We start from the raw sequence: 144,179 nt of genomic DNA, 5'->3' as shown, positions 1-144,179 counted from the left end.
AAAATACAAACACCAGGCCAGGAACCGACAAGAAGAGAAAAAAGCTGCACAAAAATAAGACATCACAGGTTCCTCACCAAGAGCCAAAAAATCCATCCAGATCAAGGAGGATGGGCGAGCAATATCCTGATTCCTATCATCATCATCATCATTTTTAGATATCTATCTATCTATCTATCTATCTATCTATCTATCTATCTATCTATCTATCTATCTCCTAGAGGCTGATTCCTACTTCACCCAGCACTTTAATTAACTGACCCTTGGCCCTCCCTATGGGTGTACCCCCATCCCCTGCTAAATCTTTAACCTTTAGAGAGGTGAACCTTAGCTAATGAACACAGCCTCAGCTTTTAATTTCCCTCGAGCTTAAATTCAGCCCTTATGTTGTTGTGTCTTGGGCTTCTCAATACCCTCTTGATACAACCATCATTTGTTACTTTTGTTATGAAACAAATATGTTCAAGGCTGTCTGATTATATTCAGACTAAAGGGAAGGTTATAGTGAGGGCAGAAAAGGAGATGTTGCCTATAGCAGCCAATCAGATTCTAGCTATCATATTGTAGAATGTACTAAATAAATGATAACTCAATCTAATTGGTTGCTATAGGCAACATCTCCACTTTTCAAACCCGCCGGAAACTCTCAACTTGATACATTTACCCCTAGGAGTCATTTGCTCTAATTCAGTAGATGCTATTAACAAGCCAGTGTACTAATGATGCTTGTGTTCTCTAGAATACAAATTAGTTTCCACTGATCCACGGAACTCTGTTGTTTACACAACATATCATATTTTACAGGCAATTTAGTATGGTATTAACAACCTGGTGCACCTTGAGAAACATATGTTGTGTTTCAATTGGATAAATAAATAAGAACATACATATCCACTGATTAATATGTAATAATCAGCATTCTACAACTAGCTATTTTTACAATTGTAATCGGGGAAAGAATGGAGGTATTACATGAAGAGTCTAGTGCTCCCGTTTAGTAGGTTCAGTGTTCTAACTATTTAAGTTGAAACATGAACATTACAAACATCATTTTGATGAATTACTGATAATTCAGTGAATAGGAATTAGAAGCACTCTGACCCAACTCTGCAAGCTAACTCATTCTTTGGACAATAGCGATAGGTACAAACCAAGTATATGAAACTCCATTAATTGAGTTCAATGGCACAATTACATGCCACAACCTGATTACCCCCGACTCGCTCAAACTCATTTTAAAATATTTAAAAATTATGCTTTTCTTTTTATCCAATTATTTTTATTGACTTTCAAGTGTGGATTCAAAAATCAGTTCCTGAAAAAGATGCCCATCCTAGTACCCAAAGAGTGCCTCTTATAATAGTAGTACTGTTCTTCTCTCTTTCCTTTACTGTCTTCCATTTGTCTGCAAACCTTTCCCCTTTACAGTAAATTTCAACATAAATTCTCAGCAGGAGGAATATTAGCCGAGCAAAGCTTTATTTCAGTCTAACAGATCATAAATGTTTTCTTTTAACCCTGGGCAGAAGAACAAGTATTGTTTTTCCCACAAGTTTATTAAAAAGGCAGTGGGGATTGATTAATGGTAACTATGGCCGTGCTCTAACCTAAAAAATGCTGGTATAAATGAAATGCAGTATCGTGCAGAGACCGAATCAAAATTCTGAACCATTTTCATCTCACTAAAATCAGTTATATGTGATTCAGTTAACAGGAATAATTCACATTTTATGCTTAACAAATGTTTGGTAATGCCAATTCCTTAAAATAGCCATTTTTCAAAATTCTTGCTGTAACGTTATATCATAGTATATAGTTGAGATGAGCAGTTCGTTTTGGTAAAATCCAACAAGATCCATCGTTAGGGATCCAAGTGAAAATGTGTCATAAGTCGATCGCCAGTTACGGATCTCAAAACGAGGCAAAACGCCATTTCGGGAAAATTGTGTTTGCAAAACTCTCAGGAGTTTTGGATTGATATCTTCTGTATATAATATAGCCCTCTCTCGCTTTCACAAGTGCCATTTTAGAACAGACAGTGTGTAGGAAGGAGGTTAGCTGCAATGCTCTGCTATGAAAATAGTGTTCAGGGTGAAAGAGGGACATAGAATGCAATAGAATTGTGTAATTTTTGTAAAGCATTTCTGTAGAGATTAGTTAGCTAGAATAGTTTCATTTAAATTTCAATCTTTCAGAGAGTTTAGACCGGCTAGTGGCTACTAGTTGTTGTTAATGCATATATAATAGTACTACAATGTAGATTGAGTTAGATATCATTTATGAACTAAGTAGTATATTTAGTGGAGGAAAACAGGGTGCTTTTGCTGTATGACTATTAGCAGCAGAAACCCCCCCACCCTTAATAAATGTATTTATTTTAAAATTTTAAGTTTTTCTAGTGAAAGTATTTTTATGAAGGGCAGGGACATCTAAAATAATTTTGCAAAAAAATCTTACACCATCAAAAGGCAAAACTAGAGGGCACTCTGACAGAAAGAGATCTGGCAGACTAAGGTCCACAACAGAATCAGAAGACAAGTTTCTGAGAGTCAACAGCCTGCGTGATAGGCGGCTCACAGTAGAACAGCTTAAAGCACAGTTTAACAGTGGTCGTAGTAAGCAAGTCTCAGTTTCAACAATGAAAACTATGCAGATTTGACAGGTCACTGGTCTACAGAAGACTGAACGATAGGCTTACAGACTGATAAATCAATATTTTAAATCTTCGGTTCATATCTCAGGGTTTTTGTGCTCCGTTAAGTAGGCAAAACGATGGTCTGAGTCTCTTTTGCTGGATCCACAGTCAGTGAATTGCACAATGTAACTGGCACCCTGAACCTAAAGGACTACCACAGCATTTTAAGTCTGGTTTAAGTCTGGTTTAAGCCTAGTGGGTCAAGGGGTCCTTCCTACTGCAAGATCACTATCCAAAACATACCCCCAGGCTGTGCCAGAATTACCTTTGAGAAAAAGAGCCAGACAGTAGGCTTGAAATCATGGAATGGCCAAACTTAAACCCCATTGAGCTGGTTTGGGATGAACTTGACCGAAAGGTGAAAGCAAAGCAATCTACAAGTGCAAAACAGTGTTGGAAAGAACAATATATGATGTCCAATGAAAACAGAATGCCACAATTGTGTTTGGCGGTTATATTTGGAAAAGTTGGCTACTTTGAAGAAACAAAAATGTATTTGTTAAACAAAATTATTCTATAAATTGATTTTTGTCTCAAATTGTTTGTTTGTAGTATGCTTTAATTTCAGAGTACATTGAGACATTAAACTGTGTACATTTCAAGAAAAACTGTAAAAATTGGAGTGTTCTAAAACATGTCTTTTGGCTCTCTCTCTCTGCCCCTGCCTGTTAGTCCTTCAGTGATAGCCAACAATACTTCTCTATGAGTCTGACCCTCAGCACCTTCCTCCTCTCTGATGTTCTCTCCCAGCTCCTAGCACCGAGGCTACACAAACATTTTTAAAATAAAATTGTCGACAATTACTAAATTATATTAAATGTATATTGTATACATCTGCTATTATTTAAATGTACTGTGTTAAAATAGCAGTCTCACATATCAGAGGTATTTATTTATTTTAAATAGCAAATTAAGTACTTTTTTAAGTATGCATCATTTTTCTTAGCTATCATACAAACCTTTATATTCTTAAACTTTCTTTATTTGGCAAACAAAAATAGCTGTTAGAGAAAGACACAGTCTGCTACACAGACACAGTCTCACAACTTTCAGCATGTCATGTGATGGCAGAGGGGACAGAGGAAGGATGTTACAGGGCAGACAAAGGGATTTTCAAAAGCCTCTCTGCTCACTACATCATTTGCCTTGTGACTGTGGTTGCCATGGTAGTCCAGAATCATAAATAAATAAAAGCAGTCTGAAAAAATGGGGAAATGACATATACCAACTGTGACAGGACGGACCGCATATGCCACCCTGTCTGTTGTTGATAGGAACAGGCTGGGCTTACTTTGCCACCGTTCGCTTTTGTTATCCCAAATGAGCCCTCCTGCCACAGTAGGAGGGACTTACAATGCTGCCACCACTGAGCTTCTTCTATGGCACTCAGAACCACATTCCTTCTGGGCAACTGACGCTGTTAGTGTACCTCGTTGCTGGTGTACCCGGGCTGGTAACTCTGGGCCTCTTACTATGGATTTGGGTTGCTGTGAATGGATCCCCCCCTGGCCTGTCACACTGACCAGGGCTGCAGGTAGCAGGCAGAGCGGTGGTACTGGAAAAGCTTGGGTCCAAACCTCAGACAGCCGGAGAACGGATTAGATTTTGGGTCTAATCTGTAGATCACAGGAATACAGCAATATTGAAGATGTTTTCAAGCAGGTCTTGAAGCAAGATGTTTATTTGCTCACACTGGTTCGTGGTACCAGTGATCAGTTCAGATGAAAATCAGAACAATACATTACATGCTCACACAGCTTACCTTTTATACAGTTCTGACATAACTCCTAGCAGAGGTAAGCCAGCCCCTTGGACCTAGCCGGCTCCAACCCGTCTAGAATATACCCTCAGATCTCAGGATGTAATCTAATTTGCATCTAATAATTGAACTTCCATTTCAACTTGATTTCCATCAGATCTCAGGATGTAATCTAGTTTTGCATCTAACACAATTTGACTTCCACATCCCCCCTTCAGATGTTCTGTCTCCATTGTTTAGAGTTCATGTCTGTCTAATAGGACATTCCCACATCAAAAGATCTAATTAACATGGCGCCTTTCATCAGACCGTTGGGAATACATATTCACACAGAACAACAAAAACCAAAAACAAGCTAGTTTCCCACATCACAATACACAAGAGGCTTTGTAAACAAAGGCTCATTGTATCAGATATATGCATCAGAAATAGGCATATTCTATAGCAAGGTTAAACAAGAGACAAATTTCTTCCCCTGGTCTCAGAAATAACGATTTCCAATCTCACAATATACACAATATTAAAAATAAGTGCACGTGCAATTATATAAATAAGTGCCCTGTGCTATATGCGTTAAATAAATTTATACCAAAAGTTTTTTAATAGTGATCCAGTCACACCAACATTGTTCTTATAGCCTCTCATAGTGAATTATGTTTAAAACAAAACAAAGCTGATTGTTTATGGAATTGCCTCATTAAAATAATCAAATATGTGCTAAAGTAAGCACTCCGATTGTAAAAACAATATATCTTTATACATTTAGAACTTCATTTGAAAATTTGAGGAAACATACAACATGTACAATATTTTCAACATACTTTTTGAATTTGCTTCAGAGCATTGTTGATGGAATCCACTTTTTATACTGTAATCTCTGAATAATTTCCAGCACCTGTGTGTGAGAAGATGAAAATGATTTACTGCCACAACATATGTCATAATATTTGTTTTTATTTATATAACGTGGCATAAACATAGGTAATTCCAGGCCATTTAAAATTTGTCTTTTCTTTTTTACTTATTCTTTAAGGTATTTTATGAATTATTATTATTATTATTATTATTATTATTATTATAATAGGTTGAAGTGGGCAGGTATATGGTAGTATGACATACCGCTACTTCTCCTACTGCTTTGATTGTAAAACTACCAATTTCCATTTACTTACATTTTCCATACCTCCGCTTCTAAATTTCCAGTTCGAACACTGATTATCATTATCATTGATTTGTAAGGAACGAACCGCAGCGCCGGAAAGTTTATAATTAATTTGCAAAAATCCAAAATATCTGGCCACAAAGGCCAACTACAATTCTAATTTTCAACATGTGTTCTACTAATTTTTTTGAACTTTATATGGAAAAAAACATGTATTTTTCAAGAATGGAATCCTTTCATAATTTTTTTAGTTAGTATTTCTTGCTTACTAATATTTTAAGCAAGAACAGGCCCTGAGTTATTTCTGCATGCCTAAAGCATTCTGCAATTATTGAAAAGAACATGTAACCTGCTCATTAGTTTTAAAATAGCACATAAAGGGCGTGATTTAAAATTAGTAACAAATACAGTTAATTCCAATTTGTAAATGCCAAAGCCATTTTGCAATGTTGGGTCATAAAAACTATTTTTTTATTACCATCCAGGGAAAATATTGCCTGTTTTTACATGTAGAACAGGTATGTCCAACTTTGCTTCGGACTGGGTTGTACCATCCTCCTTTGCACTCAATGGGGCACATGTGGAGTTGGACATATTCTACATCTGTTTTTTTTGCATAAGATTACATATTATGCATGCACACCAAAAAAATGTATGTATGTGTCTGTAACCAGATGTTGGGGCATCTTATACTTACAACTCCTTCACATGAAGAGGCAAGCATAGTTGCGGCTTAAGTACACCTGAACACAGGGCCGGTGCTAGGGTCCGTGGCGCCCTAGGCACATTTTCAAAATCGGCGCCCCCACCCTGCACACTTACAAAATAGTGTGTAAGTGTGCAGGGTGGGGGCGCCGATTTTGAAAATGTGCGTCTTTTCTTACCTGCTTCTAACTTGCCTCCTCTCTGCTCCGTCTGCTCCCCTCCACTCACTGACACTGTCGGGCCGTGATGATGATGTCACGCCCGACAGTCAGTCAGTGAGTGGAAGGGAGGAGACGGAGCAGAGAGCCGGCGGTGGTAGTGAGCAATAGTCCCTCTCCCCCTCCCTGTGGATCTATGTGAAGCTGTGCGGCGGCCGTGAAAGGTATGGTCAGCGGTCGCCGCACAGTTTTAAAGAAATTTTTAATCTGTGGCGCCCTCCAGGCGCCCTCCAGAGCCCAGCGCCCTAGGCAAGTGCCTAACCTTGTCTAATGGGAGCGCCGGGCCTGCCTGAACATAGATGCAGATACCCCTATCAGGAGCAGTATCTCTTGTATGTGCTAAAGGGCAAGTGCGAATCCTTAATGTCTCGGCTATATTATATGAATTCAGACATCTATTCACATTACTTTTGTGGCCCTGGCTACCCGAGTGGACCGCACATGTGCTTTGGATGCCTCCATTGCAGGTAGAGAACTACATCTCCCAGCATGCAGTGAGGAGGAGGAGCTTGTGAAGGAGCGGTTACAAAACAGTATCTGGGATTCTGAGAAGTATTCAGAGGGAAAGACATCCTGGAAGAGTCCCATGCAGTCTGTCAGAGAGAGAAAAACAGGAGTCTGAGAGATTTAAGAGACAGAGGGATTAAAGAGAGACAGAGGCACCCTGAGAGATTGGATAAGACTTCATAGTGGAGAAATACCTTACCAGGCACCCGAACTGAGAGGAGCAAATTGAATACAGATGCTGATTGATCAAATCCATGTTTACTTACTATTGATTTACTTGGTCTGTGCATTGTCTTATTAGTCAGGTAGGGAACAGATGGGGAGGCCTGAAGAACATTGTATTATACCCTTTTGGTGGACTGAGATATAATGATGCGGATGAAGTGTAGGGAAAGTTAGTTAGGGGATAGAGACTGAGTTTAATTTGTGAGAAACTGCACCAATTGACTTACTATTCTTTACCACATGTAAGAGAAGTTCATGTACCTGTTGGGGGAGGAGTCTATGTTTTTGAAGCAACTACATGGAGAGAGGATGTAACAAAAGTGCAAAGTATATGCCATCCTTATTTTGCAGCAAGGAAAGCCTACTGAATCCCGTGTTATTAGAGGAGAATAATATAGAACTATCCTTGCAGAGCATGTGTGCGTAATACTTGCTGCCACCTCCCTGCAGCTGCAGATCGCATGATCCGTTCCCCCCCTCCTGTCTTACCATATGTTTTTCTGTGTCCATCTCCTCCAAAGCCCTCACTATTGGTGTCTGTGTCTGTATAATCGCTGCCATCTCAATGTGTGTCTGTGTCTGTCTCCTCCCTGCCCTCTCTATGTATGTCTGTGACTGACAAGTCAGAAAGGACAAGCACTACATTACAGATGCCTCTACTACACAAGAGTCTGTCTATCCTACACGGCGCAGCTGAAAGAAGGTATGTGGGAGGCAAGGGGGGTTGTCTTAATGTAATGAGGAGGGTTGTCTTAATGTAATGAGGATGATAGCTTGGCAATTAATGTAATGGTGGACTGTGGGTGGGGGCTAATTATGTTATGGTGGATGTAGAAAGACTGGAGTGATAACTTTCAGTAGTAAAACAAACTGTGTTTGCTCAGCATGAAAAACATAACTAGAATGCAGAACAGAGGACAGGAGCTAACCAGCATGCATAGCCATTGACCTCACTTCCTGCCAGGCACTGGCAGGTCATACATTTGCATCCTTCCCTTCAAGAGATAGATAATAGAGATGTTCACTGACCCCTGTGTTCTGGTTTTGGTTTTGGATTTTGATTAACTTCGTGTTTTGGTTTTGGCAAAACCTCCCTTGTGTGTTTTGGTTTTGGTTTTGGATCTTTTTTTGTTCCTACATTATTATTAACCTCAATAACACTAATTTCAAGTCATTTGCAGTCAATTTTGACCACCTCGCAGGTCACAATATTATTTTCATACACTTTCAAACAAAGACTTGCACTTGATCAGAAGGCCATTGTCATGCCTGGGCATAAGACCACTAAATCCACCTCTTATGTGTGGAATTATTTTTACCCAAATCCTGACAACAGTTGGCTCGCCATTTTTAGCATTATCAAGCCACAGCCAGTAGAGGTAGGGACCTTAACCATCTAGGATCCTCATCCATATTATGCCATTTGAGGCGAGTTCATGGAAAGCTCTTGGGAAAATCAGAAACTTATGCTAAAAAAAATAACAGCAAGCAGCCCAGCATCAGCTACCTCCCTTCTCTCATCTAGATCCCAGCACCTGCAATCTACACCCCCAACACCTTCATCATCAATATCCTCACAAGTAATCCACATTAGTCCTGCATCCGAGTTGCTAATGCGAGATGACTCCTCCCCTATCCAGGACTCCTCAGAAGAATCCTTGAGTGTTAGGCCCATTGCTGCTGCTGAGGGTGGATCTTCAACCCAGAAGCAGACCTAGAAGAAGACTACTAGTAGTTTACAACAATTGACTGTTAAAAAATCCTTAGCAAGTATAAAATCTGTCACCCAGTCGTAAAGCGGATCACAGACGCCATGGTGACTATGCTAGTATTAGATCTGCGTCCAATATCCACTATTAATGTAGTTGGTTTTAGACATTTACTTGAGGTCTTGTGTTCCCGTTACCACATTCCATCACAACACCATTTTACTAGAAAAGCTATTCCTCACCTCTACCAGAAGGTTCGTAAAAATTTAATTATTGAGCTACAAAATGCCATTCTACGCACTGTACACTTAACCACAGATATGTGGACAAGCGGCAGAGGGCAAACTAAAGATTATATGACTGTGACAGCCCACTGGGTTGGTGATTCGCCTTCACCAGCAGGAACAGCAGCAGCATGTACCCAAGAATGTAACATTTTTCAGAAGCAGACTACTCTGTGTATCATCTGCTTCACTAAGAGGCATATTATTATTATTATTATTATTATTGTAGATTTGTAAGGCACCACAGTGCTCCACAGCGCAGTACAGTAGGGAAGACAAGAATATACATAAAACAAGACATAAATAAAACAAGTACAGACAAGGCAGACAAAATGAATGGAGAAAGGAAAACAAAGGGTATGGAGGACCCTGATTATTAGAGAGCTTACATTCTAAAGGGAAGAGGGCACAGCTGAAACAAGAGTAGCGAGTGTGGTTCAGAGTGGAGATTGGGATAGTTGTGAGGGTGCACTAGTGTGAATAGTGTTATCGAGGATAAGTTCACCTCTAAAAAAGAGATGGGTTTTCAATGAGCATCTAAAGATTTGAAGGCTGTGGCAAAGTCTGATTGAGCGTGGTAGGGAATTCCATAAGTGGGGAGCAGCACTGGAGAAGTCTTGAAGGCGGGAATAAGGGGTGGTTATCAGAGACGAGACAAGGCGCAGGTCAGAGGTAATACCGCTGACAACCTGTTTGAAAAACTAAGGGATGTCATTGCAACATGGCTTATCCTGCTTGGACTTTCCTGAGGATATGTGATTTCTGATAACGCCACCAATATTGTTAGAGCATTACAGGTGGGGGAAATCCATCACATTCCCTGTTTTGCTCCCACAATCAACTTGGTGGTACAGAACTTTCTTAATAATGACAATGACATGCAGGCAATGCTGTCTGTGTCCCGAAATATTTAGGGTCATTTTCGGGATTCTGCATCAGCATGTAGGAGAATGCAGCAGCTAGTAGAAGAATAGAAGTTAGGGGGAACGTACTTTAGTCCAGCACAGTGGAGGATTCTTTCCGTGTTGTGCAAAGTGCTGAAACCACTCGAAGTAGTCACCTGTGAAGAGAGTGCAGACACTGTTAGCTTGAGTCAAGTGGTTCCCCTCATTAGACTTTTTGAAAATCAGCAAGAGAAATTGGAGGAGGAAATGAAACAAAGCAATTCTGCTAATTATGTTGGACTTGTAGATTAAGTACTTTATTCGCTTCACAAGGATCCAAGTGTTATCAACATCTTGAAATTGGATCAATTTTTGTAACTGTGCTTGATCCTAGGTTTAAAAGCTATGTCTTTTCTTTCTTTACAACTGACCCAGATCTCAAGAGATGCAATAAACTCCTGGTCAGCAAGCTGACAGCTCAAATGGTACATGACGCAATGACGTCTCCTCCTTCAGTTTCTCTGGAAATTGCTGCTAAGGGAAAACTTAGCTTTCCAAAGATATGCAGTGGTAATGCAGAGGAGTCTGCACAACATTTTGACATTTGGTCTGGTCTAAAAGAATTGCCCAAAAATTGTGACAGCTCTTCCGTAAAATGAACTACAAATTCCATGAGGAAGGCCATTACTGGCAATTACATCAAAGTACACAGACTTCTGTGATGGTGGATTCCAGCGGGGAATATTTTGGGTAGAATGGCACCCAAAATGTTACCAAGCATACCAGCATCAGCTAGCTCCCTTCTCTCAGCTATATCTCAGCACCTGCAATCTACACTGTCATCATATTCACCCTCCTCAGTCTGTACATCATAATTTATTAGAGAGGTGTTTTTTTCTTTTAAAAGGTACAAGCTTTTTATAAAATTTTTGCTTCCCTGACTTAAAACCACTATGCACTTGAACATAGACTTTAGCACATGAGGTAGAGGGATTAGTATCATCATGACTGAGACTAGAGAGTGACAAGAACAATGCCACCCCTCCTGTTTCTGTATGAGCTATGGCACAGTAAAATGTTACTGGAGACTTTTAAGAACACTTACAGCCCTATTATTACAATTACTGTTTCAGCACTGAACCCTGCCACCTCTCCTGTTTCTGAGTGAGCTAAGGTACAGTAAAATGTAACTGCAGATTTAGACCAAGATTGCCAGCCTTATAATGACAATTAGCAATGGAGCTCTCCTCTTTGTGTGTTACCTATATAACACAGTACAATGTGACTGCAAATTCAGAAGACCAAGCCTGCCAGCCTTATTATTTCTATTTCAGCAATGACAATTATCAATGAAGTAATGGAGTTCTCATGAATGTCACTGGAGACTTTGAAGAACACTGCTACCACTGCTCTTTCTATTCTACCTATGACGCTGCCCAACTGCTCTACAGACTGCCAAGAACTGTGCTAGCCATTTTGTGTGCCTCTGTGAAATGGTGCTGGATCACCGTGGTGGGCGGTAGTTATAGAATCCAAAACTCGCGAGATCCGACAATGTAACAATGATGTTTGCCTCGTTTTCAAATCCAAAGGTGCGCGAAAGTGCGGCTCGGCTCGGTACTCGGATCTGCTATGTTTGGGCGTGTTCGGTTCTCGGGGAACTGAGCCTGAGCATTTCTAATTGATAATAGGTTAGGCCTAAAGTGGCAGTAGGGTTGGATGGGGTGACAAGCTAATGGGAGAAAGGACCATGGAAGAATTACCACTAAGCTACAAAGTCCTGGAATTTCGGGTTATGCTTGTAAAGTGTGAATGAGTTCAACCATAGTTAGATTGTTTGCTGAAGGAACTTCCTCAGGCACACTCAGCAGGTGGTGATGGTTACACTCATAGGTAGCGCCCTCAGCTTGTACCTGTTGAGATGAACAGATTCTCTGAGGACAGTTGCAGGTCTATCATATACACAAGGAGTCTGCATTTGCACAGCTTGACCTGAAACAGATGTGGGAGATGATGTGCTGCTGGGTCATAACTTCTTCTGTTGGATAGTCGCTTGTAGGTAAGTAATGTTTGTATTCGTGTTTGTACTTGCTGTTGCAATTGTTGCCTTGTCACAGTGCTGAAAGTCTGGGTGCAGAGCGACAATAACCGCTGGGCAGGTGATGGCAAACCATCCCGTAGTTTGTTTATTATGTTAAGCAATGCTGCAAAGATATCAGTGTGCATTTCTCCAACAGGAGCTCCTTCTGCTAATCCATTGGAATGAGGTGTCGGATGGACAGTGTTATGAATTTGTGACCTCTTAGGATAGCTCCATTGCTCATCTCTCATGGCAAAGAAGGGGTGCAAATCCTGCAAAATCTCTCTAGAGGACTGGGGCCATTCTTGTAAGATGATTTGAGACAACCGTTGGCACAGATCATCCGCAAAGGTTGCACGCTGTAGCTCATCCATTCGGTTGGAGGATAGTATAGACATGACATCATATATATCTTCAACTTGTGGGTAAGAAGGCCCGGGAGAGAGCATTATCCACAAATAATTCTTTGCCACAATTGTATATGACATACAGATGGTATCTCTGTAAATTGAGCATCATTCTTTGTATGAGGGCAGAAGCATTATGTAGATGCTTCCTCAGTATGGTGATTAGTGGATGATGGTCCGTCTCAACATTGACAGGACACTCATATATAAAGTCAGGGAACTTGATAAGAATATTCAATTTCCTAATATATTATATTCACTTTCAGCCATGTTTTTATCTTGTTATTAGTGAACAAAAGTAAGTTCCTTCCCCCACCTCATGCTATAGCATGAGGCTGGTGGAGGTTGTGTGAAAACCTGAGAAGCAACTCGTTTAGCATATCAAACACTGTGAGCCACTTCCTGTGGAAGGGGAAGGTTAACTCCACCCAGAAGAAAGGTATTATCTCATGTAACAAGAGGAAAAGCAACTCTCTTTCTTCACAGCTCCCACCCTGATAGGACACAGACTCACACAGATCCCAGCTGATGCAAACTGTAAGTTGCAATGGAGGTTTGTGTATAACTGAGGTGGCCTGGAAGGCAATTTATATTATAGGATGGCTAATATGTGAAAATAGATTATAGTGCATTTTGAATGGAATGTGAATGGAAAATGTGTAGCTACAAGGCTTGTAAAAGTTATATTGAGTTTTGTTCAGTATATGTGGAGTTTGAATGGAATTGTCTTTGAGAGCACATTATTTGAAGTGCTTGGTTACAAAGTAAAACATGTTACACTGCGAATGCATAGTCTGTTTACTGTGTAATGGAAGTTAGCATATGATAATTGAGGTTGTATGATACATGACTGTGTAGATTGAGGTTTCATAAATAGGAATGCATTTCCATTTGAGATATTGATATAATTGAACAGTATAGCTACATATAATGGTAAGATGACTGACAATGTGTTAATTCCTGCAATGCTGTGCAGTTGTGAAACTATATTATACATTCAATTTATGAGACACAGTAAAGAAAGATTTTGGTGTTTCAATGGAATATATAGAGTTTGTATCCTCTGTCTTTGGTTCTAGAATGGATTGTGGAATGACTGAAGGTAGTTTGTAATGTGAATCTTTTGCAATAATGCGGTTTATTGCTGAAGAAATTGAGTTTGTAAGATTAAATTAATATGGCATCAATGTAATTCCATGTTTTCAAGATGGCTGCCATTGTAAGTTAATGTGATCATCATGATTAGACAAAATGGCTTCTTTGTGAGGTAAATAATGTCTTTGTTGTGATGCTAGAAGTTTTCGTGTGAGTGGAATGCAGATAGTGTGTAATGGCTGAATAAATGGTAGAAGTTTGTATGTGAGATAAATGGAGTTTATATGAAAGATAAATGGAATTTATAGTGTGAGATGTTTTGAAAAGGATGAAAGAGTGAAATGTGTTTTGAATGCTTAAAAAGGAGTCCAGCATGAGACTGTGTCTCTTCCCCCACAGCTCCCCCCCCAAACACACACACACACACACACACACACACACACACACACACTACAAAAGCCCATCACACATGCTTCACAATAGGGACTGATTTATACTACGCTGTTCCACCACACAGTGCAACCTTATTCACACACCTTTACACCACACAATAGCTAAGAAACAGACACATACAATGACTTGTATATTTATAAAACAGATAATGAATATAATGTATTGTATGAACATCTATGCTATACCACCCATGTTAATAGAGCAATTGAAACCTGTTGAATTTGTATAAATATACTCTGGATATTATTTTATAATATATAAATCTATATATAAATATATAAATAAATAAATAATAATAAAAAATAATATATATATATATATGAATTTTACAATTTGAATGTTAATTAAGAATAGAAAACATCTTAAATGAAGCTACATCTTGTGTGCAGTTTTTCTTGAAAATATAAGCATACATTTATTATATATAAAGTGGTCCTGTGGATTTAAGGGAAAATAAGATCTATATTTTTTTAGGTTAAATTAGAATAACCTTTGCGAGGCGTTAGTTAATGATAATAGTCATAAATAACGTTATTAAATGGGTTTCAACACATTTGCTAGGCTATTAGGACTCATATGCCCTGGTATTACCCTTTGACAGAACTTGTGCCAGGCAAATACTAACGCTAAAAGTTATTTTTCAATCTGTCCATATCATGATTCAATCTCAGTCAGTGCTCTGCAGGAGAAGGTTATGGGACTGTAATTTTGGAGACATACTACATCCAGTCTGTGTTGTGAGGCACCTGCAGAAATCACCACATTAAATGCAAATAAAAGTACTGAGGTACTGGAGGGCTTGTTAACATGTATTTTAACTTTGTAACTGCAGTGTGCTGTGGCTCTTGCGAGCACCATTCTGTATATTGGTGTAGGAGCTGTCTTAGGAGTGCAGTTGTCTCACTGTAGTTGGGAAAAAGTTTCAGAAGGTAGTTTGTCATTCCCAGCAATCACTGAAGACTGAGTTTGTCCTCAGGAAATGACATTTGCTGAATGGCCGCCATATTTCAGAGTCTGGCTTGAATCCCATGTCCGTGAGGAGGTGACCCACATGTGGAATTTCTAACTTCTGGAACCTGCATTTGTGTGGGTTGAGCTTTAGGTTTATGGCACGTATCCTTTACATCCCCTGACAGAGGTGCTCATCTTGTTCTTGCATGTTGCAACCCCAGATGATGATGCCATCGACAATGATTTCACACAGGTATTCTGCAAACAGCTGTTCCATGTATCGTTGAAAAACATCACTGCCGGTCATCAGACCACAAGGCATACGCAAAAAAGCGTAGCATCCAGCGGGTGTCATAAACGTGGTGAGCATGGATGACTCTTTATCCAGAGGTATCTGTCAGCTGATAAAATGGTTTAAAAAAAAAAGTTTCAAGAACAGATTTCATAATACACAGCCTAACTATTTTGATGTCATCACTTCTGAGATATCCAATAACTTGGGCAGTTTATATGCAGGTGTTCAGCCTAATTTGCTAACTTGTATTGACATGGAAGGATACAATATTGAACTAGGGTCCTTCAAGATCACCAAAAGAAATTCTTGTGTTGGCCCATCCAATAGATGAACTAAATTTTCGAAGAATAAGTAGAAACATGAATAGTGGAGGAGTTGCCTTGGAGGGTGGTTTTTTTTTACCTCTAACTTCCCCAACTGTGTCCCTAATTATAGTTCCGTTTCAGTAAAATGGTTATAGTTTTCTGTAACCCCAAGTTCTCTCCATCTCACTTGCATTACTATCTCATCAAACAAGGTAATGTAATGTCCCCATTTGACATAGAAATGTCTTCTATCGCAATACAGGAAGTCCAACAATTCAGTCTTGACTTCACTAACTATAGGAGAGACAACAGATATTCACTTATCCAAATTTGCTACAATGCTAATAATTGAGAAAAGTGGGTTTTTAGTGTTATTGGGGAGATCATCCTTCCATTCATCAAAAGGTGAAAAAATTCAAGGGTTCCTAACTCATTCCCAAATGAAGAAGGAAAGAATGGTTGATAAAAAAATACAATCTTATTCCAATACTTCGATATTTATGGGCATTTCCATAAGTTGTGAGTTAGAGTAGCCTCTTGTCATTTGCATTTCAGGCAGACACCTGATTCATTAGCAACTAAGGACCTAATTCATCAAGGCACGCAACTGAGCGCAACGTGCGGTGGTTTTCAACATATGTAAATCAGCTCTATGCATTCCCAAATTCATTAAAGGCATGAATCACAAGATACGGGACCTGTTAAATTCGGATGTAGGTCTGCTGTGCTCTACTACACAATACAGTGCAAAATACGTTCAAATCCTATGTGGATTATAAATTTACAAGAGAACGTACAGGGAAAAAAAAAATTATAGAATTAATGCCACCAGTTAATAATAAAGTCGTTAATTATAAAACAGTAAAAAAATGTTTTGTTCCCCATTAAATATGTTTATTAGGATGATGTTAATGTCTACTGAACATAAAATAATTTTTTACAGTTGCTCCTAATTGCAAACACATGTTAGAGCATCTTTATGAGACTATCATCACTACTAATCAGGACTTAGACTAAATGTGCCATGCCTAGAGCTGAGCCTGAAAAACATAAGCCCTATTTACTGTTAAATGTACCTCCTGAAGTCTAGTCAAACTTAGTCCCTTCAGGGTTTACTCAGTGTGAGCTAGTACTTTAGCAGGTTCTCTGAGCTTGGGAAATTCATCTTTCATGCTGTCCACACCTTGGAACAGAGATGTTCTGTGTTGGAACCATTTAAGTCCAAATAAAGATATCTTCTTTTCAATTTGTTTGTGCGTAAAAAGTTTCTAACTCATCTGGTAGTGAAATATCTATCGTTGATTTCAACTGTTGTTTACTCTTGATATAATGACGCCTTTGTAGATCCTGTAGCTGCTGAAAACTATAAAGGGAGCTTCCAGGATCAAAGATGTCTCTGATGGCTGTAATACCTTTTCTATTCCAGATTTTATATATCACATTTGACATTGGTGGAGTAAAATCTGTGTTTCCCCAGATTGGTAGATATTTAGTATATCTGTAGTATATATCTGTAGTCCCTATGTACATTTTATTAATGGCTATCCATGCATTAAAGGTATCTTTAAAAAAGAGATTTTGGGAAAACTGGGCAGTATACCAGTTTTCGATAAATGAAGAAGACCTGCAGGGGAATATGGGTTAAAAATTTCCTCCACTATAAATCTATTAGTAAAATGTTCCAATCGCAGCAACCAATCCAAGATGTACTGAAACATGACTGAACGGGTGATTAACAGTATATCAGGAAAACTAAGTCCTCTTTGCTTTTTTCAGCAGGGTTAATCTGTTCCTCGCTCTCCTAGTTTTTTTCTGTTGGCATATAAAGCGGAAAAATACATTAGTACATTTAAGAGCATCAGACTTGCTAATACTGATAGGGAGCATTTATTTGTATGCGGTATGAGGGTTTAGGAATATAACTTTATAATCATTTTATAGCCAGTGAACGTACTAACAAATAATACAATATCGATAATCTCTGGTATCAAAATGGACAGGTTGGATATAACTAGCAACATATAATCCGCAAAAAGAGAACATTTTATTTCTATATGGCCTGTGCAGATTCTCAAAGGGCTATAGCTAGCGGCTCTAAAGCAATTACAAATAATAAAGGTGATTGAGGACAACCTTGGCATGTGCTTCTCTACTATGTGAAAATGAGATGAAATATATCTATTCATCATAATTTGCATTGAGGGTTTAGTGGATAACCTTTCTATCAATTGGATATACTGTAGCGGAAATCCAAATCTATGGACTGTTTCATAGAGGAGGTCACACACCACTAAATCAAAGGCCTTTTCCCAGTTTGGGTAACTGCCTAAACCTTTCGTATATTGAAGACTGAATTTCTACCCCATATGAATCCTGGCAGGTTCATACATATGATTCCTGACAAAAACAGTTTTAATAGCTCGGCAAGAATTTTAGCGCATATTTTATAATCAGTATTCAGGAGTGAAATCGGCCTATAAGATGCTAGCAGTTCTGCGTATTTCCCTGATTTTGGTAAAACTTTAATCATTTCAAATAAATAGGTAAGCACATTTTCTATAATGATAGTATTGTAAAATTGCTTGAATGTGGCTGTAATGTTTTGGAAAATTCACCACTGAAGACATCTAGGCCAGGAGATTTTAAGGGTTTCAAATGCTTTATAACTGAAATAATTTCTTTCTCTGTTATTGGTTGGTAAACATGAACACCCTTTGCATTGTGCTTTTGGGGTAATTTAATGTGTTTCCAAAATAGTTCTTTATTTCCACTCTTTGGTATAAAGATGTACCTAGAACTCCTTTGGAATGTTTATGATTTCATCTCCATTGTATTTTAGAGTGCCTGTACTGTCATGCAAGGATGCTATAAAGGTATTGGTTCTGTCGCCTTGTAGCAAGTTAGAAAGTAGCCAACCTACTTTATTGCCATGTTTGTGAAACAGAAACCTACCATGTTTTTATGTCTATTCCCTGTTAGCTCAAAGCTGTGAATCGAAATTCACTTTCTTTTCTTTGTACTTAAATTTCTTGCAAGGTGTTGATTTGTTTTTCATAGTCTGGAATACTTTGGTAATCTGCGCTGTTTGGTAATCTTCAGATTGGTCCTTTTCATGTTTTTTTTGTACATTAAATATTTTCCCCCTAAGGACCAGTTTGGCTGCCTGCCGGTATAAGATGAGGTTTGTCAAATCTCCATTGTCTGTTTTTACTTGTTCTATTGGCAGTCTCTAATTTTACACTAGTCACGGCATGAACCGAGAAGCCAATAATTTCAGCTTTAACGATATTGGTGGACAATGTGTCGAAAAATAGGAAAATAATCAAGTCTAGAAAAGTATAACGTATTGAGGCTTATGTATATTCTAGATCCACTGGATGTCGTAATTTCCGAATGTCTGCAACTTGTAGAAGTTTGGAGAAATATTAGATGTCTACTTTATTTTGGCATGTTGGTCCACTAGAAGAACTACATTTGTCCAATTACGTTTAGGCAATTATATTAAAATCTTCTACTATTAACAACTAGGAGTCTAGATACTATTTCTAAGAAAAACTCTTTATCATACATGTTCGGGGTGTAAAGGTTACATACTATATATGCCTAGTATATGCAACAGTAATTTGTAATAGGACATAACAACCTGCTGTGTCCGTATATTTATAACTTTTTAGTTGGACTCCCTTACACATCAATACAGCGACCTCTCTGGATTTAGAAGAATAGGAGAAATAAGTGACTACCCTTTGTCTATTAAGCATATTCAATGTTTCATGTTCTAAGTCTGTCAAGTGGGTTTCTTGGAGAAAAGTGGTATCGAAATTTAATTTTTTAATGCAGGTTAAAACTTTTCTCTTTTTGGCATGGAAATTCATTACATGAACTAAGTTTTAGTTCATTTAGCATAGCTTATTCAGTATTATGTGAATATTGAGTTCCAAAATCTATCACCCCTCCTCCCCTCTGTTGTCCAGGCGCGGGCTGGCATATATCAGTCCGGGGGGGCACAAAGGCGGCCGCATCACATGACACACGATGCGGTCGCGTCCAATGACGCGGCCGCATCGCGTGTCTTGTGATGCGGCCGCCTGTGCGCTGACATGGCATGTGGCCGTGGCTCAAAGTCAGGTAATTTTCTATCCCAGGGGCGGCCGGCCTTCCGGCCGGCCATAACCGCGCTACAACTGAGCGGACCGGGGGACCAATGCCCCCCTGCCACCCGGGCCAGCCCGCCCCTGCTGTTGTCTACATATTTAAATAAAAACTATAATGTACTGGGCCTTATAAAGCATAGGATATAAATATTTGAAAAAAAAACAAAAATATTTTAAACATGAAAATAAAGTGTGAAAGTATGGTTATTATACAACCACAGTGATATTAACACACACAACATCTGTATAGTAAAATACAGAAGACTAGCAAAATATTAAGGACATTCTAAGGGAATACATGTGTCAAAAGAGCAAAATAGCTCATAAAACAAATAGGCCCATAATGACAACAATTTCAATCACAAATAGTATTGATCCAATCATAGACTCAAGGTCAATGATCCATCAAGCTTATTTGGTAGGTCAAGTACAACATCAAATACAAAAGCAGATATTGTGCCAAGTGAGAAAAGTTCACTAGATCACTCCTAATAATTCAGTTCTGTTTCTAAAGCACATGTCAGAGTAGTGAACCGTAAACATAATCTAAACATTCCAACAGTCACAATGGTAACATTGCAAAGGGAGCATCAATCTTAAATGCTCAAAGTCCAGTCTTAACGGGTAATCAAGTATACTTACCCGTGCGTGTACAAGCGTCCATTACATATCTTGATGACATATCGTCATCAGATATTATATATCCTGTGAATCTTCAAACTTGCAATATACAGTATGTTTTAAATATATCCTCACCAGAATTTGATTTACCTCTATTATTCCACCAATTCATTATTTAATACATTTTTGATTTTACCATCCTTGTTTTATCTTATCATTTGTTGGTATTTTTTTGGTTAGAAGAGGGGGTGCTCCAAAACTTTAGCTCATGGCCAATTTAATACTATAAGCCTGGATTGTTTGAAACAGAAGCACTCCTAATCCACAAAATGCTATTTAAAATGATCAATTCTATATTAGATTATTCTTTAAAAAAGTTAAAATAAAAATAGCCACGTACCCATAAGGCTGACCAGATATTATTCTATTTAATCATTGCTGTTAAGCCTACTTTGAGCAATTTAACGTAATTTGGTTAGGTTTGAGTTGAATTCCTGTTGTAGTGATATTTGTGATATTTATGAATATTTTTGAATATTTTATAATTTACAACCACTAATTTGATGTATTCATATATAACAGAGAGGGATATCACTATTTCATCTTTTGAATTATCCTGCATATTTAACATATGAAGTGTCCGTTATTTTTTCACTTACAATTAAACCATCACTGTACTGTATACCATTCTACAAACCAATTCCGCTTAAAGATTCAAATTAATGTTTGTTAATCAACCTCAGTTCAGTAAGGGCTGTATTAAGTCCTGGGTTAGCATTTATGTTTCTGATGTAGATTCCCCACCACACTTTGGGCTAGATTTGCTAAAGTGCCGGTTTGGTGTAAGATTTTTCAACAGCATTAGAGGAATGACCCTCCCCCCCCCCCCCCCCAACATCACTTTACTTTTGCTGCGATTTTGCATGAGAATATGGGCTTGTAAATTTACTTTATGTTCAAGCCAGAGTAATTGTATTGACACTGCTATTTTGCACTCCAGTTGTTGTTAAGGGACCATATGCGATCTACAAGTCACATATCATTAACCGGAGCAATCGCATACTAGTTTAATCATTAAAACAAAGGATATCTGTTATTGGGAGACACTGTGCAGCAGTAAGTGGTCTCCAGGTGACAATACTGCTTCAGAAATATGAGACTGCTGTCTTAAAGATAATGTTCCAATAAACTTTTCTGGAAACAAAGATCAGCCAGTGAGGGTGAATTTTTTTAGGAAATATGGCCCAGCACTAATAGAGAAAGCTGTGTATTCACTAGTAAAAATATTTTATTGGCTATGTTAGCACAATTTAAAGGGTATGGCTTGCTTGTGCTCCCTACTAAGAGCAGAACAGCCTGCTCAAATAAATAGAATAAAGTCTGTGTGAAGGAAGACAGATGTAAGATGTTAATGTTGGCAAAGTACCTTTCATCCGCAGTTTAGCTGTATGACACAAGATGGAGGTATCTGGTGCCGATTATCGGTCTAGCCTTGTTAAAGATATCACTCTCTGCTTGTCTGCTCTGTCGATAGTCTCGCCAGAGAGGCTACCCTGATAGCCTGGAGCCGGAACAGTAGTGGCGGCTATGCGCCTAGAGATCCGCCGACACGTGGGCTGTCATTCGACGGTCGAAGTGACCAAGTAATAATGCAGGATCACGCTCCCTCCACACCTTAGGGGGAATTATTAGGTGTAACTGCGGTGAGGGAAGACGCTGGTAATGCAGAGATGATGATGAGTCTCCTCTGTGAGCTCACGGAGACCACAATGTGCCACTTTCAGCTCCCAAGCCACGCCCCACCTGTTTCTACAGACAGAAATCCTGAAAACATGACCTGTTGGTAGATCTTGAGGACTTGGTTTGAGCAGCTATTTTTGTGTGTTTCAGCTATGTCTTTATATGAGCAGAAAAAGTTGATTATGTCCGCAGCACTACACTGCTATGTATTCTCCATTGGCTAGAACTTTATCCAGAGACCAGTTTGTACCTACAATCAGCTAAAATAAACAACTGTGTCTAATGAAATAAAAACATAACTGAAAACCACAGAAGGAAGTCAGAAAGATAGAGCAATATACATATATATATATATATATATATATATATATATAGTAAATAATTCCAGGAGGCCATGAACAACCCATTGATTTAAAATCATCTGAAGGTGGAAACTTCTTAAATCTTTTTTTTTTTACCTTTAATTTTTCCATTATCAATGCTAAAAAAATAAACTGTCAGGACCTGCATCCTGCAGCTCCTATCTGCAGGTACTTCGTTGGACTTTTTGTATATATTGTATCCTGCCTGTAGTACCACTGTCCACTAAAGGGGCCACTGTGGTACTTAGACTGTTCTTACCTGCCTCGTTATTGCTGGAAACTTAAACACCTGCTTCTGGCCTATATAAGCCTGCCTGTCCCAAGCAACTTTGCCAGATCATCTGTTGCATTTACCTGTGTTGCTGTTCCTGTTCCCTGGCTCCTGTTCTCTGGGTTCCCAGTACATCTATCTGCAGATCATCTCAGCCACTTGTCTACTCCAGTATTCTGTGGTAACGCTCTGCAGATTATTGCTACCTGTTGTCTACAGTTCCAAGCACATCTATCCGCAGACCATCTCAGCCACTGTGTCTACTCCAGTATCCTGTGGTAATGCTCTACAGATTATTGCTACCTGTTGTCTGAAGTTCCCAGCGCATCTATCCATAGATCATCTCAGCCACTGTGTCTACTACACTATCCTTGTGTATTATTGTTACCTGTTCTACTCATCTCACCACCTTTCCAGAAGTATCCAACCATGCAACCCGCAGGCTACTCGTCTCACCACCATTCCAGAGGTATCCAACCCTGCAACCCGCAGGCTACTCCTCTCACCACCTTCCCAGAGGTATCCAACCCTGCAACCCACAGGCTACTCCTCTCACCACCTTCCCAGAGGTATCCAACCCTGCAACCTGCAGGCTACTCGTCCCACCACCTTCCCAGAAGCATCCACCCCTGCAACCCACAGGCTACTCTTTTCACCACCTTTCCAGAGGTATCCAGCCCTGCAACCCGCAGGCTACTCTTCTCACCACCTTTCCAAAGGTATCCAACCCTGCAACCCGCAGGCTTCTCATCTCACCACCTCTTCCAGAGGTATCCAATCCTGCAATCCACAGGCTACTCATCTCTCCACCTCCTCCAGAGGTATCCACCCTGCAACCCGCTGACAACTGCATCTCTCCATCGCTTTACAGCATTGCCTGTTTCACTGTTAAGAACTGTGGTTATATTACTGCCTTACCAGTTTTGCACCCTGAACCTGTATTACCTGTGTTTCTAATAAACTACTTTGTTGTTAAAGTAATAAAATAATTCCTTCAGCAAAAGAAACTTTAAGAGTAAAATTATATCATTGTTTATTTACAAAAGAAAAAGCTTGCGCTCATTTTCAATCTCTGAAAACTCTGGTCATCCAACAGACCAGACAATTACTTTTTGTTCCAGCAAAAGTAGGTTGTACTACAATTTACAAATATCATATTACAATTGGCTGAGAAGGTATATAGGCCTATCCTGATCCTTTTGGCTTTCCTGGATGCAATGGAGAAATTGAAGAAGTCTGTGTAAGTCTTTGTTCAACATCTTGATTGGAAACATCTGTTCTTTTTAAATTAACTCCTTTATTCCTGTTCATATCCCTCTCATCAGCTCACGTGCAAGGCTCCAATTGACATAATAATACCACATCATCATAAGTAACCCAGCTACTTTAACTTGCCACTTTGAACATATTTGGAAGTCACTGTCCACCACTAGCCTCCAGGAAATTCATTTAAAGGTAGTTCACAGAGCATATATCCCACAAACAAGGCGTCGCTTTATGGTTGAGGGGGAGACTGGTTTTTGCCCGAAGTGCAAGTCTCAAAAGGCAGACTGTTTGCATAACTTTTGGAGCTGCAGGAAGAGCAAGAGATTTTGGTATAAGCTGGTAAATTATATTAATCACGTTTTCAAAACACAGGTCTCATTGGCCGCAGAACCCCTTATGCTGGCCGATTTCTCCAACTGGAAGGATCTCTTACCGTCCTCTGATATTCTGGCGGCTCTGATTGTAATTGTAACAGTAGCAAAACAGCTGATCCTAAGACATTGGGTTTCACCGGTATCCCCGACTCTGGGAATACTCAAGATGGAGATTTTAGATATCATATACTTGGATAGGAGAGCCACTCTCCCGGATATAGAAAAAGGTGGTCTGAGGTTCCAGAGAAAATGGGGCTTATACATCGAATCGCTGGAACCCTCGGTCCAGCAGAACATCTTTAGATAGTTTGAATACACTACCTGGTATTTACTTAAACAATTAAGTTAGGGAAAAAATAAATAAATGCTTGGATGGATAAATGGAACCACCTAAAAACTCTGAAGACGTAGACTTCCTTTTAATTAAAGAAAGGTCTGACTAATACTGTATGCCATATAGCTTAATAAAAAAACAACTCCCCCCCTCCCCTCCTTTCCTTTCCTTCCCCCTCATTTTATTCCATTTTATTTTATTTTACTTTATTTCATTTCATTTCAGTTGTGTTTATTTCCTGATAGTAGTTCGTAGTGATCAGCTACACTCATATATGCAGATGTATAAGATTACTCAAAATGGTTTCATGAATCTTAAATAACGCAATTTCTCAGACGTTGTCAATATTTGATGTTTAACTATAATGCCAAATTGTCATGAATATCTTAATTGTATCTGAAAACTTTGGAATTTGTAACACAAATGTCATTTTTAATTTGCTATATTTGTATTTAAGGAAAATAACCAATAAAAAAAGATTTATAAAAAAATAATACCACATCAAATAATAATGATATACTAAAATAAAATAAAACAATGCAAATATTTTCATATTAATAAATTGTTTTCACCCAAAGTAAAATATCTTTGACAGTCCCTCATTTAAAAGTTCTCTAAACTATCACACAATATTATGATTACAAGGTTTAATTTGTTCATACAGTTCTATAATTTCTTCCCTTATTCACTCTCTTAATTTCTCTACTTAATGTTTTCTTACAAAATTTCATCAGTACTGGTATACATTTTAATACAAAATAAATAACTAACAATATTCCTAATATAAAAAAAAAATCTTGAATTGAAACCATGTACCAAAAACTGAAAAATTATTATTATATATTGTTTTTAATCTAACAATGAAAACCTTGTATCTACTGCAGATAATGTCATGTTATATATATCTTTGCAAAATCTCTCTTTACTTTTATTACTTCATCCATATAATTATCTTCTCTAGATTATGTTTCATTTATCAAAAAAAATACAACTTTATGTTTCATACTTCATCTGTAATATTACACAATAACCTCTTGTTTGTGCAGTAAAATAATTTAAGATCAATCTATGTTCTATTAACTATATTTAAAAAACTTGAAGTTCTTTTGCAACATAACAAAAGGTTTCATCATACACATTTGATATTTTATCAATCAATGTAGCTAAACCTTGGATATAAAACCAATTCATATTTCTATGTGCAGTGCCTATAAATTTTAATATAATCCATATTTGTACACCAGTTGATTCACTAATAAGTTGTGATACTGGTTGTTGCTCACTCTTTTCATCACTTCTTTCCTTTCTTTTTATAGTCAAATATCTATTAAATACTTTTTTGATACAATTTCCTTTAAATCATTTTGTGTAAATACATTAACAACTGGAATCACCTAACCTAGATAACATATTTTACCTTAATTCAATGGTATACACTTATATGCCTTACTTCCACATTTGTAATATATTATCTAATAAAATACATGGTATTGCTACATATAATATATCTATGTATACAATATCTATAAACTTTCTGTGCTTGTTTTTCTCTAACTGATCTTTACAATCACCATCTTGTAACATTATGATATTTTATTTTCATGCTACTGTTCCTAAAGATCTCTTTGATCCAACATATCTAAATTTTAGATTTATTTTTAAATGCAGGACTTTTCCCAATTTTACCTAGATGTTCATTTCTCTCATCTATAGGTCTATTAGTAAAATTTATACATATAACACTTTCAGTAAATACATGTGGCAGCAATTTTAAATAAAGAGCTCATGTTTCATTATATTTCCCAGCAACTGGTCTTTCCTCTGGCAAATTAAGCAACTCTGTAGGATTTAAAGGTATTGGCAACAATTCAACATATTGGTGTCCATGTAGTGTATGTGTCCATATCCAACAATTAGTTTAATTGCTCGTCCTATCAAACCATTGTACACAATTTCAGGAAGTTATTACAATATTGACATATACATATTTCAATTGACAGTCTGTGATTACAATCTTCAGGTTTATCTCCAATTACTTATCTTTTAATTCTATCTTATATGTGTCATTATTGTATGTGTTATTAGTTATGAGTAGAATGAATGATGAAGACAGTTCTGATTCTCTATTTTTACGACTATATGCCCCCATTTCCTCAAAACCACTACTGGATCTTACCATCAGGTCCTCATAACCAAATGTCCATAAAAAAAATAATATATCGTATAACAATAAAAATAAATCATGCCTATAGCGGTGACAACAATAATAATAATGATATTTTCCTTTGACTTCTGGGTCAGATTCTTCTTCCTGAACCACATCTTTATCCAAGTCCTGAAAAAAAATTGTTATATATGGTTCCAAAACTTAATGAGTCTCTGCGTCTCTACAGGTCACTGTCGGATCGACTGCCTTCTTGTAGTGGGGTATGTGAATCCAAGTATCTTGTTTCAGCAACTTTCAATGCTGTGGTTATTCCCATCGAGCTGTCAAATAACTAGAACATTAAAAATTTCTGACCATAACATTTTTCCTGGTTGTATACTGACAGTTCTCAATAGGCATTTGTAATACAATCAGTTTCAAAGTCTCTTGTTGCTTTTGTAACTGCTTACTCATCTCATTCAGGTACTTAACAGTTACATCTTGAATGCATTTGAAAAGTCTCTTGCGGACTGATAATAATATTGGGTTGTCTTCTGAACAAAATCTCATATGGTGAAAAAAATTGAATGGAAGTCTGGGAGTGGTTCTGATACTATAAAATATTAGAGATAAAACCTCTAATTAAATCATCCCTGTATTCTTCATCACTTTACTCAGTGTATTTTATATACCACTAAATCGTTTCAGTAACTTGTTATTTATTCTTTAGTAAAATACATTTTAAAAAAAAAAACTTACACATTGAAATGTGTACCTCTGTCATTCTCAATCATTGGTGATATACTGTATCTATACACAAATTCATATACCAATTTATTTGCTGTAAATACTGCAGTGCAACTTGCAGTGGAATTACACTTCTATCCCACTTAGAAAACATATATACAAACATTAGAACATACTGTAGACATTTTTTTTTATTTGGATGAAGTCAATTTTATATTACCTGGAATAAAATCTCTGCAGGAGGGATATGTGATGGTTCTACAGATATGGCTTTACCTGGATTCTTACCTCAGGCAAATAAAGCATGAACCAGCCTCTTTACCTGCATGAGAAGAGAAGCCAGGTGCACACCAGTAGGCCTGAAGTCCACACATACCCTACTTATCTAAATGAGTCAGACCATAGGCTGCTTCTGCCAGTGCTGGTAGGTAAGCCTTTGGGTCCACTGATCTATCTTTACCATCTTTCCATGTACCATTGGTATCTTGTACACATCCCTTCAACCTCCAGAGTGCCAATTCCTGTGAATAACAAAACCTTTACATTCTGATTTAATTTCTGGTCAGTAATTAACTGAAAAAACAACAAATTCAAGCCCTGTTAAGAAATGTTAATTAGTAATGGACTTCTTACTACACCTATTGTAACTTCATCTGTCCTTTTATTACCTAATGCAATTGATCAGTATTACTTGTGTGATCTTAACACTTAATCACTGCCTGCAATGACATCTGAATAGCATCTAGCATCTTCTTCACATGTTGAAAATATGCTATCGAAGTACTTACTATAGTTAGACAATCTCTAAATCACCACAATGCACAGAATACATATCTACTATCTGTGTAGATGTTTAATACTTTTGCCTTGCACCAACTCACACACTGTTATGTGCTACTTATATTATATCTTATACATAACTTTCCAATCTCATTTTATCTATGATAACTACCATCTGTATAAAAAAAAAATGATACCTACTCCTAGTAAGTGTGTATCCTCAATGTCAGATCTAGCAGTAAAGGTTCTAGTCCAAAAGTTCCATACAGTCATAAAGGCATTAATTCATTCAAAATTTCATATACTTATCAGTACTCTCACCCACCCTCTGTGCATTTCTATGCACACTAATTAAGAACATAACAGTATTAAAGATATTACACCAACAAATAGTTAGATAAAAAAAAAGCCATAAGATCTCATTTACAATTTACGAATCTGGCAGCGAAGACTTGTCATGTTTGTGAAAAATTCATCAAGAGCAAAACAGGATACGGAATAAAAAGAGATAATTTCTGACTAAGTGCTAGATAGTTTACTTTATCTATGAACAATGCTACAGTTGCAACTACTTTTAAACAGATTGACAATGAATGAGCATCTATGTCTAAATTGGTCACTATAATAAACAATAGGTCTTTGATAGTTTCCATGTAAACTCCACCTACACATCCCTAGAAAGATATGCACTTATGATTTATTTAGCGACTAGTGCATATGCAGAATAACTCGCACACTTTCTGAGGAAAGATGTGTCAGTCCTTGGGTCAAGCAATAACCCAAATACTTAACCTGAACTGGCAAAATTGCAATTTATTTCTGGAAACCATGTAGCCATGTTGATATAGGAATATTAACAGCTAACAATAGTGTCTACTAAGACTGTAAAAAACAAAACAAAAGTAAGTTATTAACATATAAGATATACACAAAATCACAATGTGATATAAAAGTCTCAGGAGAATCAGACAATAAAATTATTAGTTCACATAGATTGTAAGCTTGCGAGCAGGGCCTTCTCACCTCTTTGTCTGTTTTACCCAGTTTGTTTATTAGTTTACTATGTTTGTCCCCAATTGTAAAGCGCTACGGAATATGTTGGCGCCACACAAATAAATGATGATGATAATAGTTCAGCATCTAAAGTTCTCTGGGTTTTTTTGGGTTTTTTTTCCAGAAATCTCCACATGTATTTTTTTTCTCTTCAAAGCCCATGGCCCCCCTTCTCTGGTGCTGAGCACAAAGGGATTTTCCACTACGAGTGAAAGGTGTGGGGGATGTGTCTGTTTCTCCGTCCTAATAAAAAAACGTTGATATAAATAATTATTGTCAGCATGTAAAATGGTTACCAGACATTTTTAGGTGTGGTTCACAATCACATTGAATATTTTTAAATTATTTGGGCTATTAATTCTCTTTGTCTAAAAGATTTTAATTGAACAGTCAATAATGTATATTTCAAATCTTCCTGTTTCTTACTAATAATATATCACAATTAATGATCAACTCTTACTCCTACACTCTAGGGTTGCAATTTGAAGAATGCTTCTCAAAGTTTCTGCTAAAACTTCAGCTCCAAATTTTAACAGCCATTTATCTATGCTCTGCTATGTCCACACATATATACACATACATATACCCATCTAATGTGACATTTTAGCCACATCTTATGCATAATAATCCTTAAAAGATTTACTATTCTTTAGCTTAATCATGAAAAGTTGATATTAATCAACTCACAGGAGAAAATACATAATTAGCAACACAATTATATTAAATATTAGTAATTTTAGTATGATCAAAAATTTCATTCATGCACAGCATTTAGAATTATCACAATATTGAACAATGTCTCTCACAGGCAATGCAATTTCAAAAACCCATAATAAATTTCTGACGACCTAACAAATATGGCTTTTTGTATTTTTTTATTTTTATTTTTAAAAGTTACAGTTAACTATTTCTGATGTACTAAAGCAGCCCCTGTGCCTTCTATTACTTACTTCTGGTATTGCAGCCACTCCCTATTAAATTATTTTTTATTGGGATAATTCTCCACAATTTTATTGTTATCCTGTGTCTTTTCAGACATAACTGTTTCAGAATCACCTAGATCAGATTCAGGTGACTGTAAAACACTTTTTTTTTTTATCAGATCTTAGCCCTTTTACTCTGTCAAACAATACTTCAATATGTCAATAACTTTGTTTTCTGATTTTTCAATTTCTCAATTTCTGTTTGCACATTATCCAAAATATTTTTATCAAAGGACCCTGCACTTGGAAAATGCTTATCACAATAATTAGTCATATTCATACAACCTTACATAAATCACTCAAAAAAACACAAGTTTGTAACCCCGCAGTTCTACAAACATATAACTTATTTTTCTATCTAAACCTATGGACAATCTTTCTCATACTTTACTGAGGATTTATCCCCTGCAGTACGCAAGTCCAAATCTCTCATATTGAAATGTGTCCTGCAGTACGCATTCAATCGATAGTGGTCCCGCAGTCCCACTATCCAGAAAGTCCATTAGGCCTCACGTCTGAGAGATAGCCTCAATCTCAACACTGTATTCAGTGGCTACGTAGATTTATTAACTCTTTATTTTATCTCTTAACTTCTCAACACTCATTAACACACACTCATACTCAGATAAGCAGTTCACAAAGCAGCCTCCCCTGAACTCAGGCAAGTATTTTTATATTGCCTACATTTCAATAACATAAATACATATGATGTACTGTTTAGCAAAGTAGCAGACAGAAAAATGTAACACTTTAAACTCCTACCTTTAAATTCTAAAACAGTTACTATAAACAAAAATAATAACCTAAAAGTTCTCATTTCTGCAACACAAATTTCATTGGAAGAAAACACAAGATAACCAGTTTGCAATCTATGGTGTACATCTCTCTCTATTTCAAAAGGATCGGCAATAACTTACCTACCATTATAAAAGAGAGAATCGTCGACCATACATTTCAAAATTAGAAATCCAAATGTCCCTTGTCCAAATCGAATCATGTTTGAGAAATCTCAGCGATTGCCTTCAATTTGTTAAAGTAATAAAATAATTCCTTCAGCAAAAGAAACTTTAAGAATAAAATGATATCATTGTTTATTTACAAAAGAAAAAGCTTGTGCTCATTTTCAATCTCTGAAAACTCTGGTCGTCCAACAGACCAGACAATTACTTTTTGTTCCAGCAAAAGTAGGTTGTACTATAATTTACAAATATCATATTACAATTGGCTGAGAAGGTATATAGGTGTATCCTGATCCTTTTGGCTTTCCTGGATGCAATGGAGAAATTGAAAAAGTCTGTGTAAGTATTTGTTCAACATCTCTTGATTGGAAACATCTGTTCTTTTTAAATTAACTCCTTCATTCCTGTTCATATCCCTCTCATCAGCTCACACGCAAGGCTCCAATTGACATAATAATACCACATCAAATATTAATGATATACTAAAATAAGATAAAATAATGTAAATATTTTCATATTGATAAATTTTCTTCATCCAAAGTAAAATATCTTAGACATCGTTCACCTACCTTCTCTCCGTGATCTTACCTTTTGAACCCTGACAGTATGATCTGGTCTTAAATCCGAGCCTGCTGCTGCATGCTTTTTTCCCATGTATAGAGGATTCCCAGGGCATTGGCTTACTCCGTATCCAACATTCTAAAGACCATGGCTACTATTCCCTCCGAAAATCCCCTGTTCCAGATGATTCAAGTGGATATTCTCCATCTTCGCACTCAAATCTCGCAAGTATCTTCTTTGCTCATTAAAGTGCTTAAGCAACTTCCAGTTTCCATCCCTAATACATACTGCTCGAGTACCTGCTATGGTCTTGAAAATTATTTTCCCAGGGACAAACTCGTTACTGCTGTACACCCTTCTGAGTCTGTATCTTGCTATAAGGAGCCTAATTGTGCTGCTAACATTTCCCAACTAACTTTGTCTGCCTCTGACTCTTCGCAAGCAGCACCTTCTAATAATCCTACCACAAAATTACAGTTAATCGAGAACCCTTCCAGTCCTTTCCAGCGGAGGTGCTGCCCTTACAGTCATCTCCAGAGAGGGTCCTGTCCCTCCAGTCATCTCAAGAGAGGGTCCTGTCCCTCCAGTCATCTTCAGAGAGGGTCCTGTCCCTCCAGTCATCTCCAGAGATATTGCCAGTCCATGTGGTTCAGCCCGAGTTGCCAATCCATGCGGTTCAGCCCGAGTTGCCAATCCATATGGTTCAGCCCCAGTTGCCATTCCATACGGTTCAGCCCCAGTTGCCATCCTTTGTGATTCAGCCCGAGTTACCATTTGTTGCTGTCTGCTCTGAGGCTTCTCACAGTGCTGTCTGCTCTGAGGCTTCTCACAGTGCGGTCTGCTCTGAGGCTTCTCACAGTGCGGTCTGCTCTGAGGCTTCTCACAGTGCGGTCTGCTCTGAGGCTTCTCACAATGCAGTCTGCTCTGAGGCTTCTCATAGTGCTGTCTGCTCTGAGGCTTCTCACAGTGCTGTCTGGTCTGAGGCTTCTCACAGTGCAGTCTGCTCTGAGGCTTCTCACAGTGCTGTCAAGTCCAGGCCTCCTTCCAAGCCTGGTGCCCAGTCTGGGCCACCTTTCAAGCCTGGTGCCCAGACTGGTCTTCCTTCCAAGCCTGGTGCTCAGTCCGGGCCTCCTTCCAAGCCTGGTGCCCAGTCCTGGCCTCCTTCCAAGCCTGGTGCCCAGTGCGGGCCTCCTTCCAAGCCTGGTGCCCAGTCTGGGCCTCCTTCCAAGCCTGGTGCCCAGTCCGGGCCTCCTTCCAAGCATGGCGCCCAGTCCGGGCCTCCTTCCAAGCCTGGTGCCCAGTCCGGGCCTCCTTCCAAGCTTGGTGCCCAATCAGGGCCTCCTTCCAAGCCGGGTGCCCAGTCAGGACCTCCTTCCAAGCCGGGTGCCCAGTCCGGGCCTCCTGCCAAGTCTTCTGCTCAATCCGGGCTTCCTGCCAAGTCATCCGTCCAGTCCGGGCTGTCTCTCTGCCAAGGGTGTCCTGCCCGAGTTCCCAGGGATGTATGTTCAACCCGAGCTGACCAAGTCTCGTGCTAAACCGAATTCATCCTCTGTTCCAGACTTCCGACCACCTACCTTCAATGGGGATATTCAGCAATTTAATGCTCTTATTAAATTTTATTTTTCCCTCTGTACCTGACCTCCTAGATACCCTAGATACCCTACAAAAGCAAGTGTTTTACCTGTTTTCCAACTTTACATGGAAAGCTCTGGAATGGGCAAGCCCCATCATTGAAACCCAAGATCCAATCCTGTCTGATGTGCAGCTTTTTACTGATGCAGTGATCAAAAATTTTGCCCCAGCACTTGCCAATTCCACTCCCAGTGCTTCACCTATGCCACTTTCTTTATCTCCGGCTACTCCAACTTTGAGGTTATCTTTTTCTTCACTCCATTTCCAGCAACCCTCTAAAAGCCATACAAAGAAAGGTAAAAAGAAGAGAAGTGTGACTTCGGGATCCCTGCATTCTTTGGACATAGTTTCTGTACCTTCTCTGCCCATGGATGAGGATTTTCCTACTACATTCCAACTACTTGCCAAATTCTGAACTTTGATTGTCTGAAGTTCCCAGCGCATCTATCCGCAGATCATCTCAGCCACTGTGTCTACCCCAGTATCCTGTGGTAACGCCTTGCATATTATTGCTACCTGTTCTACTCATCTCACCACCTTTCCAGAGATATCTAACACTGCAATCCACAGGCTACTCGTCTCACCACCTTCCCAGAGGTATCCAACACTGCAATCTGCAGGATACTCGTCTCACCACCTTTCCAGAAGTATCCAACCCTGCAACCCGCAGGCTACTTCTCTCACCACCTCTTCAGAGGTATCAATCCCTGCAACCTGCAGGCTACTCTTCTTACCACCTTCCCAGAGGTATCCAACCCTGCAACCCGCAGGCTACTCCTCTCACCACCTTCCCAGAGGTATCCAGCCCTGCAACCCACAGGTTACTCCTCTCACCACTTTCCCAGAGGTATCCAATCCTGCAACCTGCAGGCTACTCTTCTTACCACATTTCCGGAGGTATCCAGCCCTGCAACCCGCAGGCTTCTCGTCTCACCACCTTTCCAGAGGTATCCAACCCTGCAACCCGCAGGCTACTCATCTCACCACCTTCCCAGAGGTATCCAGCCCTGCAACCCACAGGCTACTCCTCTTACCACCTTCCCAGAGGTATCCAACCCTGCAACCCGCAGGCTACTCTTCTCACCACCTTTCCAAAGGTATCCAACCCTGCAACCCGCAGGCTACTCATCTCACCACCTCTTCCAGAGGTATCCAATCCTGCAATCCGCAGGCTACTCATCTCTCCACCTTCTCCAGAGGTATCCACACTGCAACCCGCTGACTACTGCATCTCTCCATCGCTTTACAGCAATGCCTATTCCACTGTTAACAACTGTGGTTATATTACTGCCTTACCAGTTTGGCATCCTGAACCTGTATTACCTGTGTTTCTAATAAACCACTTAGTTCACCTACCTTCTCTCTGTGGTCTTACCTTGGGAACCCTTGCATAAGCCAGTTAATTGTCTACAATACCGTGTTCAGTAAACTGACATGCTCTGACGTGACTGACATGCTCTGATGCGACTGACATGCTCGGAAGTGACTGACATGCTCGGAAGTTACTGACATGCTCTGACGTGACTGACATGCTCTGACATCACTAACATGCTCTGATGTGACTGACATGCTCTGACATCATTAACATGCTCTGACGGGACTGACATGCTCTGACGTGACTGACATGCTCTGACGTCACTGACATGCTCTCTATTTTATATGTTCGACTGTATGCAAATATGTTTTTTTTGTTGTGTGTTGATCCTTTATAGAAGTAAACTGAAATCATTATTTCACACTATTTCCAGCCTGCAGATACCATATAATGACACACAAACGGGGCTCCTGCAGGAAATTATGCAATGCACACAGAGAATAAAATGTTCAATAATAGTATTCCAAAATCAGATTACATTTTCTTTGAATTTTTCGGGCCACGGCCTGAACCATAGTCTGTCATTTAGTTAATTAGCTCATTTTGATAATGTGGAAGACATGTGTTTTCCTGTAGACATTTGGCAACAATAGGCTGATATTCTCAAGGGCTTATCTATAAGTAATCCCAGTTGGCCATGTACTTTCCCAACAATGTAACCACAACTGACATTGTTTTTAAAACCTCCTGAGAAAATGCTACACTTTGAGTTTTAAAGTATTTATTTTGGAGTTTCAATATTGTTCAGATGTTTTTATGAACTGTTTTAGGACTTCCATGTGCTCCCTGAGATTTATATAAAGAACGAAACATGGGTAATCTAACAACAAGTTACACTTCTATAGTTCAAACCCTACCCAGACAATATGAGAAGTCATATGGAAAGAATCTACTCTTCTGTCCAGTTCGCCTTACAGAAATATAATTGGGACCAGGATACTGTAGCCTGTAAGCGCTGTAGCCTTGGGGCAATGGACTGATTTTATGGTAAATGACTTGGTTGTTGGGGCTCATTTCTTCATCAAAATCACAAATAAAACATGTGTGTCATCTATTTTGCACCCAGAAAGACCCTGTCATCTGTGTTACAATGGACTGTAACTCCTGTCTTACAGATGGACTGACTGTAAGTGCTACCAAGGTGCTGTAGCCCACAGTATCTGATTAGATTCAATCATTCTACTACAGTTTATAACATGAAAGTACACTTACGATTGGTTGTAATTAGTTACAGCACTCTTCTCTTGCAGTTACCAGTGGAACAGTATTCATAAATATCCACTATTACAGAGGTTCCCAAACTATGTGCCCTGGGGTGTTGCAGCGATCTCACAGGGGTGCCGCGGCCAGGGTCAGAAGTAAGCAAGTCGGGGGACTACTTGGCAATTATTTTGGCTCAGGGGTGCCTTGAAAAACTAAGACCCTAAGGGTGCCTCAAAATGAGAATGTTTGGGATCCACTGCCCTATTGTGTTTCCATTAATAGAGTTTTGCTCAAACTGGTATTTCTTAATCTATCCATTTTAAAGCAATTTTGGAATAAAAGAAAAGAGGGAAAAAAAGAAAAAGAAATTCTAAAATATGAATTAAATTTAATAAGTTGTACAGTTACAATGCTACTTAAAGCATAGACAAAACCTTGGACTTTGTCCCCACTAACAGAGCATTAGAAGTTCATTTTCATGATGTCTCCGTAGCATGATGTACAATGTGTTTAGTGATCATTTCCAGAGAACTCCATTGTACTTTATTGAGTGTTAACGCTTCTGTACCATACAGGCAATGCTGGAATATACTGAAAGATAAGCGAACACAACGTAGCAAAATTTGTATTCGTATTTTATTATTTTTTGCCTATCAGCATCAAAGTACATTATTTGGCTTTAATAACCTATGCTAAATACTTAAAATTAACACCCATGTGTATGAGCCATATCAAATTATATATATTCTGCAATATTTCAGGGAACCAAAGTTTTTTTTTGCATGCTTTTGCTTATATGACAGTATATATAGGTCATTGTGTTCAGGTGCTGTAAAACATGCAAGAGAAGAATCAAATATACCTGTTGTCACATATCTGTGTGTGGTGCCCAGTGATAATGTCACAGTGAATAGAGACACCAATTTAGTATTTTGTCCTAATAAGGCCTCTGCCGTGCATAACACTGAGGGTGCTGTCAATGTGCTGTATGAGCTCAGAAAATTATGGTCTATTGAATTCATTGGCAAACGCTAACTGTATGTATGAACACTCAATGTGGCTGTGTCTTTGGATGCCCCTATTCAGATCCACACATTTCTTAAGATACTCCCACCATAAGCGTAGAATCACATACAGGAGGAAGATTTTTTTGGAGCAATTGCGTTATTTTTATTACATGCGTATTTACAATTAATTGACATCAGAATGCATGTATGTGGATTTCCTTAATTACCCTCGTTAGACCAAAAACACTTCTACCTTTTGACAATTATCTAACATTAACCCCTTCACTGCATTATCTATTTCACCTACTCTATTATTATTATTATTATTATTATTATTATTATTATTAATAATAATAATAATAATAATAATAATTAAGGGCCTGATTCATTAAGGATCTTAACTTAAGAAACTTCTTATTTCAGTCTCCTGGACAAAATCATGATACAATGCAAGGGGTGCAAATTAGTATTCTGTTTTGCACATAAGTTAACTACTGACTGTTTTTTCATGTAGCACACAAATATCAACTTTAAATTTCAGTGTACAAATAAGCTTTCAAGTATTTGTTGCCCATTCTTGCCTAATCAATGCTTGGAGTTTGACAGAATTTGTGGGTTTTTGTTTGTCCACCCGCCTCTTGAGGATTGACCACAAGCTCTCAATGGGATTAAGGTCTGGGGAGTTTCCTGGCCATGGACCCAAAATTTTGATGTTTTGATCCCTGAGCCACTTAGTTATCACTTTTGCCTTATGGTAAGGTGTCCATCATGCTGGAAAAGGCATTGTTCACAACCAAACTGTTCTTGGATGGTTGGGAGAAGTTGCTCTTGGAGGAAGGTTTTGGTAACATTCTTTATTCATGGCTGTGTTCTTAGGCAAAATTGTGAGTGAGCCCACTCCCTTGGCTGAGAAGCACCCCACATATCAATGGTCTCAGAATGCTTTACTGTTGGCATGACACAGGACTGATGGTAGTCCTCACCTTTTCTTCTCTGGACAAGCATTTTTACTTTACCCCCGTCCTCAGCAGTCCATTCCTTGTACCTTTTGCAGAATATCAGTCTATCCCTGATGTTTTTACTGGAGAGAAGTGGCTTCTTTGCTGGCCTTCTTGACATCAGGACTTCCTCCAAAAGTCTTCGCCTCACTGTGTGCAGAAGGACTCACGCCTGCCTGCTGCCAATACTGAGAAAGCTCTGCACTGGTGGTGCCTCGATCCTGCATTCTGGGGTAAATGCAAATTGCCATCATAAAAACTGAGACAGCAGACTTTGTGAAAATAATATTTGTGTCATTCTCAAATTTTGGCCATGACTATATATTGTGATGACATTTTCTGTTACTGGTTTACTACTGCTAAATTTAGTTGCTCATATTGTCCTACTTACTATGTATTAGTCAAAGTGTACCCATCACTCGTACACAGAGAAGGCAGCCATTATGTGGGTGAACCAATAATCATACCACCCAACTGTCCCGATTTTAGCGGGACAGTCCTGATTTAGGGTTCTGTCCCGCCCAGGGACATGTTTGTCCCATGGGTGGGAATGTTGGATGAAGGATGCTGTGTAAAGGGGAGTCTAGCACTTTACAGACCTCTGGTGGCATAGTCGACTTTGTACTAATCCTGCCTCCTTTTGTGCTTGCCCCACCTACAGTTGATATGGTCCCGCCCACATGAGGCCACTTCCAGAAATTTTTCCAGGGCCACTTTAAGTTCCCAATCCGCCCCTGGTTATGACAACTAACAATTTCAGTGCCGGATCGGGGAGGGGAATGGGGGTATGCACATAGTTAATCTACAGTAAGGACTTGGCGAGCTCAAGTGCACCCAGTAGTGATCAATTAAAGCTTTAGGGTCTATGGTACGTGATTTTCAGTCGTAACACTTGCACCTGCTACAGGTTTGGTGTAAGTGCCGATTACTAGTGATGAGGGATCTGTATGCAGGCTAGAACCGGTGCTGTCTTTTATGTAGACCACAAATACTTGATAGCTTATTTGTACACTGAAATTTAAAGTTGATATTTGTGTGTTACCTAAAAAAGCAGCCAGTATTTAACTTAAGTGCAAAATAACAAACTAATTTGCACCCCTAGCAGTGCAACATGGTTTTGTCCAGAAAACTTAACTAAGAAAACTTACTCAAATTTTTGTCTAAGTTCCTTAATGAATCAGGCCCTATATTATTAACAGGTGACATTAATTAAAAATGAATATATATTTTCTGTGAGTACTTTTGTGACTTCATATTCTACATATGCATTGGACATATCCTGCAGTGTCTTGTCTGTTAGAGCAGAGAGGATTTAGACTCGTGTTCATCAAAAGACGTATGTTCAGATCCGCTCCTAGTTGAATTCGGACATGTGTATACCCAACGTATATATGCCTTTAAAACCCCCCCCCAAAAAAAACACATTGTTTTGCGTTTGCTAATGAATCAGGCCCAGCATGTTTTTCTGCAATTGTTATTAGAACTTGTAGTATGTTTTATAGCCTGTAACAGTTTCTTCATCTTTTAAAATATAATGTATAATATATTTAAGATGTAATATATATATAATATTATTTATATAATATTTCTATACTAACAAAAGTTATCCTTATACTGTATATTCTATTCTGTAAAGAATCATTTCAAGTTTACTTGTGTGCATAAGTTTTGATCGCTGTTCTTTTTTCCCCCGGGCTGCATTCGTTTGCAAATAATAGATGGCTGGAATTTCGTCATGAAACTACAGTGCTAATAATTTTTAAATAAAAAGATTTGCATCAGTAAGCAATTGATAAATGCATTGTACATTAAAGCATAATGCCACAATTGTCCCTCAGTCATCAGTTGGTTGGTGCTTGCAGAGACTGATATTACTGGAAGTAGCTATGTTGTACCAGTGTGGATTGAGCTGACATTTACCGTATAATGCTTTGCAGTTTCATTGATGTAGTGATTGTTTTCATTGCTGCAATTATTTATTCCAAAGTGATGTAATATTATTTTAATGGTGAACTGAGGCAGTTTGCAGAAATCTAAGTGTACTCCAGCAAGTTTGTTCTTTTCTTATGGGAACATTGACCTTTGTGTCATTTAAGTATAACATATTTTCATTGTATTGCGTTTGAATAACCAGGAATATGCCCAAAGTAAGACTAAAGCCAGAACTTGATAATCCAATCGGTTGACTAGGGTGGAGGGCTCTAGGGGAGGGGGACAACATTTTGGGTCGAGCAAAACTGTGACGGGGAAAGACATAAACTGAAATTTGTTTTAAAATATAAGAAAGCATGAAGGAAAAATGCAGTAAGGTTTTAATTTAGACTTTTCCCATGGTAAAGACTGAAGACAATGAGTCATCCTTGGACTGGCGCTTGTGGATAAGCGTATAGGAAAAACAAGGGTGGCGACAGTTGCAAACGTGACATCCTCCTCCCCTTCACATCTTCATCCTCAGTAGCACTCGTTCATGCCTCTGTTCTGCTATATAGTTCTGATTTTAATGAAAACAAAATGAGTGACAAAGATTGCCGTGACCCTTTTAAAAAGCCAACGGAGTGCGAAAACACAGGCACATAAACATTGGTGGGGGTATGTGATGGAAGCCAGATATTATAATAAGGATGAGTGTAGATTTAACCACTGCATATTAGCTGCTATGGATGGGGAGGGGATGCAATGAGCATCTTATCCTAGGGCAGCCAGAACACTTAATCAGGCCCTGGTTACTGCACTTGTCAGGTTTCAGTTTTTCATCTGTTTTAATACATTTAGATTGGTATAATCTCAACTCAGAAGAAAGGTTACAAGTTCCTTGCAAACGGCGTTGCTAGGAAGCAGGACTGTATTAATATAAAGGTGGACTTAATACTACCTGCAAACAGTTCTGATCTCCAAATGCCAATGCACAGTTATGGTAAATAGTATGCGGAATGCTATGAACTTCTGGATAAGAGTTTTTTTAAATAATTTGTCGCGTCTAAAATCTACTAAATACGTTTTAAAAGGGCAACTGCCTATCCCCGCATTTTCCATGATTGCCAACATTTAAAATAATATTTAAGCCTGTCTTATGCGGTACTGTGTAAGTGGACATTTATGCCCGACCAATCCTATATTGACATTTTACTTAGCTTACTTATCATGCATTTTATTATGTACTTTTGCACTTCATTTATTATGAGAATAAGCATAGATATTGAGAAAGGAATCAAAGGCCAATTACAGAAAACAGTGACATTACCTGGGAAAATAGTTTCCTGGAACAAATGCTCCAAGCCAAGGACTGTCCCTGGAGTTAGCCAGTATGCACTGCCCCAAACATTTCTCTCTGCATTTAATAATTTAGCAGTGCCCCTCATAGTAACTTTAGAAGGAAACACTTGGGGGCTCATGTAGAGTTAGACGCAAATAGAATTTTCAGACTATAATACGCTCTTTATTTCTGCACATTCCCAGAAAGCACTAGCTTCAGTGGCGGCCGTATGTAGATTGAGTCTCATCTTGCAATTACAGACCCTTGTGATTGTAGAGGTGGAACGGGGGGAGGAGGGGTGGTGTAGGAGCGTGTTGAGGCAAATGTGACTTATATAGACTAATACTCAGATGCACCTGCCGTGTCATGGGAAACTTGCAGGTACTTGATACCTGCTGGTGTAAGTTACGCACCGATGATGATGATCAGCTTAGATGCATCTGGATCAACATATCGTGTAAGATGCGTCTTTCTTGGCATGCAATTTCTTCCTGCTTTTTAGACTGAAATGGCGTCCAGATCTACATGTGGCCCCCTGTGTGCATGACAAAATCATAGAATAGAGGCAATCTTTTAGTCTTTTCTATACCTTTCTGGTTACTGGAACTTTCTGGATAGGAAAACCCATACCTGAGAGATCAATACCTAATATCAGTACCGTATGCCTAATTTATGATTAAGAAAATGTACATGTGTATGGTCCTTGCTGCATTTAAAAGGGTTAACATTTTTTGCTTCCCGCTAACAGCGTAAGAGTTCTAATGACTCTTCCAACTTAGAAGATAAACAGGATGCTAGATGGAATTCTTTCATTGTCTTGGAAACATATGTAGCTATCAGAAACTTAGGAAACAGATTTTCTAGGTTACTTTTAATATGGATATTTAAGCTACATGTAACATAACCGATCAGTAGTGTGCAGAGAATGCCGTTACGGCGCAGTAATATATATTTCTGTTTGTTAGACATTTCTGTGTTTTGTTAGCAGTAACGCCCACCCCCCAGATATAATTAATGTGTAAAGTGCAAAAGCGGTTATATTTAATATACTAAGATTTCTACAAGTGGCAAAGGTTAGACTGTCGCTTCTTGTACCTTTAAGGATTTTAACCAAGAGGAAATATTTATATAGGAACATGAGTAGCATTTCTGAAGGTGGTTTAAGGAAAAAGCATCCTTCAGCTGAGGCATTCTTATGGATGTGGAACTTATTGGTCTCTGTTGGTGAGTATTGTGGGATGGCTATGAGTGTGCCTCTAGAACCTTATTTGTCTGTTGTCCTATCACAGCCTTGTGCAACAGCATTGAGTAAGATTATCTATTTTGCTACCCGGATCTAAATGTAAAAAAATTAAAATATTATATTAATACTGTTCATATTTTATACTTTGTGAGTATAAACAAACATGCAAACTGTATATATAGATGTGCCTTAGACAATGTTCTTTTAAAATATCAGAGTTAATAGACTTTACATTTTTCCTTGTTTATTGCCAAATTCTACACTTACAGCATTACAAATATATACACATTTTTTCCTACTATTTTGTCTTTATGTCTGTAACTATCCACTCTGTAAAATGTACGATGGAGGGCATGTTGCCTGATAAATAACTTTAAAACTGTACTGTCAGTGTATTTTCCACGGTATTTATTGTAAACAATTTACTTTCTAGTATGCTGTAAATGGGGCTATCAACAAATAGAAGTACCGTACATGTAGACATAAACCACTATTTATATGTTCATACACACATAAACAGAATACACTACACATATTGATATATGTTTGCTTATTGTATATAATACATATATAATACATAGACTTTGTTTTAGACATACCCTGAGATAGTTAAACTACTGTAGATCTCTGAAGGTGATCTATAAATTACACACGCCAAAAGATGTTCATAGACTTTACATCTTTATTTTGTCTTCTCAACAAATTATTAATTATACTTTCAAATTCAATACAAAAGCTAGTGAGTATTATATAAATGTGGTGTACACTGAAAGTAAAACCATTTGTCAAAATATTGTTGAGTTAAAATATCTCCATATTCACCTTTTATCTCTGGTTTGGCAGCTCAAACTCCAAATTGCAAATACATACACGGGGGTTATGATCTGAAAATAAAACAAAAAATACTACCACTTTTATGAAAAATGACACCAACAAACTAAAGACAACAACCATTCTCTAAAATTGAAATAGGTTAGCATGTTAATCTTTAGCAAAATTAAATTTAAAAACAACATAATTTTTTTCTATTTTCAAATTAGAACATATTTTCGACAATTTGTTATTTATTTCATAAAATACATTTTAACACCACTTTTTTAAAGAAAATAATAAATATATTTAATGAAATCTTGAGGATAGAACTGAAAATTATTTTAAAAAAAATTATAAATTAGGGTCCTAATTTTACACTACATACACTATGTAAATATAATTTATCCTGTTATACTTTTGAATACTCCATGTCATTACGGTTAAAAAAACAAAATAAAATTAGTCATGCAAAATAAGCGTCATATTCATTTACATTGTTGTACGTGTCATTCATTTGAAATACATTAAAATACATTGACATTTGTGCAAAATATTTTTTACAGTCGGCTAACCAGATTTATTAACCCTCAAATGTTATTCATTGTTCAAATAGATAAGTGATGTGTGCAGTTATAATATGTCTACCCTGTCCTACAGCTATTATTTGATAACTGACTTAATAATATGCTTTAATGGCTGCAAATGTTTCCGAATAAAGGTTTTTCAGATTCCAGTTATATAACTACCACATTTCCTGCAATAAATGGCTTTCCACACAGCCAGAAATAAACAATATATGAAGTGCCAAAGATTAATTCATGTTATAAAATCGCCCAAAATTGATTTTTGTATTGTGGGTAAATTTTGCAGCTAGAACATAGTCACTCTAATAATTTTTTATTTGTTAATTAGGTTCACCAGTTCTGTCACAAGACAAATAAAAAACAGAACCCCTTAAATTTTTAGAAACCATTAGCAGTTGAGAAGAAGTTAACTTATAAACAATAGATTAACTAACATTTTCCTGTTAGGTACGGTCATCTGCTTTTTCCTGAATAAAAAAAGAATTAGGCAAGTGTTTGCCACACAGCCAGTGAGCTTAGTGAGTGAGCTGAAACCGTCTCTCAGGCTGCTTTGTTCGAAAGAGATGTAAGGTTGAGAAGAATGCTGGTCAGTCTGATGTAAGCAACAGCTCCAGCGCTTCTTACAGTATAATTCCTTGACACTTGAAGTACTTCTTCATTTGGTCTTCACAAAAACACAGCAAAGCTCCAGTGGAATCAAGGATAATATTACTATCAGCAATTATTTCATCAAGTTGTTTTTAGGTTATACATGTAATACAAATTTTTAAGTTCTTTTCTTTTAAAGTCTTAGGGGTATATTTACTAAACTGCGGGTTTGAAAAAGTGGAGATGTTGCCTATAGCAACAAATCAGATTCATTTATTTAGTACATTCTACAAAATGACAACTAGAATCTGATTGGTTGCTATAGGCAACATCTTCACTTTTTCAAACCTGCAGTTTAGTAAATATACCCCTTATAGAGTGTTTTAGGAGTGAGGGTCTGTTTTTAGCTGCTGAAACAGCATATTGCATATTAAATGGGTCTAATGGCTTTGAGTTACACAATGATTGAAGACCATATAAAAATTTATATATTTTATATATTATATTTTGATATTGCTACATGTTGCATGTCAATAATACAGATATTTCTATTATAGCATATGCTGCAGATTTAACCTCTCACATTAAGTTCATCTTTAAAGCACCCGTGAGATATGTTATTGTTTCATATCTCCGATATCTTTCCATTTAAACGCTCCCTGTAACACTCTCATTACTCCATATAACAATGCAGAACCATTACAGTGTTGGGCATCAAGGGGTAAATAAGAAGATTTGGGACCTCATTTAGAGTTGGATGCAAAGTCTGTGTAAGAAGTGTAAGAGTGGGAGTGTGCCGCAGCTTGGTAGGGTTTTACGAGTGGCATGCAACCCCGGTTGCGTCCCACTCGTAATACCCTACCGAGCTGCGAGCAGTTCCTGCAGCTAACGCTTGCGCCACCTAATTCCTGCCGCACAGTTTTAGCCCTTTTTTGATGTGTGTTGCGTCTGCGCCTCACTGCGTCTAGGATTTACTTACAGGGTCACGCCTTCACAATTTCGCGTTCCTCCCATTCTCTGGTAGTGAGTCGCAAGCTGTCGCAAGTGTTAATTGCGTCCAAGATGCAGGCGGATATGGTGCTTGCTGCACATGCGTGGCAGTGTTTTTTTGTTTGATGCGCCTAAAACGGACTTTGCGTCCGACTCTAAATGAGGTCCTTAGTGTGTAATGTTATGCCATTCAGTGTTTTAGGTACCCTTTAAACCCGGCGTTATAGGCAACCACCTAGGCTCGCGTAGTGGTAGTGCCGGCCCTGCTCACTCTCACTTTTGAATCACCCCTTTATCACAACTTTCCCTTGTTCACCTGATGTACTAAGACTTTCCCATGCAATGGGGTAAAATATCGCCAAGTGTAACCTCTTGATGTATACAGAAAAGCCCTGTCTGCCGCAGAAAAACTTGTGTTCGCCAGCTATAGGGATTTTTGCCCTTTGATAAATGTAAAAAAGAGAGAGAGGATATCTTTATTTTATGTTACATTCGTACATTTGAATATTTTTATTACTTTAATTTTTGTGCCCTTATAGCTGCATTTTCCAATTTAACTGAACAGTGCAAAAAGAATCGCATTGAAAAAAACAGCTGTCACTCCCAGACACCTATGAGGAGTGTGAAAAGCCAGAGACGCCCTTCATAATCCACTTTCTGCACCCAATGAAGCTAATTTAAATATCTCATCCTACAATTCGAAATTTTATGTTTGGATTTGGGTGCAATGTGAGTTGCATTACAGCATCTAGCCTGGATTTATTAGGAGACAAAGCTATCTGCTCTCATCAAAAAGAGCAATATTTTCCATCCACATTTTCATTGAAACACTTGCATGATGTCACAAGGGGGGAGGGTGCTTTTATTCACAGTTTTTAAATCACCTTTGCTAAGGTTTTACTTAGTAAATAATCTGACAGTCTTCCTAATGAAATAGATCATGGTGGTATATCTGCATCTAGTTTATCTATTTCACTTTTTAAAGGTATGTTACCCTGAAAGGCCAATGTTTATCCAAAGACTGTTTAGACCAGGGGCGGGGAACGTCCAGACGGCGGGCCGTATAAGGCCCACAAAATCATTTGGTCTGGCCCTCGGCCATCCCCCACTTTTCCGCAGGCCCAAAAGAGATAAAAAAAATTAAAAAACCAATCTGACAGGCCAGATCAGCGGACTCCTCACTTCCCCTCCTCCCTGCGCATAGAATGTCGGGCGTGACGTCATCAAAACTGAACAACACGGAAGTGAAGAAGAGAACTTGAAGAAAAGAAAACAGAAGAGAATAAAGAAGCAATCTAAAGGTGAGTGAAAGGGAGAAAAAACAGCGTAAAAGAGCACAGCATGAAAGAGGGGAGACAAAGGGGAAAAAAACAGTGTAAAGGGTACAGCCTGAAAGTAGGGTGTTTGCCTGTTGCATAGCTTGCCATATTCCAGAGCTTACATTTATTCAGTGTGTTTTAAGAGAAGTTCTTTTCTAAACTTAACATCGCAAAGATTCGACTGCGCTCCAGACTGACCAACGCAAACCTGCAAAAGCAGTTGCAAGTAGCAACATCATTAATACCAGCTAACATCACACACCTCACCAAAGAGAAGCAGTTCCAGCCATCATTCTAGGGGTAAGTTAATTTAATGTTTGACCAAATACAGCAGGATAATATTTAAGTTGATAATTTTGTATGGGCCGCCAATGATGTTATAAATATCCAAATGGCCCTTGGCAGAAAAAAGGTTCCCCTCCCCTGGTTTAGATAGTGTAGAAAGAATTGCTGAGGCTATGATGGATTTTAAGCTAGTCACTAGAATGGTTTCTGTATTGTGTACCGTTCACTAGAATAGGGCTCTACATTTTATCTGGTTATAAGAATAAGCTCTGTATTTTACAAAAACAGGGCTGTTCATTCTATACTGTTCACCAGCTTTGCTTTACATAAATGTCAGCATGGTGGCTTAGTGGTTAGAACTTCTGCCTCACAGCACTGGGGTCATAAGTTAAGTTTCTGACCATGGTCTTGTCTGTGTGGAGTTTGTATTTTCTTTCAATGTTTGCGTGGGTTTCCTCCAGATGATTTCCTCCTACACTCCAAACACATACGAATAGGTTAATTGGCTGTGCAAACGAAAAGTTACCTAATAGGCGTATAAACATGTTTCTGCAGGTCTGCATGAGCCATATTTGCATAAACACACCATTACTGTACTAGGCCAATGTTAGAATATCACTTCCCTCCCCCGTCTCACCCCTCTAGGTGCATGAAGGTCGTAAGTACCAGAATCAGTCAGAACTTCAAAAGCTTGCGCCCACTTTCTGAGCATGCGCAGAGTGATTTAATGCAAGATACACTATGCAAACTGTCACCAATATGGGAGAGAGCTCATTTTTTACAACATAATGCCTCTTAGTTTTTGGATCAATTATAAGTTTAATCACATCTAAGCTTTATATAATATTTTGTGAGGGATTCTAAACACTGTGTTATACATACCAGCAGTCTCCTGTCCAACATGGAGAACAGGCTTTCTCTGTGCATACGCCTATTTTACACATGTGTCTATGGACAATTTTGGTGGTCAACTGTACATGACTCCCACTAAATATGCTGTAGGTGAGCAAAGGAATAGTGGACTATGAACAGATTTGGTGAACAGGTAGAAATTGAGACTTTGGAACAAAAATATAGTTAAGTGGTGCTAGATATAGGTTTTATAAAATAATATCAATTGGATTAAATTGTCTCAGCAATAAATTGTGTATCCAAACACAGCATATTCCTATAACTAAGTTCTTTATGTGTTTCCACTGCCTCTAGGATAGATGGCTGCTGCCTCTTTCGAAAAGCAATCTGTTGTTTCTAAAGTTTGAATTTGAGGAATTTAAAAATATTTATGAGATCACATATCCTGGTTATAGAAAGCAGATGGACAAAATCCGTATGCTCCTGCTACAATACAGAAGAGAGGTTGTAAAAGAAGAAGACATCTCCCTAACAAACACAGACATAATGCATAGAGGAAGGGTCTCCCATTCTGACCGAGGACTGCTCACATGAAAACCTGACTGCCTCATTCCTGGGAGTGATGATTACCATCTCCAAAAGTGTAGAAATCTTACATGCTACAAACCTAGAAGACGGCCACTTCTGAGGCATACCCATCCAGATGAGCCTGTATTTGTAAATATATTTTGTATGCAAGTTAATGGTTTTATCACATACTTGCCTACTCTCCCAGAATTCCCGGGAGGCTCCCAAAAGCCCCCGCATTCGCTGAACGAAATTCATGGTATTGTTAAATGGAGGGCGGGGCTTAATTGAGTCATTAAGTCCCCCCTGCTATTCAATGCCTATGGTGATGCGACTTTGTCACCACGCCCCCCTCCTACCCCTTGTCACATAACTTCTTGGAATCTTGAAAGTTGGCATGTATGTTTTATCACTTAAATATGGTTTCGATTACACTACACTTTGGCCCTCTTTTTCCTTTACTTGTATACATTTAAATACTTGTAAGCTGATTGTCACCCAAAAACAGCAGAGAAGGCACTGAAGGGGTGTACTAATATTGAAAGACATTCTTTAAGTACTGTGCTTTCCCATTTATTTCTATTAATTCTACCACAGGCTGTGCTTTCTAAGTGGGACTGCCCCCAATGGGAAGCTTTGCACCTTGGCAAAACCTTGTTACATTGGAGGGGGAGGTACATTTAAAATGTGGGGACAGATTTATAGTTGGGATAGGGCATGTCCGAGATCAAGTGTAAATTTTACTGTAAAAATAAAGCTATCAAGTATGTGTGTGCTACATGTAAAAACAACCAGTATTTAACTTATGTGCAAAATAATAAACTAATATGCATTCCTTGCATTGTAACATGATTTTGCCCAGGAGAAAACGTACTCCGTTATTATAGTAATAGTGCATGTAATTACCGTTATTACGGTACCTTTAACGCCGGCTTTCTGCTCGCAGCTCAGGCTTAGAATTACCGTAATACTTTTAACGCCACGAGAAACGCGGACAATTGAATATGCCCCCATATCCAATTTCTTTCACTTATTGTATCTACATTTTTAAATGATGTTTATTCTCTACTATGCTGTCACTTATCTATTGTTTTATTCAAAGGCAGCTAGGTTGTGCCTATTGATTATATATGATAAATATCAGATTATTATAGGAATTTCAGCTATATGACAAAATATTTATTATTGATGAGCTACCTTTATGATAATATTATGTTACCAACAATTTATCATTTATTGCACACACCAGGAGGGGGGGTTCAATTGGCTGAAAGTAACGTGGCCTGCGCTCTATTACTGTTAATACAGTCATTTTAAACCGAATTTCTGCTTGCGGCTCCCTGAGCTGCAAGTACAAATTAGCGTTTTCCTACAGTGCATTCCTAGTTGGTTATATCTGCTTGCTACTTTATTATTTAGCAATTTTCCTTGTAGAGATGAGTGGGCTCGGATTATTGCAATCCGAGCCCACCCGAACAGTGCGGATCCGACAGTGATCCGAGCACTGTTCGGGTATTTCCGGCGGGGAGAAACACTGAAAGCGAGGCTGAGCTCCAAATCCCGCCGTCGGATTCTCGCGAGAGTCGGATTTTATAAATTCCCCGCTTGCCGCCGCCATCTTCAGTCGGGCTCAGATCAGGGAAGAGAGAGGTTGGGTTTATTATGACACAAATTTATTTTAAAGACTGCTTGTATTGTATTGTATTGTGTGTGGGATATTTATATAAGGGTGCATGCATAGGTTTTGAAAGAGTCACATATTATTATTATTATTATTATCCTTTATTTGTTTGGCGCCACAAGGGTTCCGCAGCGCCGTACACTGTACAAAACAGTAGACTATACAGGGTAAGACATTACTGAACAATAAACAATAAATACCAAACTTCAGAGGCTCCAGGCAGGCTAATGCAGTAAGGACGGAGCAGAAGAACAGGTATGGATACAGGAGGGAAGAGGGCCCTGCTCAAGTGAGCTTACATCCTAAGGGAGGGTGAACAAGACTCAGGCACAAAGGGAGTCAGTTGATGCATATGGGAGGGAGAAGGGACCGGGAGGAGAGAGGGGAATATGGGTTAGGTGGAAGGATGGTAGGCATTAAGGAAGAGGTGAGTTTTAAGTGCTCGTTTGAAGGAGCTTAGATTGGGAGAGAGACGGATGGAGCGAGGGAGGTTGTTCCAGTGAAGGGGGGCTGCACGGGAGAAGTCTTGGATTCTGGAGTGGGAAGAGGTGACCAGGGCGGAGGAGAGGCGACGGTCATTGGCCGAGCACAGGGAGCGGGCAGGAGTGTGAATGGAGAGGAGGTTAGAGATATAGGGGGGAGTGGACTGGGACTGAGTGGACTGCCTCAGTATGCCCTACAGCAGCCACAAGGAATGAAATGTCACTTTGCAAATGTGTCATTAAAAATTGAAAGATGAAATTTAATGCAGTAGATTAGAAAGGAAAAGAGTTGTACTTTTTTGTGTTAAGTGGCAAATCATTAAAGGTAGCTGAATATATATGAGAAATGAGCAAGTCAAAAGAGCACTATGGTTTTATTAACAAAAGATTTGTCGATACTCAGTGTACATAGGATCAAATAGATTATATACTTCTGTAATAGTTTGCAGCAGCCCAGCCTCAGTTTGCCCTTACACTGCATATATTGTCTGCATATATTGTCTGCCTAATTGGATGTTATCCTGCAGATATTACATTACACTTCACTATCTGTTACACTAGCTGAGGCCCATGGCAAGATTAATGATGGAGCCCTCATATTTAAAAGGTAGATAAATACTGCACTCCAGTGTACTGAGCAAAATAAATGGTGATGCCCATTTGCGCAGACACACACAATAAGTCAGTAGTCTATGAATTGCAAACTGAAGACTAGAAGTGTTATTGTGCCATCTACCTATCCAGTATATATTAAGAATTAATGATGATTACTACCATACAAAATAAAAAGATTAGGAGATAATCAGTGTTGCAATGAATGTGCAACTTTGCACATAAGTAAGCGTGGAATGGAAGAGTAAAATGTACATGTGCAAACTATTGGTCCATCTTAAACTAGATGCTGAGAAAGCTCTGTCCTGCTAAGTCCATTGTTATAAAAAAATTATAATTTTTTTTTTAAAAAAATGTAAAAAAAAATTAAAAAAAATTATAAAAAATAATAATAAAAGAATTATAAAAAAAGTAAAAAAAAAATTCTACTGCAATATTAAACTACGTTCACTGTTCCTGCAGTCCAGAAATATTAGTACTGCAATATTTAACTACGTTCTCTGTTCCTGCAGTCCAGAAATATTATTACTTCGATATTAAACTACGTTCACTGTTTCTGCAGTCCAGAAATACTATTACTGCAATATTAAACTACGTTCACTTTCCTGCAGTATAAAAGAATTAGTACTGCAATATTTAACTACGTTCACTGTTCCTGCAGTCAAAAATTGTTAAAGTGCGCATGTCCTATTTCACCAACATAAGGGTGGGTGGGAGGGCCCAAGGACAATTCCATCTTGCACCTCTTTTTTTGGCATTATGTGCTCTTTGGGGCCTAGCTTTTGAAACTGCCATCCTGTCTGCCACTGCAGTGCCACTCCTAGATGGGCCACGTGTTTGTGCCGCCCACTTGTGTCGCTTAGCTTAGACATCCAGCTACCTCGGTGCAACCTTTTGGATTAAAAACAATATTGTGAGGTGTGAGGTGTTCAGAATAGACTGGAAATTAGTGGAAATGAATGTTATTGAAGTTAATAATAGTGTAGGAGTGAAAAAAAAACCAAAAATATGGATTTTAGCACTTTTTATGCTTTTTTTAAAAAAAAAAATCAGAACCCAAAACCCAAAATCAGAACCAAAACCTTTCGTGGGGTGTTTTGGCAAAACAAATCAGAACCTAAAACCTCAAGCTAATCAGAACCCAAAACCTAAAACACCAAAAGTGGCCGGTGCACACCCCTATTTCCTTGTTGTTTACTTGACTCTTCTTAGATTGTTACAATCAGCTGTAATATCCTGCAAAGTTATATGCACATTTCTTAACAATTCCTTCCTTGTTGAATCAGCAACATAGACAGTCGGCATAATACTTTGTAAAAATTATACAAATTAACTTTGCTCCCATTGTGCACAGCACAGTAGATAGAGTGCATTGTGACTGCTCATTTGTGTCATTATGGAACTCTCATGTACAAAATGTCACAAATACTAAAAGATTGTTCATACACAGAATTTTTAAATGTTTTTATTTTTTAATTATTATTATTATTATTTAATTATTTTTTTTATTATTCTTTTGGTCAGTCTATCCACTAGACTTAATAACAAACAATAAGGGACTTTTCAATCTACCTACCTCTCTCATCTCACTTAACTCTATCTTGGCACTAATTAGCCCAGTTCCTGACAGTCCGAACTTCATCAAATTATGTAGACAAATTCTACTCGGATGAATAACATTCTAGGCAACTCAGAAACTGACTAGTATTAGTAACATCAGCACATCTGTCGTATTAGACCTTGACTAGTGGTCAACTCAAATACCACCTAGTGGGATAGGGAGTGAAGCTGGGAACATTATTGGGAGTAATATGTTTAAATTTGAACACAAATGAAGAATAGTGTAGGAGAGCAGGCAGACACAATGATGTCAGTTATTCACTATTACAGTATATCAGTAATTGACAAAATAGAGGAGACCTCCTCGGGTACACAGGCCCATGTTCATATGAAAAAAAAAAAGAAAAAGAGGAGACAAAAAGTAGCGACTATCTTGATACCAGACAGGATAGGGAAAGAAATGTGGGGTGGTGTAAATAATAATGCATTTTGAATAGAATCACATGAAGGACACTAGACAAAAAAAAGATAGGGGGATGCTTCCAATAAATCAAGCAGCATTTATTACCATACATAAAGGAATAAAATGTTGCACTTACAATGTATGCCTAAACAATCACATTGAAGCTCCAAAGGTTGTCTCTCCACTGCTCAACCACCAGTATTAGATAAGGGTCAACCAAAGGTTACCATGTCTTCAGCTGTGTGATTCGAAATTACTCTGTTACAGGCTGCTAATAGATATTTATCACGCTCTTGTCTTTTTTTACAATACTTAACATTTGTTTATTAAATTTCAATTCAAGTGTTTTGTGACATTAAAAGTAAGGGCACTAATTGGCTTACAGGTTATAAAACTGAAAGCAATTATCTTGGATTGGGTATTAGATATAATAGGAATTTTACTGTAGAAGAGAGTCTGCCAAGGGTATTTAGGGAGCCTGACTTTGAGAACAAAGTAGATCATACTACACAGTAGATGATGTTACAGCTGTGTTATGTGAGGTATCTAGTGTGGGTGGGTTATTATTATGTGGAGGCTATGAATTCAATGATGTAGAGTCTCTGTGCTTGATGTGAATACCATTAATTTAAAGTCAGGGCTGGTTGAGGGGTAAATAGACATATTTATTAAATGTACATGCTATTGATTTAATGTTCGGAATAGTTAGGGGGACTAGTCATATTTATTAAATATGATTGCTATTTAAGGTTGGCTGGCTGGGGGAAGGAGGCCTAATAGTTAAACATGGGTGCTATGTTAGGCCATCTCTTTTCCAAACAGGGCCCCAACATTCCAGGATCCGGACAAGCAGCAATTGGGCTTAAGACACAAACAGTAGCAGATAGTAGTCAAAGCTTTCAGAACAGGTAGGAGAATTCTGCTCTGCTAATGTAGGGGATCCGGGTTCATCAAATAGTCAAATAGTAGTTATTCAACAGAGAAAACTGCCTTTTCCTGTTGAATAACCACAGAACAGCGATATTAAATTATTGCAGTGCAAATGACGCTCTGTGTTGTTATGGGATTGCTTTTGAACACATGTCTGAATTTTGCATATGAATATGAGTCTGCAATGGTTCAGCATTTAGTATGTTCTGATCGCAGGAGTTGTGCAAATCAGGCCATTGAAAACTAAATGTGGATTGGGCACACACATGCGCTTCATGTTATGTTCAGATGCAAAATAAAATGAGATATTAAAATTATATTTAGCTGGTGAAGAGGGTGCATTAATGGGGCTTTGCCTGGCTTGTGAGCAGACACAGAGATTTTTTTCTAGTGCACAGATGGTGTGGTTGGAAGGTGGTCTAGTGCTTAGAACGCCCCCTCCATACATGGTCATTCATCCTCACACTTGGCCACTCAGTTGGACTATACACCCGGATAAAAGTTGTCAGCCAGCCCATGTTCCCTTGCTGGCTTATATGGTATTAAAATCTCTACTCATTTTCCCTCGCATGTCTATGGGACGCAAGGGAAAATGAGCTTAGATTTTAGTGAAATCTTCGCCATGATGTGTCTCCATGGACTCATCTGGAGACCCATCACGACACTTTGTGCCTAATTAAATTCCTCCCTATGTCTGCATTCCCACAAATGTATGCCTTCTTTTTGATAGGACATGTGTCTTTCAAGGTTTGAGAACCAGGACAATCCTGACAAAACTGGAACTTATTGGGAGGTATGCAAAACTAACATAAATGCATTCCAAACATAAATGAAAATATTTCACTTCAACACAAATTGCACATAATTCCAGAAAAAAATATTGTAAAAACTGTCCATATCCATAATCCGCCCAACCATTTCCCATTGAAAGAGACCACACATCAACAAGCCCTGTCTTTCTGGGCTCCAGAAATCTGTCCTCTTGGGGGTACATGTTAGAGTGCATCAATAAACATGCGACATTCAGGTTTGATTTTCTCGCGATGAATCTGTCGACACTTAAACTTCTATTCTTCCATCTCTTAAAATACGAATAATCCGGAACATAATTGTTAAAATAAAAAACCCTTCACAGATGACGAATACCAGCTCCTACAGCCAGGAGCTGCTGCCAGATAATGAAAGAATGAAAGCCGCTAGCTCTATTTATAACCTGGGACTTTCTCACACTGTCAGAGCTGGGCCGCGGGTCCGCCAGCTGCCAGCACAAGTTTTCATGTGTTTTGGGAGGGAGCATTTGTTTCTTTTTATAATCGGCTGTGCTTGTTAAATGTCGGCATTGTGACTGTTGACATTACTACTGTCAACAGTCACAATGTCTACATTTTAAACATGTCGACAGAATGAATCTGTCAAAATATACCCTGTCAACATTTTGGTGGGAACAGGATAAGTGTCGACAGATTCACCGTCGGAAATATGACCACCACAGGTAACATCCTGTGTATAGGCATTATGCCTAGACTGCTGTGTCATTTCCTTGTGGAAATACTACACTGAAGTAACACAAACTAATTTTTACCTGTTTTCTGATCATATTGTAATAAACGATTTGTTTGAATAAAATATGGCACTCAAAGTATATATGAAAATATTTATTATAGATCTGTTAATACATAAAAATAATTCACTGAAAATAGACAATAAACTTTTAATACAGATAACATTTTTTAGAACTATACAGCTGAAAGTTAAGCTGGGTACACACTAATGCAATAATTGTGCAGAGCATCCCAGGATCATGTTTTATCGTACCGAAGCACATAGTATCATTTGATTTGGTTTTCTAAACTTCCTAAAAATCATGATCAACGATGGAACGATGCTGGGCAAATGTGGAAGTGTGTACGCACTCACGAATAGCAGTGTAGGCTGATCTCTATAGAGTGTGTAGAGTCACCATCTTTTCAGCAAATGGTTCTGAGAGATAAAGATCACAGATCTGAAGGTAAATCATGTAGGTGTGTACACATGAATCGGCATGTTCATCGGGACTTTCAGTCGTTGGTAAAATCTTTACAAAATCGTACCTGAAAAAACCATAGGTGTGTACCCAGCTTTAAACAGAAAACCCAGTAAAGAAATCTGACTACCCATTACAAATAAATATGCCCATTGCAAGGTAATACAGACCATCTTTCTACATTTCTTTTAGTAGCATTAAAATAGCCAATATGTGCAACTTTTGAATGTGTTGTGGTTATACTTCATTTGTACATTTCTAGATTCTTATTCTGCACCCAGCCAATCTTGTCATGTAATAAATTTCAAAAATGGGGGCAGTGTTGTAATACTGATTTTGTGTTTTTGCTTCTTTGTTTTCCTTTTACTTCTTTATTTTGTTTTTATGTTTTCCTTTTTTTTGCTTCTTTATGTTTTATGTGGTGAATTATGATCTTGCAGGACCCACATTTGAGCACAAAAAGCTGTGTGACATCAGGCAGCTGCTGTTGTTTTGGTTGTGCTGGGTTTTATGCACATATTTGCACAGAAAGACAGTGCCTTTTATGTTGTGTAATATGTGGGAGTAGGGGCATTGGGTATACATAACGATGTGCAGCATGTGACAACATACTTCTGGTTTCTGTGGGACAGTCTACTTACCGAGTCATGGCCAATCAGAAAATGAGTGTGGCTTAACTAATATGGACAAGACCTGTGTGGATATGGCCTAATTTATTCTGATTTTCTAATCAGGAATGTTAGCAGATATGTGGACAGATTTGTTTAATGCATTAGTGCTTTCTAACCTATTTTTTCGATTAACTGTAATGTATATTAACTGACCGAAAGGTTTCACTGAGCATGCTGGCATAAACAGAAAGGCTCCAGCAAATCTGATAGTATGGGACCTATGTGGCCTTTTTACAAACATATCTGCGAAAACGCCACATAGCTGTATAGTAGTGCATAGCTGTGGATAGTGGAGAGTTGCCGATATAGACTATTGCAATCTGCATTCATTTTCTTGGACCAGTGATTTTGTAGTTTGTAAATTTGTAACTAGGGAAAAGTATAAAATATAGCCCAAGCACTTGTGGCACTTCAAGTGCCAGCATGAACTCACATCCCATGGCTTTTATTCCATTCTGACACTTGAAGAACTACAAGCACCAGCATGGACATAGGGGCAAGTGCAGACTTGCCACAAGTGTGCTCTAAAAGTGTTGCCCCCATAATAAATGAAATAAATAGTAGTGACCCCTTTCTTAGTATAATCAAATAATAGTGCCCCCTGTTAAATATAATAAAATATTAGTGTCCCCTTGTTTGATTTAATAAAATTGTTGTGTCCTCTTGTTTAATATAATCAAATATTTGTGCCGCATGGATTCATTTCATAAAATGTTTGTGCCCATTTGCTTCAAATAATAAAATAGTTTTGTCTTCTTAAAAGAAGAATATTGCCCCCATAATTAAAAGAAAAAGTGCCCATATAATTAATACACACCTAAATCTTCTTTCTTCCTTGTTCTGCCGTAATCCAATTGGAATCTTGGTATCTTAGAGGATTAAAAAAAAATACATGGAACTCAAGGACAGCTTCTAAAGGGCACCCGGCACACAATGAGTTAAAAACTGGTGAGCCCGGCTACTTATTAGTCAATTATGTGTGGTCTCTTACACCGCTCAACCAATCACAGATAGCCTATCAGAGGGAAAAGGACCAAGCCCTATGCTGAGTAAAAGGAAATGAGTTTTTGTTTTACATAATTTGGCTACTAGTATTTTGGTTAAGACCTGACTTTGATTTGTGTTTTGGCCTTTAGTAAATTGCACGATTTATAAACAACACAGCAATGTGTCTAAAACTATGTGGTTTTGCAAAACCTCACTTTAGCAAATCTCTAGATTTAGAAATATTTATTTTGGGACATTTAGAAATATTTATTTTGTGGCATAACAACTAATTGCGTCCTACTTGATGACTTTTTCTGTTACTCTTCTGGGAGATCCTAGAGAGGAGGTGAAGGGACTGAGGAAGGAGACAGGGCCAAAATGTTGCTATTCACTGCAAATCACGTCATGAAGGTCCCTATCCTACCCATTTCACTAGGAAGTAGGCAGAATGCAGGAGAATGGTCTGCTCTCCCGGGAGCCAGGGAGGCCTAGCCGGAATTCAGGAGCCTCCCAGAAATTCCAGGACAGTGGGCAAGTATGAATTACATGCAGAATTATGCCTAATTATGTAGACAAAATGACTGTCAAATGCACTTCATAAATATCTGATGGACATCTTCCAAAATTGCAACCAAGAAATAGTACATTTCTTCTAAAACATTTTCATAACTTCTGCTTAACTACTAAAAACAATGGGGTATTTGAATATCATGTTAACTGCATATTGCTTAGTATTATTACTATTATTATTATTATTATAATTATTATTAATAATATCCTATGTCTGTACCTGTGCAAAAAATAAATATTGTGAATAAACGTGTTGGTATGTGAGATAAATTACTAATAAGTGCGGTGATGTTACTAGTGGTGCTTGTAATACAATATTAGTAGACATTTTTACCAATAACGACCACCCATAATGTTTCTTTGAGTGACCTGCTCTAGGTAGCTGTGTTTTAGCAGTGTGGGTAGCCCATCTTGTAGTAGCAGACAGTCTTGAATAGGTGGCAGTGACATATGGCGCAAGGTTCACAGCAAGGTGACGCAGGGGGCTTGCAGTTGGTTTGAAGAGGCACACAGTTTGGAGGCGGTGGTGGGTGTATCTTCTTTTTAGGGGGGACTTTTTTCTGCAAGATAAATAATATGTTAAATATGATATGCTTCCCTGACCCATTCAACAGACTAAATTACAACTGGGGTGATAGCATAGGTGCCAAATGCGTAATTTAAAATTGACCATTTTGTAACATTGCCAGGATGCTTCTGGTATCTTCTTTTCCAAAGAAAGATTGTACACTCTAATTGATTCTATTTACTGCTGGAATGAACTAGATTTGGGGGAAAAAACTATGCTTGTACAGCCAATCCTCTTTCTATACTAACAGATTGGACATATGACCATTGTTTTATTTAAAGATAATGCTCCTTTAAATGAAAGAACCTCATACATCCAATCTATTAGCACTCTTTACAGTAAATACCAGTACCGATTGTCTACTTTAACCCTCCCTACCCCGAGCTACAGTACTTCTTTAGCAAGATTAGTGTTGTTAATATTCTTTAGAATTAAAAACATACTTGCCTACTCTCCCGGAATTCCCAGGAGGCTCCTGAATTTCGGGGAGTCCTCTTGGACTCCTCCTGGAAGAGTTGGCAAAGCTCCCGCATTTTCCAAAGTTCACGGCATTGAATGGAGGAGACAAGACTTAATTGTGTCATTAAGCTCCGCACCCTCCATTGAATGCCGTGAATTTCGGCTTTTTATAGTGGGGGCGGGGCTGTGGTGATGCGACAATGTCACCATGCCCTCCTCCTACCCAATGTCACATGACTTCTCCCCCGGAGAAGGTTGACATGTATGATTAAAAATGGACAACATGCTTCAGTGAGGAGTTCTGTAACCTTCCCTGTTTTGGGAGGACTCATATTAAGACATTCCTCTTAGTAATCTTAATCATACATTTGGTTTATCAGTCCAGAGGGCTGCTTTATGAGGGTAATGTGGTTTTCGGTATCTCTATATCTGAGGAGTTTATTTAAAAATTTAAGCTTCTTTATTAAAGAAGATGGCTACCCCTGGCCACATTGCAATACGCATCGCATTTGTCTAGGGGAATCAACAGCAGTGGGGGATACCTGGCTGAAATACTGCCCCAGGGAAGGATGTCAGCTGATCATGTGATGCCCACATCCAATCCTGGAATGGTCTTTTCGGTCAGGTATGTTCCACTGCTGCAGAGTCACAATAAATATTATGATTCATATGGCGTTGTCCATCCACTTTCGTGACATGAATTAAAATTAAAGAGATTTAATTATGTCATGAATTAAAATTCATGACATTTAATTAAAATTACGATTAAAGTTTTACAAACGTTTTGAGGGTACAGAAATAAGAACACTCTACCTTAGCCAATTTGTTCCGTTCAGCGTCGATCCTGCTCACCCTTCGCGATGTCTTTGTTAAATCTGATAATAAGATAGAATAAACAATGTAATCAATTGGTAATATATTTTATATAACAGCACTAGATTATTACTGACCTACTATAGAAATGGGTGGAAGAATCTCTGAAAATCGAGCAACACTTTCAGTGTTAATTCTGTCTTTCTCTTCCAGAACAATGTGGGACAGGACAAATGCCATGAACCAGGGAAGAAGAAAAATGATGGATATGCCATTCATGTCTGGGGAAACAGAGAATACACCATATAATGCAATACATAGTATTTATAACATTGATATCATTATTTAATTGCTCAATGCTTAAGTCTCTCCTAACATAAATGTATAATCGCCCCAACTGATTGAATTTCTATTCTCCCCCACCACACTAAGATAATTACCATCAACCTCTTACAATTAGGAACATTTTAGCTACACTAACAAGATATTACTTAAATTCTGCTAAGTCAATTCTTAGGTGCAGGTCATAGACCAAAAATAGTGTTAGTCTAACATTATCATCATTATCCTCATCGCCATTTATTTATATAGCGCCACTAATTCTGCAGTGCTGTACAGAGAACTCACTCACATCAGTCCCTGCCCCATTGGGGCTTACAGTATAAATTACCTATCATACACACAGACAAAGAGAGAGAGAGAGAGACCACTGTTGGTACAAGAGTGAAACATACAATAGGTCTCTGATATTCAAAAATAAAGTCCAAACTGCGGTGTGTAGTTTACAGATTTAACTGTATACTGATATACTGTAGAGAATACCGTTAGTGCAATGAAAGTTTCCAGCGCATTAAGCTTTAAAATTCTAATACAGTCCTGGACATCCTGTGGCTCTCCTTGTTATGGGAAACCACAAGCCCCAGCATGCTTTGCCAGTCGATAGCTGGCAGGAAATGCTGGGAATTGTAGTTTCACAACACCTGGACTGCCACAAGTCTGCTATAATACATAAGCAAGCTGTGGCCGCAAAATCAAATCTAGTTTAGTTTACTTTTTCTGATTAATAAGAGCTTATTTTAAATATATTTTTATTTTTTCATTTAACTGCTTTCCAAATATTGCACGGTGTAGTTGGCAGGAGCAATTAATAGATAATAAATACTTGGCAACACATGAAATACACTAAACTCATATAATAAATTAATAAAAAAGACAATTCTGAATATTCTATAAATGTTTTTAGCTAGGTAAATATAATATGCTTTTAAAAGAATATAGATATTTTATTGACCAATAGGATATCAACTGATTTACTCCAGACTTCATAAGTATTATCGATAATACAATCATCATCAAAATAAAATTTAAATAAACAAATTTAAATTCTTCTCTTAATCCTTCTAGTTGTCATAAAAATTCAGATTAATGAACGTAATTTATAATGAATTTCTGTGCCTTCATATGAATTGTGATAATGAGGAGACATTTTTCATACAAGTTTTATTTTGAAAGGATTGCGTCTTAAAAAGGCCTGTTCTTAAAGTGTAATTTTTGAAGCAGTTCAAGGGTCAACCTGGATAGAAAATCTCTTTTTAATAATGAAAGTAATAAAAACAAAAATATAAGACAAAATATCTTTGTTTATAACCCAATTAATCCCCGATATAAAACTAAAAAATAAGAGTCTCAGAAAACACTGGGACATTTTTCAAGTCGATTCACTCCTTGAACTCATTCAGCTTGTATGGCCTAGAATTATGTACACAAGTGATCCTAATGTAAAACAAATTTGTTCCCTAGTATATAACTTCAAACTCAAAATATAGTTAACTGTAATGTAGTGTTCCCTTTGTTTTAATTATAGGCATTTTAAAGCTTGTTCACTAAAGTTTTTATGTCATAAATAACAAAGGATGAATATAAAATTGGTTTGTTTATCTACTGTCCGTGACTTTGTAATTTAATTGCTTATGCCTTTTATAAGTTCCCCTTCGCAATTTGCCAACAAGATTAAAAATATACCTAAGAAATTGTATAATAAACCATTAGTACATATACTTACACATTCATAATTGTCATCCATGTCATTTGCCATAGGTGGGTGTGGTGTTGATTAAACTAGGGAAATGTGGAGCTACTGAAAATAAAGCCTGTTAAAAAGAGAGGAGTATTGGATGTATATATTTTCAAATCGACTTAATAAGATGTTCAATCTCATTCCCTTGCGAAATAAATTAACAATCATGAATAAAGATTGAAAGTCAGTTCATGAAGCTGTCTCCAATATAGATTTATTTAAAATAGTGTACTGGTATTGCATCCTGCTATTGACTATTTATAAAGTAGCCATTTTTAATTTATCATCTTCTTCCTTAAAACTATCAATTTAACTACCAATTATCCTCACTATTGCCATTTGTAAGAACTAGGTGTTTCCTTTCCATCTGTCCATATGGTAACTAGTGAAGATAACTGTTTGCATCAAATTATTTGATATATGTTGTGCTATTTATTTTTCTCTTTGAATATTGTATATCGCTATTCTCCAATACCAGTTCCCTAAACTCAATGCTATTTTTAACAATATTATAAGTATAATTAAGATTAATATATTTGTATCCTTAATATTAAAAGAACATAAGAAACTCCTCTTATTTTTCCTACCAAACAATACAAATATAATCAATATAATGATTGAAAAACTTAATATATTTATAAAATGGGCTATTTTAATAATTATTAAAATACTCCCAGTTATCCGCAAGCTAATTAGAGTAGCTGGGAGCAAATTTTGTTCCCATCGCTGTTCCACAACATTGAAGGTAAAAAAGGTCAGAAGCTTAAAATAATTATGGATAAAAATATAGTATATATAATTATTAATAAAATCACTATGTTCATTACCAATATTACCTTCCTTTTTGAGGTAAGACCTAGCCACCTGTATCCCTATAGCTAATTTCAACTGGGACACATAAGTACAGATAAAGTGAATGTTGTCTTTACCATAAAGTGAGACTGTGATCTATAACTGTGCAAAAGCAGAAAATAAAAATGTAATATACATTCGTAAATAACATATTATAGCTAAATGTACTTATGAAAATATATAATAATAATAAGATCATACTGTTTTAATTTAAACATGTTAAAATATTTTTGGTTTATTTAAGATTAGTGTAAGGGTTTTTACAATGTTTTAGAAAAACAGATTTTTTTCTTATTCTTATATGGGATTTTTACATAAATAGATCTAGCTAATTACAGGTGCACATTTTCTTTGGAGGGGGGGGGGTGTTACATACTACAGACAGCAATTAGATAAATCCCCTCTCCATCCCATTTATTCATCTCGGAAGCACAGAAAGGTGTTTTGTTTTTTACCTTCCTCTTTTATACTCTGGAAAAGTGTGTCTGTGGGAAGATTATGTTTGTCTTGTTTTTGCTAAGATCAAGTATTTGGAAACCACCCCTAGAAATCTGCAACCAAGGGGAATTTGCAGTAAGAAGTATCAATATGTAAATCGCAATTGAAATCACTAAAAGTGTTTTCACTGGTTTCGGACATTTGAGATTGCTTTATAATTAGTAATATGAGAGAGATGGAAAAAACTTTAATGCATGTTTGAAAGCTGCTCACTACTAAACGATCCAAGTCAGCCAATCACTGGCTGCTTGCGATTGTCCGGTGGTGAAATCTTTTGTACTGCGTGCTTTGATATCACATCAATAGAGACTAATTAAAGACTTACAAGTGTCTATTAGTGTGGAGAATAAACAGGCAGCCTTTCACATTCATTCCAGTAATTCTATTGATTTCCATGGGAACAGCTCTGAGATTATTTAAACATTGCTGGTTAAATCAAGTCTTTTTGTAATCAATAGAAATGACTAAAAGTTGCATAAATTTGAAAGAAGATCGCTGTTCAACAGAGCTGAAACAGTTCATTCCCTTTTTTTGTGCATTCGTGAATGATTTAAAAAGGTGGGAAATAAAACCTATAGGAGAACCTTAACTACTCCCCCCCCCCCCCCCCCCCCACCAAAAATAAATAAATATTTTTTTGGGGGTGGGTGATGTATTTGATTTGACCGATTTGCTTTCTTGCCCATTAGCTTCATCTCATTTACTAGTGGCATATGCCTAATATGAATGGTATTCTATGCAAATGAATAGAATGAGACAGATATGTCAGGTATTCTAGTGGGTTACATGTATTAAATTGGAAAGAATGTAAAACAGAGATAGTTGAAAACAGTTTTGGTAATCTAACTTAGAAACAAGACAAATAACAGCAGGTTAACTACCAGGTGCTACAATGTTGTTCCCTGGTAGAATTATAATTAAACTATAACATCATTTCTGTTCCAAAAACATTCTGAAACATGTCATAACTAATATCACCATTAGATGGAGCTCTGGGTTATTTCTACACTGACACAGTTCCAGCGTGGACACATAATTTAAAATCTTGTGTTCAGCAGTGTACTGCTTAAGGAGGAAATCTATTAATGAGTGATTTTGTTCAGAAAATAAAATCACCAATAATAACAATATATTTATAATAAATTCCCCTCTCCAATGTATTAAACATTGATTTATTTTAAGGTCATACAGTTAGGAAGTTTGGGAGGTTTTAGTCTGCTATGCAAAATCATTTTATTTACTTCCATTCAAAAGAATAGGCATTGCATTTCAATGGGTGCAGAAAGCCCATTCAAATGCATTGCCAATAATAAATGACTAGGTAAAGCTCAGCCAATCATGAGCAATGCTTACATGTTGGCCACTTGTGATTGGCTAAACAGGTACTGACCTCCAACCTCACTGAAAGCAAGGGGGCTGATGGCAAATCAGAAAATACTGCTGAGGAACTGTTCCAGTGTGCCTTAGCTTACAGGGCATGATGGTTCTTGTAGTTCTACATGACGCAGCATGTCCAAGCAGTCAATGGCTTTCAGGGATGGCTTGGACTTGTATTTCCATACTATTATTTTGAAAAGCTTACTTATAAAAACATATATAACCATTTATTTATTTACTGCATTTCTATTTTTCCCATGCCAATTAAAATGCATTGTCTATTGAACTGAATAAGAAATCTCACTCTTCTAATTGGGTTTCAGGCAATTTCGACATTCTGAAATCAATGAGATTTTAAAAACTGGAGATTTACATGCGATTAGCCTTTAGTAGATAGGTAAATTACCAAAATCGTTTCTTAAAAGGTCTCCCCCTAAATCTACTCTGCATAATAAACCTCTACTGTGTAGGACATTTACCAGTCTACTCAGGCCCGGCGCTCCCATTAGGCAAGGTTAGGCACTTGCCTAGGGCGCCGGGCTCATGAGGGCGCCACAGAATGGTAAATGACTTTAAAACTGTGCGGCGACCGCTGACCATACCTGTCACGGCCGCCGCACAGCATTCAGATGCACGGGGAGGGGGGAAGAGGCTATTGCTCACCACCGCCGCCTCTCTGCTCCGTCTCCTCCCCTCCACTCACTAGTGTCAGTGAGTGGAGGGGAGGATACGGAGCAGAGAGGCGGCGGTGGTGAGACAAGGTAAGGAAAGACGGGGCGAGGGGGGAGGATGGAGGAGGGCGCCGTTTTTTGCGGGGGGGGGGGGAGGAGGGGGGGTGCTGATTTTGTAAAAATGCCTAGGGCGCCATGGACCCTAGCACCGGCCCTGAGTCTACTGCATGAGGCTTGTCATACATATCATTCACTGCTTAGACTGCATACTCTGTGTTGGAAGTAGCTTCCTTTCTAATAATATGTGGGCTTCAGTCATTCAACACCTGATTTTGAAATTTTCTTACATTTCTTGAAAGTTATGTGACTTGCATTAGAAATCACTACACATGTGAGCAGAGATGGAACTAGCGAGCTGTGGGCCCCGGAACAGGGAAGCAGGGAGGAGAGAACTGGGGCCCACAGCTCACTAGCTCCCCCTGCAGCGTGCCCCATTATGTCTTTGGGCCCGGTAGTTCCGCCACTGCATGTAAGTCACCTGCAAGCTGTCAATCAACTGGGGCCCCAGATATCTCACTTTGTATGATAATCTTAGAAGTATAAAAAAAAAATATAAAAATAAATACTAAAATAAATAAATATTGTTGCAAGAAAATAACATTATCATGCATGTGAAGCTTTCTTTCATACCCTGTATACTGCTGCTACCCAAACCAGGCCTATGAAAATGCAGGATTAATTAAGCATTTATCAGCATCCTCTTATTACACACTACAGCATGTGAACAATCATTATCATCGTCCTCACCATTTATTTATATAGCATCACTGATTTGCAGCCCCATTGGAGCTTACAGTCTAAATTCCCTAACATACAATAACATTATAACAACCCTTAAACATGAAGCATGGATGCTTTTCACTCCCCTCCTCCGGGTCTCACATGAGAATGGATCTATGTATTACTTTTTATAGTAACCATTATTCATGAGGGTGGAGCTTGTTAATTCTCTAGGAATGATTGACATATCTATCTGAGGCATGAGACACTGTGAGTTGATAGGCTGCCACCACTGTGTGTAGGATATAGGTTTGCTAAGATTTTAAGCTGTCATGAGCAGAATCATTTTTACCCTTCATTTCAGTTTCCATTTCTAAGCAACTTTGCACCATGTTCGGACGTAAGTCCGTTTATGTGGCATATATTGCCTGAACTAGATCTGGCCTTCTCAGAAATGGACCTTCGCTTGTAAATGCAAATGCATGTAATTCATGTCTGAATGCAAATGACACTTACCATAGGCCACGTGCAGTATGGGCCTTCTGATGCAGATACGGCTGATTTAAGTCCTGTGGTTCTCGTAAGTATGCTTGCTTTCAACCATATCACTTATACCAGCTACATGGCAGGAGTAAGTACCAACTAATAGTGATCACGGACATGGCATAGTCTTTATATTAAAAACTACACGTATGTGTACCACTGGCTAGCACAAAATATGTGTATACAAGGGAGATAGACTATATAAAGCATCTTGATTTATGTACTTAGGGCCTGATTCATTAAGGATCTTAACTTAAGAAGCTTCTTATTTAAGTCTCCTGGACAAAACCATGTTACAATGCAAGGGGTGCAAATTAGTATTCTGTTTTGCACATAAGTTAAATACTGACTGTTTTTTCATGTAGCACACAAATACTTGATAGCTTATTTATACACTGAAATTTGAAGTTGATATTTGTGTGCTACATGAAAAAACAGTCAGTATTTAACTTATGTGCAAAACAAAATACTAATTTGCACCCCTTGCATTGTAACATGGTTTTGTCCAGGAGACTTAAATAAGAAGTTTCTTAAGTTAAGATCCTTAATGAATCAGGCCCTTAATGTTTAAAAAACATGAAATACATATTTTTAGTAATGATTATACAGTTAGGTGTTGTTTATTTATTTTATAACTTAAAATTCCTTTATGTGTTCTGATGTGTCCTTTTAGTGAACAGACGCTTGTGTGTATCCTGCAGTCTGTTGTGTGTATCTACATACAGCAAGTAATGTTTAAACAGATCGTACATACACCTATGTTCAAATGGAAACGTTTCAAGAAACGCTTGGATTTGAATACAGTCAGAATTACGTTCACGTCCGCACATTAATCAGGCCCACTGGGCTTAAATCACGGGGCTCAGTTAATTTTATACTGTACCTGCTCTAGTGTGATGAGGTCCAAAAAATTGGGGTATTAGAGAGACCTGAGGACAAGCTTAGGGACCTTTGATTACATTTTTTTTAACATTTATACGAACTTTAGACAATATTCCTACATAAACAGGACATGTGCAAGATTTAAAAAGTAGGGTAGTATGACTGACATGAAAGTTTCATAATATTAGAGGTCAAAGATTGTAAATCATATTATTAATAATTCACCCAAAAGCTTTCAACAGCGTTTATGAGCTTGTTGGTATTTGATCTTTCACATAAAAGTAAAAATTATTACGTGAGACAACATCTTGAAAAGTTAAATCGGTTTTATGATCATGGAGAACTTTTAGCATAAGTAAAAAAAATTGGGAAAAAAATTACTACAATATATTCCTCTAAACCATTCAAAATTATGTTGGCTTGATCTGCTGATCTGATGTCGAAATATACTGCTAATAAAATGTCTATTCAAGAAGGCAGGCAGCAAACGTGGGCTCCAAATTTATGTATAAAATTAAACCTAGCCTTTTAACTCTTTTCAGTGTTTGTAGTTATGGGGCAAATAACTGATCATAAAGTCTTTATTTGTAGAGGTGGTTTTGTCTGTTTTATGCCACAAAGTCAGTTTTATTTACTAACTGGACTGGAAGTAAAGGACCATGCAGATACCTGTGACTAACCCTAATAATTGATAAGAAAGAAACCTGTGCCAAAAAAGTGTATTTCTTATTTAACATGAGTCCTAAAAGGCAGCCAGGTTTAATAAGAGGCTCTCAAATATGATCTTCAATTTCATTCGCTTGTACAAGATCCAGCTCAGGAAAAAACCCAGGAATAAAAATAAAGACAATATAGTGTAGATCTTTCAAAATAATTTATTGTAGAGAATTAATAGATCACTTGCCTTATTTATGCATGAGATTTGTCTTTATTATAAGCAAACTCGTCAAAGAAGGATAACATTCCAATTCACAAGTTGGCTTAGAATACTGACTGATAATGACAGTTACTGCTTACTAAGTAACACATTCTGGACTATAAGTAGGGCCCTGAATTTAAAGAAGATGTGGTTGTAAAAACTATTATTGACAACAATTTGCAACAATGAAGAAGATAATAATTAGAAAGAGTAACAATAAGTCTCTGTAGTTAACAATGTTGAAGAATACAGGGACAAATCACACATTAAGTGACCTAGGTCCAGCACCAGGACCCAGCAATCCTTGGAGGCCCATCCCTTCTGGTGGACAGCAGTGGGGGGTCTGGGTCACCTACTGGGTGATCTGCATTACATGGAATATCAGGGTCAGCCCTAGCCTAAGGGAGGTTGGCCCCACTATTGTTCTGCTTCCCCATGGCTGGAAAAATCTACCAGAACCAGCCACCAATAGACTGCATCGCGGATCAAAGACCCACTCCTCCCCTATTGTTCCCCTCCTTCCCAATTCCTTCTCCTCATCTCACCTCCCTTTCCCTCTCCTCTTCAACTGATTACCTACCCCTTCATGAATTAGTATGCTAGACTCAATCCAACCATCACCCTTATCCATCTCATGAAATCTATCTGACCCAGTCATGTCTCTCTGGAGCCTCTGTCAGACCTTACGTTGCAGTAAGTTCATTCTAGTTGCACTCAAAGATCACTCTGAACAAAGCACATTCTGGTATTCAATTGTTAGCGTTAACGGAAAAAAACGAGCGCTCAAAAAATCTTAGCGTTAATACGGTAATTACTCTCTGAATTTCAGCTCGCAGCTCCCTGAGCGGCGAACTGAAATTCCGCGAGTAAACTACCGTATTAACGCTTTTCTCGCGCAATATTACCGTATAAACGGTAATATTTTTGGAGCGCTCATTTTTTTCCGTTAACGCTAACAATTGAATACCCCCCTAAGAGTCACTCAAAAAACAGCGATCACAGACTGACTGCCTGTCTGTTACCTGGAAACCACAGGACATGAAGATCCTTTGAAACAAATTAAATTGCATTCATTTAAAATAAATATACAAATCACAATAAAAAAAAACTATTATTATATGATTTTATTGTTACTCATTATATACAACACTATAATGCTTGGTCATACCTGGTCATGATAGCTTTGTACCACTAAAAGTTGAGCATACAGAACTTAATCAAGTCAGTACAAAATGTTCATTGCTAGTCCTAACATTAATGTTTTACATTGTTTAGCTTAGTTTCACTTTAACTGCACTACAACCTTATTCTGGGTACCTCTGCTGAAGGCTAAAATGTTTGAGTCCTACTGTGATATCCGCTGTGATAGTACCAGGCTTCTCTGTTTCAGGCAAGAGAGGAGAAGGTATGTGATACCAGTGGAAAAGATTAAATAAAGGGCAGATTGTCCAAAAGTGGACCAACTCTCAAGTCAAGTCAATCAAGACAAGGCATGAAAAATCTCTAGAAAAACTGCTGTCCTTGCCTGGATCCGACCATGTCATTGAGCATGTACAGGATTAATTACCCTGCAATATGAAGTACAGTTATTTCAATTACTTAATCTGGCCTAATATTATTATTTAATACAAAGAAAGGATAGGCAAAGCCTGTCATTTGTTGGACCAAGTAATGTAAAGTACAGTAAGTATGGTACTTTTTCTATTTTCTGAATCCCTTAACATGTAGGAATACTATATGCCATAGCAGTAAAAATAAATGCAGCTACCCAGGGTGGGGCTTAGTATGTAAATTGGAATACATATGGGGATTAGCAGGATTAAAGGGAACCGGCCCTGTCATTGTTCTGCTACCAGAAGCCGGCCTTTCCCCCAAGACCAGCCAACCATGCACTTGCCGTGGATTAAAGATCCATTCATCTCATCTCACTATTACAGGTTTGTATAGAAATGGCACTTTTGCAGGGATGGAGGGTCCCAAACTAACATCTTGCCTAGGGCCCCATGGGGTCTATGCTCTGAAGAAAATTACGAGGATGGAAAGTATAGTCCCAATAACGATTAATATGAAGAAGAGAATGAGGTGGGCAGTGTACCCAGCTGGAGATTTACTATACACCAAGAAACACTGTCCCTTGAATAAGAGAAAAGGGCAAATAAGTGCAATGGAGTAGGGGCAAAGTAGTCCCTTGTGGAATGAGCGCTATTAAATATTAAGGATGAAGGCAAGAGTAGTCCTGTAATGTAAGACAGTTTAAGGTTAAGCATCTGCACTCTGAACAGAGCAGGTATATGAGCAATGGCGTGGCCCATGCGAAAATAATGGGCTTCATTGCCCGTGAGCAAGTCCTGGCAAGGGTGTGCTGGAAATTCCAGCTCCAGCCCTGGGTGCGATGCAGTATATGACAGGCTACTCAAGCTTGCAGCAGACACTAATAAGTTATGGAAATCGGGAGGCCTCTTTAAACACATATCAAAGATCTGGATTCTCTAATGAATTCATCTCTGAATGACAGTATAGCTGTGATATTAGCAAAAGCAGAAGCTGGAACCTGTAAAAATGGAAAGGACTCAGGACAATATGCAGATAACTGGAGCAAGCAGATACTCATTCTGGATCTCTGGTCTTGGGCTCCCTCTGTTCCTCTGGATTGGACCTGGACTTCCTCTGTTCCCCTAGCAGGTTGCACAGGATCCCTGACAGCATACTCTCTGACAATGGTTGACTCCCCTCTGGGATTGGAAGTTCTACGGTTCGTCTGATAGCTATTCCTAATGTTCTGGCATCTCTTTCTATTAGATTTGCAGCTCTCTGGACCATAGTGGGATCATCCATTAGTCAACCTAGGCTGCTGTCTAGTACTAAGTGGGCTTGAGGGACCCATTCTAACCAAACCCATTCTAATGTTTTTTGTTTTTTATAAATTGAAGGTAAAAAGGGGCCAAAAGCAGTATGTTGCCTAGGGCCCCATAGGGTCGTAACCCAACTCTGCTTTGGACAAGACTTGCAGCCCTCAATGCAAAATTGGCAGCTGTCTTTGTAAACTGTACAGCCTCTCTGTGAGACTTGCAGCTCTAGCTAAGGGATGGGTGCCCTCTGTTTCTCTGCCTGACTCTGCAGCCCTTGTCTCCACTGCACTAACATTCCCAGTGGAATGCTTCTCCTCTAGCAGTCTCTGTAGCTGTGGCTCTACTGCATTCTTCGATTCTACACCTCTGTAACTCCTCAGGGTATAGCGCTGGTTCTCTGTTGCTAGACTCCTGCAGTTCCCCTGATTCTTCTCTCTGTTTGATGCAAAGATCCTTTCATTTTACAGGCTCTGATGTCACTTCCTTAGTTCTCACCCCTCGGGCATGCTAGGAAGTGTAATTTTTGGAAACCAAGATCATCCATTAGGCAGTCTAGTCTCCAGTCATCTTTTGGATTCCGATATAATGTTGAATAGCCTTCTACTGCCGATGTCTCCTTCTCCCCTATCACTCGTCTCCCAGGACCCGGCCCTCCTATACAAATGAGTGCTTGGCCTGGCAGCTTACTTAAAATCAACATTTTTACAGCTATTACTAAAACAAAAAAGAGGCAGAAACAAAGCAAAGATAGAAAACGTGCAACAAGACCTTACACATTGCATCATTTCTCCATGCTAAATGTAAAATTCACCAGTTGATTTATGTTGTTTGAATAATGCATAGTCAATAACGAAAAAGTATTGGACTACATATACGTAATATTCTCTTTTATATATCAAATAAATTTGCCACAGAGAGTAATGCCTAAAAAAATGCTAATTTTCTTTTTCAAACAAGCTGGCTTCTTAAGGCATTGCAAACCTCCCTACTAAATGCACACATGGTCCGAAGATACAGAAAATATCTCCCCTATAGATCCTTAGAAAGGATGTTGTTTGTTTTAAATAAATAAAGACAATTGTATTTTTACCAAACAACAGAGAGAAAAGACAGCGTGCTTTGTATGCACAAGGAATTCTTTCTTCATTTGTTGGAAAACTTTGGGCTTTGATAATGTATTGTCCCAGCAGGAGGGAAATTGGCTGAGCAAAGCTTTACTCTAGCGGCTAGCGTAACAGATCATAAATATTTTCCTTTAAACCCAGACAGAACCATTTTTTGTTTCCCTGTAATATTATTAAGAAAAGCTGGGGGAGCTATTAATGGTAACCATGACAATGATTTCTTATTTAAATCTCTGGCATAAACTGAATGTAGCATTGCGCAGGTAAACACACTTTCATTTCATTTATGTCAGTTATATATGGTAATTGCATACCTGCCAATTTTCCCGGAATGTCTAGGAGACTTCCGAATTCTGGGTAGGTCTCCCGGGAGAGCTGGCATTTGTCCCACATCTGCCCACATCCTAGTAAGTGCGCAGATTTTGAGCCCCAATGATGTGATTCTCCAGGAATTGCATAATTTTGGACCAACCCCCTGTTTTAAAATGACGCATTTGCGTCATTAAGTCATGGGGGCGGGGCAAAATGATGGGATTCACTGAGCTCTGCCCCTCATGCCCACCTTCCCCCTGAGACTCCCGGAGGCCAACCTGGAAAGGTAGGGCTCCGGGAATTACATATTATAATTAGTGCTATATTTATATGTATAAACATTTTTTTAAAAAATAAGCTTTTATTCATTTATTTATATTGACAGTAGAAGTCAAAGTTCAAAACGGACTTCCAGTTCCATGCATCCACCAGGTCCCTGCTCGTGCTTAGTAGAACAGAATGAGAGCCGCCAGAGCGATAAGTAAATCTTATCACTCTAGATAGCTTTACCTTGGCAGTTTAGTATCACACAGCTGCTACGGAGATTAAATATTGTTAAATAATGGCAATAAGTAATTTTAATATCGCTGGTACAAATGGTTGTGGCAAAATAGTGTGAAGAAAAATGTCTTTGATTATATATATTTTGGCTTCCGAATCGTAGGCTGTAGTAAGTGTAAGTTTATGCGCAGAGTGATTTTATGGATGATACGGATAAAACTGCTGTTTGCGTCCCTTGAGGAATCAGGCCCATTATGTTGAGTAGAGAAGGCTGATACTACACAATTCAGCAGATTTTTTCCAGTACTGCTGGACACTTAGAGCCTGATTCATCAAAGAATGCAAAATGAACGTAATGTGCTTTTAAAACAAAATGTGCATACATCAGGCACACACAGGGGTGGATTAAGGGAATGGAGGCCCCTGGGCTAAGGGGCCCTCCATTCCCCACGAGGCCCCCAATGTGAGCCCTCCGCCGCCCCCCGCGAGGACCCCCCCAAGCACTTACCTGTCAGTGCAGTCCTCCGTCCCGGCGCGCTGTAAGCTCTTTACTGAGGAAATCTCGCGAGAGTTCATGAACTCTCGCGAGATATCCTCAGTAAGCAGACTACAGCGCGCAGGGACGGAGGACTGCACTGACAGTACTCAGCAGCATTGATCAGGCCGGGGGCGCCCCCGCCCCCGACCGATCAATAACGCTGCTGAGGAGTTTGAAGGGCCCCCTGGATGCCCGAGGCCCCTGGGCTATAGCCCAGTTAGACCTCGGGTTAATCCGGCCCTGGGCACACACACGTCTGTATTCAACAAGGATCAGATGTAAAGATACGTCTGTTGATAATTAAGGGTCTAGGTACGCTCAGAACTGACAGACAATAACTGCAGGATACGTCCAATACATTTGTGGAATATAAAGTCACAAACAAAAAAAAACTATTCAATGATTATCACCTTTTCTAAATACTCATTAATGCCAAGATATTTTCCCCATAAAATACATTAATTAGGATGTTATTAATGTCTACTGTACTAAAAATTAATTTTTACAGTTGCTCCTGATTGCAAACACATGTTCTAGCATACATTTCTAGTCATACAACAGAAAAACACATATCTTTGAGATGCCCAAAACTTGAACTGGATGCTCCTGGGTGTGCTCAAGTTTTGCACGCCCTTACTGTACTTTGAGTACTTTCATACGCCCAGTCCCATCCCCATTCCACCCCTGAAATCGAAGGCTGTAGTAATTGTCCTTTGTTCAAGAAGATGAATTGGATGTTACTGTGTTCACAGGAATGTGGTCTGGTTTTGGGCATGCACAGTGTGAATTTATACAAAATACGGCACGTATCGATATTTGCGTTCTTTAATAATTTAGGCCCTTTATCTCTCCAACCTCAGGGCACATGTAAAAATGAAGTTGTTTGTAGGATTAAAATGGCTCTGTGTTGTCACGAGCCATCGCTTCACTGCAGGCCGCCGTGGCTCGCTCTTGGCTGTCTCTCGCATCCTGCGCATCACCATGACGACTGGGACGCCATTCCTGCTCACACGTTACGGCTGTCACCAAGGCGACAGTCGAGATGCTTCTCTCCTTCACTGCCGTGGCCTGGCGAAACTGACAGCTGGGCATGTGCACACCAGCTAGTAACTAACAGCTTTATGGGGCTGATTAGGGCTTTTGTGTACCTCCTTCTGTGATTGGCCAATCTGTGTATATAAAGCAGGGAGGGCTTAGCCTCCCTCATGGTTATAGCGTTCATTTTCTGTTAGCTTGCCTACTCCTGTCAGTTTGCTGAAACCTTGGATTGATTCTTTATGCATGACCCTTTGCTTGTTTCCTGGACCTTGATTACTTGCTTATTGCCCTGACCTCTTCCTTGTTATCTGGGCTCCCTGTTGATTGCAGCCAGCCTGTACCTGATCACGTTTACTGCTTTAGACCCTAGACTTCGGCCTGTTCCTGACCACGCTTGTTTGACATCTCCCGCTAGCCCGTGCTACGGTATATTCAAAAGCTTGTACTACACTGAGTGTAAGACTTGGGGGCATCTGAGTACCTGTGAGTGTAACGTGTTCTACAAGAAATGCGGCTGCTATAGGTGAAGACCTCTACATCCAGTTTATCCAAGCTCATGATAATAAACGTTAGCCGTAATGTGCCTGCCCGCTAAACCAGGATTAACCAATTAAATGTGTAATCTCCACCCTTTGCTCATTTAAATATTCCAATGACAACACAAAATCACATTTTTGCATGTAGGCCTCACTGAGTTTAAGGCTTTAGTATATTCTGGTAGGGAATCAAGGCAACAAATGGGTTGAGAACTATACTTTATACTGACACTTGCACTGTGGCACGTTATCAGACACAAACATTTCCTATAACAGTTATTTTAATAAAACATTTAATTGAGTGATTACACATGCACAGATGTAACAAATATCAGATACACACAGTATTATTGTGTAAGTATCCAGAGCTTACAGGTATAATTGCTCAGTGATTTCACTCAGATGAAGAGTTATGATGGTAGTGATGAGGAGGGGAGTCTGTTAATGGTTTGGTTATGGGTTGATAGCCAGGAGGCCAAGGTAGCCTATATAAATAGAGAGAGAAATGAGTAGAGTAATGGGCCTATACATAGAGTGTGCACTGGGAAGGTGGAGGGAGCTCTACTAGAAGAATCATAACATAAGGGGGGAAAAAAATCAGAAAGAGAAAGAGTATTGAAAAGCCATGGGAGCCATGTAGCTGTGAACAATTTCTCAGTACCTGAAATAGTAAACTAGTCCCACACTTCATGTAGTAGACATGACAGTTTCTGTTAGCAACCAAGAAGCAATCACAGGTGGATTAAGTTAATTCCAAGAGGCAGCAATAGATGTTAGGTAGTGTCAGGGATGTCCTTGAAGTTTCAGAGTTTCTGAAGAGTCAGAGCCCAGTGGTAATTTCTGCCGACTACTATCAGGTATCTCCACTCGATTCCACAATTCCTTTATGACTGCTGGTAGTAGACGCAAAAGACAACTGCTTATCTAGAAGTGATGGATGAAGATTTATGAAACAGGTTTCCAGAAGGAAAACCAGATCAGTGGTTAGACCTCAGATTAAAAACTTCAGTTTTGCAGTATCATTCAGTCCTAAACTGAGCTTTGATTTCTTGCCCAGAAAAAATAAAAAATAAAAAATCAGTTGAGATTTATGCTAGATAGTGTGGACTGTAACATTTAACAACATATTGAATCAATTAGATAAATGAAGGGGTGATGTGAACCAATCACCTAGGCTTAAAAGCGGCAGAGAAAATTACCAATACTAGCGACAGGAGGTTACAACATACTGACAACTGGGTGTGTTTGGTTATCAGTGAGGCATTATAGGTGAAAAGGGTATTAGTTCTTTAGTGTAATACGCAGAATGCATTCACGCAGATAGGTGAGTCATGCTAGGAAATGTAGAGTATTAGAAGAACAGGAACCACCCAACTAAGATTCACTGGACTCTCATGACTCTGCAGGAGAGTTTTGTTTCAGTAATGGGCTATGTTTTGAGAAGCTAGGGATGTTGGGATGAGCCAAGAGATCTCTTTCTTGCTCCGGAAGTCTGGTGGTGAGGATCTTGCCATCATCTTTTATCTGTAGTTGAAATGGGAAGCCCTACTTACACTTTATATTGTGATTGCATAAGGTTTAGTAATGGTCAAATTTGTGAAGAGTTGCACACTTTCATCAGTTTTTTCAAAGTGTAAAAATGGAAACAGACTATTACATTGTGTCTTGGCTGATCAGTTTGTAGGTCGGAGATTAGTCAAGAAGCAATTCTTTCTTTCTTTCTGGAAGAAATTGTAAGAACAGTCCTTAGGTAAGTAGGTAGAACTGCAGTTTCAAAAGAGTTATCTGTTCAATCTGTATACTATTATGTCTCCCCATAATCTCAAGGTCTTCTTATTTGTCTTTGACTCATTCAGTTTCAGATTTTAGGGTCATCATTTCCTGATCAGTGCATTTGTAAAATGACAGATATAACTTAATTGGTTTCTATTGTGTCCAATTTCCAAGGGGCGTCATCTCTGACTTAAATTCTGTAATAGCAGCATGTAGCTCTGACTGCAAAGTGAACTTAATTTCTTGGACCATGAATGTCATCATGAGCTTGATACTTGTAAAGAAATAATTTTTTAAGGGGGTGCCAGGCTTTTGGAGCAGCTCGGACCTTGTTCAGAAGATGTAAGAGCAGAATCTAGCCAATACTAGGAAAAATTCAGTTCTGAGGAAGTGTCAGGTTCTAGAGAGTTGTCTGTCTTGAGGGAGAGGTGTTCTGTCCACGAGGTAAGTGGTTCTGAGTTAGAGAGGAAGAGACAACTGCCAGTGGATCCAGGAATGATGCTGGAGATAAGAGCAATCACTGGTTCAGATGAGGATGGAACTTTGAGCCCAAGTGGTAAATAGCTGAGGAGCCCTGAGGTCTGTGGGGATAGTAGACTACAGTAGCCGCTCAGGAAAAAATATCCTCTGCAGGAGGACATCTATATGTTTGGTTTAACTTGGCTGGGTTGGTTCAACAGAAGGTAGGCTCATGGACAACAAGCCAATGGCGTGTACAGACCTCCAAAGATTAAGAGAAGAGGCCGAACAGGTTCTGATAAATTATCTTCAGCTTACTGAAACGAATATAAGGTTGGACTATAACAATCATCAAAATTGCTGAAGTGACGTGGCTGGAAATGGCCAGAGGGCATGGCATGCGGAGCCCAATAAGAAACATTTGTCTGGGTGAGCACTTGTGGTGCTGGGTGTCTATGGATTTGAAAGGATTTTTCCAGTAACTTAAAGGCATGTTCTATGGCCATTTCCTGGTGATATGGGTCGAACACATGGTCAGATTGCGGAATATAAGCCACACCTAAGGAAAGTAAATTGCTGTTTCAATACTAGCATATGCGCTTATGGAGGCTGCACAAAAATCACCAAATAATATTTAAGAACTTTATGTCGCTTGGACAGTGGATTTTTAAATCAGATACAGAGCAGAGCAGAGAGTCTGTACTGTCGGGCTGTTAAGCGATGCTGTCAGAATTCGAACTTGAAGCTCCTGCCTCTGGAGACTACTGTTCTGCTGATTGAGTTATTCTGGATGCTGGACAGCTCCCTGCCTTTACCCTGTGTTCTAGCTCAGTTTAACTGTTCTCCTGATGTTCCAGCATATCAAGCATAATGGGGAATGTAATTTTCAGTATCAAAACAAATGTTAACACGCTATTTTTGTGCTTGTGACCTGATTGTGTGTATACACATATGCTAAACATGCAGAACTGGATGCATCTTGAGACGCCTCCCATTAAGCATATGAGCATTTTTAATCATAAATTATGCCCAAAATGGGTGTCATGGGCACTAGGAGTCTTTGCCCAGGAAATCACCAGATGTTGGCTTACCAGAGTAATATAGATGGTAATAGGTACTCTGGTAGCAGGGTGACAACGGAACTGGAGGAACAGCAGATGGTGAGAGAATGCTTGAGGAAAGTCTATGACTAGCAGCACTGGTAGTGAGTATATAATTGAACACGAGGAACAGGATGGACAAGGAAACGTGAGGGTAGTCAGTGGTCTGCGTATAGCAAGTTGTACCGCTGCTATAGTGAGGAGGAATGTCTCCTGAGGACTCCGGAGGAGAACACAACTCAGTCCAGCTAGATATGCAATACACAAGCAAAGTCAATGAGAAGTATGCATACCGCGGTTCAGGAGAGCAGGCTGTCAGAGAGACGTGCAGGGATACCTGAACGGCTGAAGGCCGGCAGGAGGAGAGATCACTGGAAGGTGGAAGCGGTAATCAAGTTGGTGCAGCCCACGGCAGGTAAACCATCATGAACGAGGCAATACTCTGGAAGCAGTAGTAAATGGAACTGGAACTTGAAGAACACAGGAGAGTTGAGGCGGTCTGAACTCCAGTAGCAGAGATGGAAGCAGCGGAGCGCAGCCCAGATGAACACAGGAGAGTTGAGATGAGCTGGAACTCTGTAGAAGCAACGGAGGCAGCGGATAGGACTCAGCTGGCTGCAGACACGATGAACACCGGGGAGTTGAGGTGAGCAGGAACTCTGTAGAAGCAACGGAGGCAGCGGATAGGAATCAGCTGGTGTAGACACGATGAACACAGGAGAGTTGAAGTGAGCAGGAACTCTGTAGAAGCAGCGGAGGCAGCGGATAGGAATCAGCTGGCTGCAGACACGATGAACACAGGAGAGTTGAAGTGAGTAGGAACTCTGTAGAAACAACGGAGGCAGCGGATAGGAATCAGCTGGTGTAGACACGATGAACACAGGAGAGTTGAAGTGGTCTGGAAACCACAATAGAAATAACAGGAATCAGCAGGAGCTGAATACACGAGGAAACACAGGAACACCTTCAGAGGCTCATGGGAATGAGACTCCAAGATCAGGCAACGAGGTATTGACCACAGGTGCTTTAAATAGGGAGTGTTGCCTGATCAGCCAATTAATGAAAAGTAACAGATACTGAAGGCTTGAAAGGGCTGCACATGCGCAGACCCTCAGGATGGCGGACGGCCACGGTTCCTAAACACACGAGAAGTAGCACTCACAGTCCGGTGAGTGACAGTACCCCCCCTTTTAAAGGTGGGCACAGAACACCTGGAACCGGGTTTGTCCGGAAACTTGGAGTAGAACTTCTTAAGAAGAGTTGGAGCGTTGAGATCTTCTGCTTTGATCCATGAATGCTCCTCAGGACCAAAGCCCTTCCAATGAACGAGGAAACGAAGAACTCCTCGCGAAATTTTTGCATCTAATATGTGAGTAATCTCAAAGTCCTCCTCTTGATGAATTTGAACTGGCCGAGGTGCTGAAGGAGGGACCGAGAAACGGTTGATGATAAGAGGTTTGAGCAAAGACACATGAAAGGCATTGGAAATACGAAGGTTCTTAGGAAGTAGAAGTTTGAAACAAACTGGATTTATCACTTGAATGATCCTATACGGACGTTTCCTAAACACACGAGAAGTAGCACTCACAGTCCGGTGAGTGACAATGGGTTAGATTCAGCATCAGACCCACTGTCTTTAAAAGGAAGCCCCTCGTCTTGTTTTTCTTTAAACACAAACAACTTTCATGTATTTCTTTGTTCATACAATATATAACTAACTAGTGTGAATAATACTATGTTAATGAGAACTAGAACTATCACATACTAAGCACATGGGGCACTGTGTTTTAACTTGGGGAATCGAAGACAGCGAGACATAAAATGGGATTCTGGATGACAGGACCATTTAAGTCAAATAGAAGTTGGGGTATAGATGACTTCACAATTATCACCAGGGTCATGCTTTTGGGCCCTGTTCCTTAGCCACAACTCAGCTTTCCAGAGGAGAGAAGTTTCTATCTGGAGTCATGGTAAGAGAGCCACTGTTTTGTGAAGGGGGTAGAGGAAATAAAACCAGAGGGATGGAGAAAATTATGGGGGGTAAGAAAGAGAACTAGAATGAGGGGAGGGTGTGAGAGAACCAGAGAAGAGGGGAAGAGATATCCAGAGAGAGGGGAGAAGATAGAGAACTAGGTAGGAGGGTGGAGAGATAACAGTCATCTACAATGAATAACATGGAAAAGTTAAGAAAAAGGATAGAGAACCACTAGGGTATGGGGTTGAGAGGGGAAATGGTAGTCCCAATAGCCATGGTAGTGTTGGCCCTGCAATGGATATAGCACAGGGCCTGCATTTGCAAAGAACATTCTTTGTTATCTCTTATACTGATTAGAAGAATTATTTAGTTGGCCAAATCTTGCAATGGTGCAATGATGGGCTTAAATGAACCAAAACAGCCTAAATGGTCGACCAGACCAGTACTTGTTGGGCTAGCTTTGCCCACTGTGATAACTCAGTTATTGCTAAGGTAGAGTTGCTGACTCTTAATCAGATATGACTGAAAGTAGCCTGAACTGAAGTGCAACAATAGTGGGATAACTGTGGCTAAATCTGGTCATTTCATAGAGAAGCAAGTGAAGGGGAAAAAAACTAGGAGAGATTGTAAGTAGTTTAAATGGAAAATGACTAAGTTGGGAACAAGTTGAAATCTCCAAAAAAATATATAATTAGTCAGGGTAGAACAGTTCAAAACAAATGATAATGTATTTTTAGAATGAGGAAGTATTTATTTTGCATTAATGTACGAATGGGGTGCAATGGGGACAAGACTTGGTTCCAGACAGATTAAAGTAATAGATTATATGCCTTGATGTAAAGTCATATGGCACGATATGACTTGCGGTTAAGACATGTGAAATAACAAAGTCAAAAGCAAACAATGCAAAGTAATAAGAGACAGCTTAGCGTATGGGTACAGAAATTCAGATGTGTGAAATTAATAGCACAGTACGTATGACAGTTAGTCAAGAAATATCACATTGTTAATGGCAGAACACTTTAGGTATTGACTGAAAAAAATGTATTAAAAATATATATTTTATACTATTACATGCCATATAAGTCTTTCCAAACACCATGCAGATATTGGACTGTAAATAGTGAAGATTAAATGTTTGCTAATTTACTAATAGTCACTATTTCTTTTTTAAATAGACTATACATTTTTTCAAATACATTTGCCCATTACTGGGATTCCCTAGGTGTTTGCCTAGTTTTTCCAAAATTGGAAATACACCCTTAAATATAAATATGGGGACTAACAGAAGAGAATTCATTATCAAGAACACCTTTTCCAGAATATAAAATAATTCTCACCTTTTCACATTGATCACAGCTTTACCACGATTTACAAGCAAACCCTGAACGTAATGTGATGCATTGTGAGCGAATATATCCTAAATTACTCATTGTGTTCTTCTTTCAAACACTTCATAATCCATAAGTGGTAACCACCTCTCACTCCCGCCTACAAGACTTCTCCCGTGCTGCTAGGAATTCCCACCTGCACCCAATCAGAATCTCCCACAGCCTTCAAATCTTGAAACGCTCTCTGAAGACCAACCACTTTGTTAGAGCTTACCCTAATCCCACCTATACTACTTCCACTAATGCACAGCTTTCCCACTGCATAGGTGTCTCAAGTACAAGGAGTTGCTGTCTTTTGAAATGTTTGCAAGACTAATAAAGTCCTAACCAAATAGGAATTGTGCTGCTCAGTGCCTATTACTGGTTAGTTACTGTACTGGTTAGTTAAAGAGTCGATTGCACTGCTATAGTGCCACCAGCTCTTCTATAGTGCCACCTGGCTGGCGTATCCTAGTGCTGGTATCTGCATTTTCAGAGGGACTTTTTTGTCTCCTTCAATTCCGCCGATACCAGCCTAGTGAAGCAGCATTAGCGCTGGATTCACTTTTTTCACTGGGCAGAGGGGGTCCTTCCTTCCTTCCTTCCCTTCCTTCCCTTCCTTCCCTTCCTTCCTTCCTTCCCTTCCTTCCCTTCCTTCCTTCCCGTCCCTTCCTTCCTTCTTCTATATATGTAATTGCTTTATTACAATTATTTTTAAAATCTTAAAACAAGAAAAACAAAGTGAATGGTAGTGATTTGAAAATTGCAGATCAACTGCAATAAACTCTGTGGTCAAAATTGTATATGAATATTATTATACAATTTCTATATTAAAGCTTTTATTAAACCCTATTACATATGTAGGGATATGGTAGCATATGAATAACATCATGTAATAAAGAGACATGTATCACAACATCCAATAAAGGAATTCATATGAACACCAGGACTGATTTCACAAATGATATGTATGCTGGAAAACTAAAACTTTCTAATAATTTCCTGTCTAATGCCCATAAAATAATGTGTTATATATGTTCAGGATTATATTACATTTTAGTAATCTGTTGAATAGTGATTCTCTATAGGTATTATCAAAATTAATCAATGACAAATATAGAGCTATACAATATTATCCAGCCTAATTACCATCTAATAGTGGGTTAATAAGGCTTGAATCAGAATCAGATGGTGAATATATAACCTAAACGCTACTATACTAAAACCCTCTGAATGGAGGAGAGATTCGTTTTATCTAAGAGATGGATTCTTGAGACATAGTATGCAAGATTAGGGGAAGATGGTAGCTGGTAACTCCCTACAAAATGTTTTTAAATAGACACACAGGGGTAAATATATCAAGCTGAGAGTTTTCTGGTGGGTTTGAAAAACCAATGAGATTCTAGCTATCATTTATTTAGTACAATCTGCAAAATGATAACTAGAATCTGATTGGTTGCTATAGGCAACATCCTCACTTTTCAAACCCGCCGGTAAACTCTCAGCTTGATACATTTACCCCACAGATTGAACGTCAATGCGCATTTCTCTAGTACAGCTTTTTCAAGACAACCAGAGCCTCAGCGTCACGTGCATTAAATAGCCTATCGGCCTGGCCCCTATTCTGACGTCACGTCTCAGAGCCAATCTTATCGTGTTTCCATTGGCAGTGATAGACACTGGCGACGGACCAATAAGAGACATGTAAATAGTTTAAGTTCCGTCTGTATATCAGCATTGACTTTTTAACGTTTTACAGTACCAATGTAGGATTATCACAAAACAGATTATCACTAATTAAGATATATTTATCTGTTACATGATCAGAGTTAATTGAGGCATATATATTGATGCTACAATTCTGTGCTGATTGGATATCAAAGTTTTAGTTTTGCAAAGCATCTGTGTGAGCCTTCAGCACTAAGCCACCTCTTCTCTAGTTGCTGTACCGGTTACGTTTACCTTTGTTTATTAGATATTTCAATCAATAAGTAATGAGTAAGAAAAGATGTTGTTTTTTTCGACTATCTTGAAGTACGAATAAGGATTGGCAATGTAATCTTGTTCTCGATATTACAATCAAGAAGATATATTTTTATGTATTTTAGGTTCACTGCAACAAAATGTAGAAATGAGACCAAATATACCCTTAGACTAATTTATTTATAGAAAAAAATGTGTATTCAAAGTTTGTCCCTCCAGTAAAAGAAAGTCCATAAGGGTAATTTAGAAATCCCCAAAAAATATACGGACACCCTTCTTTATGTGTGTAGCTACACCTGTTTGATTGCCCAGCACATCCCAATTTGGATGAACACTTCACTGGCCCCAGAACATCATTCTGCACAGATCCTCTTAAAAATACGCACTATGGAAAGGATGAAACGTCACAGCTAAATCCAAATGAGCAACACATTAGGACCACTGCCTACATTAAAATGTTCCTGTGTTTCTCATGAAATATAGTCTCATTTGGTCTCATTTATGACTAAGATGTTTGAAAGGGACATCAGAACTTGTCTTTAGTATACGTGTCTCTTTTGTGTCTTTAAATTGTTTTATTGCATTGCTCGAAGTGCATCTAGGAATATTTTATCCACAGATGTAGGTCTGGAAGGTGTAAAACACATCCCATTAAAAAAGTATAAGACATGAAGACCTAGGGCTAGATTTACTAAGCTGCGGGTTTGAAAAAGTGGAGATGTTACCTATAGCAACCAATCAGATTCTAGCTGTCATTTTGTAGAGTGCTCTAAATAAATGACAGCTAGAATCTGATTGGTTGCTATAGGTAACATCTCCACTTTTTCAAACCCGCAGTTTAGTAAATCTAGCCCTTAGTGCCAGAAAAATCAAGTTCATGTGCATAAAAAGACTGTGCTCTCGATCACAGGGAATACCGTTGTGAGCAGTGGCGGGCTGGCCCGGGGGGCAGGGGGGCATGGGCCCCCCGGGCCGCCCGGTCAGGCCACCATTAGGGCCGGGGGTAGGCCGACCGGCCGCCCCCCCCCGGCTGCAAAATACAATTGTTTCACCCGCTGTCGCATCTGATGACATGATCAGACCTATTATTTGTATTTCAGCGCACAGGCAGCCGCATCACATGACAGGGGATGCGGTCGCATCATCAATGACGCGGCCGCATCCCTTTTCATGAGATGCGGCCGCCTGTGTGCCCCCCGGCCACGCCTCTCCCAGCCCGCGTCTGGTTGTGAGTGTGCCTCCTCTTGCATTGAAATAATCTCGCCCCATAAAATAAAATGGCCTGTTTGCATTTTGGTGCAAAATTAGAGCCTTTTATTAATCTATTTCATGTTCTGCATGGAGTGTCTCTCGTCCTCCCTACACCTTAAATTAGGCAAATTAAAAAACACGTTAAGAAATTGGTTTGACATTCACTATAGGCAAACAATATACCATAATTCTTTTTTATAGCGTTCCATTTATAGCAACACCATATCTTAATAATTGTATGTCATGTAGTAAAAGCCCTGAAAATCCCACATATGCCATCACCCATCTAACCTCACCTTGTAACAGTTGTTTAAGTGTAAGTTGAATATTAAAACAAAGTACTAAAAAGAAATGGTTCTTATCCACAGTCACATTCTAACTTTCCAGACAGCGATCCAACACATTTTAAGACCTTTCTAAGGCTAGCCGCTTCCCAAGCTGATCACATTTTGAAGTTTTCTTTCAATTAAAAGACTTGGCAAGACACGATCTGCAGACAAGTCTTCATACAACAGAACACAATTGCTTCACTCAGTTCAATATTTTCATGAATACTTTTTTTTTAATATATAACAACTTGCATTACTATTTTGAAAAGTGGAACACAGGTCTGCTGGCATAAGTAATATATTTTCCATATGTTTATATTACCAATGCCTAAAATCTCTTTCTTTTCTTTTTTTTAATTAACAAAAGTCAAAATATACATATTTATAGATATTTATATAATTAATAAACATTACTAAAACATCCAAAAGCACATGGACTAGGCATTAATTAGTTTTTTCAAAATCATTCAAGCACACAAAGAAATTACACATCCTGTAATCTTATTCTTCAATAATCACCTGTTGTGCTTCAGACCGTATAATTAAAATAAAGAGATGACGATGATTTCTCAATCATTGCGCAATTCAGTTTGAACTTTGCCCTGGAAATTTTTCATCTGAAAGAGTGAAGGTATCCTACATGATTTCCTTGCTAACCGACAAGGGTCCATGACGGTTGGCCAGTATGCCGTACAATTCCGAACCTTCGCTTCTGAGGTGAGGTGGACTAATGAGGCCTTAGTGGCGGACTTCTTGCAAGCTTTAACTGACCGAATTAATGATGAATTGGTTTCCAGGGATCTTCTGTTAGATTTTGATGAGTTTATCTCCCTCTGCATCAAAATAGACATTTGCTTCAGAAAGAGAACCCAGGAGCAGGATCACTCCCATTGTCCAATTGGAATCCAGATTCCAGAACCCCTCAGTAACCTCTGAGGATCTCATGTAAGTGGGGCGGTCCAGTCTTTCACAAAAGGAATGAGACAGGAGGTTCAAGAACATCTTATGCCTCTACTGCACAGAGCCCGGCCACATCCTTGTGAATTACCACAAGAGTCCGGGAAACACCAAATCCTAACCGGCACCAGGGAGGCTGCGTAAAGAACCCTGCTAAAGTCTACCTTGAGTAAAAAAATTGGACTTCCTCATGCCAATTACGATACATTCTTCGAAGGGTAATATTCTTCTTTCTGCCTTCGTAGATACCAGTTCAGCTGGTAATTTTATTTCTGCCTCGATAGCAGAGGAACTTCAGATATCCACTCAAGCCTAAGAGCATTAACTATCTTTCACCACAGTGAATGGCACTCGAGTCCTTAACAGAACCATCTCTAAATGTAACATTCCTATACGTCTCCAAGTAGGAGCCCTCCACTTGAAATGGATCAGCCTACTAGTTATGCTTCAGGCTGTTAATTCTGTCATCCTGGGTATACCCTGGCTCCAGAAGCATTCTCCCCAGTTTTAATGGAGGATGGGGCAAAATACCTCTTGGGGTTAATCTTGTTCAGAGAACTGCTTTCTATCAGTCATTCCAGGTTCCTCCAGATCAGTCTGCCATATCCAGTCCTCTGGTTCTTCTCTGCCACCTGCCTATGCCTCATTTCTAGATGTCTTCAGTAAGGCTGCTACAGAAGGACCTCCTCCTCACTGGACTTTGAATTGTGCAATAGATTAAATTCCTGGGAAGACTATTCCTTGTGGTAGGGTCTACCCTCTATATCTATCTGAAACCCAGGCCATGTCCATACTGTATATATCTCTCAGAATCTAAAATGTGGCTTTATTCGCAGGGCTTCTACATCAGAAGGAGACATTTTTCTTTGTTAAAATGAAGGATGGACCCTGTATTAGTTAGTGCCGGAAAATGCTATCACTGTACAAAATTTCTACCCTTGCCGCTTATCCCCAAACTATTTTACTGTAGTGGTGGGGCCAAAATCTTTTCCAAGTTACATTTTTTCAATCACCCTATTCACCGACCACAAGAATATAGTCTACCTTCAAACAGCCCATTGTCTCAACCCATGACAGGCAAGGTGATCTCTGTTCTTTACACGCATTAACCTGATCCTATAGAGCCGGTTCCACGAATGAAGAGCCGATACTTTTTCTCGTTGTTTTGATACCTTAGATCTTCAGACTTCTCCTTACCTAAAACCAATCCTAGATCCAGCCAGTGTAGTAGATTACACCAGTAGCTCTCCAAAAACTCTGTGGGTTGTTCCTTCCTAGACTTCAAATTCTGCCCTATGATGCTCCTTTGGGCTTATGGCTCTAAGCTAGCTTGGCATACGGGAGATAAAAAGATGCTTTCTTTGAGCTCCAGGTATTATTGGCGGCCCAATCTTCATCTGAATGGCCAGTCTCCCTTGGGCCCTCTCCAGCCTTTATACCTCTGCTCCAACCCTTTCTATCTTTATAAAAAGAGATCTTTCTTCTCTATGGCTGTAACCAGGAGATCATTTATGACCAGGGAGCTCAATTATTTCCTGGTTTTGAAGGAGTTTTTGTGAGAAATGAGGTATTAAACCCAACTTCTTCTCTGGCGATCATCCCCAAATGAACAGGCAGACAGAAAAGGTGAACCATGATCTTGAACTCTTCTTGAGAGAATCAGGATAATTGGAGTGATTTACTTGCCAGAGGATCTCCATGAATCCTCTGGCACCTCTCCCTTCTTCATTGTCTTAGGCACACATCCCAAATTACTTTTTCTTCCCTTAAGAACACTATCGTTCCTGGTGTGGACCCCTGGTTTTGCTAGTATTTGGGCCCAAACTAAATTGTTTTTAGCAAAGTCATCTCTTCGATACAAAAGAGTGGCGACCAATACCAGTACTACAAGTTGGAGTCAATGTATCCACTAAGAATCTGGGTTTATACCTTGAAACTAGCTTCTAGCTATTTTGAGACTTACTGCATCTCACAAGTTATCAATCCTGTGACTTTAAAAGATCAAGAGGGGGGTACTGTCAGGTGCTACCTCCACTCTCTACTCTCGCAGTGGGGACAGACGCCTGCTATGCCAGCAGTGCGCAGCCCATTACCTAGAAGTGCCAGATAATTGGATCACTTCCTGTTTCTGGTTTCTGTTGTATTGCTGCCTTGTACGGTCATTTGCATTCTTCATGGCCAACTAGCTTGTTCCTGACCATTCTTCTGTTTAGCAATTCTGTTTCCTTCGGCTACCCTAACTATTCTTCCAATCATCGATTCCTGTCCCATTTGGATCCTCTTGCTTGACTTCAACTACCTAGACCATTCTTCTGCTTCATATTCCTGGCTTCACTTGGATCTCTTGCCACCGACCCGGCTTGTTCACTATGCTCTGTTCGTGACTCTTGCTACTGTTCTAGCGACTCGCTCTGAGGGTCTGCAGGACAGTGGCAGGTGGGGAGTTTGACTGTGGCAGTTCACCTGTCAAAAGCAGGTGTCCTAAGGTGAGCTCAGGGAGGACAGAAACCTTCAGTGGAGCAGAAGGGCAAAAGCCAAGACCAAACCTCCTTGCGGGGGCTCCCTGTTGAACACTGGGGATGTGTTAGACTCCATGCCTCTTTGCCCAATAGGATTAACTGCTAAGAGGATACGTCCACTTTTCCAGTATAATCGCAAAACAGCTCTCGTTATTATATCATCTGTTTCTGTTATGTTTAATAAAGAAGTAATTGCAGAGTTGAATTTGGAGGAGTGGTGTCTGTTACATTTTATAAGCATTCAAAATATATCACAAATATTCATAGTTTAGGAGCCTAAACCACAGACAGTCTAGCTCCTCCTCCTTGGCAGCCTTTCCTTACTGAGAAAAGCCCTCCCAAACTGTCAGACACAGGCTTCTGCAGGTTTTCTGTGTTCTGCCTACACAATCTTGCTGGGGTTGTGTTTGTCTTTGCGAGAATCCCTTTCCTTTTTTGCTTGTGGACTGCAGTTGACGAAAGCAGAATGATCTGCGCTCAAAGATCGTCTGACTCTGTTAGGAACCCCTCCAGCCGGCACAACACAACCCGGAATCTACTCTGCCAATCAGGTGTTCACTGGAGCTCCTGATGGTGGGCCGCAGACCGACAGAGGGTCGTGAAGTGTGTACCGGCTGGGGAGAACCCAGGCAAGCGGAGTGAGGTCCACGCAGAGGTCAAGGGCCGGCAGCAGACAACAGTACCAGTAAACAAGCCGAGGTCAGGGGTCACAGGCGGATAGCAGAAACGGTAAACAGGCCAGGGATCAGGGTCACAGGAAACACAAGCGAAGTCCAATTCAAAGCCAAGGGTCATACACGGGAAATCAGTAGAGGTTCAGAAGACAGGAACAGGAACAAGCAGGTCAGCAGACTGGAGTGCAGTAGCTATAACCAGCAATGAGGCAGCAGACCTCATTGCCCTAAATACTGAAGCAGACCAATGAGAGCCCAGCTCTCTAATACATCCAGCTGTTCAAATTAGCTCGCAGGCTTGCCCCTCTGTTGTGCACGCGCCCGGCTGCCCTGCAATGCCGGGATGCGGCGCTGAAGAGAAGAGCATCCATCCGTTGCCATGGCAACGGCAGGCAAGCCCCCAGAAGTGACGTCCCGGTCGCCATAGCGACGGCCGGGATGGAGGTAGGCTCGTAACAGACTCTTAGTGACAGCGGCTCAAGTATAGAGATATCTAGGCTCTATAAATTAATGAAATATAGATAAGGGAATCTCGAGCAATGCATACACTTGTAGAGCATTAGTGGGTAATGAGGTGGGTTATCTGCACTTCTTAGACGTGATTGTTTAGAGATGTGTACTGCAACTGTCATTTTTGTATCATATTTCTCTATTATGTCTAATAAAGGGAACGACTCTGGAGGAGTGGGCCTTTTACATTTTATAAGTGTTCAAAATGTACCCCAAAATACCCTCAGGGATTATCATATGCTAATGCCTTAAGCACAGCATGCAAGACTGAGATCCAAGTACCCCGCAAAACCATCCAAATCTTTGGTCCAGTCTATTGCTAAACTCACATAGTTCACTACAAAGTCCAGTTGGGTAGGCAAAAAAAATCTCCCTTCTGCCTCATCTGTTGAATGCTCAGTCAGCAAGTCAGTTCATCTGAGGTCCCTTAAGCAAAGATCCTTTAGCTCTCAAATGAGCTGACTGGGACCCAAAGCCTGGCAAGGTTAGTCCAGAACTTCTTCAATACTTCTTCCTCTTTAGAGAGCATTCTACATTATTTTTCCCTTGGTACGACTCAGAAACGTCAGAGTCCTGCTGTAGCCCAGTCCTGTAGGGATCCAGACTCCCAAGTTCTCCACTCAATAGGTTGTGGATTTGGACAATGAGGATTCCTCATACTTGGAGGAGAATTCCACTAGATGGCAGGGTGATGATGATTTAGTGTGGAAAGCTCTAAGCTTTCAAGACAACAAGGAGTTGGCAGTACCATACAATGTGCTCTTTAAAAATGAAATAGAAACAGTTCATTTCCTTCCATTATTCCCAACCTTTAGGGTTCTTACTAATGAAGTGTTGGTAAAACCTGAAAACTGATTTCAGCTATCTCAAAGATTACAGATTTATTATCCGTTTCCTAATATGGAAATGGATAAATGGGAATCCCCACCCATTGCGGATGCTTTAGTAGCATGATTGTCCAAGGACATTACTAATCATATTCCAAATGCTTGGTCTTCAGGGATAGAAAATTTGAAAGCATTCTTAAGATGTTATGTTGCGGGTGGGGTCTCTCTCAGACTAATTTTCCTCCACATCAGTTAACAAGGTGGTGGTAAAATGCTCAGAGCAGATTTTGGAGTTTTTGCAAACAGGTGGACCCAGGTCTGAATTATTACCCTTAAGTAAACACATTTGGAGGCATTGAGCTTTAGTTGTCCTGCGCCCCACATCCCACACCCTCTTGCATAAAGCTTGGGAGCCGGATGCGGTGTCAAAGAAACCCAAAGAAAGCCCTTTTCTATATTATATATTGTGTTTATTTTATCTGGAATTGGATACGATTATTAACTAGACAAGGGGCGGAAAAAGTTCCTTTCTGCCAGTCTATATAGCTAGGTGCAGGGTGTCAGACTTCTGTATTTTTACACTACAGGTAAAGCATGTGGACAGACCTAAATGTGACAGTCATCTTCTTCTTGGGAGGACAATTGATAGGAAAGCAGTCTTGGGCAGACAGGCGGCCAGTTTCCAATCCTTCCGCAACGGCCTTCCTGCTGACCTAGTAAGTTGAAGTGCTCTACAATAAGCTAATTGGACATAATTTACTACAAGTGTGTACGGGTGTATTGAGGGTGGTTTAGGCTTTAGATCATAGTTGTAATGTGTCTGAAGCAATCACTATTTTTTTTATCTGATTAAATTATTGTTTAAATCAGTTTGTAAAGTGTAAAGTGTAGATCTCCTCATAGTGACAGACACACACTTCTTTGTTCAAAGTAAACAAACACAGTGGACCTAATTCATTAAGGAAAGTAAAGCAAAAAAAAAAGGAGTAGCTTTGCACCTAGGCAAAACCATGTTGCATTGGAGGGGGAGTGAAATTTAAAATGTAATGGCAAATTTATAGTTGGGATAGGGCATGTCCTAGATCAACTCAGTGTACAAAAAAAACTATCAAGTATTTGTGTGCTACGAGAAAAAACAGCCAGTATTTATCTTTATATTTATATTATATCTTTATATTTATGTGCAAAATAATAAACTAATTTGCACCACTTGCATTGTAACATGGTTTGTCCAGGAGAAAATTTACCAATTTTTTTGCCTTACTTTCCTTAATGAATCAGGCCCAGTATGTAGAATGCGAAAGGGCAAAGCACTCCTGCATTCTGTGGGGAGTTTATGTTGGGTATCTTGGTAAAGTCATGATGAGGAATTCTCTGTGTGTTGGGGAACCCAGAAGCAATGTTGGAAAAAATAAAACTTTTAAAATGAACGTGTCCACTTTTGTTCCTAGGGCCTATAACTATATCACTATATATACTATATACTTGAGTGAAGGGCTATTACAATTTCTTGTAAATATCTGTGGTTGCATTAATTTGGTGCAGGCAAGTATTCTTTAGACAATTGATGTATTTGTGAGGGGCAATATTTTTACTTCCTACACAAGGAGAATCATGAATCAAGAAATCAACTCTTTTATACCAGCACTATGTCATTTGTTCATTTATAATGTCTTATTGTTAGTTTTATTAGCATTATTATTAGTTTACATGTGAACTTTTTGCCTGTTGTTTTTTTTTAAAACAACATTTTAATTTGCCATCAGAAACATAGATAGTTTACAAACTATTGCAATGACAGAGTGGTGCATTTTGCCTCAATTGTTCTATTACACGGCTTACTGTTGACATGAAACATGACACAGCCATTAAAGAAACACAGTTTTTTGTCTACCACATGCGTTTGTTATGCGTGCATTCTAGAAAAATTATGTGACTGCAATTTAAACATCAACACTCAAGAAATAGGGAAGGTCTTTTAGACATTGTTTTTCTGATCCCAAAGAATGAGTTCAAAATAATAATTCAAACCATGCAACGGTACAATAAAGATTTGCAGTGCAGTTTTTTTTAAGGCAGTCAGTATCATTGCTGTCAGTTGTATGGAGCCTGGGAATACATTACAATCCTTTACATGCGTGTTTCTAATTATTGTATGTGGTTTTCCCCATGTCCCTGAATTTTAAAGTGGTATTGGCATCTGTAGTAGTTGGCCGGGCTGAAGGTCAGGGGGGCAGCCAGGGCCAGTCCTATAGTGGGCTACCTTGGGCTGGATCACTGGGCTATCTGCATTCTTCCCTTCAAAATGTCCCTAATGGGCTGAGTCTCGCCCTAACGCAAATACAAATGATAATGGTACTCTATATGAAACTAAGGGACTGCATGTTGATGTATACAGTATATGGGAGATCCAGGGCAGCACTGCCTTGGGGAGGGGGGAGTAGTAGCACAACTAAGTGGCTTGTGGTATTTCAAAACTCCTTCATGCATTTATATTAAAAGGCTATTAGGGAAAGGAATGCATGGATAGTGACTCATCATGATCTGCGAACCATATTTCTCTACTAGAAAATCTTGGCTAGAATGTTTTTTTCTCAAAGGTTTGTGTGAAATCTGCTATGTTACTGCTTTCATGTGCCTGCAAGACATTGAAAATTGCCAGACAACCACAGTGGTTCTATACATAGAACCTTGCACTACTCTGCACACTGATTACAGCACCAAAGAATGCCCCTCTAGGCCACCTGTCACCTCTCTCATCTCTCTCTTGCAAGCAGTGGAACCATATGAAGGGTTATAGGGATATTGCATATGAAGTAGAATTTTTCAGGATATCCCCTAAACCAAGGGTTCTTCTTAACCTTTTTGCCATGGACCTCTTTGGTAGTCTGCTGAAGCCTTTGGACCCTACCAAATTTAATATGCAACTATCTTTGATTTCTACTGAAGACAAAGGGGTCTATGCATCAAGCTAATATCCACTTAAAAAATGCGGAAGCAGCTGTTTTTTTTTTCTAAAATTTGGATTTCTAATCATAAATTACTATATTATTGACAGGTAACATTAATTGATTAATATATTTTTTTCTGTGCATTCATTTGAGATTTCATATTCCACATACATATTGTACCTGCAGTATCTGGTCTAGTACAGCAGAGTGAACCTACACCCATAGTCAACACCACACATATTTTGAGATCCGTTCCTTGCTGACTCCGGGAGAATGCATAGCCGATTTACGTGACGTTGAGAACAACTGCACGATGTACTCAGTGTGCGTGCCTTAATGACTCAGGCCCTACTTACCTGGAAATGTCTCCAAAAGATTTGTGATTGTCCAATTTAGGAGTTATTAATATTATCTAGTGTCAGACAAAACATCTTAATTGACAGCAGTAACAACCTGCTTTAACGTGAATTTAATATAAAATATTAGCTATATATATACTAGCTGAAGTTCCTGGTGTTGCCCAGGTTTAAATTTTCAAGCTATTAAGTGCTATTAAGTAATCAATGAGTTGGATGTAACTGTCAACCTTTTAAAAATAATTAGCAGTTTAGCAGCTTTTCCAAGACACCCATGAGGTGGCTGCCCAGTGTCGTTTTGGTTTTTATATTAAATGTCATCCAAATCCATCCAGTGGAAGGCCCAGAACAGTCTCCCCAGGTCACATTTCTGCCCAATGCATACCAACAGGGGTCCGACCAAGATTTCAACCCCCTAGTATGTCTTCTTGGATCCAATGGATCCAATGTTACCAGTCTATGAAGTTTTCATCCAAATCCATCCAGTAGAAGGCTCAGAACAGGCTCCACGGGTCAAAGTTCTGCCCAGAGTACACCAACAGAGGTCCGACCCTAACCGTCCTAAAACCTGGTCAAGATCCAACTAGACCACCTTGTGTTGGTTTCATCCCAATCGGTGCAGGGGTGTACGAATGCAGGCTCAGAACAAGCTCTCCGGCTCAAAGTTCTGCCCAGCATACATCAACAGGAGGTCTGATGGAAGCCTAACCCCTTACATCCTGGCCAGAATCCAACTGGACCAACTCGCATTAGTTTCATCCCAATTGGTGCAGGGGTGTACGAATGCATAACCAGACAGACAAACAAACAGACCAATGATTTTTATGTATAAGATATAATTATTATTATTATTACTATTAGGGCACAGTCTACGCTTATAAATTGCATTCCGCCATGTTAATTTTGTGAGAGGTAGGAGCATGGTGTTTGAGGGGCTACATCTTAAAAAGTATTAAAGCTATATAGTTGAAATTTGACATACCAAATTTCAGAAAAAAATAATACAAAATGACACATTTGGAATAGTCTAAAGTTGAAAATCTTACTGTTTTTTTTCCACTTCCTGTTTTGCAAAAAGTCACCGTATTCAAGTTTTTTTTGGAGAGTGCAACTCAGTGTACAGGACGTTTTAAGACTAAAGGGGAAATGTATTATACAGCACTTTTTGCAAGTCGACGAAATTCGGGAGGTTTGACGGCTAATTTTAAATAAGCAATGGGCCTGATTCATTAAGGATCTTAACTTAAGAAACTTCTTATTTCAGTCTCCTGGACAAAACCATGTTACAATGCAAGGGGTGCAAATTAGTATTCTGTTTTGCACATAAATTAAATACTGACTTTTTTTTCATGTAGCACACAAATACTTGATAGCTTATTTGTACACTGAAATTTAAAGTTGATATTTGTGTGCTACATGAAAAAACAGTCAGTAGTTAACTTATGTGCAAAACAGAACACTAATTTGCACCCCTTGCATTGTAACATGGTTTTGTCCCGGAGACTGAAATGAGAAGTTTCTTAAGTTAAGATCCTTAATGAATCAGGGCCAATGTGTTTAAAGGTAAGATTGCAGAATTGGGAAACTTTTTTCCATGTTCCTTGCTGGCAATCTTGTGAAGATGCAGGGAGGCTCATAAAATAAAATAGAAGAGGGAAGTGTGTGAATTGCGCTGAGAAACGATGGGCAGCAAATTCATCACCTTGCTTGTAGATATATGAAAAAAACACATCTGTTTGACCACAATGAAATGATTAGGAGAAGCCATACAGGAAACAAGTGATTGTTGTCATTAATTGCAATGGTTCTAGCATCCTTCTTACTGCAGGGAGGAGAGGGTAAAAGCGGGAAACATTTTAAATGCTTTGAAGAATCCACACAAAATGCATATAGACAGACACATACATACACCTTGCCATATATATATATATACACACTAAATTCACACAAAAACACCCAGATCTAGACTACATTCACACAAAAGCCGAGAACCATAGTAAATGTTTTGAAAAGACAGAACCATAGTAAATGTATTGAAAAAGCCAGAACGCATAGGAAATGCATTGTAAAAGCAACGCTCGTGTAGCTCATTCCGCTTTCAGTTGTTTACGTTGTGTGTGCATATATATATATATATATATATATATATATATATATATATATATTATTACCATTTCTTTATATAGCGCCACTAATACAGAGAACTCACTCACATCAGTCCCTGCCCCATTGGAGCTTACAGTCTAAATTCCCTAACATACACATAGACAGAGAGACTAGGGCCAATTTGATAGCAGCCTATGAACCTACTAGTATGTTTTTCTAGTGCGGGAGGAAACTGGAGCACCTGGAGGAAACCCACACAAAAACGGGGAGAACATACAAACTCCACACAGATAAGGCCATGGCCGGGAATTGAACTCATGACCCCGATTTTGTGAGGCGAAAGTGCTAACCACTAAGCCACCGTGCTGCTGTTTATTGAATTTATAGGCAGGCACATAATTAAATATATATTTTTACATTTTGAAATAACATTAATAACAACAGCATCTAAAACACACTTAGGATGAATACAAGTCAGACTGGTTGCCAGTCTAGGCGATATCATATCTGCACTGACCGAGTGACAAACAGACAGCTAATATGGATGACTGGTGGAAGACACAAGACAAGAAGGGAGGAGGAAGGTGTTGAGGTATATTAGAGTAGGAGAAGGAGTGACTGATGAGGAGGAACAAGGGTCAGGAGGAGAGAAATGTCTGAGGTTGAGGGTGAATGGGAGGGGCCATGACGCTTACAAGATGAGATCATCCATTGATATACAGACGCCAATATGTGAGAACAATTCTTTATCCGAGGGAGGGAAATTTCCAGATAAAAGGAATCAAGGTCTTATCTGCAGTAAATAAGAGGAATTTTATACATACTTCTTAAGAGTTATCATTGTGGGATTAAAGTGCAACAAAAAAAATTCTGAATTGCATCTGCAAATAGTCAAACATGTAGGCATATAATGTTTTTTTTTCTATTTCTGAGAATTTGTATTTCTGGCAGAAAAATATTTTCAAAAGTTTTTAAAAGTCTACTTTTAAGCAGTAGCAGAGGTACCAGTACTGACAATCTCCTTCACAGAATAACATTTCCAAATTGAGAGTTGGTTTCAAACAGGACCCTTTCAGGAAGCACAGTGACCAGTGTCCATCAGAAACCAATGATATGACTTTAGAAATAAATGTGAGAGTATCCTTAAAACTGTGTGGACATGTTTGGAGTCTGTGATAAGTTCCTGTCTTTTTACGAATCTTTTTGATACAGTTGTGATAAATGAAATGTACTTTTCTTTTGTTTCTAATTAGGAGTTATCATCATATTTTATCAGTTCAGTATCTATCCAGTCTCTTATTTGTGGCATATCCTTCTGGGTGTACGGTATGTTAGATGATAGAATGACCCATCCTTCATATTCAAATGATGATATGAATATTTTAGAATAAATATTTGCTCAATGTTAGAAACATTCAATCCATACAGAAAATCCCAATACCAATTTCTTTTTACGAATGACAACAATAAGAATCCAGTGTGCACCTCTATCATTAACTGGAATCATCCAAATATTTATTTTTTAGAAAGCCATTCTTCAAACAGTGTTGGATGTTTTGAACAGACAGTCTTTGTAACAATAAGGATTCAAGAAAAAAACAACTGAAGGCAAAATGTTTGCATCTAAGGCTGGGTACACACTGAAGAATTTTCTGACCGACATCTTAACTCAAACGATTGTACCTCCGACTGAAAGTCTGATTGGTCTGACGATTCATGCATACACAGTGACACGATTTACCTTCAGATCTGTGCTCTACTTTTGGTCCGTTATCTGGTCCTCTAGTCTTCAGAGAATGACAGCACAATATTCATTCCTTCATTCTTGTCACATTGAATAAAACCGCCTTGTTATAGCTATCCATATATCCTAACAAATTTCATTAGCTTCTGTAACTCTAAAACAAAACATTCTGTCTCAGAACGAACAAATGAATTATTCCTCCTACAGCACTCTCTACATTTATTTACCAGGACATTCACTGCTAGCATCGGCTGAAAAGAGCCCGACTCTGTAAACTCTATGGAGATTGTGAGTATGAGCGCATACACAGTACATGATCGTTCGTTGATTGGTCGGAAAATATTAAACAGTAGAACCAAATGAGCCATCCATCAACACTTTGGAATGACTTTCGACTATACACACTAACCCGACTTCCAACCAAAGTCGTATGTTGGCTGATTTGCCCTGTTATTGGACAAAAACGCTTGTCACGGGCACTAGGAGTCTTTACCCAGGGATCACCAGGTGATAGGCTTACCAGAGCAGTATAGATGGTAATATGGTACTCTGGTAGCAGGGTGATCACGGAACAGGAAATAGCAGATGATGGAGATGCTCAGGAAAGTCTATGACTAGCAGCACTGGTAATATGGACGTAGAAATACACGAGGAACTGTATGGACAAAGGACACGTGAAGGTAGTCAGTGGTCTGCGGTAGCAAGTTGTACCACTGCTATAGTGAGGAGGAATGTCCAACAGAAACGAGGAGGTGATGAGAGTCAGCGGTCTGCGGATAGCAAGTTGTACCGCTGTCTGAGTGAAGGAATGGAATCCACGTGGAGGTATCCGGGGAGTCAGTGGTCTGCGTTAGCAAGTTGTACCACTGCTATGTGAGAGGATACTGGAACAGGTGACACAGGAAACAGGGATCAGTGGTCTGCCTCTAGCAAGTTGTACCACTGAATATATATGTGAGGAGGAGCACGGGGAGAGACTGCAATACAGGGGATACACGGACACCTTAAACTTGATCCACAATAACATGCACAATATATTAATGACTGAACAGCACTGCAATAATAGAAAGTCACTTGAGGTAATCCGGCACAAGATAACACAGTCAATGATGGCAATAGTCTCAGCGGATAGTAAACTCCAGAGGAGAACAAACTCAGTCCAGCAAGATATGCAATACACCAGCACAGTCAATGAGAAGTATGCATACCGTGGTTCAGAAGCAGGCTGTCAGACAGGAGTGCAGAGATACCTGAACGGCTGGAGGCCGGCAGGATGCGAAGTCCCTGGAGGGGTGAAGCGGTAATCAAGTAGGTGCAGCGCACAGGTAGGTAGACCAGCAGGGGAACAAATACTCAGGAAGCAGTAGTATGTAGGACTGGACTCCTGGAGGACCCTGAAGAGTAGCGATGATCTAGATGAGATGAAAACAGTGAGGCGCAGATCCGATGCAGACTGGCGAGTAGAGACCAGCGGGAACACGGAGAAGCACGGAGAGCGGGTCAGCTGTTGTAGGACGAGTAGAACTGAGAAGTAGCAGCAGCAGGACTCTGCAGATACACGGAGGTAGCGGATGGCAACCAGCAGGTGCAGCAACGATGAAACACGGGAGAGCAGAGCTGAGCTGGAACTGTTGAGCACGGAGAGTAGCGGATAGGAATCAGTTGTAGCAGTCTCGAGGAAACACGGGAGAGATGAGATGAGCTGAAGACTGAAGCGCACGGAGGCAGCGGATAGGAATCAGCCAAACAGTCACGATGAAACACAGGCGAGTTGAAGTAGATTGAAGACTGTAGTGCACGGAGGCAGCGGATAGGAATCAGCTAACAGTCATGATGGCACACAGGTGAGTTGAAGTAGATTGAAGACTGTAGTGCACGGAGGCAGCGGATAGGAATCAGCTAACAGTCACGATGATACATAGCAGAGTTGAAGTGGCTTGAAGACTGTAGTGCACGGAGGCAGCGGATAGGAATCAGCTAACAGTCACGATGATACACAGGAGGGTTGAAGTAGATTGAAGACTGTAGTGCACGGAGGCAGCGGATAGGAATCAGCTAACAGTCACGATGATACACAGGAGGGTTGAAGTGGTTAGGAAACCACAGGAGTGGAAGTGGTCTGGAAACCACAGGGTTAGAAGTGGTTTGGAAACCACAGGAATCAGCAGCGCTGAATACACGAGGAAACACCTTCAGAGGCTCATGGGAATGAGACTCCAAGATCAGGCCACGTGGTATTGACCACAGGTGCTTAATATAGGGAGTGTTGCCTGATCTGCCAATTAAGTTAAAGGAACAGGTACTGAAGGGTTTGAAAGGGCTGCGCATGCGCAGACCCTCAGGATGGAGGACGGCCACGGTTCCTAAATATACGGGAAGAAGCACTCACAGTCCGGTGAGTGACAACGCTCCAATGTGTACCTCCCCTTATAGTCAAGGTTCTTGACTGTGAGGCAATAAACCCATCAATGACACAGTCATTCAGCCACCTTTCAGAGAATCAAGTCATAATAATATAAGCATGTATGTGAAATAGTAAATACTAGACCTCCTTTCTTTGGACACCAGTAGAGAAATTCCATGTTGTCCCTTGTTTTGGCACTAAAGAGTTTTCTCATCTCTTACAGAAGCACTTACTGATGATATTTAGTAGTAGAATAATGACAATGAAAGAAGGAATGTTTTATTTTGGGGTGTTTAGCACTTTGTCTTTTATGATGAATTTGAAGGTGGTGTGCACGGCAACCCAAGAAAAACTGTATCCTGCACATCCACTTCCATAGAGGTCATTTCCAGTGCCTAAATGGAATCACACGCAGCAACAACGTACGTTTTCTTTTGAAGGCTTGGAAATTTTCTTCCAGATCTATTTTTTTCCATTTGTTTTGCTTTTGTTTAGTTAAGTGACGTTTGCAGAGTTTTTCAGGCATAACAGGCATTCCAATTGATTTCTTGTAGCCTTAATGTGGTAGCATGTTCTTGTACTTAGGAAAGAACAATTCTCACTGGAGAACAAGCTAACTAAATAATGGTTGGGTAAAGGGGAACTAATCCACGTGAAATTGAAAAGTCTGCCAGAACCTGTTGGCAAGTGATAGGATGTTTCTCATACATGACCTCCTGTTGTGCCTATGAAATATATCCTTCTTTAACAAGCTCAACTACTTGTTCTGGAGCACAAAATAGGTCAGGGAGTTTAGTATTTTACTTGTCCCGTAAATGGTAATTACCCAGATTATATAATCCAGACAAAGGCTCACAAAAATAATACTTTTGCATCTGGTACAAGGAAAGCACCATTAGTTCCATTGGAGTTTCCTTCCAGTTTGAAAGCCTCTTAAGTGTTGCATTGAAGCTTCTGAAGCATTGGTCGTGGTCCCGTTTGTCCCAAAGAACTACACAAAGGCCTTACTCCATTTTCTTTTAGCTTTATTTAAGAGCTTTGTGTATTCCACTTCTGATTGTGAATTTAGTGAATCTACTCTATCAGTTAAATAAACCTTGATGGGATGGGATGTGATGAGAAAGAGACATATTGAATTACACTCCTCCCCCAGCATCTCAGGCTGTATAAATTAGATCTGGTAACCTCATAGTTGTCAGATCTTCCTATCAGTTTAGCTCAACGTTACCTTGACTTCCCTGGCTCCCGTCCCATTGATTTCTTACCTTCTGGTGTATTTGGTGAATCCTTCTTGGTGACTTTGACTGGCTTCTCTGGCTTCTCCTTCTCTGACTATTCTCCTTAGATTCTGATTTGCTATTGGCCATGTCCTGCGTGGGAACATCCCTCCTTGCGGAGGTTCTTGGTGAGCACCTCTTCCTTCTTAGATTCCATGTCTCCCCATAGCTAGAGCTAAATAGGGCAAAGAGTATTGCATCCTAAACCATCTTCACGTATTGTAACAATCAATTTATTCATGTTGTTTATGGAAAATCCTGACCCAACTATCTGCGTGTTGTAGCCGAACTTTAGATTCTTTATACCAGGTAACATATATTCAATCTTCAACTGTCCAGTTTTGAAAAGTCTGTGGCCATATTTCCTGATCTTTCCTTTACTGACAGGAGGAGAACCTAGGGTGTTCAGAGATACTCCTATGGACATTACTATGGTTACACATGGTTATTTCCTTTAATGGCAGCCTCAAAGAGTTTGACCGTTCTACTTTGACTTTACTCATTATCAAGGTGTATTCATCCACAATACTGTAGAATTTTTTGTTTTGCATGCCATTGTATGCAAACTCTAATGTGAATGAAAATCCCAGAAGATCAGCAGTTTCTGAGATAGTCATACCATCCTGTCTGGCACAGGCAATTATTTCATGGTCAAAATCACATTTTGAATCTGTTGTCCATGTTTGCATGAATTTAGGCTTTGACTTGCTACTAAATGATTGGCTGATCATTTTATATACACAGGTTACCAATTCTCTGTATTATGTTGAGGGATGGATCATGTTTCTCTTGAAAGTTGAAAATCTAGCAGTTAATATATTAAAATATTCATTATGGCACTAAAATAAATAAAAAATACTTGCATATACTTGTGTTTGTATGCAAGTATCATGGTCTAATTTCAGTTCCTTAAATTGATATAGATGGGTCAATATGTGGCATGACTGTCTTAATGCAAAACATGAACCATCTTAGCACAGGATAGGTCAAGCTGCACTAGGAAAATCTCTTTTTCTCCCTCTAAATATATATATTTATACACATATACAGTTTTTTCAATGCATTTAATATGGTTTCTGGATTTTTGCCTTTGTGCAGATTTTTCAATGCATTTAATAAGGTTTACAGCCTTTTCGATACAATTACAATGGTTTCTGGCTTTTTCAATACATTTACTATGGTTTCTGTTTTTTTTCAAACCATTTACTATAGTTTCCGGCTTTTTCAATATATTTAATATGGTATATGGCTTTTTGTGTGAATCTAGTATAGATTCAGGTGTTTCTGAGTGTGTGTTTTTGTATGTGTGTGTATATATGTGTCTTTTTTGTGGATTTTTGAAATCATTATCTATGGTTTCCGACTTTTTTTAATGCATTTAATATGATATTGAAATTCCAATAAATCATTTTTTAACATTAACAATACCTAAGACTGATATTTTCTGAAAATTGTTAATATTTGAATTGATTAGACTAAAGAACATGCCGAGGTCTACAGTGCACTACATAGTGCAATTAATGGGGTCTCTGGATCCTTGAAAGTAATCAGCAGAATATAACAAAGTGGAACATAATGTCAGAATATTTTGATGTCTTGAAGTCTCCCGAATCTTGTTCCTATGATATGTAACATGTGATAGAATCCTGGATGAATTCGACTTTTTGAGGATTTACAAGTTTGTGCAGTTTAAGGAGGATTATTAATGTGTTTTATGGTCCTGGGAGCTGAATTTTCAGCCTTGAAACTAAGCTTCTTATTGCAAATTATTTACATTTATTTTTCATTGTATGGCTCCTGGAGCCTTTTAAATCCCCCCTTTTGCCAAAACAAGTTACCCCTTAAAATATATTTATGCCTAATTGCTATCAAATTAGATTTTTCTACCCCAAAACCCCAACCATTAATACCGCTTTCATACTGCCGCCCATCGGCAATATTCCGGGTATATGAACCCAGGATATTGCTGGGGGACAGAGGCTCCTATGGAGAGAAATTCCCAGGTAGACCGGGCCATGGCAGCATCACAAGAGGAGCTCTAATTGGCTCCTCTTGTGATGTGTTGTTTTTTTTTCAACTTTATAATTGTGTTGAAAAACCCGGGTCTCACCATTCATAGCGCAGGCGACCCGGGTCGGACCCGGGTCGGACCCGGGAATTACCCCACCTAAAATCCCGGGTCTAATACCCAGGTCATCAGACCCGGGAATTAGACCTGACACCAGTCAGGTGGGGTAATTCCCGGGTCATCTGGGCTTGCCCCGGCAAAATCCTGGTTTTTGGCGCTATATGAATGGGGTCTACCGCTTTCATACTGCCGCCCCGGCAATATCCAGGGTTTTTCAAGCCGGGTTTTTGCCGGGGCTCGGAGCGTCCCAGCTCAGAAACACCATTCATACTGCACCTCGGACCCGGGAATTTCCCGGGTTGACCCCATTCATACTGCACAAGTCTGTGCCCTGGCAATTTGTGGAAGTCATTACCAGAGCAGTTTTCATTGGCTGAAAAATGGTGATGTCATTGAAAGGTGACTGGTTTTTTTTTCTTCCACGGGCTCCCACCAATGACATCATCCTCCAGAGACAGGCAGACAGCCAATCAGCTTGTTTTCTGTGCAACCCGGGTTGAAAAACCCGGGTTGCACCATTCATAGTGCAGGAAACCCGGGTCCGACCCAGGAATTACCCCTTGATAAATCCCGGGTTAAAGACCCGGGTTTTTAGACCCGGGATTTTTGACTTGTACCATTCATACTGCACCAAGACCCGGGTCGTTTGAGCTCGCCTCGGCAAAAACCCGGGATTTTGGTGCAGTATGAATGGGGTATTAGTCACCTTGCATTCTTCATCTGCCTCTTTTTGGTTTAAAACTTTTTTAATATTCGCCTTATTAGTATAAAGTATGTATAGTGTGTAAATAGTTACCCTGCATTTATTTATCCAACTCAGCTTTAAATGGTGAAGTTTGCACAGATGAATCGTTAAAATTTGGAACAAGGAAAATGTTTCATTTTGTGAAGATATTTTTTGATTTGGAAATATTTCTATAATTATAACTGGCTTCTTCTGACCGGTGTTGTCGTCAGACTGGGTCAATATTCTATCCACTGTCTGTGATATTCAAACTTAAAAGCCCTGAAATTTAGACCAATTTTAAAGGGCTCTTAATGAAACCGATATTTCTTTTGTAAGCTTTGCTTCCTTAAAAAAAAGGGACTATGTGTTTATTCATTTTCCGAGCCTTTGAATATAATTATATGACCACAGAAATGCCACCAGTAGTGTATAAATGTTCTATCCATTTGATAAAAACCTGATTCACATTCACTAGCAATAAATAAACCTTTAAAACGGAAAGTTTCCTGGTTTTAAACATTTGCCCTGAACTCAAGCTGTGGAAAATCCCCATGTTAAATATATTACTGAACCACCACTAAAAGCTCATTTGCAATGGGAGCTCTTATCAGTTTTTTATTTTGCCAAGACCAGGATCCATGGATTTATTACAGATGAAGAGCCTGGATCTAGGGGAGTAATAAAGAGGATGAATGAGGGAGGTGTTGGGGTGTTTTTATTTCAAATAAATGTATTTTTAATCTTGTGTGTGTGTGTCTTATTTACATTTTTCCATGGCGCACTACAGGTACAAGTTGGCTCTAGGTGCCAGGGCATGCTGGCACTTGTGGTTCCCCTGTCAGCCATGAGTATGCTGGTAGTAGAAGTGCCAACATGCCCAAACACATAATGGCAAACTGGGCATGCTGTCCCTGGAGCTGTAGTGCTCCAGGGACAAAATGTTTTTTTTAAATAAAAAAATAATTATTACCCCACACCCATGACCCCAGGGGTGTGGGACCCACCCTAGTGCTTTTCAGCATGGGACTGGTTAAACCTAGGGGGTGCCCGCATTTATTTTGCAAACTCAATCTCCTTAGGGATTCCAGCCCTGTGCTGACCAGTCAGGGGTTGGTTTGGCATCGTGCTTGGGGGACCCAATTCTGCGGGTTTCCCTGCTATAGTGCCAGCAGCCCAGGATGGCAAAACCTTGTACAGATATTTGTAAATTCTTGGGAACCCCACGCTTTTTGGGGTGGTTAAGATTTGTAGAGGAAGGCCACAATGTTTTTATTTTACTATTATTGTTTATTTAGTTATCGGCCTTATGGAGCTGATCCCAGCAGTGCAATGAATAAACTAAGTGATGTCACTGAGGGGGCGGGACATTTAAAACAGGTTCTGATACAAGTGTGTAGTATGTTAATTGCCACCATCCCTTGATTCTCAAGGTAAAAGTTGTGGTTAACGTGATTTAACCCTTGCAAGTGACAGAAAAACTGGTGCCTGTATGGGGGAGCTTATTGGACAAAAGTGGTGGGCATGTGTTAGTTGCAGAGAGGTGATGTCAGAGTAAAGTTGATGGACATATGGGGTGACATGTGGAAGGAAGGCATATGGGATGGCATGTGAGAAAAAGCTGGTGAGTATATGGGTTGGAAAGTGAGAGAAAAGCTGGTGGGTACATCAGGTGTGAATGACAGTAATATCACTCCATGATAGTGCGGATTCTGCAGCTAACAGTGATGGCATACTATGTCTGTATTGCACACTAAGGGGTATATTTATTAAACTTCGGGTTTAAAAAAGTGGAGGTGTTGCCTATAGCGTCCAATCAGAATCTAACTGTCATTTGCCTTTATGGTCGTAATTTCATTGCTTTCTGGATTTTGAGTGGACGACATTTAATAGTTTTCTTAAATTTTAGATGGTGTGTAAGTGTAACAAGCCCTGATTGGACATGTTACAACATAAAGTTTTTTGTCTATGGTCACAGCCTTAGTGTAGCTTATTTATGATATGGATACGGACAGTGCTCTCCTGTGAACACCACAGGCTTCAGTGTTATTGCCCGTGAACCGTTACTGGCTGTTAGTGGCCCTTAAACCAATAAAGCATGGCATTCAGTACAGAACAAGTGGCTTGTCTTGAAGGATTACAGGTGTCCAAACACCCCACCCTCTTCACATTCCAAACCCGGCACACTCTCCTCCTTGAAGTATACATCTGGGGTCAAAGTAATAAAGCAGCTAGCAAAAATGTCATAAAATGCTTTCCACTTTGTATAAAAGCTCACAGCAAGCTAAAAATGATGCAATTCCCACACAAAATAAAAAACATAATGACTAAATCTACAAAGCAACTAAGTTATGTTTTGCCTCTTAACATTCCATGCAAATCATACTGTATAGACAGCACCAATGTCTCATAGACAGCATAGGGAACCTATGAAGGAATAGTGTTTGGATCCCCACCCACTACTCCTATAAACAAGGAGAGATGAGAGATCCCCTACAGGGAGCCATCAGTCATCATACAGTGGAACATTCCAATAGAAGCATTTTGGGCAGGAGCACAGTCAGGGGCAGGCTGGGCTGGGGGGCAGGGGGACATCTGCCCCCGGGCTCAGTGACAGAACTACCATTGGTACAGCAGGTGCAGTGCACCAGGGCCCATGGAGATAATGGAGCCTACTGCATGGCAGATGCAGAGGTTAGGGGGCCCTGGGTCCCTCCTCCCCACCTACCTGCACCGATCACTAGTTCTGCCACTGTCCGGTCTAGTCCCATATTGGGCTACCTTGGGCTGGGTCACTGGTCCACCTGCATTTTATTTTCCTTTAAAATGTTCCTATTAGGCTGCTGAGTTGAGTCCTGCCCCCGGGCTAAAATTTACCACCCACCCCCTGAGCACATGGTCTAGGGCAGTAACGGGGTCAAGTCCTTCCCTATTCAAACTCAATGGTGCAAATACAACCTTAAGAAAATATAAAGTGATTTTAGAGTGAGGGTTTGCTTCGTATGTCACGTGACTTGTTGCTCACTGTAATTATTTGAAGTCTGAGGCTTGCTGTGTATATTGATCAAGTCATCCATGGTGAACACTGAACAATTAAGTGTTCCGTGGGAGAATACACACAATAAAAAGATTAATAGTATGGGCTCCATGACTTGAGTACCCCCCAAGGAACACAGTAGTTTTTACAACCAGACGCCAGAAGACGAAACAAGCCAAAATACACATATATAAATACCATATATGTGTTTTGTAGATCTTTTCAGCTGCACAAGCTATATGTTTACCCCTGCCAAGATAACCTGTAAATGACTCACTTCCTAGCTATCTATGGTAATGAAGAGATGGAAGGGATCACATATTACAAGGAAACCCCCATTTATAACTATGGAATAATATGGAAGTACATTTCTTGTAAAAGACGGGTCAGCAACAGGTAATGTTTATAGAAGTAAGAGAGATTGTAATGAAACTCAATGTACATGTGCATTTAGTAAGACGTTCGTGGTAGTTATTGTCTTTTTGGATGTACAGCGAAAACTTCTTACATCTTAACATTCCTCTGAGGCGGCAGCAATCAGGTATTTTTGTTCCAGGAAATCATATTTATAAATCGTACTTGCCAACTCTCCCTGAATGTCAGGGAGACTCCTTGAAATAGGGGTGATCCCCTCACTCCCTTAAGAGTCTGGCATTCTCCCTGATGTTGAGCCAGTACAAGACGTGGTTGGCTTTGCCGTCTGTTGCATGATAACACTGTTCAGAAGTTGTGTCTTATGTCCATGTATTGATGCCTATGGAGGTGGCCATTTTCATGGAGACCAAGATTTAATCAAAGACTGACAGGTAAGACAACATGACTTCAGTAATGGCGACAGAAATGTAAAAGCACTAATGACTCAGTCTCTAGAGAGTCATTAGTGCTTTTCTTTAACGCATAGTTGCCCAGAATGACCGGGAGACTCCCACATTTCTGGGAGACCTCCTAGGCTCCCGGGAGAGCAGGGCAACCTCCCGGTTCTCGCCCCGCCATAGATAAATGGCAGGGCTTAATGAAGCAAATATCGTGCAATCTAAAATGATGCGATTTGTCAAGCCCCGCACACCCACTTCCCCTGGGATCTCCCTGAAGCCAACAAGGAAAAGCTGGCAAGTATGTTATAAATGCAATATCAAAAACCCCAATATGATTAAAAGTGAAATTAAATATAGTCACCAATGTCTCCTTAGTCTCATGAATTTATTATCACATAAATGAGATTCCAAAGAGCCGTATTTTATGAGAAAAAGGTGTCTGCATGTGATAGTAGACCACTGCCTTTACTTCTGCACATCCTTATGACAGACTACAGTCCCACAAATGGCCATGCAAAATGTCTGCACAGATGAACTTTAAAATGCACAATGAGGGATGGCGCCTGTGTGTGGCGGACAATATGTGCTGCAATGCTTAGTGTTTATCAGTCCTTAAATTACCCAAATGCGTTCAATTATTTCAAAGCACAGCATCTAATTTCCTGACACACTTGAGTTTTCTACCATGTTCCTGTGTGCAGTTGTGTGATCCTTTTTACTAATACAACAATCAGAGCCTTTGGTAATTTTGCTAAATCTCTATCAACAGTATATTGTACCATACCCACTTCTATGCAGCCATGAATCAGTGTGCCCCAGTTTGTGTAGCATATCTTTCTGTTTTTTTCATGCTAGGAAAGTGAATGTGCGCAACTGCGGCTACTCAGACCTACGATTTTTTTCACACTTAGGACTCCTTACATGGGAGAGAATGTGTTGTACGTAGACAATGTACAGTAAGGTCATGACCAAGCAATTGCGTACCGATTCAGACCAGGACTTATCCACAGATATGGCTGAAAAGCGTTTTTTGTTTGCGGGTGGTCAGGTAACAGATGATGATGAACACCCAAACTGCTTGTTATTAGAGGTTTGCAAATGATTTGCAGACACTTATTGAGAATTTAGTAGTTGCTCGTCCCTATATTAAAAAAATTTTGTAGAAGCGTTTTGCAGCAAAGATAATTTATTTATTTTTTGCAGGTAAGTTGTTTTTGCTGTATCAGCTAGGGGCCTGATTCATTAAGGATCTTAACTTGAGAAACTTCTTATTTCAGTCTCCTGGACAAAACCATGTAACAATTCAAGGGGTGCAAATTAGTATTCTGTTTTGCACATAAGTTAAATACTGACTGTTTTTTCATGTAGCACACAAATATCAACTTTAAATTTCAGTGTACAAATAAGCTATCAAGTATTTGTCTGCTACATGAAAAAACAGTCCTCTTACACCTGGCCTTTACTTTGCACAGGCAAATAATATGGGAATGAAAAGTACTTTTTCCATGAGAAAGAGAGAGAGAGAGAGAGGAGAGAGAGAGAAGAGAGAGAGAGAAAAGAGAGAGAGAGAAGAGAGAGAGAGAAAAGAGAGAGAGAGAAGAGAGAGAGAGAGAGAGAGAAGAGAGAGAGAGAAAAGAGAGAGAGAGGAGAGAGGAGAGAGAGAGAGAGCGAGGAGAGAGAAAGAAGAGAGAGAGAGGAGAGAGAGAAGAGAGAGAAAGAAGAGTGAGAGAGGAGAGAGAGAGAAAAGAGAGAAAGAAGAGAGAGAGAGAGAGAGAGAAAGGAATATTTAACAGGATATCTGTCTATAAATCAGGGATGAGCGGGCTCAGTTTTCGCTAATCCGAGCCCACCCGAACAGTGTGGATCCGACGGGATCCAAGCACTGTTCGGGTATTTCCGGCGGCAAAATTAATCCAAAACGAGGCTATGACATCCAAGTCTCGCGTCGGATCTCGCGAGACTCGGATGTCATAAATTCCCAGCTTGCGGCCGCCATCTTCATTCTGGCTGAGATCAGGGAAGAGGGAGGTTGTAGTGTAGTGGTGCTCCTGTGTCCTGTGTCCTGCTTAATCCAGTGGTTAGTTAGTTTCTCCAGTGCCCCTGTCCTGCTGAGTCCAGTGGTGCTTTTGTCCTGTGCTTTGTTCTGCTAAGTCCATAGTTATTTTAAAATTATTAAAAAATCATAAAAAAAATGTAAAAAAAAAAAAAAAATTATAGAAAACTAATTACAATTTTTTTTAAAGAAATTATACAAAAATAATTAAAAAAAAATATAAAAAAATTATTTGAAAAGTATAAAAAAAATTCTAGTGCAATATATTCTTGCAGTCCAGAAATATTAGTACTGCAATATTTACCTACGTTCACTTCTTGCAGTCCAGAAATATTAGTACTGCAATATTTACCTATGTTCACTGTTCTTGCAGTCCAGAAATATTAGTACTGCTAAATTAAAATACGTTCACTGTTCTTGCAGTCCAGAAATATTAGTACTGCAATATTTACCTACGTTCACTGTTATTGCAGTCCAGAAATATTAGTACTGCAATATTTACCTACGTTCACTGTTCTTGCAGTCCAGAAATATTAGTACTGCTAAATTAAAATACGTTCACTGTTCCTGCAGTCCAGAAATATTAGTACTGCAATATTTACCTACGTTCACTGTTCTTGCAGTCCAGAAATATTAGTACTGCAATATTTACCTACGTTCACTGTTCTTGCAGTCCAGAAATATTAGTACTGCAATATTTACCTACGTTCACTGTTCTTGCAGTCCAGAAATATTAGTACTGCTAAATTAAAATACGTTCACTGTTCAGTTTTTATGTTTTTAAAAAAATCAGAACCCAAAACCCAAAATCAGAACCAAAACCTTTCGTGGGGTGTTTTGGCAAAACAAATCAGAACCCAAAACCTCAAGCTAATCAGAACCCAAAACCCAAAACCCAAAACACCAAAAGTGGCCGGTGCACACCACTACTATAAATTGAACCTAGAATGAGGTTTTTCTTGTTGGAATGCAGGATTTTGCTATTTCAGTTATGCCAAAAAGATTCACTTTCATCTTATTTATCCACTAAATTTTGTTTTAAAATACTCCTGGATCATCCAGCGTTCATTGTGGAGAGCAGCGGGGTCCTGCTTAGTATCGTCACCTGCACTAAACTCTTCTTTAATGTTTTCCTTATTTTGAATTCAGGAAAACTAATAAGGATGCCGCTGAGCAACAGCAAGCTTTAGGTTTTCTATCACAGTGATTGCTAGATGACATTATCATTACTTTCACTCTTGTGTAACTTGTCTTTATATCTTCATTACTTTAGCTACCGTTTAGACGATCCGCAGGCTTGTAAAGCAACGGAAATGGAAAGTGCAGGCATTCTTCTTGGCTCTCATGAGCTAGCATGATTCAGCAACAACGGGTATTGGAGTGGCAAGTTTGCTCAATACCTCAGAACTTCTATCCTGTGCCAATTAATGCCTAGGTTAATTGGCTATAACATGCTCAACGTATTACATTGCTTGTTGCATTATTGTTGTGTATGCTTTATACTTTTTTGCATAAACGTTAAAAGCTATGTTTGTCAAGTCTTTCGTGAGCATTTTTAGCACATTATGGGGGGTATTCAATTGTTAGCGAGATCCCCGGAAAAACGAGCGCTCAAAATATATTAGCGTTAATACGGTAGTTTACTGGCTGAATTTCATCTCGCAGCTCGCTGCAAGATGAAATTCAGCGAGTAAACTACCGTATTAACGCTAATAAGGTTGCCCAACTTAATAAGGTTGCCCAACTTTGAGCTATCTGCAATTGTTTTACATCCTTCTTGTAGACAGATGCCCAATTCTGAACCCTATGTTCAAGCTGTGGTAAAACTGCCTGGCACTTTGTGCTGCTATTCAGCTTACATTCTACTAGTATTCCGCTATTCCTCCTAATATTCATAAGTCCTTTCCCATCTTATGGGTATATTTACCAAGCAGCGGTTTGCCATAATTTTTTAAAATGTGTGTAAATATGCCCATTAGTTATTCAATAGTATTTTTAATGTGTAATTTGCAGCATTGTTTCCACATCATACAACTAACCTTACATTTAGCTATGTTAAACTTCATTTGTCATTTCCATGTCCAACTATCCAATATCTCTAAATCCATTTGTAGCAACACAGTGTTAATAACCCTACATAGTTTAGTAACCTCTGAAAATATGGTCACATTACTCTCTAGTAATATGAAATGATATCAACTATGTCATAAATACAAGTCCCAATATTGATGCCTGATACAGTACTGTTTAGACATCAGTCGCACGCGTATTCAGATAGGTGCAATTCTGAATAGTACTAAAAGCATATGGGTCATTAGACCAATTTTTATATTTTTAAAGCATGCCCCCCCCCCCACCTAAATAAAACAAAACATAACCAGCCTAGGCTGGCACTAGCAAAATGAGGGGGATGAAAAGCATGTTCCCCCCCAAATTACCAATACCAGCACTAGGCTATGCCAGCATGGAGTGGCGGCACTATAACAGCATGGGGTCCTCCTGCCATAGTAACAACTAGCCCTAGACTGGTCAACACAGAGTTGGATTATGTAGGGTGATCAGCGCCCCCCTATGATTAATCAGCCACATTCTGAATAGCACTAGGGCTATTCCCACACCCCTGGAACAGTGGGTGTGGGTTAATATAGTACAAAATAGGTTTAAATAAGCATTTTGTCTATGGTACACTATGGGTCCTAGCATGCTCAGGCCGCCAGTAAGTAGTACTGCAAGTACCAGCATACCCATGTCCGCTTGGTCATACTGGGACCTGTAGTGCACAAGAGAAAAATGTAACCGGACCGGTTTAAAAAATTATTTAATTGAAATAAATACTCCCCTACACATCACTCATTCAGCATATTTGTTAGCTCATCAAGATCCAAGCTGGACCACTGACACCTTGAAGTTCAGATCCTTATCTTGGTAAAGTAAAAAAGTATAGGTGACGTTGCAGTACTAGCTGTGCTAAGAGCTCCGATTGTGAATGTGCACTTATCGGTAAGCCCGTTACATCTATAACCGGGGGATTTCCCACGCCCTGACCTCATATTTGTCATGACATCATATAAAGTAGGCTTATTTATCAGATTATGTTTATGTTCTTTGCCATGCCCACGTCTATGTAGTTTATTATTAACCCCCGTGATTTACCCTGTCCAGCCCAATTCTTTGCTGCTGTAAAACCACAATCTTCCTGTACATATGTAATGCCTTGAGCACATAATTTGGCACAAAGTGCCACAAACAGGTGCAGTGTTATCGTAAATATGCAATCTTGTCTACTGAACTGTGTCTAAGCATTGTAAATGCCAGTCCTACAAATGTGCTCAATGTGGTATTAATGTGGTATTAAATGAGATACTTCTTTTTAGCTGCCATTTAGCAATAGCAATATATATTTTACAGTTAATTTTATTTACATTTTACAGATAAAACTAAAATCTTGAATGTTGCACCCCGCAGATGACAGCCTATTAAGACGTATGTGGGATACATACCTCTCAGCTGTCCTGATTTAGACAGTAAAATCTTGATTTGAAGGGACTGTTCCACCATCCCGGTAGTCAGGGCATTTGTCCTGGTTCCCAGGAAGTTGGGAGGTAAATACCCACTCACCATGGTGAGCAGGGACATCACCATGCTGAGTGTGCGCTGAGCACCTGTCTCTGGTGCAAGCGGCAGTTCAAGGGTATCATTAGGGGAAGGGAGGGTGGGTGGGGTGTTTTTAATGAAGAGGAGATGTGGACAGTCTAGGACTTCTGTAGCTCTAGGCCTTATTTGGCATGGCCATGCTTCCTATGTGGATTGGAGTAGTTAAACCTTCTTGTCCTAATTCCAAAAAAGGGCCAATGTCGGGAGGTATGGAGGTGCCTTTTAGAGTGTGTGCACAAGGTTCTCTGAGAGCTTGTATGGACTCAGAGTGCAGCTGGACCAGACCCACGGGCTGCCTGGGCCAGTCCCCTAGTGGGCTAACTTGGGCTGGATCACTGGGCTACCCGCATTGTTTTTCCTTTAAAATGTTCCTAATAGCCTGCTGATTAGAGTCTTGAGAATATAGTGACTATATAAATAAAAATAATTATTTATTCAGCTTTAAAAGATGACCTAGTGCCCATTATCATCATAATTTATGTTTGTGCATCAGTTCACCTGCCTGACCTAAATCTCTTCTAAAACACACCTACATATGCAGGGGCTTCTGATTGCCCACCTTAACCCATATTTCCCTGTGAAGGGAGAGACTGAGTTAATAGCCTGGTGGTTGACCTAAGGACATCACCAGGTAGGTGTCATACTACTATAACATACAAGCACACCGCGGTTCCACATATTTTGCAGTGCGCAGATATGGTCCATACAGGCACATTTACAGTTAATTCTACGCATTTCAGTTGAATAAATAACCTGCGCAGTGTGTACAAAGTGGATAAACAAATGAAACATGCAACAAAGGCATTAGACATTGTACATTCTTTGGAGTTCTAAGTCACTGTAACATACACCCCTTTATTATTTAAGAGCTGATTTAAGTTTTTGGAAGACATGTGTTTGCCTGTAGACATTCTGCAACAATAGGATAATGTTTTCAAAGGCAAATGTAAAAGTATCCACTGTTGTTCATGGATTTCTCAACAAATTATGAGTAACTGACGTAGTCAAAGACTCCTGGGAAAACGCTTTGATTTGAGGTTTTGGATTTTTTTCTCATTTGCTTGTCTTTATGCAGATCTTGTTTTTATGGACTCTTTTAGAGCTTCCATGTGCACTAGGAGGGGAAAGCTTTACAAAAAAAGAAAGACTCTGATGAAGTGAAAGCCTTTCCTGAAATGGTTTTGGAAGACATATGGAATACATCTTCTCCTCTGTCCCATTCTCCTTACAGAGATATAATTGGGACCAGGATATGTTCTCATAGCCTCAGGGAAGTGAGATGAACAGTTTGATGTGTCTTAAGCAAAGAGCTTAGTTACAAAGAGGTGGGTCATTGACAGTGCCGTGCCTAGACTTCTGAGGCCTGGGCGATATATTAGTATGCCCCCTGCCTTCACCGTAGATAATTATATTAAGAAAATAGTATCATCGCCATACTTAAATAAATTACTTAGTCCCATTTATTCTTTAAATAATTTTTTTGGAATATTCAAAACAAATATCTTATTCTTTATAGAATATTACTTAGAAGAATCTTAAACTCTTTATACAGTAGTAGAAGGGGGGTCTTGTTCTAGATTGGGATTATGTACAGTTTAAGCAAAGTGTTAGTTACACAGGTGTTAATATTACATTGCAGATTCTTTTATATTATAATAGGCAGCAAGTTCAGGGCATTGATGAAAATGCTGTGATCTTTAAAAGGTAAAACTTAGGCAGTTTATTTTACAATTTTTGTCAGAGGGTATGTGCAATAGTGCTAGTTGGGCAACATCTGAATCTTATCTGAAGTGTCTCTGTTTTTGGATATTGGACCAGGATCAGTTAGATGTTGTGATAGGATAAATTAGGTGTCCTCACTTAGGTGTGGCGATAGCCTCACTCAGGTGTGGCGATAGCCTCACTCAGGTGTGGCGATAGCCTCACTCAGGTGTGGCGATAGCCTCACTCAGGTGTGGCGATAGCCTCACTCAGGTGTGGTGTTGGCTCACTTAAGTGAGGTGATAACCTCACTTAGGTGTGGTGATAGCCTCACTTAGGTGTGGTGATAGCCTCACTTAAGTGTAGTGATAGCCTCACTTAAGTGTGGTGATAGCCTCACTTAGGTGTGGTGATAGCCTCACTTAGGTGTGGTGATAGGCTCACTCAAGTGTGGTGATAGGCTCACTCAAGTGTGGTGATAGGCTCACTCAAGTGTGGTGATAGGCTCACTCAAGTGTGGTGATAGGCTCACATAGGTGTGGTGATAGGATCAGTTGGGCGTGGTGATAGGATCAGTTGGGCGTGGTGATAGGATCAGCAAGGCATGATGATAGGATCAGATCAATTAGGTGTGATGGTAGGAACAGTTACATGTGGTGATAGGAAAAGTTAAATATCATGATAGAAGGAATTAGTGAATTAGCTGTAGAAATAGGAGGGGTTAAATAGGATAAAAAGGGAGGGGTTAGATGATGTGGTAGGAGGGGTTACATGGGGTTATATGATGAGTCAGATGTGGTGATAGTAGGGGTTAGATGATGTGGTAGGAGGGGTTACATGGGGTTATATGATGAGTCAGATGTGATGATAGTAGGGGTTAGATGATGTGGTAGGAGGGGTTACATGGGGTTATATGATGAGTCAGATGTGGTGATAGGAGAGGTTAGATGATGTGGTAGGAGGGGTTACATGGGGTTATATGATGAGTCAGATGTGGTGATAGGAGAGGTTAGATGATGTGGTAGGAGGGGTTACATGGGGTTATATGATGAGTCAGATGTGGTGATAGGAGAGGTTAGATGATGTGGTAGGAGGGGTTACATGGGGTTATATGATGAGTCAGATGTGGTGATAGGAGAGGTTAGATGATGTGGTAGGAGGGGTTACATGGGGTTATATGATGAGTCAGATGTGATGATAGGAGGGGTTAGATGATGTGGTAGGAGGGGTTACATGGGGTTATATGATGAGTCAGATGTGATGATAGTAGGGGTTAGATGATGTGGTAGGAGGGGTTACATGGGGTTATATGATGAGTCAGATGTGATAGGAGAGGTTAGATGATGTGGTAAGAGGGGTTACATGGGGTTATATGTTGAGTCAGATGTGGTGATAGGAGAGGTTAGATGATGTGGTAGGAGGGGTTACATGGGGTTATATGATGAGTCAGATGTGGTGATAGGAGAGGTTAGATGATGTGGTAGGAGGGGTTACATGGGGTTATATGATGAGTCAGATGTGGTGATAGGAGGGGTTAGATGATGTGGTAGGAGGGGTTACATGGGGTTATATGATGAGTCAGATGTGATGATAGTAGGGGTTAGATGATGTGGTAGGAGGGGTTACATGGGGTTATATGATGAGTCAGATGTGGTGATAGGAGAGGTTAGGGGTTAGATGATGTTGTAGGAGGGGTTGCATGGGGCTATATCAGGGTTTCCCAAACCCAGTCCTCAGGGCTCCCTAACAGTGCAGGTTTTCCATATCTCCTTGCTGGAGCACAGGGGTATTCATTACTGACTGACACATTGTAACAGATCCACAGGTGGTCCTAATTATGTCACATGTGATCCGGAAAACCTGCACTGTTAGGGAGCCCTGAGGACTGGGTTTGGGAAAGCCTGGGTTATATGATGAGTCAGATGTGGTGATAGGAGAGGTTAGATGATGTGGTAGGAGGGGTTACATGGGGTTATATGATGAGTCAGATGTGGTGATAGGAGGGGTTAGATGATGTGGTAGGAGGGGTTACATGGGGTTATATGATGAGTTATAAGAGTCCTGACTCTATACCTTTTCTTCTGCTCCAACTTCACTACAATAGCCTTGCCTGGAGTTTCTGAAGTTTTGGTATTTTTCATTTATTGTTTATCACCCTGTATAGTCGAATATATTGTGTACAGCGCTGCGGAAACCTTGTGGAACCTAATAAATAAAGGATAAAATAATAATAATGTGGTGCTAGGAGGGGTTAGAAGTGGTGATATGATGTGTTATATATGGAGAGGAGAAGAGTTAGATATGGTGATTGGAGACGTTATATGTGTTTATAGGAGGAGCTATCCCAGATGATAAGAGGAGTTAGCAGTGCATATAGGAGAGCACCTAGGTTTATTGATGCATATAGTTATAATTATAAATAAAACTATAATATAATTATGCATATAATAATGTCCTTATTCTTGTTATTTTCTCCTTTTTAAAAGCAATAAAGAGATTTTTATAGGAGTGCATATAGGAGAAATTATGTATGGTTGTTGAAGGGAATAAATGTTGTGATAGGAGGCGTTAGTTATCGTGATAGAAGGAAAGTTGTTTTAGACACAAATATTTTAATTATTCCACTATAAAGCATGCCACTCATCTGGGAACACAGTCATTAAAATAATTCTATGTATAAATTGTAATCGTTGTGATTTATTTATCACGGTATCAATGGACTCAAAGTAATCTGAATTTTATATTACAAAATAATTTATTTAACGCCATCAAAAATTCTTTGCTAAATGAGGACTAGGTATATGAATGTACCCAGTAATACACCCACATACAAAAACAAAATTTTGTTTTTTGAGATGAGATTATTTAAATTAGATTCTAGGGGGTCTATTTACCAAACTGCGGGTTTGAAAAAGTGTAGATGTTGCCTATAGCAACCAATCAAATTCTAGTTATCATTTATTTAGTACAGTGGTTCCCAAACTTTTGCAGTTCGCGGCACCCTTAGAGTCTCCAAATTTTTTCAAGGCACCCCTCCAAAATAATTACTGAACAGTCCTGTTTTAGAGGTAGTTGGGTCAAAAAGTTGTAATAAGTATTTAGGTCACGACAGAAATACTTATTTAGTTGTATGCAAAAATGCCCCCTGCATCCAGGCACACTGCCCCCTCTGCATCCAGGCACACTGCCCTCTCTCATGTTGCCCCCTCTGTTACGCTGGCCCCCTCCTCTGCCCTCTGTCACGCTGGCCCCCTCCTCTGCCCTCTGTCACGCTGGCCCCTCCTCTGCCATCTCTCACACTGTCCCCCTCCTCTGCCCTCTCTCCCCCTCCTCTGTCCTCCTCCTCTGCCATATGTCCCCCTCCTCTGCCCTCTGCCCCCCTCCTCTGCTCTCTGCCCCCCTCCTCTGCCCTCTGTCCCCCTCCTCCTCAGCCATCTGTCCTCCTCCTCTGCTCTCTGTCCCCCTCCTCTGCCCTCCTACTCTGCCCTCTGTCCCCCTCCTCTGTCCTTCTGGTCTTCCCTCTGTCCCCCTCCTCCTCTGCCATCTGTCTTCCTCCTCTGCTCTCTGTCCTCCTCCTCTGCCCTCTGTCCCCCTCCTCTGCCCTCTGTCCTCCTCCTCTGCCCTCTGTCCTCCTCCTCTGCCATCTGTCCTCCTCCTCTGCTCCTCCTCTGCTCTCTGTCCTCCTGGTCTGCCCTCTGTCCCCCTCCTCCTCTGCCATCTGTCCTCCTCCTCTGCTCTCTGTCCTAATGATCACCATAAAATACAGAGAACATCCCTGTGACTGCAATATAACACAGAGAGCATCCTAACCACCACTACACAATACTGAAAACATTCAAGAAATTGCAATACAATGCAGATAGCAATATAGTGGCAGATATTCAATACAGGGGAGCATCCTTGTGGCCACCATAAAACACAGAGAGCATTACAGTGAGCACAATATAATACAGAGAGCCTCGTAGTAACAGTCATACAATACAGAGTGCACCCTAGTGACCGCCATACAATACATAGAACATCCTAGTGACCAATTACAACACAGATAATCTTAATGAATAAAATACAATACAAAGAGCATCCTAGTGATAAATGTACAGTAAAGAAAGCTTCCTAATTATCAATATACAATACAGAGAACTTTATAATGAATGATATATATGATACAGAGAGCAAACAATGACTACCATACAAAACAGAGAGCAGATATTCAATACAGAGTGCATCCTAATGACATATATTCATTTTAGAGAGCACCCTAGTGACTGCCATACAAAATGCAGAGATCATCCAAGTGTCAACCATACAATACAGAGAGCATCCAAGTGATTGATAAACACTGCAGGCAATATTGACTGATTTAGTGTCTATTGTTCTATATCTCCTCTATTCGATGTTTGGGGAAAGTGCTCAGATGAATTCTTTACAATGATAATTTGGTTGCTATTTTTGAGGTCTGCTTAAGATGCATGAAAGCAGCACAGGGGAACACATCATAACCAATATTTAGTGGAGGAAGTGCAAATATAAATATCTAGTTTTACTCCATCATGCCTGCTTTTGCATACAGCACACGTTTGTACACATACTTTCAATATGCACATATCAGCTTCAAATTTCAGCTGGTGTGAGATGGTCTGAGATGGAATTGCAATCTCTTTGCAAATACAACCTGTTTAAATCCCATTCACTACTGGGTTTCTTAATATTAGTTCCCAGGCATCCTTTAATCAAACCTTTTATTTAAATCAACTTTATCTTTATACATTTTATTTAATTTGAATTGCTCATTTCACCCTAGTTTTGCTATTTTCCACTCAAGGATAACTACTACAGAAATGTGTTTAATGTATTAGATTTACCAGTGCCAATTTTTTACTTCCATTGCTTTTCAGTGCTCAAGTGTAAATGTTTGTGAGTTGTGTGCACTTAACAGCTTCAATCTGAGTTAAAACACATCAAGGCCACTTATAAAAATCCAGTCTGTTAGCAATCCAAAGATCATTAAGGGCACACCTCAAAGTTTGCTCAGTCAACTCATGTTTTTCTCATGGAAATGTCAGAGACACACATGTTTTGTGATATGAGCTACTTTTACCTAAAAAGTGTCTGTGCATTAACATCACAAATGGACTTACTTTTTCATTCAGACTTTGTGATTCCCATTGTAGCTGTGGGTACGGGTGAAAATTGCATCTAATCCTATATTAGTCTAGCACTAGATAGAAAGGATTATCACTGATGATAGGAGGAGTTATTTAAGGTAATCGATGAAGCTAACTTATGTAAACTGACATTCATAACATAAATTGAGTTTACATAGATTAATAGTATTACATTATGAGGAGATTTATGGAATAGTGGAATAAATTAGATGAATACAATAGCCAAAATTACACATATTTTAAGAAGAGATCTACTTAATAGTAGGTAGAGTTTAATTAATTGATACAAAGAAATTAACACAGCGTTAAACTTATTTCACGAGAATTTTACAACTCAATATCTACTCTACTATTTTCATTAAACATCACAATATCCTGGATTGCTGGATTCAGTATTGTATCTTATATAAATACTGCCACTGTAATTTTTTGCTAAATATTTAGAAAAGAACAGAGAATTAACCCTTATTCCAACGATAAAAATAATCTGTTTTAATATGTTATAAAAGTAACTGAGTAGCTAAAATGAATTACTCCATACTATATTTATTTGTATGTGGGATTATTTTTAAAATTAAGAAAATATCAAACAATAAATGAGATATACTGAGGAAGAAAATAACCAAAGGGATCAACATAAAGAAGACTTGGATGGAGCAATAGGAGGTGATATAGAAAACAAGGCAGTTTGTTGTATATGTAACTTGGATACAAACATTTCATTAATTTACACAATATTCAATTTAATGGTTTAATACATTTTTGTTTTCAAACTGTGCACCTAAAGTGGTTTTATTGAACTACAAGTTATATTTAATGCAGCTTAACGTGAAAATATTTAGACTTTTGTGAAATATGAAAATCAACTACTTCAGTAGTCTCCCAAAACCCTGCAAGTTTCTTTTGTGCTTGATAAGTCTTTTTTGGTAGCTGTATGATAAATGCTTTTCCTAAATCACCTTTAAGAGGTTTCATCTACCCAGTGTATGACAAGCAGAGAAGACCTCAATATCTCAGTTTGCAAACTCATCACTCCAGTTTATACTATGATTTAATATTGTACATTAAAGATTTTCTTGCGTGAAACAACTAGGGCTACAATAAGCGTCAACATTATCACAAACATTAAAACTGTTTTGAACCCAGAAAAAAAAATAATTAAGCATTTTATGTTTTTAGCTAATAATACACTGGTAAAATTCTATTTAAAATGTATTCTTAGTTTAATACCTGGAATTACTATGCATACAATTTAAGAAAGTAACTTAAATTATGTAGATATTATATTCAGTGCAATATAATAAAGTACTTGGTAAACTGAGTTAAAATCAAATCAATATTTAATATTAATGATGATGATAAAAATAATAGTCTTATTTCAAGCACTTTTTGTGAAGGGGAAGCAAAAGTGGACAATTTATTACTTTATCAGGTTTTTACATATTAAACTAATTTATTAAATATAGTTAAAATTATTTATATCATATATCTCACAGAGAATCATAGAAATTAAACAAGAATTTAAAACATAGTGTATTTAAAAACAAATGTTCTTAAGTGTATATACTATTTCAGAAAAATATAATATTTAAATTTATCTCGTATAACATTCAATATATGAAAATCTGTCTACCCATTATACTCTATGCCGTTATATATCTATAGTAATTTAGTTATTTTATAGATAACTAAATACTATACTATAAAACTACTATGTACATAATGTTGCACTTTTTAACAATCTTGGTTGAAGTTATTAGAAATGTAAAGAAAATTATAATTTTTGGGAATTTAGAAACATGTACATTTATGGAATTTAGAAACAGATGACGATGTATGTCACTGAAGTGCAAATTGTTCAAAAATGATGTTGAGGTACTGAAATTTGGTAACATTTATAATTCCGTTTAAATGTAATATACCTATATGTAGTTACATATAAGTTGCAGTGTATTTTTTAAGCTTCAATATTTTACCTTTGTCCAATTCCAACTATTTCTGTTCAAATTGATATTTTTATGCATACTTAAGAAAGACTAATAAGCCGATTGTGTTAACAATTTCTCGGTCTAAAGTTGAATGTTATAAGTTAACTGAAAGAACACGACGATAAGTCACACACTAGAAAGATTAGACATTAAAACTGACCCGTGCAACATCTGTTTTAAGTCACGCCAAATATAGATTTGTTAAATGTGTAACATCTTTAAAAATGCAATTACCATTTAGCATGCCACACAGAGGCTAAAATAAATATTGGTAGTTACTGCTTAAGATGCTTTAATATCACAGGCCCAAAAATATACAAAATGTACTTATTTAATAAGGGATCTTGGATAAACAGAGCTGTAAATCTGTGTTTGTTATGGCACTAAACTACTGCATATACATCTATATTACCAATGCCTATAAAGATACATAGCAGAATAGATTTCATTTGTAATTTCCTTAAAAAAAATCAATATATGTGGAAAAGATTAAATGTATATTTCCTAACAGAGACACATGCAGACACACAAAAACAGAATTATGTAACCGTTAAAATAATATTGACAACAATGCAATTTTTCTACAACATGGATATTTAACAAAAGTCTAGATATAAATATAAAAACATATATTTTTATAATTGCTCTTACATCATTTTTTTTAATTGCCATAAACATAATTATTATAAAACTGTATGGAAAAAAACAGTATGCAACTACACGGCTAAAACGCATAACTTTAAGCACAATTAAATTTCTATCAGATAAATTGCTGTTTTAGTTAAATTGTTTCTGAAAAACCATATTAGTTATTTATTGTATTTTATTTATATCAAGGCTCATAACATAAATATAAAATAGATCACCAAATAAGAGATGTCACAGGGCAACCCACTGTAAAACATATTATTTATGCAATATTATTGCAAATACATTTAGGAATGGAAAGCGTTAACATTTTTTTGTTCTCAAAGGGGCAGTTAAGAGTTTATGAAGAGCCAATGGACTTTTCCGCCTCAAGAGAGAAAATGGAATGCAGAATAGAATTCCACTGCTTTTAACAGAGATATCAGTGGGGATTTACTAAAGTATGAAGAGAGCTTAGCTGTAATATGACCATAAATTTAGACAGGTAGAAGATGCACACACTTATTAAGGTAATTGAAGGGGTTATTGAATCTGGGCTTCCTGCAATGCTGGCATACTCCTAACTTGGATTCAGCAAAGATTATATGGATTACATGTTTAAGTCATCTTCAGTTTGGCTGCTTGAGGAGTGTTCTACCAGAAAATAGAAGGACTACAGTACAGACCAGTGGGATGTGATGAAACTCAGCTTGTAGTAAGATATGGACTGTGACACTGAGTCTGAAGAATGGATTCCTAACACAACTTCACGACTGCAACATTTTATCAGTCAGTATTCCAAGCATCATAATATATCTCGGCAAGCTCCTTGCATTTAAATGTAGTCTTTAAAATTGGACACATTTACTTTTAAATAAATGTTATTATTAATATTATGTTCCTCATTACATATAAAATATTAAATTGTTTAGGCTCTTAGTATTTGATGGATGTTAAAATAGCAGCTAGCCATATATTGTAAAATGCAGGTCTTACTGTGTTGTTGGCTCTTAGGGTTATATCTACTAAACTGCAGGTTTGAAAAAGTGGAGATGTTGCCTATAGCAACCAAACAGATTCTAGCTGTCATTTTGTAGAATGTACTAAATAAATTATAACTTGAATCTGATTGGTTGCTATAGGCAACATTTCCACTTTTTTCAAATCCGCAGTTTGGTAAATATACCCCTTAGTGTGGCATCAATTCATAGGTTCTTAGTGGCGCTATATAAATAAATTCTGATGATGATGATTATACTTCTGCACTCCAAGTTAAACAATTATTAAAAAATTGCATTACATAAAGTGGAATAGTATAATTAAAACTGTGTTTCATTGATATTTATGTTTAAACATCTGTTGAAGGATGGTGTAGCTATTATCTATGTGTTGATAAAATATATTGGGGCATATTCAATTGTCGGCGTAAACGCAGAAAATATCGCGGCGCGTGCACTATTACCGTTATTATGTTATTAGTTTTCTCGCTGGATTTCAGCTCGCAGCTCCCTGAGCTGAAATCCAGCTTACTATTACCGTAATAACGGTAGTAGTTTTAACGCTGCGGAAAACGGCAACAATTGAATATGCCCCATTGTGTTGATAACAAGTTGCTCTTTTAATTATTGTTGTGTATTTTATATGGACTGCCATTATCTCTATCATTTTCCTCCATCAGCCTTAACGGCATATCACTTTTCACTCTGCTACAAAACAACAGGTAGATGCATTCTCATCAGAAAGTTAATACGGAATTTGCTGGAGTTATATAAATAAATATTGATGATGATGATGATAGTCTAAGTAGCTTGATGTGCTCAGACTTAAGGCAACTCAAGAAAATCGATAAAAAAATAGTACGGTATAGAGATCCATATATATATATGTTGCTCAGTCTACAACATTTTCTCACTTTAACTTTGAACCGTATATATTGGTGGTTTTAGAGGCAGGATGGCATAGTGATCAATAGATCTGTATAATACATTATATTCTGGTGCTTTTATTTTAAGTTGTGTTCTGTTTATAATGCAGCTCAAAAATTGCTTGTGTTGACAAGACCTAATTGACTAGATGGAGCAATAGATATTTCACTAAATAAGACCTAGTTGTTGTGCAGGACTCTTGTAGAGACTGAGCATCTATACACTTTATATTAGCATGGCCTACATCTCAATCACTCAATATTCATACATCTCATTAAAATGGATGTTTATTTTATTGCCAAGATAAATATAAATGTAATAAATTAGCCCCTAAGTAGTGATTTATCCAGACTTAAATGATATTCCAAAAAGCAGATAAGAGCTATGCACATTTCTATACACAATGAAATATAACACTCTGCAGCATCACTGATTTCCTTTGATTTGTTAATTTCACTAACTCGAAATGCTGTCAACAAACATTACAGTGTTTTCCAGATTTATCCACGTCTGCTGCAGGAAAAACTCATTTAAAAAAGGTCAGTGGTTCACTAGATGTCAGTCTGAGGACAGAGGAACTTGATACCGGACTAACATGTTACTTTTAAAACTGAACGACTTATTTATTTGAAAGATTGCCTGTTAATATAAAGTTCACTGTTACCAACATTCTAAATTACTTTCCAGTGAGTCTGTACTGCTGAGATGCTACATCTGTACTGGTGATGTTATACTGTCTGAGTGCGCATTGAAATACTACAACCCCCATCATGTCAAGATGACAAGTTTGCTGAATTTTATAAGACTATGCTTCTTTTTTTTTTTAATGCCTCTTATTAAATATATATTGACAATGGCCAGATAATACGAATCTATGGTCAAAGCAATGTTATTGTGTAGTTGATCTATATTGAAAATCAATGGGGAAAAAACTTTAAAATATTGGACTGTGCCTAGAAATTAGGGACATTTGGCAACTATGATTTAAAAGCCATTATACTGTTGTGTACAAACAGCCTACATACGCTGCCTTCCTCATTGAAGGCCCTCACTGAGCTGAACTGAGATGTGGGGACATATCTGTGTTGGCCTGGAAGTACTGTACTTCTGTGTTGAACTAAACATTATAATTTTGCTCAAATATTTACCTATTTATTAGCATGAATATATTGGACTACAATTTAAGGAAATTATTACAAAATAAGTAAGCAAACTAACAACAAGAAAACATAAATATTGCAAACGCTTTAAAAATAATAATGCTGTAACTGATGTAGTGTCTAAACTGTCCCTCAGTTTTGTTGCTTGGATTTGCTGTAGTTTGGGTTCTAACTAACTTCCTATGCAATCGTCATACTATTACTTAAACATACGTAATGTGCATGAAATACTGGATTATTACTTATATGAAATAATTGACTGTATCAGTGATGATCTATCACAGATGCCCTATGTATTTTTTAAATTCCCCCATGTAAAAGAAAGAAAATCTTTTGTAATAGTCAGGGAATGTTATTGTTTATACAGTTTCCGTAAAACAGTATGTTTTATTCTCAATACTTATGTTTAGTGTGTAATAATACATACAATTTAATCACAAAAGAGAAAGATGTGTGTGTTGTGTATATTTACGTAACAATAATGAAAATCAGTAGCAGTTTTTATTTGTTTTTATTAAAAATGTACCATAAAGTCAAATCAGTTTAAAAGGCTAAAAAAAACGTATTCACAAATCCCCATGTAGGTAATGTGCACTTATTGTTCATAAACAGACCAAGGGGTAAATGTATCAATCTGCGGGTTCTTCAACACCTGCGTGTTCAGCCTCTTCCGCGATTAAATTTCAAGCGGCGCTGCATTGTAAAGGGTTAACTTCCCTTTACAATGCAGCGCAGCTTGAAATTTAATCGCGGAAGAGGCTGAACACGCGGGTGTTGAAGAACCCGCAGATTGATACATTTACCCCCAAGTGTAATGTGTTGGCAATCTGTCTCAGTGCTGTTTATCATTCTTTATATACAAGGGCAGAAATCTATAGAATTGCAGAACTGCAACAAAAAAAAAAAATCACAACCTCTAAAAGCTTAAACATCTTGCATAGAGAATGTAAATTGCACGTCTTCCAACTAGTGCGCGTTCAAAAAGAATATCATATGGAAGGAAACAAGGCTATAACCTGGCAATGTGACCTTAACATTTGCAACATTTGTGGTACAATATCACTGTCTAGCTGTGCATTTAAAACTGAATGTTCCCACAAAATTTTGCAGTCATATATATATAATTTTTGTTTGTTTTTGTTAATACTACTAAAGCACAGCTCACCTTCAGGGAAATAATTTTCCCCACGTTTTTTATGCTTATCTATTTGTAGCTTTAATCACATACAAGTTTGGTGGTTATACACTGTGAGGCTCATGAGAGTTGAGCGCAAATTGCATTTTTGGCATATGATACGCTTTGTTACTACAGCGCAGTCGCACAAAGCACTAGTTCTGAAACTCAGATGTAGGAAAGTGTATTATACGGCAAAAAATGCAATTTGCGCTCAACTCAACAGGATCCCCTGTAAGTCTAAGTGCAATGCCCCCATTATTCCTTAATAAATTAAATAGGTCAATGTGTGGCTAGCTTTTTGTGAAGTGTCCTATTTGGTATACATTGAAAACTACCAGAGGCACAAAGCCTACACATAAAGCGATTTTATATTAGTGAAATGCTGCAGCTTAAACATACTTTCGTCCATCTTTCCCACATTAGTCTCTTTACATTTTCAAGGTAACAACTTTTGCCCTAAGCAAAACAACCAAACAGTTTTGACACATTTCTTAGCAATTTGCTGACGGGAGAAAAGGGTAACTAAACATTGTGTCAGAAGCCTCTAAAGTCACGAACAAGACACCTACCTGATATCTCGTTTTGGCCGCGACCAGATCTGCTTTCTTTTTCCCTCTTCAACTGCGTATAACTCTAAGAGAAGGAAAAAATCTGAAAGCAATTTTCGAAAAGGAGAAAAAAAAAATAAAAGCAGTGCAGATTACACACAGCCTGTAAAACTGGCAAGTAAAAATGATGGGAGATGTAAAACTCTCTCAGGCCTGTCACTTTGCTGCATAGCAGTAAAATACACGCATAGTTTTCCAAAGATGGCAAAAATGTTCCAACACAAACTTACTGGGCTGAGGGTACGGTTGTCAGTCCAACGGTCCTTAGAGACATATCTAGAAACCCTTTCGGTGATAATTCTCCTTTTTCTCTTACGAAAAAAGTGACTGGCTTTAGAGGCTAAATGGATCTCTGTTGCACAGACCTTTAAAGGGTGAGAGAACAGCTGTATATAATCTGATCAATTAGCCAGTCACCATAAAGTTTACCAGGGTCTGTTCTCTAAGGCAGGTTTTGGAAGTAACTCTGTAAGAAGGGCTCAGAGTATGCATGCTTGCCAATTAGGGGCTTACGCAAGGTTCTGCTTTAACTCACCGTGGCAACAAAAGATGAACCCGTTCAAAAGAAAGGATTCTAAAAGGGAAATCTTATGAAGAAACATATAACATGAAAAACATTATATACTGAAGTTTAATTAAAGTTATTTAGCATGCTGTCCCCACTCACCTTCAGGCCCTATAACCACGCCACCCCTGCACCCGCCATATTCCCAACAACTGTGGTAGTTCAGTCACTTGACTTTTTTTCTATAGTCTGCCCCATTGTTCCATAAACTTTCTATATAAAATATTCTGTTTTATGTAGGACATTAATAAAAACATCTTGATCATTGCATCTGTATCTGAAGTCATGTGGGATCAATATAAGAAAAATGAGAGTATAGAAAAGCATTCATCAATATTCTGTTAATCCTCTAAGGCAGGTAACCATTACTCACAATATAATTGCAGTGCGTAAGGTTTGGCCACTTCCCGCAGCGTTCTGTGTGAGCTATGAAATGTATGGCCAACACAACAGATGGAGATGCTCACAGACCCAGGGCTCTATGGGTGGTGTAAATGAGTTTAGCAACGATGTGCTGAATTTATGTGTAATGAGAAATGTTTCAGTGTTTTGTCATAACCGGCAGAACTAAAGCTGTCAATCCAATGCTTCCCAAATAAATATTTTAAATAACCTGCTGTGCCTCTTATTTCTATAGCCAGAAAGTGCTGAGCTATGTTTAGAACTGAGGATTAGTCACGCTGAGAATCAGGGTATGTTGACTGAAAAAAAAGATTAAATATTGGTATTGGTCCTAATCACTTTTGTACTCCCATTAGCTCTGCATTTCAAGCACGTTTTAGTTCCATAAAATGGAAGACACTTCCAGATGTGCCTAGAAATTGAATTCCAGACCTTATGATGGATTCAGGTAAGCCAATAAAGATGTAATATCGATATATGTGCAATTAAATTGTTTCCTTATACTTTCCAGATTCCTTAACTTATCGTTCACTGGGATGGAAATCCAATCAAAAATGGAACAGAAAATCAGCTCATATTGTGAAATAAATTACTCTCAAGCCCAGCTCAAGTTATGCAAATAAATGGAAAAACTATAATGGTAAAGCATTCTTTAACAGCCAAATAGATTTTACATTCAGCACATTATGTAACTTACAGGACCACTAGAGGTAATATACATTGCTCATGGTTACCCTGACTTTCCACTGCAACTTCTCTGTTATGTGAAGTAGTTGTAACACATTATAGAAGAGATAGCTGTAGCTGCTCCCACACCTATAGCACTGTGTCCTGATGGGTTTTCATCATACTTACCAACATTTGAGATCTTCCCTTCAGGAGGAGAGATCTCGCTGCTGTGTCCAGGAGGTGTGACCACAGGAACTGCGTCATTAGGCCCTGTCCCATCTGCTAAACAATACAATTTTGGCCTATCACAGTAAGGGATGAGGCCAGGATGACACTGGGAATCTCATCAATAAGCCAGGCCCCTACCAGGAGCAGGCTGGGCTGGGGGTCAGGGGGCATCTGCCCCTTGGTCCGGTCACATAGTGGGCTACCTTGGACTGGGTCACTGGGCCACCTGCATTTTTTTTCCTTTAAAATAGGCTGCCGAGTCGAGTTTTGCCCCCAAGGGCTAGAATTTGCCAGCCCTCCCCTGGCCCCTCCTCATTTCAATAGGGAAGTGGGCAAGATGTGGGAGTTTGCTCTGCTCTCCCAGGAGTCCGGGTGAACTGCCAGAAATTTGGGAGTCTTTTTTTCACTTCAAGGGAATATCTATACAGATGTTTACGACTTGCTGCAGGTACAACCTTGACCCTTGCTCGATATACTGAAGGAATTATATTCCTTACCATTGGCACTTCCCCTTCAGAATAACTGTTAGAAAGAAGGGAATGTTTACAATTCTCCACTGAAGCTACAAAGTACTTCTGCAACATCTTGTGAGATCATGTAGAACTTTATACCTAAGTGTGGGGACTTTCTACCCGGACACACTAGTTTACCAGAACAAGTAGTTGTCAGTAGATAGTCAAAGGTCAATGAAACCTCCAAGACCCCAAAGTTCTGAGCAACTACGGAGAGTTCAGCCATTGGTAACCGTGCTTACGTTGGACCAGGTTGACTCAATTAGAACATTTGCCCAAGTAAGTTTCTATGAGATTTAATCTAATTTGGGATCCTCTTCATTTTATATATTACATTAAACCATTTTCACAATCTTTGTAAGAATTTGGAGACTTTGCAAAAATGTAGCCTTGGTGCTCCAACCCACTCAGGGGCACTAGCCCTGCTTCCGATTTGTTTTGTAGTATAATTATGTGTTATGTATTTGATAAGGTATTGTTTGTATCTTTCATTCCTATACCTCCTGTCCCAGTAGTTGGTTAGCTCACTGATGCATATACAGTGCTGCCTTTTTGGAAAATAATTATGGCTCTTATAATTTGCATTTCTTATAATGGGATTAAAACCCCACAAAGAAGAAGCAAGGAAGTAGGAGAAGTAATAGCTGTTTCCCTTTAATAGCTTTTTTCAAGTGTTACTGTTTAAACAAGAGACAGTCGTTCCCACCAAAAATTTTCTCAGTGGTATTTTAAGTATTTGATAAGTCTAAATCCTAAGAAGGGTTTGCTTTCCCTGCAGAGAGAAGGAGAGGGAAGGACAAGACTTTTTTAAAGCACATTGGAAAAATAGAAACAAACAATGGAACATTGTTTGTCTATGCCATGATGGAAACAGATTACCTTCCATTTACAGGTTCTCAAAAGATATCTTAATTTGTGCGTAGAACCATAGATGTATATATTCTTGCCCTGGACATTACAATAAATTCTTATTTCTTATATATTTTATTCCTACCATTATGCAGGCTACTCCAGTTTAGGTGATATCTTGGATGACCAGCACAGTGGCTTAGTGGTTAGCACTTCTGCCTCACAGCGCTGGGGTCATGAGTTCAATTCCCAACCATGGCCTTATCTGTGTGGAGTTTGTATGTTCTCCCTGTGTTTGCGTGGGTTTCTCCGGTTTCCTCCCACACTCCAAAAACATACTGGTAGGTTAATTGGCTGCTATCAAAATTGACCCTAGTCTGTGTGTATGTTAGGGAATTTAGACTGTAAGCTCCAATGGGTCAGGGACTGATGTGAATGAGTTCTCTGTACAGCGCTGCGGAATCAGTGGCGCTATATAAATAAATGATGATGATGACCAAGGCCCATATCCATTTGAGACACCGTCAAACCATGACCTTATCTTTAGACAGATATAAAGTGTCTTATAATATGGTCATGGAAGTTGAACTAATCTGTAAGGAAAATATAGTTTATTGCACCAACACTTAAAATTCCAAGATTCTGTAAGTCAAATAGGTCAGCCAGGTGTATAGCTGATATGTACTAAAGAGGGGATGACCTATTGTAGGAGAATTTTATACATTTAATAAAATACGGGGAACTTGGATAGTGCGAAATATAAACATTGCTTTCCACATTGATCGTGGTTCAGATAGTATACCATAATTTGACATACCTACTATGTATAAGATTCATGTGGAAATATATTTCCTGCATGATGTAACTGTGTTCCTTGGCAATCCTTGTTCCATCTTTGCACTTTAAACTGTATTGAAATTCTTCCCTTCCAATACCATTGTATTTATAGAATAAAGATGAAAGCATCCATCTCACCTCTGCACTTTTTCCCTCAGCCTGTTTCCATTCTGTGTCTTTCCCTGTCTTTGTCCCCCAGTCTTGCATTTGAGGTTTATTCATAATGACTGGTGAGCAGGAGATGAAAACAGACACATGAATGAGCAGGAGATAAAAATTGATAACAAAAAGTTTCTCTAGTTAAAATACCTTAAAAATGAACATAAGTTAATTAAAATAAAAAAACAATTTATCAACATTTTTTGCTTTTGAGTAAGGGATTTAATGCTCCTCAGGCACAATGCACACTAGGCATATATGGGACTTTACTTCCTCTGTAATTGTAATTTAACATGCTGCACTGTCTAGGGTATCATATGTTGAAAAATCTAATGAGTGGGATTGTTTCCAGTGACGGAGTGAGACCTCTGTGATTGGCAGTCAGTAAGTAAATCTTAATGGTGGACTTCGAATCAGTGAAGTATCTTCTATTAGGCGCACATCAGTATTTACACGGTACACAAACTTTAGCAGCTTGCTGAACTCAGCCGGGAAGTAAACAAGGGTTAATTGTCCTCTATGAAGAAGTACACATGGAATGCTGTAACTGGTGTTGACCCAAAAAAACAACCTGCAGTGGAATGTCAGGTTAACCCCGAACAATATCTAACTCTTTGTTGCCTACTCTCTCAGAATATTTGGTAGATTATTTGGAGACCTCCAATATCCTGGGAGAGTTGATATCCCATGAAGACATGAATGGCATCATTGAGTCATATCAATGATTATTTTTATGCCTGGCTCTCCAGGAGGGCAGATAATCCAATGCCGTTTCTACTTGCCTGCTTTCTTTAAGTCACAGAACACTGAAAGGGCTGACAGCCTTATTTGGTTTCTCCAATGCCCACAACCATGTTATGAGGTAGAAACTAATTTCATTAGGTGTTTAGATAAATTCCAGGCAGGGGAAACAGTAAAACATCCTGGCGTGGCGCCTCAGACATGCTCAGCATCCCAGGCCAGTGAAAATACTTTCATAACTGTGTCTTGAAGAATTAATGACCCTACAATAAATTTATCACCCTGGAAAGACTTTTTTTTTGCAATAAATCCTTTTTGTTTCCACAAGTCACCAGATACTTTTATGCTTGTGAATCTTTATTCAATAACATGCGTTTAAAAAACCTACAATAACCTAGGAGTCTCATCTATGACTCCATTGTGCACATCTCTGACTGCAGTCTCTCCTAGGATCCCCTCAGTCGCCTATAGATCAGCCAGAAACTGAATACTGAACAAGCCAGTATCATAATGAGCCACAATCTCAATATCTAAGCTATTTTTAATAGATCCTTGGAGCCACTATTGTATGTTTAACCACTTCATTGCCACAGGTTCATGTCAAATCTGTACCTCAGATGGCTCAAACATTTGAACCACTTTAGTGCTATATACTGTATATAGAAGGAGAGAGAGAGAGAGAGAGAGAGAGAGAGAACCACCAGATCTCAAGCATTGCACGTCCTGCAGAAGTATCTACTGCTCTTCTCCATTCTATTTCCATTCACCCCATCTAGCCCACTGACTTCTACTTCTCTCTATAACACCACATTGCTGTTGCCTATTGACTAATTCATCTTATCTATTTTCCCTACCCATTCCCACCACAATTCTCTCTAGCATCTTATTTCTCCTCCTGCCATCATTACTTCCTCCTACTTCCTGGTACAGCACCTTCTTGGAGCCCCTTCCAATGCCATTAAAGGATGAGTGACCATACCAGGTTGGTAGTTGCTTCCACTACACAGGCAGGTCAGGACCCCAGACAGGCCTGCGCCTCAGTACTGAGCTCCCCTCTTGGCACCCCTGCTTGCACCGCTGTCTCCACTTCACAAACTGATCTATGTTAACGGAATTTAACCTCTCACCTACATTTAACTCTCCCCACTTAAAACTATCCTCAACGATACTGTGGTATTAGCTCTACTGTACAGGTTTTCGCCCGGGACCACCGCAAGGAGGTTTGGACTTCGCTGCTAGAGGTGCGCAGTGTAATAGCGTAGAGGAGCTGGGTCAAACCAAGAGGACAATGCGGTACCAAAGGAGATTTACGAGAATGGTCAGGAAAGCCGAGGTCAAACCAGGAGAGTACACTAGCCGAAACAGGATCCAAGAGGGTAGTCAAACAAGCTGGGTCAATACAGGAGAACTTAGAGCAAAAATATAATAAACGCTTGAGGCAGGAAATAGACCTGATACTCTGGCACCCTAATGGTCTTTTTTCTTTTTAGGGATCTAGATAGTAAACGAGGAGCATGTAAATCTTCTTTGTCGACCCATGATCTTTCTTCTGGTCCGTAGCCCCTTCAGTGGACCAATAATTGAGTCTTACCCTGAAGGAGAGGAGAGTCAAGGATATTTTCCACCTCATATTCATCACCACTCAAGGTGATGAATATGAGGGGGAGAAGAAGGTTCTTTAAAGAATTTATTAATGACCAATGGTTTGAGCAATGAGATATGGAAAGTATTGTGGATTCTGAGAGAAGCAGGTAAGAGAAGCTTATAGGAGACTAGATTGATGACTTGGGAGATGGGGTAAGGACCAATGAATCGGGGAGCTAACATCATGGAAGGAACACGAAGTCTGAGGTTGCGAGTAAATAACCAAACATGATCCCCTACAGATTTTTGCGATGTGATCGCTTGTAGTATCGAGAAGTTTCAATGAGTCTCATCTGAGTTTTACTTTAAATCTGAGAAAAGTTGCGGATTACAGTATCAACTGTCGGGACTGAGGAGACAGGAACCTCTGCCAGACTGGGAAGGACCGGATGTCTGCCAAACACAGTGAAGAGTGCCAGAGTCAGATTTAAATAGAGGGACCCAAGACATGATTGCCCGGCGGTCCAGGCATGATAGACCGCCGACCAAGGCTGGAAATTAGCGTCCCGTTACCTAGCAACGGGGCGCGCTATCGCGTCTGCTCAGTCTATTGATTCTGATTTTGTGCTCCTGATTCCTAGTGTATATATATATATCATCTTCCTGAAAGTTCAGTGCCTTGCATATACTTGGCTCTCTGCGGTCTCTGTGCTTCAGTATTAGTTATTTGCCCTGGTAAGCTTATCCATTATATTTCATTTGAATTTGTTCGTCCTACACATAATTGAAAATAGTCATTAAAATAAACACATACTGTACAGATCAAAAATAAAATGGTATAAAAATACAAGTTTGAATAAAAAATTCCAATAAATAATTGATGTGAAAAGTTTTTTAACTCCAGTTAATTATAATTTAATCAATGTACCCTGACCAGATAGTAAGTAAATTATACCTACTTTCCTGGAATGTCCATGAGACCCCTGAATTTCAGGTAGTTCTCCCGGACTCCAGGCAGAGTAGGCCAGATGCTGCATCACTTCCTTCAGAAGTGGGTGGAGGATTGATGATGTGATTCAATGCAAATTGCATCATCATGGCTCACCCATCACTATGCAATGACATAAATTATGCTAATTCACAGCAGGGGGCGTGGCTTTGGAAGTCTATTGCCAGAGGAAGATGGCAAATCTCTTTGAAGTACCATCTGCAGGAAAACCACCAGAGAAAGGGTTTTTTTCCTTTCATAAATAAGCCTCTTAAAGAGTAAATGATATGATGGAATCTTATGATCTCTCCCAGCCAAGGACAGTCACAGTCCATAGGCAAACCAGGGGGGGGGTTTACTAGAGCCTGGAAAACCCCCCTACAAGCCTGGGTACTGTATAATTGAGGTGGCTAGACCTTGTCCCCGCTTCACACGGCTCTGCTTGAAAAGGGAGAACTGCATGCACCTAACAGTAGTGTACGCAGCATTGCCCATGTATATTATGGGCATAGGAAGAGTTGGAGAGCAGCCAAGCACTGTCGAAAATTATAGTCCCGCCCCCATGCATGCTTGTCACGCCCACTGGCGGCATGGTGTGGAAACCCCCCCTCTACAAATCCTGCGTTTGCCCCTGCAGTCTCTGTATCAGGTCTGTCCTGCCTGCTAGCATTATTAGACACATGGCATCTGGCTCTATCAGATGCAGCTCTATGAGATCCAGATCACATAGAGCTATCAGTGTTGAGAGATCGGAGATACACCATTTAGGGCCTTCCCTAGTTAAAGATAAAATAAAAAAATAGTGTTTATATTCATAGACCTTTCACTCCTTTAAAAATGAAGCTTACTTATTACATTGTAGGTAAATTAATGCCTTGAATTAACCGTGTAATAGTATTAAAGAACATGATCTAGAAAAATCAGTTTTCCCTAATTTTGTCTGTTTTTTATTCCTGTATTTATTCCAAGCCACATCTATCCCAAACAATTATGTAAAATATATTTTAGCAACTAAATATGAAGGGAGGGAATAATGTCTGCTTACATAAATATGTACAATGTATGTAATCTCATACTTTAAGTAAGAGAAGAAAGTAAATCTAACAGCATGCGGTTTCCTCTCCACATGTCCAAGATACCTGTGGAGAAGTAGACAATGCTATGTTTATTTCCGTGCATTTGTAAAAAAGAGTTTTCAAGCTCTGCTGAATATCTCAGTTCAAAATCTTACTTCAAAAGGTCAGAGAAGGACACGCAAAACTTCAGAACCTATCATGTTAATAAAGGCTGAGAACTCTCAACCAATTAGAAGCATAGGAATCGGTAGAAACAATTGTGAAGTTTGTCATGTCTTTGATTGAAACCGCTCAAATTTCTAGCACTCGGGGAGAATTTATAAGAGACTTTCCTCTGAGCCTGCTGTATTGTATGGCTGCTGGGAAAATGCCGTAGACTGGTTTCAAAGGGTATGGGTTTTCATTGTCTCCTATGCTATATAGTGTATGGATTGCTCTTATTTTCTTTTCTATACATGCTGCACATTTTCTTTTCTATACATAGATACATGCTATTTTTTTAATGCCAGGCCTATAGAGGTGAAACCTCTGGGATATTGTTGAAGATAAGGAGTGACCACATTACAATTTTGTTTTAAAGGTGGGGGAGGATGTTGGTATGTACTTTGTTTCCACCTCTGGGGATGATATTATCTTATTTACCACCACTCTAGGGGGTTGAAGCCAATACAAGCTCTCTAAACACTGGACATTTAGGTCCTTGTCTGTTCTGTTTTAAATTCCATTAAATGTAACCATGTAAAGAATAAAGCTATGCAAATAAATGATTAACTTGTATTATGCAAAAGAGGATTACTTACAGAAGGCAAGTGACAACGTAACAAAATCATACAATGTGTATGATATAAGGGCAAATTGCTCTGCCACTAATAGCATGGCGAAGGATAACTAAAGCATAATATCATGTGACTAAAACAATGTGCGGCCACCTGACCCGGATGCATACTTGCCACCTCTCCCTGAATGTCAGGGAGACTCCCTGAAATAGGAGTGATCTCCCTCACTCCCTGAAGAGTCTGGCGTTCTCCCTGATGCTGAGCCAGTACAAGGCGTGGTTGGCTTCGCCATCTGTGGCATGATGACACAGTTAAGAATTTGTGTCCTATGTCCATGTATTGATGCCTATGGAGGTGGCCATTTTCATGGAGACCAAGATTTAATCAAAGACTGGCAGGTAAGACAACATGACTTCAGTAATGGAGACAGAAATGTAAAAAATACTTCAGTCTCTAGAGATTCATTAGCTGCTTTTCTTTAACGCATAGTTGCCTACTCTCCCGAATTGTTCAGGAGACTCCCGCATTTCTGGGAGGGCTCCTGAGCTCCTGGGAGAGCAGGGCAAACTCCCGTTTCTCGCTCCCGCAATAGATAAGTGGTGGGGACGGGGCTTAATGATGTAAATATCACGTCATCTTAGCTCCCTGCTGTAATTGGCCAAAATTGTGCCAATCGTTTAGGGGCCGGGGCCAAAATGATGTAATTCATCAAGCCCCGCCCCCGTATGCCCACTTTCCCCGGAAACTCCCTGAAGCCAACGAGGAAAAGTTGACAAGTATGACCGGATGTGACAGTATGAGTTATTTATTGTGATAGTTATTTACAAAAGCGCTAGACTGAGCACCTGCAGTGTGAATGCCGCCTTGTGATGTCATGTGTCTATTTTGGTCACAGTGCTCCTGTTTGTATGAATAAGAGCATGACTCATCCAGTCAAGATGGTAGCAGCTGCAGGGGTGCAATTTTTCGCCATCTAATGGGAGGAACTGCGCAGTTGGGGAGCTGCTTGCTGAATGTGGGCTTGGTGCACACATGCAGGATATTTAAATGAAGCTCAATAAACCGTCTTTTGCACTAACTAGGTGCAATTTATATATGAATGTACATTTTATGACCACAAATACCAAGCACTACAATGTACAAAAGTGACACATGAAATTAAAAAAGACCTAATTTCCTCTTAAGCTCACGGTGTGTTTACGACATACTGTATGTAAGGCTTTAAGCAATATATTAGGAGATAATAAAAGCAGAGGTTAAAACTTGTGAGAGCAGATAGGACTTTGAAGTGATGTTTTTAGTTTTGCAGTTAAACGCATTCACATTTCAGATCATAATGCTGGTAACGATGTTTGCAAAGGTGAATGCGGGAAGTGGGCATAATCCTTATAATGTGCATGATGGAAAATGTCACATTTGTGCACAAACATGCATTCATTTAAATCACCCTCAATGTATTTCCAGTTCTACACACGGTCTGATTATCATGCAGATTATTTATACTAAACCCACCAACACCTATATACATATTAATAAATTCATATAACAGCAAATATTTGGTGCCCAACATGGAAAAGCAATAATCCCCCTACACATACATACAACAAATGGTCCTGCAAATTGCTCCCAAATGCATGCTCTTGCCTGTCTTTAAATAATATAGGTATTTTAATGTAAGCCACATGTAAGACACTTGAAAGCAAACTTTTCTTTCACTGGACTTCTGAATGGTTTCCAGAGGTCAACTGCACCCAGTTAAATTTTCACTCTGCAATCACAAAACCTGTCTACACTTTCCAGAACTACCAGCTACAAAAGCCATAACCATGATAAAAAGAATACAGTGTATGCATGTCATATACCCAGATTAACGATGCTGTTATTCATACTGTGGAGAGACATAACTTAAGTGTGACATTGCATATAACTACCAAATCACAAGTAGGACCTACTTTCATACAACTTAATGGGCCTGAGTCATTTAGGAGATGCAAAGCATAAAAAAGGGGTAACTTTGCACTTGGGCAAAATCATGTTGTATTGGAGGGGGAGGTAAATTTAAAATGTGGGGACAGATTTATAGTTGAGGTAGAGCATGTCCTAGACCAACTTTAAATTTAAGTGTAAAAATAACGCTATCAAGTATTTGTGTGCTACATGAAAAAATATCCAGAATTTAACTTATCTGCAAAATAATAAACTAATATGCACCCCTTGCATTGTAACATAATTTGTCCTGGAGAACATTTACTCCTTTTATTTGCCTTACTTTCCTTAATGACTCAGGCCTAATATGGCTAATTGATTTGTTATCCTTTCCTTTATGAGTCCAAGGGACACCCAGCACCTTGGTGGCTGTTAGGAATCTACATATTGGTAAAAGATTGTATTTTATCCTAAAAAGTTTGATGCCAACTCTTGTGGTTTAAGCCACCTGCCCCACATCATTTCTAGTTCTGAGGGAAGCCTCTATGCATACGCACCAAGCTATTTATTTGAATTACCGTGTTGATCACCCATTGTCCGTTTGTAGGGGACTATCTTCATCCTCAAATGCACTACTTGATTTCTAGCTATAGAAAGAAGCTCCTGCACTGTGATGGAAGTGTGCGTATCACCCCAAACTATCCCAAAGAACATTCTAGCAGATTCTGTGGTAATTTAACCACATATACCTGCTCTATGGTATCATCCAGTAATTGGTCAACTTTTGGCAGCTTCACAATAAATGATTAAGAGAGAGCCGAAATGGATACGTCACCTCACACATCTATCCGACTCTCTGATCTCAACTCTATACGGTTTCTCCAGCGTGTGGTAAGTTCTGAGTATTAGGAAAAAATGAGAGAGTCTGTGGGTGCAAGTTCCTCACACTACCCTTTTATCCCCAACCACCGTTCATTAGGAAAACTCCCCACCTTCTCTCCCTTCTTGTCACTAGACGAGATCCCCTTTACCCTGCAAGTGTTAACCAGTAGCTTCAAATAGATATTAAAAATGCTTGTAGATTAGTGCTACTATTAGTAACAAGGGCTCATAAACAAGAATATCACTGGTTCAACTGAGTCTGTAGGGTGTGATGCCAATTCAAAGCCCCATAGAACGGTCTATGTGAGCCCCAAAAATTACTATGGATAGTAATTGCTGATAGAATTGTTTTCTAATATTTAAAGAGCTACCAATAATGTAGATTTAATTAAGTTTGGTCTACTTCCATGGGCCATTATATTGTTTATGTATATGTGTGTGAGGGTGGCAGAGGGTTTTTTAGTTTTTTTATTTACATTTTAATCACTATTCCTCCATATAAATGTAGCTATATGGGTTAATGTATTTTTAATGTACAGAGTTTGCATTATTATGTATTGTGTGTTTAATTAACCATTTAATTAACCATTCATCATCAAATCAGCCACGTTGACATCTTAGCTCATATTAGAGCATGATAGCAGGCAGAGACACTGTAGCCGCATTGGAAGACCATTTCTGGATCTTATTAGACTCAAAGACTTGCTCTACTGATCAGGTCACCAGGGTTACCCTTGGATGTATAAGAGTTGCAATGGCTGCACTAGCACAGGTTTCTGAGTAGAACATTGAGGTTTATTTACTAACAAAATGCATGTGTGCAATAACAGATAGCCACCAATCAGATCTTGGTGTCATTGTCTAACTTGCATTAGATCAATAAAATCAAATTGCTAATTGGTTGCTATGATATACCCCGCAACTGTCCTGATTCTGGGGAGCTGTCCAGACAGCTTGGACATTTGTACCGACTGCTCTGAATGTTGGGAGGTGACCGGCCAGGTGCCATAATAGAAGAGTGTTTTTAGGTTTCAAGATGAATTTGGGTGTTGGCTAGCACATCAGAGTCATTGGGTACCCTCCTGAATCGAATGACCAACCCCCTGGTTATACAACCATGCACCCATCACAAGGTGATGCACCCCTATCACAATTTCTTTATTTAAATGTTGGGAGGTATGCGATGGGATACTGCAGATCTGCAATGATGAACTTATCAGTATATAACCCTCCATAATTGTACTGGTTCATGACTGTTTTGTAAAGGCAAGTATGGGCACTGGCTTTATTGAACAAACAGGGAAGGGGAAAGTGATCACAGGAGAGGAATCCCCACCAATATACTAATGGGGGTGGGGAAGAGAGGTTATGTAAAACCAATAATGAGGCAAACTTAGCAGTTATCTTAGGCAGTAAGTCTTGGGGGCAACAAAATCATTAGAAGTAGTTTGAAACACAAACAATCTTGTGATGCACATACATCAATATATGAAATTTAAACAATCCTTTGATGGACAAATGTGCATTTATCCAGCAGTGGAATGCAAGCAAGCAACCAGCAATGTGCCTGTATCTAAATTGACAAGCAAATCTCCCAAGCAAGATTAAATCTCCTACTCTACATAAGGACTGGCATCTTTGCCAGATCATTGTGCTTCAGTGGCTTTGTTCCTGGGTTCAAATAAAAAAGGGTACGAATTTGGCTTGAGTGATTGCCTCCTCCGGTTCTGACCTTTCGGCTTTTGGAACTTTTTTGTGTTCTTTTCTGCTTGCTTCTCCCAGCCTTTCTCCAGCTTTGTTTTACATTTTTTGATTATTTCCTTATTATTATCCTTATTCCTATTGGACAGACAAGATAAAAGATGGCTGCGTTGGCAATTGGCATATAGTGAAAAGTTAAATAAATATTCAACATAAAGAAATATAATTTAAAAAAAATAATTAATTAATATAGTGGAATATTATATAAAAAGAGATTTTATGAATGCATACACATTACAATTATAACCTTAGAAATAGACGCATTTAAAAACTCCACATTTAGCGTAATTACTGTGCAATCTGTCACAAGTCGCGGTGGTGCCTCAAACCGTCGCGACTCACTGTGCCTGTAGGACGCGTTCCGGCCATCTCCATGACGACCGGGACGTCACTTCCTGTTTTTGCCCCGGCCGTTGCCTTGGCAACGGTCGGGGCGCTGCCGTTGCTAGCGCCGCATCCCGGCATTAGTTCAATTCCCAACCATGCACTTATCCATGTGGAGTTTGTATGTTCTCTTCAATGTTTGCATGGGTTTACTCTGACGCTGTAAGTTAGCATTTGACTACCACTCCAATGCCACATGATTTTGGGAAGTAGTTAATTTTGTATGGCATTTGCCATATACCTTCCTTAATGAATCTGGCCCCCAGAGCACATTTTGTGTATGGTATTACTACGGATGACCTACCTCTTGGAGGGGTGGATTGTTGTTGGAGGGCACAGGTTCCTTTTTGTGAAATGCAAATAGCAAATGCAAACCTTCTACAGCTTGTGCTTGTATGTTATT

The 144,179-nt window shown here is 39.0% G+C and overlaps 1 protein-coding gene across 1 annotated transcript; it reads right to left on the bottom strand.

The window, feature by feature from the left end:
• Positions 1–56,162: 56,162 nt before the first annotated feature.
• Positions 56,163–130,046, bottom strand: ASIP (agouti signaling protein). Its single transcript, XM_075177557.1, has 5 exons — positions 129,668–130,046; positions 129,399–129,460; positions 60,751–60,894; positions 60,614–60,675; positions 56,163–59,333 (listed from the first exon to the last, which is right to left on the bottom strand). The coding sequence occupies exons 1-5, from the start codon at positions 129,709–129,711 to the stop codon at positions 59,163–59,165; spliced, it is 483 nt and encodes a 160-aa protein (XP_075033658.1). The 5' UTR covers positions 129,712–130,046; the 3' UTR covers positions 56,163–59,162.
• Between the last annotated feature and the right edge of the window lie 14,133 nt (positions 130,047–144,179).

The sequence above is a fragment of the Mixophyes fleayi genome, chromosome 6 (genome assembly GCF_038048845.1).
Source record: "Mixophyes fleayi isolate aMixFle1 chromosome 6, aMixFle1.hap1, whole genome shotgun sequence".
In the NCBI taxonomy this organism is placed as follows: Eukaryota; Metazoa; Chordata; class Amphibia; order Anura; family Limnodynastidae; genus Mixophyes; species Mixophyes fleayi.
The sequence above is the reverse complement of the archived record's forward strand: the minus strand, read 5'-3'. Positions and strand labels throughout refer to the sequence as shown.

Excerpts from the sequence above, each read along its gene's own strand:
- ASIP (XM_075177557.1), bottom strand. The coding sequence starts at position 129,711 with ATGTCTCTAAGGACCGTTGGACTGACAACCGTACCCTCAGCCCA. Across the intron at positions 129,461-129,667 it reads ACAACCGTACCCTCAGCCCA|TTATACGCAGTTGAAGAGGG; the intron begins GTAAGTTTGTGT and ends CTTCTCTTAGAG. Across the intron at positions 59,334-60,613 it reads AACGGAACAAATTGGCTAAG|AAAAAAGTCCCCCCTAAAAA; the intron begins GTAGAGTGTTCT and ends TTTATCTTGCAG.